This window comes from Alosa pseudoharengus, unplaced genomic scaffold (assembly GCF_046254945.1).
Source record: "Alosa pseudoharengus isolate Yale_2024_CS ecotype anadromous, Long Island Sound unplaced genomic scaffold, YU_APseudo_1.1 YU_APseudo_1.1_scf_23, whole genome shotgun sequence".
NCBI lineage: Eukaryota > Metazoa > Chordata > Actinopteri > Clupeiformes > Clupeidae > Alosa > Alosa pseudoharengus.
The window spans coordinates 24,314,480-24,458,311 of record NW_027468685.1 but is presented as its reverse complement, the minus strand read 5'-3'; the positions used below and the strand labels follow the sequence as shown (position 1 = coordinate 24,458,311).

Genomic DNA, 143,832 nt, shown 5'->3' with positions numbered 1-143,832 from the left:
ATTTTATAATGGCCATTTGTAATGATAAAGATGAATACCTCATTTCTTCATTGATTTGGCAGAAGGAACAATAAGTGTTATCGAAATAATGACCCAAGCCACAGATTTATGTAAAAAATAAATATAAGCCCAGATGAAAACAATATAGACGTCACTGTTCACGACACATCAATGAACGGCAATACATACAAAGCCAATACAGATACACATTTCCACATTACACGAACACTGGCTCAGCTAAGTCAATTGTGAGGTGGGGTCAGTGAGGGGGGGGGGTATCCCTTTGTCCATCAGTTTATATAATAAGCTGAGGAAAATTATTTCCTCTCAGGTTGCTAATACTCAAGTCACTCTGGAGAAAGGATCAGTAGCCTTAGTTAAGTTGGATGCCCTTCAGCCACCTGACCAATTACAAGGAAGCTAAAGGGGAAGTGTCAAAACACATTTAGGCTGTCCAGTTGGCATTTTGCTCCGGTACACACGACACCACAGCCGCTGCCAAATAGACTGACCTTGACTTGGGAGTCTCGCGTTTGGGAATTGTGCGAACAGCAATTTAAGGAAAGAAACACCTGTGAGTTTGTTTGTTTGGTAGCCAGGGTACAGCAAGTAACTATGTCAGCACTCCAGCTCTGTGACCAGCTCGTAGACAAGGAGACAGTCTGGGATCGTGGGACAGCAAGTGGGCTAGACTCCTCGTAGTGAGTGTATATGTGTCCCTTTTTTAGCGTGTGTGTGTGTGTGTGTGTGTGTGTGTGTGTGTGTGTGTGAACCCTGTCATTCTCCGTGACATGGGAAAGGACTAGGAACCAGTTCACAGGGAAATGTTTCCTGTTGTGCCCCCTTTTCTACCTTTCATTGCCTATCTGAAACTGCTTCCTGTCTCCAGCGCTAGCTTGCTGTGCGGCAGCTCCATTGTCAGGAAGAAAGGCTTTGCTTACAGCACACTCCAGCGCTGACTCAAGGGGGGCCATGAGATGCGTTCTCTCTCCCTCTCCCTCCCTCCCTCCCTCTCTCTCTCTCTATCCCTCCCACTGTGCTTCATGTTGATTAGCTAAATATGTTCGCTAAACAGATTTCCCTTGTGTGACTGTTTAAATGATAAAGCATGTTTGTGTCGCACGGGCGGAAAGTCAGCAAGCATTGCTGTATTTCTGCAGCTGTTGGAAAGCTTAAGGTACAGCACTGTACTGACAGAGGTCATGCAACGGGCATCGTTGACATAACCATGTTGCCTATAGCCTAGTCAAATGCAATTCTGATGCACAGTCAATGTATTCAATTTGCGTGTGTGTTCAATATGTCTGTGACCAAAACAACATGCTCAGGCACGCAAGGACACACACGCACACGCACACACACACACACACACACACACACACTCTGTGATGATGGCCCAAACAAGGCACAGAAAAGCATGCCCTGGGTCAAAGTCAAAGCGTCAAAGGACAGATGTATCATGGGAGATGGGCAACGACCAGGGGGAAGAGGCTCTGTGTGTGTGTGTGTGTGTGGGTATGGGGGAGTGTGAGTGAGCCAATACACAGATACCAATCAACATGGGTAGATGTGTTATCCCTTGCAACATGGGTTCAATACCATCACTGTGTGTGTGTGTGTGCAATGACTATGTGTACTTGTAACTGGGGCAGATGGTTGTAGTGAATCAATGTGTTTACCTAAAACTTGTTATTGTGTGAGTGAGTGCATGTGTGTGACTGAGTGTGACTGAGTGTGAGTGTGTGTGACTGAGTGTGTGGGAGTGCTGTCTCTGCTCCCTGCCTGGCGCAGTCGGGCCGGTCAGTGTCTCCCCACGTCCCTCAGGCTAAGTTACTGCCTAGCTGCACTAACACTGTTACGTGCTCCATGTGTTCTGTCCGCGCTAGGTCTCGCCCTCGGTGACGTGCCGAACGAACAACCCATCGGGATCGTGCTGACCGTGCTGGGGGTGGTGGTGCTGGACTTCTGCGCGGACGCCACGGAAGGCCCTATACGGGCCTACCTACTGGACGTGGCCGACACGGAAGAGCAGGACATGGCCCTCAACATCCACGCCTTCTCCTCAGGTACGGCCCATGTGCAGCATCAGTGTCTGCCACATCCCTGGTGACTGCCTCATCTCCGCACCAAAGTAAACTACACAAGACTCTGACAGTGTGAGACTGGTGTAAAGCCCTATAGAGGAGACACATTAACTAGAGTGAAGCTGAGTTTCACATGGCAATGATTAACATGCATAGATTAGAATGCATAGAATGACAAAATTGCCTGTGTGTATCACACTGGCAACTTAAGCACTATATACTACAATGCTATACCAAAGATCCTTGATTACTAGCTTTAAAGCTCTACTTTAACCCTCTCTGGCTATAACCCCTTTTAGTTCTTCTGACTTGAGAACTTGAGACACAAGTGATGTTTAAGTTACTCATTTAAGATGAAACTGAATTTTAATTTTATTTTATTTTTTATACTTTTAAAACAAATTTGTGTGAGTAAATGTACCTCTTTATTTTTGAATTACTTAATTACTTAATCTTTTACAAAAACACTCCTCTTGACCAGGCTTTACTCCACAAATGTGTGAATGGAGTGAGTCCAGATGCACCACCCAAGGCCTGCTTTGATAATGGGGAGCACTGGCCAATGGCAAATATTAAACAACACATTCACTGGGACTATGTTCAGGCACGCTGTTATAAAGAAACGTGTCAGCAAGTTCCCACTGTATTATGTAACATTAAACAGGCGTGCATTATCATTATATATTTAACAAGGTGTCCATAATTGAGGGTTACTTGGTCGGATGCCAGGCTGGCTGAGACTGCTGAGTCCTCATGGCTAAATCTGTCATTGTTGGAGTCTCAAAGTCATTAAGGCCTTTAACTTATCAGTGTTGGAATCAAATATTTTGGATCACTTTTAACTCCTGTTCAGTTTGTTCTTTATCCTAAAACAGAGCTGTGTTTAGACATGATTGGCTTATTCCAGAGCTGTTGCTAATCTCTGACTCTGTCTGTGCGTGCAGGTCTTGGTGGAGCTGTGGGCTACGCGCTGGGCGGCCTAGACTGGACCCACACCTTCCTGGGCCGGACGTTCAAGTCGCAGGAGCAGATCCTGTTCATGTTTGCGGCCGTGCTCTTCACCGGGTCAGTGGCGCTGCACCTGTTCAGTATCGAGGAGCTGCAGTACAGCCCGCAGCAGGACCGGCTGGACGAGGAGGGCGACACGCTCTCCTCGGTCAAGCTCAACGGCAGCCTGGCCCATCACGGCCAGCCGCACCTGCTGCTGGACGACGAGGACGAGGACGGCGACGAGCGCTGCGACCTCTACGACGAGGAGGACGAGCGGGACGAACTGGACATGGAGTTCCTGGACGTGGAGATGGTGCGGAGCAAGAGCGACTCGGTGCTGGCCATGGCCGACGCCACGCTGGACCACCTGGAGGCCGACGCGTCCTTCCTGCGGCAGATCGAGCCGTCCATCTTCGCCGACCGGCTGTCGTCGTACCACGGCTCGCCGCCCAGGCGCAGCAGCAGCGCCGGCAGCCAGGACTTCCTGCGCATGGCCAGCCGGGCCAGCGACGGACCGTCCGGCGGCGGCGGAGGAGGAGCGGGGACCGCCCGCTTTAGCCGCCTGTCGGCGTTCCTCCAGGAGCTGGAGCGCGAGGGCGGCGAAGAGGCACTGCTCAACAACTGCCAGCTGGACGACTCGCCCAAGTCGCCCAACGGCCACGCGGGCGGCGGCGGCGACGCCGGCGGCGACGCCAACGGCGTGGGCGCCAATGGCCGGCCGCGCTCGGGCCCCTCGGGCCTCAAGGCCTCCAGCGCCAACGCCTCCATCCGCCGCCGGCGCCACACCTTCTACCGCCAGCCGTCCTGCACCTTCTCCTACTACGGCCGCGTGGGCTCCCACCGCTACCGCTACCGGCGCGCCAACGCCGCCCTCCTCATCAAGTCGTCGCGCAGCATGAACGACATCTACGAGATGCAGAAGCGGCAGCAGCGCAAGCGCACGACCACCACAGCCAAGCGCGCGCGCCACCAGAGCGGCAACACCAACTCCAGCGGCGACACGGAGAGCGAGGAGGGCGAGACGGAGACCACCGTCCGGCTCTTGTGGATGTCCATGCTGAAGATGCCCCGGGAGCTGATGCGCCTCTGCATCTGCCACCTGCTCACCTGGTTCTCCATCATCGCAGAGGCCGTCTTCTACACTGACTTCATGGGCCAGGTCATCTTCGAGGGAGACCCTACGGTAAGGATCATGGATATAAAAATGGCACGTGGCATCAAAGCAGCAAACCTCTTAGCAATGGGTTACATATACTATTGATGGCATCATACACTATTGATGGTATCATACACTATTGATGGTATCATACACTATTGATGGTATCATATATATTGATGGTATCATATATATTGATGATATTATACCATGATATCCAGCGGTAAATTTGCAATCTATGAGCCACTGTTAGACCATTCACATGCCTCTCTAAGATGACATTAACAAAAATGTCTTCCAAAGAGTATCACCTTAATTCAGTGCTAGTCGCGCAGTTGCAACAATGCTGAAAGTCCTGCTCATTCATCGGAAGGGTGAGTTTGCTGCTGGACTGATGCCGTGTGTATGTGTTGTGTATGTGTTGTATCAGGCTGCTGCCAACTCTACAGCTCTGTATAACTATCATAAAGGAGTGCAGATGGGCTGCTGGGGACTGGTCATCTACGCTGCCACAGCTGCCGTGTGCTCAGGTGAGACACACAGAGAGAGAGAGAGATAGATAGATAGATACAGTCAGCCACACACACACACACACAAAATAAAACACACACACACACACACACACACACACACACACACACACACACACACACACACACACACACACACACACACAAAATAAAACACACACACACACACACACACTAATAAAGTAGTCACACTCTGCCACATATACCAATACCTATACAGACTTGCAGACGCCTACTCACAACACGCCATATACAGTAGCAGATCCACTCACAGAAGCATACAGATGCAAATGTGCAGACACTAACAGAGCAGGTTTACTGGCCAAATATACACAGACATGTGGCAGGTACCCACCCCCTGACTGCCACAGTGGACCCTCTGTCCCCATCTTAATTTCCCATCTGATGTCTCTGCTTCCTGTTGCCCTTCATACAGCGCTACTCCAGAAGTACCTGGACAACTTTGACCTCAGCATCAAGGTCATCTACATCCTGGGCACGCTGGGCTTCTCCATCGGCACGGCCGTCATGGCCATGTTCCCCAACGTCTACGTGGCCATGGTGATGATCAGCAGCATGGGGGTCATCTCCATGAGCATCTCCTACTGCCCGTACGCACTGCTCGGCCAGTACCACGAAATCAAAGAGGTGAGAGGTCATGTTGATTATTCACTTAGGGAGGCTGAGGAGTACCATTCTCAATAGATACAGTGCTATTGAGGCAGAGCTAATAGAGCACATCTACTCTGTTCATGCGCTCATGTTGTAGGATTTCCATGACGCATGAAACTGTTCTTTTGGGGTCGGTTTCTGGCACACTGATTAAGCCTCTACTTAGGCTCAAAAAGAACCTGAATGAAAATCCCCATTAAAAAGAAGCTTTTAGTCGAAGACTAGGCTTAATCCTTGAACAGCAAACCGGCCCATAGTGATTGATATGAATGGTGTAAGTACAAAGTACTTGACATCAATAGCTAATCGGAAATTAGCTAAATTAGTGGTGGTGTTCACGTGTTTTCCTCTCCGTTTCTTTCAGTACATCCACCACAGTCCAGGCAATTCCAAGCGAGGCTTTGGCATCGACTGCGCCATCCTGTCGTGCCAGGTGTACATCTCTCAGATCCTGGTGGCGTCGGCGCTGGGCGCCATGGTGGAGGCCACGGGCAGCGTGCGCGTCATCCCCATCGTGGCGTCCGGCGGCTCCTTCCTGGGCTTCCTGACCGCGTGCTTCTTGGTCATCTACCCGCAGGACGGCGACGGGGCACACGGCAAGGGCGAGCAGGCCAAAGCGCTGACGTCCTCGTCGGCGACCTCGTCCCTGGAGGTCGTGGAGAAGCCCAGCGTGCTCAAGCTGACCCGCAAGGGCGCCGCCACCACCACCTGCAAGGTGGAGTGCGAGTCCACCCTGTGACCGTGCACAAGGAACGAAGTGCATGAAAACAGACTAGCGTATGACAAACAAGACGCAACGCAATGCAGCACTCCACAGCGATTGTGACAAACAACATACACACACACTCATACACACACACTCACACACACACACTCATACACACACACACACACACACACACACACACACTCATACACACAGCCTCAAAGTGGTAGTCACCAATGAGGCATAAAACATTCCCATCAGTGCACAGTGCCCTCCGATCTCATTCTCTTGCATGCGTCCAGGAGAGAGAGAGAGAGAGAGAGAGAGAGAGAGAGCGAGAGAGAGGACCAGAGGATAGAACTTGAAACAAGAGACTAAAAAAGCTGTTTCTTCATTTCGTCCTCAGTTCATTTTTGTTTTTGTGTGTGTGTGTGTGTGTGTGTGTGTGTGGGTGTGGGTGTGTGTGTGTGTGTGTGTGTGTGTGTGTGCGCGCGTGCGCGCATGTTTTTTTTTTTCTCGAGCTTGTGGGCCTGGCCTGGCCGGACTCAGGGCTGCGGTGTGGAGCGGGCACTTGCCCGTCTCTCCCTCTCAGGGCCACCAGGGGGCGTCCCTGGACTGGACACATCAGGGGTCAGGGGGGGAAGTGTGTTCAGGATGGTGTGGAGGAACTCTGTGAAAGACACACACCTCTCCCACTCACTTTTACCCCCCAATGTAAAGATGGAAAGGAAAGTTTAAACAAAAATGTCTGTGAGAATATTTCCTTTGAATATACATATAGAGATATATACATACATATACAAACATTTATATTTTCCCTTAAGTTATTATATTTAGCATTTTCTTTTCTTGTTCGACCTGATGTCTCATGATGACTGGAGACATTGCAGTTACCAAAAGTTGCCCAGTTAAACGACTCTTATCAGAGTAATGTTTTACTTTGTGGACTTGTAGACTTCACTTGGCTTTATTTAAAAATACAAGAAAGCTGGTGTGTTTAGGTGCTCACATCGTCAGGAGCGCTCTGAGATTTTGGGGTCATTCCCCGAGTTGGGCATCGAAGAGCTCAATTTTGACACCTGGATAAGGCACTATGGCAGTACCTGAGGGGGTTTGCCTGGGTCTTCTGGAGCGGTCTCATTGGGTCCATCTGGTGTTCGTTTTAACCAGATGTTTCAGGTCCACACACATCCTCAACCTTTCTGCGCAAAGTCTGACATTGCCACCTCAAGGGCATTAGATCTCATGGTGGTCGAAGGCGGTCGAAACACTTTTTAGAATCGATATAACAAATAAAAAATCTCAATGCTGCATCAGAGTTGTAGAGTATTAGCCTGATACCAAATAAAAGAGAAGGAACAGGATGGAGAAGTGGAGCGCATTTGAAAGGACATTTGTTTTTGTTTTTCTCAGCTCCCTTCGTTTTCGTTTCTTTAATCTTTTGGAGTTGGCTGTCTCTCGACACAAGGTCAATGCTCTTTGCTGGATGTCACTTCAGAGATGTTTATATCCAGGTGTGCCTGTCCTTGGAGGAGACAGGGGGGTGGTGGTTGGGTGGGGGGGGGGCGACTTTAGGGGAGTTTGAGGCTGATGGTGCCTGTTGCTGGCAGCACTTTTGTGGCAGAACTTGAACCTGTGCAGGAAATACCATTAAGACAAATGTAGCGGCGTGTGTCTTTTTTTTTTTCTCTCTTATTTTTTTGTTTTTCTTATCCCTTTTTTTGTCCTGTCCTCCAAACACAATCTCCTATGTTTGTTTCTGACAAACAAAAACAGTATTGAGTTGAGTTAAGTCCTCTCACTAGTCTGTTTACATTTGCACCTGGTTGCTGCATGTGCGGCAATGGAGTGGGAGTTGGATGAAAGAAGAGAGTAAGACTTTAGTTAAGTCTTTCTCTAAAATTCCCCACACAGTCAGATCTTCCACACAAGTCCTCACCGTGATTCAATCTCCTTTTCACTCTTATGTTTGCACAGCTTAAGATGGGGACAAAGACCATGGTGATGACCCATAGCTGTGGCCTAACAGTTCTCCATAGGGAGAAATCGCTGTATGTTTAGGCGTATTCAGGGCATATTGTTCTGCGCCCTAAAACCTTTTTTTTCTCCAATGGCATGTTCATAGGGCAGAGTAGGGCCCTTTAGTTCTGAGTTCTGCCCTCCTTTTTACAAAGCTATCAGTCGGAGGTGTAATGTTACCACAGGTATATATATTTTTCTTCTTCTAAAAAATGGTTTCCATTTTACATTACTTATGATGGTAATACTTCTGTTCCATAGAAGTAGAGAATCGAATAAACGCCGAAGTACATTTTCAGTGTCTCAGAGAAGCCAAACTTCAGGACAGACAGTACACAAAAAAATATTGTTTTCCCTTACTGAGAAATCAGGCAAATAATCAGTTGCAATAATGCTATCTGCCTCAGTAAAGTTAATTTGTTTTATAACACTGGGGTGAAATTGTCATGCATGAATGGTTGTTGGTATATTCTAGTTACTACAGAAATGTATTCATAGATTTTTTTTTTTTTGAGAACAGCTGTCTTTCTTTAAATACTTGAAGTGCAAACTGGGTGTTTCTGAGAAGCAATGGAGTATGTATTCAGCTCCAGAACTCTTGCTGCAGATGGCAGAATGTTGACATGGAGTGATTTGAATTAGGCCTTGCTTGGGGAGTAGAACTTTTGATTCCATCAGGTGACAATGTCAAGTACTGAATGTAATATTTGTTTGTTTTTCTATGTGTTACGAGCAGAAGATCTGACATTGCACAGAACTTGCACATACAGTTTTAGAAAATCATCTTGCAAAAGAAAAAAATAACTGAACTGTGGATATTTATTTTTTGACCTCTTGGTAAATGGACACTTCAACTTTTATTTAAAGAAAATATATATACAGAGAGATATATTTACAGTAGAGTTAATGCAAGGGATGTGGGTTGGTTACGACTGGAATACAGTTGTGAGTGAGCGAGCGTGTATGTGCGTGTCAGTCTCTGTGTGGTCCATCACGCAGTGTATGTTTGTGTGTGTGTGTGTGTGTGTGTGTGTGTGTGTGTGTGCACACGCGATAAAAATCACACCTCAATTTTTTCCCTTTCCTCACGTCTTTACAGTCTGTCTGGTTTACAAATCACACTTTAAATCCCACTGCGGAAAATTTTATTTCTTGAACAGACTTTTTTTGTCCTAAGAATGCACCGGTTGCTTTTTTCAGTTATTTTATTAATCATAGGAAAATGTAACTGTCTCTCACGTCTTCACTGACAAATTATGTTACACATTTTGAGTCTTAGAATGAAATGGGAGTCAGAATTTTTCTCTTGAGGAAATGTATATGGATGTTACTTCAAGGAAAAAAAAAAAACTATGAATGGGGAAATACAGACTAATTGCAGTGTACTATATGCCTTGTTATTCAAAGTTGTAAATATTCATTTTGCTGCTATTAAAAAGCTGATTATTTTATATTAGGATTTTTTTTCTATAAGACATGTATATAAAGTCTGTACATAAGCTTGAGCCTTCTAATATAGAAACATTGGAAAAAAACACTGTATTGAATGCACCTTTAAAGAATCTTAACCAAACTGTTTCCTGTCTGTTTATTTTATTTTGACTTCTCTCTGAACTCATTTAGAATGTCTCTCACTAAGTTGCAGACATGACATGCAATCACTTGCTGGCCTTAGCAGAGGTGGACGAAGTACACAATTTATTTACTAAAGTGAATGTTGCTAAGTCAGATTTTTTACTTAAGTTGAAGTACAGAGGTACTTGCTTTTAAAAATACTTAGGCCTAAGTACCGTATTCAGAAGTATACCTATTTTTCCTTTTTAATGTATTGTAATGTAATGTTTAATTGGTCATTAATATGGTATAAATCCTTTGGTTGGTCATAAGACTTGAAGAGACCTTTAGTTCCTTACATCCAACAAAAAAGTATTACCTTTTTTCGTAACTTTGCAACTGTTCAAATGGATGCAATAATATAATTTAAACCATTATTCATTCTCTGTTCACAAATCTAAAACATTCTCACTACCGAATATAAAACCAGATAACTCCATTATGAGTAGATTATTTATCGTTTAATAATGTAGGCTAAAGATATAGCTATGTGGTGAATGCCAGATTGTCAAAATTTCATTCCAATTTCGCAATGGCCATGGAGGATAGCCTGGTTAACACCAGACCACTTCTCGAATCTCAATTGCTAGGTTTGTCTGGGTTCTCCCAGGCTAAATGGAGGATGTTCTGATAAGAAATCTATTGTCACCATCATTACCACAGCCAATTCAGCCAAGTTCAAATTTAACTATTGAAAAAATTAACTTCAAGATGATCGCATTATTGCATTTAAAGAATCAAATGTGGTGAAAAGTAACGAGTACTTCATGCTCATATTTCAAATGTAGTGGAGTCAAAAGTACAGTATTTGTCTTTCAAATGTAGTGGAGTTTTCCCAAAAATATTAATACTCAAGTAAAGTATTAACTAAGTAAATGTACTTATACTGTCCACCTCTGGGCCTTAGAAACTAAAACTTAAGTGTTTTTTTTTTTATTATTATTCAGTGTCCACGTGTTAAAAAATATATAGGGTGATATAGGCTGACTGACTGGTGTGAGCCTCTAGTGTATGTGTAATCTTGTGCCAATACGTTGTCACACTGCTGCTAGCACATCGGTCTTTTCCCTGTTGTGAATCAGGATGTTGGCACCCCCTGGTGGACTGCAGATGTAAATGTTTTCTGCAAATGTAACTAAATGTTGCCATCTTGTGACCATATTCTTTGCCTTTATAATTGCTGCAGAAATCCATAAGAAAACTTTAATGGTTTCGTAAGAAACCCATGACGATCTTGAAATATATTATACATGATGCACATATGTTATCCAGTTGCTTTTTGTGACTAGAGTTAGCTGGGTTATCTGGCAGTCTACAACCCCAAAACAGAAAAGGTTGGGATGTTGTGTAAAATGTAAATAAAAACAGAATGTGATAATATACAAGTCTCGTACAAGTACGTAAACCTGTATTTAGCAGCAAAAAGGACATAGACAACATATCAAATGTTGAAAATGAAAATGTGGACTATTTCATGAAAAATATATGTTAATTTTGAATTTGGTGCCAGCAACATGTTTAAAAAAAAGTTGGGACGGGAGCATGTTTACCACTGTGCTGCTTCACCTCTTCATTCACAAAATTCTGTAAATGTTTATGAACTGAGGAGACCATTTGCTACAGTTCTGAGAATGAAATGTTGTCCCATTACTCCCCGATATAGGATTTCAGTACCAGGGTCTGGATTTTCCAGATTTCAGTTGCTCAACTGGGGTATTCTTAGTCATGTTTTTCATTCCATTATGCACCTAATTTGACAAATCTGAACGGCAGACAGTCCATCTTAGCACCTGGACTCTTCCTCTATGGAGAAATACTATTTAAATATGTGCATAATTCATTTTGACATTGTTTTCCTGAAATATTCAAGGTACTAGTCCCTGGAAAAGCTGTAGGCACTAATGCTCCTCCACACCGTCATAGATGTTGGGTTTGGAACTGAGCACTAAAACAAGTTGGATAGGTTGGATACTTGGATAGGCCCTCTCCTCTTTAGCCCAGATGAGTCCATGATTTCCAAAAAGAATGGCAAACTTTGATTGGTCTAACCACAGGAGCTTTTTCCATGTTACCTCAGTCCATTTTAAACAAGCTCAGGCCCAGATAAGAGGGTGGTATTTTCTGTATCATGTCTCAATACAATTTTATCTGTTACAATTTTGGCTGCAGATTTTGAATTAAGTATCAAACTGTGCACATAGACAATGGTTATCAGAGGTTTTCCTGAGCCCATACAATGACAGGTCTGGAAACAGGTCTGGTGTTGATGCAGTGCCATCTGAGGTCCAAAAGACCACGGCCATCCAAAGTGTTTTTCAGCTCTATCCCTTGTTTGCAAAGATTTCTCTGGATTCTCTAAATGTTTTAATAATATTATGTCTGTAGATGATTAACTCCCCAAAAAACTTTTCCAGCATTTTGTTACCCCGTCCCAACTTTTTTTGAAACATGTTGCTGGTATCAAAGTCGAAATTAACATATATTTTCCATGAAATAGTCAAATTTGTAATTTTCAGCATTTGATGTTGTCTGTTTCCTTTTTGCAATTAAATATGAGTTTAAGAGATTTTCAGATTATTACATTGTTTTTATTCACATTTTACACAATGTCCCAACTTTTTCTGTTTTAGGGTTGTAGTATTGCCCCTATCAATAAGACTTCTTAACACTTTCCTGGAATGAGAATGTGTAGGAACACTGAGAAAAAGATATAGCCTACCGGTAATAATTATGAAAGTAATAGAGGAGCAAATGCAAATGCAAAATATCCTTTACATCCTTTACATATAGGCTATAATATTACATGTTCATTAAGCATTACCAAGTGGTGCATTCCTCCCAAACTACAAACAAACAACAGCACCAGTTGAAAATAGAAAAGAAAAATTCAGAAGAGGTAGCCTATAGTAGACCTAGGCCTGGCTATAAACATGTGTCTTGACGACTATTTTCTGTATTTGTATGTTAGGAAATATGCACATATTTTCAAAACATTATAGGCTAATTTTAAAAGCATGTTGCGGCATTGTTTCAAATGCTACCTTCTAGAAAACATGTGTGCTGTAATGTATGCTACTGTCAAATTTAGGCTATGCATATTTTATAACAATTTCACCTAGAAGTAGCCTATGCCTAGGCTAGCCTATTCTACACCCAGTCACCAGGTGGCGTACAGAGTTGATTCACTAGCCTAGTGAAATATGAATGGGGGTGAAAATTGGGTTACAGCTCAATGAGCGATTGAAGTTGGTGGGGGTATAATGTGTTAATTTTTCCGAAATATTTTAGGGACAAATGAAATAAACCGGGTTGTTTACAACAGGAAGTAGGACTAGCCTAGATGGAGTGGTGTAGCCTAGTGGGTAGCCTACTTCACTTCCACGAATCCCGCCTCCTTTTGAAAGAAAGTTTGACTTGAGACGTCCTCCTCACATCAGATTGCGTTCGAGCGATTTTCAAAAAATTTCACCTGGGACCGTAACTATAAAGGACATCCGCCTCACGCGTCTTGGATTAGCTTGATCAGGTCTGTGTTTTTAACCTTCGATTAAGGGCAGTGTTTATAATAAGAGGTAGGCTATATTGTTGCATTTTCTGTATACTAATAATATGATAGTATTTGGTTAGTGACATTATTCACTTTCATCAAACTGACATTCTGCATGAGCTTAGTCCACTACCGATAACCGTAGGCTAGTCTAATATATTGTGTGACTGATGTCGCTACACTGTAGGCTATGGTAGGCAGGCCATCTGAATTTCGGACTTCTGATCAGTGTCATGCGGTGCCTTCCAGCTGGAATGTCTCATGTTGTTTATAATTAACTAAGCTCCCATCTCCTCCTCCCTCACCACATACATGACAAGTGATAAGTTAGGGGGAAGACCTTATAGCTTATCTCTGATTCTGATGCTGCTTCTTGCAAGTGGCATGAAACAATATAGTTTTGCTTTAGAGGGAGAGGAGGCTCTAACAGCGGTATTAGTAGGTTAGCCTATAGTAATATAGACGAGGGCTCAAACGGCGCCTGACTTGGAACCGTTTTGTGGACTTTGCGTGGGATGATAAAGTGCGTGTCCCTGTAATTACGGAGAATGGACTAGCCAAATCTTGCCGACAGCGGTCTGATGCTTGGATTCCTGCTCAGTAAAGTTAAAATCTCCAGGCCTGCCCATCTGATGGGATCCAGATGTACCAGTGGGATGGGCTTACGACTGGCAGGGTCCCTCAGAAATTTCGGTGGAGGTTAAGCACTGCTTCATGGCTATTAAGCAAAACTGGACCTGGAAGGGAATATATTTTATAGTTATCCCTTTCACATTTCTAGATAAACTTGCCTTTTTATTAAAATATATCACAATTTGAACAGTGTTGCTTAATTTGTGAATTTGATAGGCCTATAATTTAGGCCATACCAGTACCATACCAGTGATATTTGTAGTTAAACCTACAAAATGCTGATAGAACATTTGGTGCATAGATGATAGATGCCAGGCTGCCTGGGAAGATGTGGAAGATACCGGAGACAGCATCTTTTTATTCAGGGCCTGTTCGATCATGCTGAGAAAATCAGTTCCAGTCCTAATTCATTACAGTCGGTCAGTGGCCTCACACAGTCCCACACAGTGTGTCTTTTCGTGAGGCACATCTAAATTGCAGAGTTGCAACTGGTGAAGTGCCAGAAAACAGGTCATAAGTTCAATTTCTGGCAGCACTATCTGGACCACATCAAATGTTTAAATCTAGGCTACTGTACAGTATGTCTCTCCTACTCTGAGTTCCCCCTGTCATGCAATGGATCGACTGGTAAGGGGTGCCATGGACTGGCATGGGGTCAGTATGGCAGTCACCTACAGATAGTTAACACATACAGGACATCTTACAGGGTGTTATTCTGGTTGTCCCCCATGTTGCCAGTATGTAGGCAATAGGCATGCATTTATAGCACAAAAAGGGAAATGCAGTTCAGTTTAAAAAGAGGCCGACCTGTTAAAAATGTCGTCCTACTGTACATTCATTGGTTACGGAAATGATGGTGGGTAGTTTGTTATGTTACAGTTGATTTCATTGTTGCAAAGTCTGCTTCTTGTCAGTTCAGTCATCATTTACATTGATATAGGACACTGATAATTTTTTTTTTACCAGATCTACTTCATAGGAGCCCCAAAGTACAATATTTATATCCCTCTGCCAGCCAGTCAGAAAATAGTATTCATTTTCAATGATATGTCTTGTAGTTTCTTTTAAAAGTTGGTATACCATGATTATTGTGTGGGTAGTTTTGTATTTTCAAATTACTAACTACTTGTATTTTAATTAAATACATTTATCACATCATTATTTTGTATTTTATATTTGCTACATATTATGATGCATATATGTATTTTAATTAAATACATTTATCACATCACTATTTTGTATTTTATATTTGTTACATATTATGTTACATATTATGAGCCAGTATTTGTAGTTTGTAACAAAATAGTTTTTGATGTATTTGCGCCCACCTCTGTCTGTAGGCCTATTGACCTGACTTTACACTTGGGATCTATGTCGAATTTAACTAAACTAATACTTATACAGATGTAGGTTTTTGCTTTATTTCGGATTTATTCCGAGACATACAAATGAATTATTTTTTAGTCAGAGAATGTGAATGTGAATCTTCTTCATTTCCTGTGGTTTACGGTAGACATCTGCTAACTCAACACCCGTTTTTAGATTGTGGTTTAACACTTCAGTGACTGTGTTGTAACATCTGGTCTGTGATATCACTTTTTTCTGCCAATGAGTCATCCTCTGTCGTCCTCCACAGCAAGACGACGTGCATAGACTAGCATTTCCCCTCAATGATGATTATCAGAGTTTCCCAATATCAATACTCTCTCTCTTTCTCTGTATCCAAACAGGTTCATGGTCTTGGAGCACCTCCTTTAAGTGCATGGCAATGTTTAGAAACTGTGGTGCGTTCAAAAGAAGAAGCAGAAGTGGAGGGAGGCACAGGATATCATCTGCATGTGTACGCCTATCACCAGCACTGTGAAGGCACATACAGTAGGCGAGCTCAGAGATACTGAGCACGTTTGAACTGTTCCACCAAAACGTGCGACTCACGAGGTCCAGATGGCGGATAACATCCCCTCAGGATTTGTGGAGGCCTGTGTGGTTGTTGGAGCAGCAGGGGACAAACTCAAACAGCTCCTTCAGGTAAGCACATGACTGGGATTGGTATTGATTGGGTCTGTTGGAGTATGATGCACCTTATGTTTAGAAGAGCTGGATTTCCTTATCTGTCAAAGTCCTTTATACAGCAGATTTCCCTGTGTGTTAAAGGTAGAACTGCTAAATAGAAAGGAAATGACTGAACTCTAGATTAATTTAACTTTGTATACTGAACATAGGCTAGTTAACCTCTTGTCAAGGGAACCCATAACCATTGTAATGTACCTGCTAATCTATCAATCTTAAAGAGCCTCGATGCATTTATTTACATATCTTCAAACATCATTTATGTGTAAAACCTTGCTTATAGGTAGAGGTCTTGGGCAAAGTGTGTTAGGCAGATGGGTCCACCTTTTTAGCTGGGCTCTGGTCAGGTTTGTTTCCTGATCACAGTTGTCTCAAACTGTTCCTGAATGGTTTCCAAGCAACCACCTTTGTGCTTACCCTAGGGGTTTCAGGACTTTGGTTATGTAAAATGCATTGAAACAATTAACTTTTAAAGATCAAGTAGAAGTCTCAGTGAATAATGTCCTTTAATTTCTGTACTGTTCAGGCTCGGTACAAAGACCTCCCCCTGCTGGACCCTGAAGTGCTGCAGGTGCATGCGCCACCCTTCGTCAGCAAGGAGAGCTCCAGCGACAGTCCTGGCCATGCGCCGGCCTTCAGCCGCATCCAGAAGAGGCGTTCATTCATGAAGAAGAAGCGTGACAGGGTCACCACACCCTCCAGGGAATTGGCAAAGGGCGACGGGGAGCCCCCTGCCACCACTGTTGTCGCCGCCACCACGGAGGATGTCAGCGTCCCCAAGGACATTGACCTCATCGCTTTGCCCCAGCTGTGTTTTCCAGGTGACGCACCACCACCACTACCGGAAATTCACCCAACGCAATGTGCACTCATAACCTTTGGGGACTATCTCAGGTGATTTAAATATTATGTTCTCCTTTTTATGCAGAGGGCCTTAAAATATCCGAGGAGTGCAAAGAGGACTCTTACCACTTCCTGGTGTTCACAGACGTGTTTGGGAACCGGACGCATGGGGTAGTGGTGCAGTACCACAGACACATACAGGTGGGTATGCTAATAAATGCTAACGCTTAGCATGACCATGCTCCTGCTGCAGCCATAAAGGCAAATCTGCTAACCTCGGGATGTGAGGAAATGTTTGTAAGTTGGAAATCTGACACTTGATCTGCATATGATAGTTTGATTGTATTCAAAGATTCCAACTGCAAGTAAACCACTATCTAGTGGGAAAGCTGGTTTTGTGTGAAAAAAGAGATGAGTGATGGTGATAAATTGTTTTTCTGATTTCAGCTGTAATTTGTTTAGATTGTAGTTTGTCAGTAAGTAAGTACGAATCTCAGTAACTTCTTTGCAAACATTAGGACAACATTATTGTTAAACAGTGTTGTGCCTCTGTCACTTCTTTTGTCTGAGCTATGATAAACCACCTGTCGATTCGACATTATACCCTAGATCAGAGACTCTCAACCTTTTTTTGGGCTAAGGCACACTAAATGTCAAACCAAAATGCCAAGGCACACCGACTTCTGGTGACTGATTATGTTGAATGTCACACATTATTATAGGCTGTTACCAGGGATGTTCATTCTCATATGCCCATATTTTGTCTATTACATAGAGAGTGTGCATAAGCTGAGCACAGAAATTGCAAGTTATGACAATATTCACAGATCGGGAAAGGTTGCACAACAATGGGGAAAGGGTGTGAGAGTCCTCAGAATTGGCACTAGATTCTTGCTCTTGCTCAACCAGGCAGGTGAAAAAGTTGCTAAATCTAGCAATTGCGATATATCTATCTAAAAAGCTATTGTGGCAAGCTTGCCTAGAATGATTTGCTTGATGGATCTAAGCTTCACATCATGAAATCAAACTGAGAATGATAGCCTACTAAAGACCAGATTAAAAAAAAGTTGTAAATCTCTAACTGCATTTAAAGCCCTTCTATTATTCCCATCTAGTGTATTTCACAAGCCTGTACAAAAAAAGCATTGGGTTCCTCAAAATCCACGGTACACCGCTGAGGAACCACTGCCCTAGATATAGGCCTGATAATCCAGATTGTAGGCCTGCTCTGATATGAGTCCACAGCTGCTCCGCAGCTGTTTTATATTTGGGCAAACCCCCTGACTCTGGGGCTCAGAGCACAATGTCTGCATTCCAGAAAAGTGTAGGACGTCTGCTAGTGTGTGCAAACCTTAGCTAAAATCCACTTTTTCTAAGTTCTAAGCGAGAATTATGTCCAAATGAAAGTTGTAGATGCTTCTGCATTCCGTGATGGGTGAATGGTGTAGTAAGCTGGTACGGTGAGAATTTTGTACCTGCGTCACTGTGGCACATCAGCATATTGACAGGCCTAAAACTATTTTAACTGTGCTTATTTGCACTTTGGATATTTACAAAGGGAGTCTATATGCTCAATGGCCTTCTGAGGATTTTGTATATTTTATATATTTTGTGTGTTTATATTACCATGATTTGTATGGTTCATTTCTTTAGTTGATACACCACACCAGTGTCAACACCCTTTGGGCCAAACCCTGTGAAACAAATTTTTGCATTTTTGAGAATTTCAGTAGAGTGTAGTGTGCATAGCGAATAGCTTTTGACAACGGTGTAATAGATAGTTAGAGCCGTGCATTTATATCTTCAAATGTATGACCATTTACTTTGCTTTAGTAGACATATTTAGAGAAAAGTAAACCTATTTGAAAATCGTTTAACTGCTAAGTTGCCGTCTCATAGCTGTGAGGAAATGCTTGTCCTTGACTAACCACAGGAGAAGTGACCATCGTTAGGTTGCTGACTCAGTTACGTCCGTAATTCTCTTCCCCAAGTTTGTGGCGTAAGGGCCCCATAGAGGGACAGACTTACATCACATCAGTACATATCACACATCACTGCACACATGACATTCTGTCAGCATCTATGGTATAGTGCAGAATTACAGGTTTCATTTGATCTATCCTACTTCAGGCTTCTCAAGATGGACATGGACATCAAAATGGTCACTGGACATCTCCCAAAGGGCCCAGACTCTACACAACATACGCCATCTGTGTCATTTCCAAGTACCCTTATTACAATGCCCTGAGGGACTGTCTGTCATGGTAGGTCGCCCCCACTGCTCTCTCCCTGTCTCTCTCTCAGTTCGTCATTTCCTGCTGGTTCTCTAAAGTTATTATACAGCTCACTGAGGTTCTTTGCTTTGATTCCTGCTGGTTCTCTAAAGTTATTATACAGCTCACTGAGGTTCTTTGCTTTTGTCATGTGAACCTGTACCACCAGCCTCCTGATTCAGTTGCGGACTTGCCGAATGGTGGACTTTGAGGAGAGGGTGAAGGAGTTCACAGCCAAACTGGCACTCGTGCCCATCCCTCCACCTGGGCAGCTTCATGTGGTAAGCTTTCGCTAGTGTGGCCCCACAGCATGAGCTATGAGAAAGAGACACAAAAGTCGGTTTTGCTCTCATTTAATAGCAGCTTTAGCCAGTGCCTTCACAATAGCTTTCAGCTGACTCAGCTGAGTTACTAGTGTGTTATTTTTCCTATGCCATGAATCTCAGAATGCATTCAGATGCATTCAACTCAGAACTCAGGCCTGTTTTTCATACGTGGATTAAGCCTAGTTTTAGCTTGGAGATTTTCATTGAAGTTTTATTTTAGTCTAGGATTAGGCTTAATTCATGTATAGGAATCTGTTCCAGAGTGACTGAATGGTAAGCTAGCATTTGTGAGTTCAACTGAAATGAAATGACTGAATTATAGGAAATGTTTTTGTGTACGGTGTGTCTGTTTGCCTGCTCGGCTGTGTTCAGGTGTTTAGTCTCCGACCGCTTCAGATCTTCCTCCCTTCTCGCGAGGATAAGGAGCGACCGGCCGTTGACCTGGACCTTCATCTACCTTTCTTGTGCTTCAGGCCGCAGCAACTCCTGGAGGTGAGCCCAGGAAAGGAACACTGGCCATTTAATAAAACTCTTCAGTTGGTCTGGATACAGTAGTTTTAATGAATCTGATGGCACATACTGTATCTGGCATCTGTCATGTACTGTTGAAATGTACCCTGGTTTACCGTATTTCATGCAACTGCTTACCCAGTCCAGTACTATTTTAGCCTCTTTCATGTGATTAGAATAATGGGATACATGTTAGTTTGACTGTGCTGTGACAAACTCCAAAGGCATTCTAATGAACAACAGATGCATCCCTTTAAAGTGAAAGTGGGCCTAGAGAACAATTACAAGTTACTTTCACTTCAGTCCACCCTTGGCCTCCTGTCAAGAGGAGTCTCCCCACAAATCCTTGGGAAAATAGCCTCTCCTGACCTGACCTCTACCAGCATCTTCCCTCCTGTAGACCTAATATCTTTAATCAGGTTTCTAAGGCCCAGTCTGCTGTTTTTTGTGGTATATAATACTTACCAATCTACTCACTCTGCCGTTTTGTTATCTGGGTCAGAAACCCACAAAAAAGTAAAACAGCTCTCACAGCAGGATGTAGCTAAATATATTGACACGGTACATCAGATATCTAACAAGCCAACTGTTATCAGTGTTAAATGTATTTGTAGTTAAATTTGTTCCCCATCTGGCCCATAGATCATCACCAGCATCCTGATGGAGCAGCGGGTGGTGTTTGTGTCCTCGGACTGGGCGCGCCTCACCCTGGTGGCCGAGTGCTTCATGCGCTTCATCCACCCGCTCCACTGGCAGCACCCCTTCGTGCCCATCCTCTCCCACCAGATGCTCGACTTCCTTATGGCGCCCACCTCCTACCTCATGGGCTGCCACGCGCAACACTTCGAGGAAGTGGCTGCGGTATGTGCACCCTTTTTGGCCAATGCAACCAGCCACCAGCTTTGCTCGGTTAATCGGTCACTCCATCTTGTGCTGTGCTTCCTTCAGATTGTGAGTTTGATCGCCTTGGCTAAATGAACCCAGTAAACTCAGCCAATCAGGGACAGGAAAAGGATCTGGACATGCACGATTGTGTGTCCGTTAGGGGATTATCTGAGATCTTTAAGTCTGTTTTGCTGTACCGATCCTGTTTTCTACAGAATTGTTTGCTATGAAGTTATGATGGGTGTCTGACTGTGTGATCTTTCGGTGACCCGACAGGAAACAGATGACCTGATTCTCATCCACATCGATGAGGGGATAGTATCGTCCTCCAGTGCAGACCACCATGGCCTGCCAGAGACGCCCTGGGCTGCCAGGGAGTGCTTCACAAGACGGTATGCACCAAACCAGACACTGTGCTCTTAACTAAAAGACTTGGACACTCTCATTGTTTAAAGAGGCAAAATAGCTCACCCCGGAATAGAGAATCTTTTGCTTAAACAGTTGACATTGGAAATAAACAGGCAGTGGACACAAGTTATGTAATGTGTTTTTGGCTCATTCATTCAGTTTGAGGTTCAGGGCTTTGTTAGTATCCACTCTGTTCCCCGTGGGGATAGTGACAATGCAGTGGTACAGACCAGTCGTAGACAAGTTTTTCCAGTTGCCCCTGTGCAAGTGACCCGATAACTATGCACAAGCCTTTATGTTTGCAGGGTGGAGGGCTTGCAGATACACTACGACCTGGAAGTGTGTCGATTGGGTGCGGGCACTGACGTGAATGACCTGCGCGCCCAGAGGAGACAGTGGCAGCACACACTCAACACTGAGATTCAGAGGATCACTCTGGAGCTGATCGTCAACATCTTCAGGTTAAATACAGACTTCCTGTGTCAGCCATACATCGGAATGTGTGATTAAATTGATACATTTCCCATTAGCTGCTTTATGAATGTCTTGTGATTAATAGTTTATAATGAGTAAGCAAAGATAACATTTCATTTAATCATAGTTCTAGAGGCAGAATCCTGTTTTATTTTTGATGTATATTGTGATTTTGGGATATGTTCTGATATATGGAGATATTAGTTAGTTCAGTAGGTATATAGCTCATTTGTGATGTTAAAGGAAAGGCAAATGATCGATATCTAACGTCTGATACAGACCGATTACACCTCATAACACCTTACACTCCATAATCCCCTACCTTAAATTGGAGTGAATACTGTAACTGCCAAAGTGGTTTGGTTCAGGTGTCAAACTCATTTCTTTTCTTTTTTTAATTAGAGATGTACATGATCATCTTAACTATGAACACAGAGTCTTCAACAGCGAGGAGTTCTTAAAATGCAGAGAACCAGCTGATCAGACGTTTTACAAGAAGGTACTATCAGTTAAATATGTAGTTGTGGTGTTTGAAGGGGTCCTTACATTCAAACATGTGACATTTATTTTTACGTTTTTGCACTTAACTACACTTTCACTTTCTGGTCTCAAAGGTTTTGGACACCCACATCTTCCATTCCTTTCTGCGAGATCGTCTGAATAAGAAGATGGACTCTTTCTCTCGCATGGAACTGAACACAAGATCAGACATCCACAAGTAAATCAATAAAAAGTACAATTCTCATGTTACAGTCTAACGGCTTATAATGGTCAGTGACTCCAGTGGTTTGTCTCCCTCTCAGACTAAGGACCATGATGGATGTACCTCGGAGGCCCAACATGCAGGAGATGGCTCGAAAATGCACTACTCCAGAGAACCGCCTTAGTAGGAAATTAGGCATGAGTTTGCCCAATTTAGCAGAGCGAGCTCCCATGGACAGTGTCAGAAAGACCTCCCTCAAGAAAGTCACCTTGAATGGAGGTAGCAAAAAAGTCCCTCATTTAGAGATACTTGTTAGATTCTTATGTAGTAGATACAGCTTGCACTATTGTATACGATATAGTTTATGATTGTTTAATTCACATGATTGACACATGATTGACATGATGTGTTTACAATGATGTTGATGACACCTTTCTTCATCGTGGGTTTCTCTGTTCATACCAGAAGTGAAGGCTCCTCAGAAACCCATTAAGACCTTCCGGCTCCCTGAGTTTCCTCCACCACTCTCCTACGTGTACGTTCAGAACTACTACTCGGACATGATCAGTCAGCTGGGGAAGGCCATGTCCTGCTTGGGTCCAGAGGACTCGTCCCTACTGGCCCGCTACCACTACATGCGCGGCTTCGTCAGCTACGTGGCCGGCAAGCGTCTGGACGCACTGGGCGACTTTCAGAACCTCCACAAGACGGACACGGACATCTTCCCGGTCGAGCTGGTCCGGGCGCTGGTGGACTCGCTGGCGGCGGACGAGCGTGGCCAGGCCGAACGGCGGCCGGAGCTTGCGCGGCTCATCAGCCGCTCCAAGAGGGACCACGAGGGCGAGCGGGCGCGCCCCGACAACTTCGCCACCATCAAGAAATTCCAGCTGCCGCGGACGCACCTTCAGCGCGACGACTTTGTGCGCCGCATCCAGGAGTCGGGCATTGTGAAGGACCTGAACACCATCCACAGGCTATTTGATGCCCTCACTGTGGGTAAGTGAAGAGCCGCTGTGTCTCAGAACAAAGGGCTCTACTGTCTCATCGGCCAACAAAGAGGGGCGCTCAAGTGAATCATTCTCCTTTATTGTCAGGACAATGTGATTGCCTGTTTGCTTTAAGTATTTAGAATACATTGAATTAATGAATTAACTTCATTCCTTAAATAATAAGGCTCTCAATGCAGTCAGACTAACACAGATCCTAACATTCCCATGCTTTGCTGTGCGTTTTAGGGCCATCCCCTGAAACCTCTCCCATATTGAAGCTCTGTGTTATTGATTATTTAACTTTTACCAATCAAGTGTGAGAGCCTTAAGTCTGGTATGTTTGTGTGTGACTGTAGTTGCTATGTGTGAGTGACCCCCCCCTCACTTCCTCCGCTAGAGACTTGTAAGCCTGGCTTGGGTTGGCAAGGTGTGGAAACTGCGGTGAAGGCTTCTTCCCAGTCTATTTTTTACATTGATTCCGGTCTAGATGGTAAGCATAGCCTGCATAGGCTGCAGAGTGTGCTTTGCCCATCGCCGTTCAGTCTGACTCTGTTTCTCTGTACGTCTTGTGGGTGTATGGCTTTGGTGTGCGCACTGCTGGACTTGCATATCTGATTCAAACGTATACTACTCCTGTTTGCTTTTCAACTGTCAAGCAGTTTTCATTTAGCCTCTGGACTGCCCTTCTTTCTGCCTGTGCGTACAACATTGGACAATGCTTGCTAGAAGCTAGTTAATAATTACCCTAGCATTTGCATTTGGTGGCTTGCACGGTTCACCACCGGTCATACATAGACTGCCCTCCAAACAGGTCACAGGAATGTGTTCTGCTTCAGTTTGTTTTAAAAAAGCATGTCAACAAGCGACTTAACCTTTGTGTTAGTAATGGGCTGTGCTGTAGTACAGTGGTGCGGACATGGATTAAGCCTGTTCCTGGTCTGACAAGGTTATGCTGAAGTGAATGCTGAATGTTGAAGTTTTTACTCACAGTTGCAGCCTGGTCTGTTGTAGGTCTGAACTAATGAGAGAAACATGCAGTAGCCCTCCGTGTGCCAAAACTAAGAGTTTTATAACTTTCACCACTGACCTACATTTGGTATATAGTTTACCTATTTTTAAAACCCTTGGATTCACTTGATATTGTACTTTTTACTTGCATGAATCTTAGTTTATTGACTTGCTCCATTTCAAAATGAGAAACACTAGAGGCCTGGTTATGGGCCTCAGCCGTTTTCAGTCATGACCCCGGATTCCCAAACACCCCAACAGGTCAGCAAAAGCAGGTGGACCCCGAGGTCTTCCGCTTCTTCTACACCATCTGGAAGGAGACAGAGGCCGAGGCCCAGGACGTGGACCTGCCCACTGCTGTCCTGGAGCACCTGGAGACCAATGAGTGCGTCTACAAGCTTTCGTCCTCGGTCAAGACCAGCCACGGCGTGGGCAAGATCGCCATGACCCAGCGCCGCCTCTTCCTGTTGACCGATGGGCGGCCGGGCTATGTGGAGATCACCAAGTTCAGAGACATTGAGGTGAGTGGGTGAACCTCCAGGTCAGTGTTTCTCAAAGTGTGGTCCGGGGACCACTGGTGGCCCGCAAGCTATCCCAAGTGGTCCGCGAGCAGACGTGGTAAAATATAATATAGATGAGTTGTTTGCAATATTCAACCAACTTGTATGTAAATCCAAACAGTTCTGCAACACTGTCTATGTAATATATGCCAGTTTAAATCATATGAATCCACTGACACAATAAGCAAAGTGCAAAGACAATAAGCAAGGTGGTTTAGTAGGTAGGCCTATTGTGTAGGCTAATATAGGGCAATTCCATGGAAAATGGACTTTTTGTCACATCCATAACGCCAGTGAAATGCCTTGGCATTTGTATGATGTGAATGATAACATACATTTTTTGTGCATTTTTTCTCATTTACATTCATCAGACAAAAATAGCAAATGCTCAAATTTCATGTAATCATTCACATCATACCATACCATCACATTTTATTGGCCTTATGGATGTTACAAAAATGTAATTTTCCATGGAATTGCCCTATAGCCTACTGTTGAAGTAGGTCTAATCTTTTTTTTTTCAGCTAGATGGTCCGTGCGTTTCTTTTTTATTGGTTAGTGGTCCTTCGTCTGAAAAAGTTTCAGAAACACTCCTCTAGATGGAAAAGAAAGCATACAATATAAGATCATAAAGCATAGCATACAATATAAGAACATAAAGCATAGCATACAAGCATAGCATACAATATAAGATCATAAAGCATAGCATAGAATATAAGAACATAAAGCATAGCATACAATATAAGATCATAAAGCATAGCATACAATATAAGAACATAAAGCATAGCATACATTTATGAACATAAAGCATAGCATACAATATAAAAACATAAAGCATAGCATACATTATAAGATCATAAAGCATAGCATACAATATAAGATCATAAAGCATAGCATACAATATAAGAACATAAAGCATATGGCATGACCATATGACATTTGTATCATGCTGAGTTCTCACACTCCTTGCTGTAGTTTTTAAAGGTAGTGCAAACCTCAGTGGGCCAGCTGTGATGGCATGTAAGAAATGGCAGCCAATTGTCTGTGAGTGAAGGTGACGGAGGACATCAGGATAGGATCAAGTAGGATCAGACGGGACAGTGAAGAGTGACAGGAAGTGAGTGGGGTGGAGATGGAGTGGGACTGGGAAATGTCCGTGGGTTGGATTAGAACTTGGGTCCCCGTGGGCACTTGGACCTGAGCGTGGTACGGACGCTGCAGCCACACGCTCCACTGCTCCCCCTCAAGACAGAGTCATTTAGAGGGAATCTGACAGATTAACATTTTCATCAACAAAATGAGAACTTCAGTTTAGTTTGAGAAAAGGGAAGGCCTTGAGATCCAATGGTTCTTGGGGGCACTGCACAAAGTTATATCATAACTCCACCAACTAAAACCAGAAATATCAGTTTTAGTCTACTGAGCAGATTAGGGAAGGCTGCAGGCTGTACTTAGTGCAGCGTCTCATTTTAACTCTAACCTTTAAACAGTGACAGTGAACATACCCCATCGCTACTCGCCTCTCATAAACAAGGCATGAATGGCTCATTGGATTATCTCATGATGAGTTACCCCCTTTTTAAATATTTCCTTGGTCTTCGAAATATTTGATCTTTATACATCACATAAAGCATGAAAAAAGACAAGTAAACAATAAAATAATGTGTTCTTAATGTGTGCATATGTTGTTGATGCATTTTGAATTCCCGTTTCAGGAAGTGAGGATCTCGTCCGCTCCTTTCCTTCTCCTGCGTATCCCCTCGTTGAAGATCAAGAGCTCGTTGAGGAAGGAGATGTTCGAGGCCAATCTGAAGTCCGAGTGTGACCTCTGGGCGATCATGATCAAGGAGATGTGGGCTGGGAGGAAGATGGCCGATGAGCACAAGGTGCAAACCCTATTGAAACTGTTCAATGGCCTTTACAGTACGAGAGGTCAGAGGTCAAACGTCAGACTCTCAGATGGCCTGTGCTAACGCTTTGTTCTTACATTCATAACCTATGATTTCGGCCAGGAAGGAATGTGAAAGCGGTTCAGTGGCTGAGGTATTGTTCAAAATGTGGATAAAATAGCCTCCCATCTATTTTGAGTGTTCCCAGGAGAGAAGCCTGTTCATGACAAATGTCCAGTGACTGTGGTGAAGAGTGACCGTGAACTGATTGTTCTTGTGATACAGACTAAGGGAACATTGAAAGAGACTGTAGGTGTCACAGGAATGAATTGTTTGTTTTGAATTGAAATGTTAAAAGGTATCACTGAAAAACTGGACACAGTCATAAAAGCAATGCAAAAGTGAAACGGAAAAATGGAAAAATACAGGGTGGTACCCTGAGAATTCCGTTCGTTGACATTTCCCTTTTACCGTGTTACTTCTAACTGAAATAATAACACAAATATGAAGGCCATTACTTGTTAATTCAAGACCTTGACAGCATATAAACAAGGGGAAGCAAAACAGTGTCATCGTGCCAAAGGCAACAAGTTACGGCCCAAAGTCGGTCCAGTGTTTTATCTCTCCATCACCAACATGCCAAAGACAAAGGCATTTCCATCAGTCATGCCAAACACAACGTTTGGTGGCATATTTAATCACTTTCTATGTGTTTTCAATTGAAATCTGCCACACCTAGCCACAACTGAACACCAGCAGACAGATACATAAGTGAGTGGAGCAGCCTGGCTAAACTGCTAAAATTGTTTGCGGGGAAAAAAGGCATAGAATCAAAGCAGAAGAGACTGTGTTTGAGATGATGGCATTTCTGCATAAATAGGGACAGTTGGAGAGATGGGTGAATAATTAGACCGTTCTATGGACAGACTGAAAGATAAGGAGAATTGTGTCCAGACGTTTGAACCGAAATGGTGTCAGATACAATGAAGACAAAGTCCCTTTGTTGTCTGTTTTTCCCAGGACCCCCAGTACATGCAGCAGGCTTTGACCAATGCCCTTCTGATGGACGCTGTGGTGGGCTGCCTCCAGTCACAGAAGGCCATCTACGCTGCCTCTAAACTGGCTTACTTTGACAAGATGAAACTGGAAGGCAAGGCACCATACATGACACCTGAGACACAACCAGCCCATACAACAATACACATTACACAGCTACGGTATCTCTCCTGGCGTCCATCACCACCACAGTCATCACTGCAATGTCAATATGCTACTGGGAATAAAAATGATCTCATAGCTCATTCTGTACACATATACTGTACTCTTTATTTACATGTACAGTTGTCCAACATTATTTTATGGCAATATACTACTGTTTGTGCTGTTGTTTGATGGAAACTATTCTGATGTGTTATCACCGCTGCACAATAACAATAAAGTAATTGAATCTTATCTCAACTGACACATTCCAAGGCACCTGTGAGCTCCAGAGAAGGAAACACATGTAGAAGTGACCGTTCGCTATAGAGTAATGAACTCTTTGTGTGCGTTGCTTATCTAGTGCCCATGATGATCCCCAAGACCACTGCGGAGACCCTGAAGCACAAGATCAACCCGTCCCTGGACCAGACTTCTCCTCACGCTGTGGACGTGTTGCTGTACACTCCAGGTGAGTTGTTGACTGCCAGATTGACACATTATCTCCCTCATAAGTCGTCAGGTGACTCATTCAAATCCACATGACTTGTCCCTTTCAGCTGTATCTCTTACGTCAATCAGGCACGACTTCATTCTCGAAATATCGGGTTGAGAAACCGATACCGTGTTTATTCTTAGAGGAGACTAGCGGGCATTTAAAGTGTGTAACACTCAACCTCAATAAATGCCTTCATTTAGGGCATTTAACCAAGTTAGACCTGTTCTGCAGGCTTGCACCTGGGTAGTGTAATGCAGTGCTGGCTTGAAGTGTTGCCCTGGTAACCCTACTCTGGTATCCTATGTCTTAGCCTTACAGTCACCCGAAAACACATCCACGTACGGTAATTGACAGCGTCAAAGCATACTCAGCAGAGGCAACCACAGGACACTGCTGGCCTTAAAAAAAATAGTTGAACTGTCTGCTCTTTTGACAACTCACTTCCTTAAATCTTCCGACACTCAAGAACTTTTAGCCGCATTATCTTGTGTAGTATCTGATTTATAATTACCCCTTTGAACTATGGACATATGTGAACACAAAGGTTTTGCAATCTGCTGTAGTACTAATCATTTCCAGCGAAAGAGACACACATTCTCACATTAGTAGTGATAGCTGTTTCAACAGAAACAAAAACTTCCAAGTCGCCTCTTGCTGTTTTAGTGTGGTGTTGAAAACATCACTGTAAATCTCATTAAAGGCGTTTTCCCAGGCCAGAGCAAACAGAGCTACGTCACTTACACAAACAGGCACGAGACACTCTCATTCAAACGTGTCACTCACAGAGGTACTGTTGGCCTCCTCAATGTCTCGTTGTGAGGCCGTTTGCACCAGAGCTCCAGGCACAGTGAGAAGAGCCTCTGTGTCCAGTTACCTCACACCACAAGTGGAGGGCAAACAAGGCAACACTTCAGCCACCTCCGAGCAGTCCGTCCGTTACACGAGTGGCATGTCAGTCCTGGCCCCTCATTGGCTCGTCTCTATTCCATTAGCGAATCACATGGCCAACACACCGGGGCCTCAAACTGACCCAGTAGCATTGGTCATGGCGTTCACTAAAAACAGAGCCCCCTTTTCAATCCAATAGCCCGAATGTAGGCCACGCATTTTCCATTGGGCACTTGGCATGTACCCAGGTTGCTCCTAGACTATTTTTCCCCTCTCTTGTGAAAGAAAGACAGGATGTGACACATCAGAGGGGTTTGGGCCTCCCCTGTAGGCGCAGTAAACTGAAAGCGTGAGTAAGACAGACTGCCAGCCAGACACACTGTCTTTGATCCACAAAGCCTGGGCTTCTTCATAAAAACAAATGCCCACATTGGTAAACTGGAAAACATTACCACATTAATCACTGAACACTAGATGGGAATATACAATATGTGTATTTCAAATACACTACTTTGCAAATATACATATACAGGACTACTTTTCAGGACTACTTTTCACTTTTCACTTTTCACATAAAACAAATGAATGTTATTAAACTTTACCGAATTATTCGCTTTGAAAACTGAAGACTACATTGGGGGTGTTTGTTTGTTTGTAGTAGTAAGCCTAAAGTGCTTTATTTGTGAGGGTGGCGTGTGTAGGCTGGTGGTAGGGCTGACTGTGGCACCTCTGGTTTCAGGGCAGCTGGGTGTGTCGGGCACGGACGGTGGTGGAAACCCCAAGCTGTGGTGTGCGCTGAGCGATGGGAAGGTGGTGGTGTTTGATGCAGCCAGCTGGTCCATGCAGCAGAATTCAGTCCAAGTGGGCTCGTCTCAACTGGTGAGGATGGCTGAAACCAAGATGGGAAAGCACACATCACAGTCAACATCGTTTATAATATTTTCCATTGGCATTAACCTCTAGCCTGTAAACCTGTAGTTCCAAATAGCATGACATAGGTCTCTGGATCCAAAAGCACTGCTTTAGTGGTCTTGCTTACAGACTAGGAAATTATCATTTTGCACTCACTCATGACCGATAAACACAAAACACCAAAGTTTATCATTTCTACTTAAGCTGCCAGTGAAGAGATTGAATCTAATCTTATTGACAACAAATAGATATGAGGCAAAATTCCTGCCGTAGAGTTTTTGGCACACGTGCTGTTTTTCCTCTTTCTTTTTCTATCCTGATTCCTGACCCACCCTTGAGATCTGAGGTCTCTGCTGCGACCTCCTGGTCAGTACCTGTCATTACACTTCAAATGCACTTAAAAAAAAACACCAACGGTCATTCTTCTTTTTCCAGAACTGCATGCTGGGAGTTAATCAGCAGCAGCTGTGGATCGGCTCGCAGGACTCGGTCATCTACATCATTAACCCACGCAGCATGTCCTGCAACAAGCAGCTGACCGAGCACCGCAGCGAGGTCACTGGCCTGGCCCTGGAGGAGCGCGCCGACAAGTACAGGTGACGCAAGTAATCACAGCAGTGACGCACAAAGGACTGTTTTTTGTTATACTAAGGGGAAAATGTCCATTGGGATGTAGTCATCTGGGAATAACCCATTCTTCTAAGGCTTGAAATGTTGACATAAGGTTACCTACTATGTGGAAGTTACCAGAATCAAAACCAGCCCATCTGACACACAAAAAGACCTTAGTAATGATTAGTGTGTGTACTATGTGTGATATTTGATATTTTAAAACAGCGAGTCCTTATTTAAATGCTTAGCAAAATGCAAAATCAGTCAAGGAGCAAAGTCCTTGTGCATGAACTAAAGCCATGATGTGGCGTGTGAGAGCTTTCAGCTGCCTCACTGAGGTTTGTTTAGGATCTTGCTTGTGGTATGAAATTAGCAAATAGATTTTCCATCATTATCAAATTAGCTTCGGTTAGACTTTAGACTTTGCACATTGCCTGACATTTAAATTAAAAGTCATGATTTCTTGTGAGACTTGTGATTGACATGCTTTATATCACAGCATTTTCCTGAGCATTGAGGGGATTGTCTAACTTCTGCATGAAGTAATGATCAACCCATGTTTTAATCCTCATATAGTGACATTAAATTAGCACTAAATGAGACTTTTCCATCAGCATAACTCTTGTTCACCCTAGTGAAGTCAGTAATAAATACTTGCAAACTTCTCAGTTATTTCCAGCATATTGTGACTCAATTCTGACAGCCTGAACTTTTTTGTGATATCCACACCTCTCGCACTGACAAAAGGCCATTTCCTTCCTCCACGTGTTTGTATTTCAGTGTAATGAACACTGAACAAACACACGCCCTCTCTGCTTTCAACACACGTGCCTTTTCAAACATACAAAGATATAATAGACATATAGCATTCTGAAGCTGCTCACTTAACGTAGTATCATTAGAAGACTTTTGCTGCTATCAGAAATCAAATTTAGTAATAAGGGGTAGATTTACTGTATGGTATGCAAAGATCCATTGTATTGCATCCTCTTAGTCCTACTTCCCTGTTGTAGATGGACTAAGGTCAAGAGGTCAAGAGGTCGATCCTGGGGGAGCAGATTGATGAATGTACATCTGTACTGTACTGTATGATGCTACTGAATAACGCCTCCTCAGGAGCTAGAAATGGAACTGTTTGTGTCTGTTCTACTCTCAGCCAGCTGGTGGCGTACTCGTGCAGCGCCGAGGGCACGGTCATAGTGTGGGACGTGTCCACGCTGCAGGTGCGCAAACACTTCCGCCTGTCCTGTGACCGTCTCCAGTCTCTGCAGGTGCACAACGGCTGGCTATGGTGCTGTAAGTGGCCATCTGCACTCTCACTCTCACACCCTCTCTCTCTCACACTCACACACACACTCTCTCTCACACTCACAGCACATCGCTGCCTTAGACAGAATCAGGGTTCCATTATGCTCATACGCACTTAAAGACTGTCAGCACGCATTTAAGTTATATGGCGAGTGAGTGTGGGGTTGGTAAGGGATATACCACGGGTGCCATAATGCTTTTGCTCAAACAGTTCTACTTAACTATGCAGGAACCCTTAAAGGAGTACCGTCACACCGGTGTGACGGGAATGTTGGGAAATTAACATTCTAAAGAATATCTGGGTTCATTGAATTCAACATAGAATTTTAGAACCTTCAATTGTTGCGGAACTTAGAATGTTCAAAAACCTACACCTTTAAGGGTTAAAAACATTTTTGTTTATTCATCCTCCTTCAATGCAAAATTCAGAGTGATTGCTTATGGTGAAGAGACAGAGTGGGGTGTCCTGGGATATCCCCAGTCATGGTTATGGTTATGGGATATGGCAGACGCTTTTGTCCAAAGCGACATACAAATAACAACAATACAATAGTTAAATTTAACAGTAACAATTTAAAAAGTTGCTAAGACTACATTAAGGAGAATAGTAATAATAAACAACGAGGTCAATTCTATCAATAAATAACCTAATGAATATAAACAATAGAATAATATACAAACCATAATGCATAAGAAACGCTTAATAAACTAAGTGCATGATATGCCTTTAGACCCCTCTTGAAAGCCTCTATTACAGGAACGGAGAGCACTGGGCAACTCATTCCACCAACATGGAACCACTGAGGAAAAGAGTCTTGAATTTGACCTAGCGTTTATGGCTGGTCGACACAACAGACACTCATCAGAAGGCTGCAATGGGCGGTTGGGGATGTACATCTTGATCATTGAATTAAAATAGCAGGGAGCAGATCCAGTCAGTGTCCTATAGGCCAAAGTAAGAGATTTAAATTTAATTCTGGCCACTATAGGGAGCCAGTGGAGAGTAACTAGGAGAGGAGTTACATCATGGAATGCCTCTCGTCCAATCAGAAATTAATTAATAAACTATTTATAAATAGTTTGACAGAACCTACTGTAACTGTAGTATAAAAACAGTGATACTGGTTAAGTCACACAGGCTATCTGTGTACTTGTCCAACCCTGGTGAGCGACTCTTATTCAGAATCCTTCAGATTTGCTGTTTGGACTTTAGTGTATCCCTCTGACCTGCTGTATTCACACCTTGTACAAATGATTCATTATATGCCATCACATCGAGCATTGCTAGCCTTCTCCTTGTCTTGTAGTTTCTATATAAACATATTATCTGCAGTTACTCAACAAAAGCTGTTCCAGGTTGAGTTCCAGTATGTATATGGGCTGTACGGAGGAACATATCATTTGATGTGATATAAGCAGGCCTTTTCCTATAGGTGTTTCAGTTTAGCAAACAAAAGACTATGTAAACATAATGTTCCTTAGTATCAGTCTCTTTCTTCCCTCTTCACCACAGGTGCACGTGACAGCATCCTGGAGGTGCGTCGTAACGGAGCCGTGCAGCGTCGCGTGTCTCTCCCTCAGCAGAACCCCCAGGGCAGCCCAAGCTCCACCATCAGCCGTGGTTCCAGCCTCAGCCGCGGTTCCAGCCTCAGCAGGGGCTCCTTCAGCTGCTTCCTGCTTTTTAATGAGGTGAGGAGCGCCTCTGCCTCCGGCCCCAGCGCTAATGAACACCCACTTCCTTATGACTCCAAAGAGCTTTTCCATATCAGCGTCCTAAACTGAACCTGCGCATATTCTTTTGGTCAAAGTGTTTATTTTTTCTTTTCTTGCTTTCTTTTTTTATTGTTTTCTTCTCATCATTTCTCTCTCTTTTTTCTTTGTTTTTGTTTCTTTCTTTCTTTGTTTTTGGTTTCTCCTGCTGCTGCCGTCATTCTTACTTCTACTCTTGCCCAAGCTTCATGGGTCATTAAGCAAACAGCCCAGTCTTGTAGAGATGGGCTTTGTTGGAAGTCCTGGTTAATGGATGACATGTGCTGAGAGTTTAGGTGAACTGAGTGGTGTGACTTTGATGTGCTGTCTTTGATGACTGCTGACTGTTGGGGGTACAGACTGTGTGTTTATGTGTATTTCTGTGTGTGTGTGTGTGTGTGTGTGTGTGCGCACCCATATACGGTATGTGATGTCAGCATGTATGTTTGAGTGTGTGTGCGTGTGTTTTTGTAATCTTTGTAATCTTATCTCTATTTTTGTGTGTGTGTGTGTGTGTGTGTGTGTGTGTGTAGACGGAGCAGTTGTGGAGCGGTTGTGCAGACGCTGATGAACTGTGTGTGTGGCACTGCCGAGATCTTACCAAGCCCTTTCATCGCATCCAGCTGCAGGACTGTGCAGGCGTGCTGTGCATGATCAAGGTCAAGAACCAGGTGAGCAACATTGTTTATTTACTTTTTCTTTTCTTTGGCTTGGCTCAAACATAGCTGAACATGTGAAGTGAACACAAGGTAGGCCTACAGCACGCACGTATCCACAAGCAGCACTCCAGCGTATACCATTTATGAACATCATATACACAAAATATCATATACACATCATATACACACTGTTACTGTATGTCCCAGAATATGCCTGGCACTCTTGAGTTTCACAATTAGGATTATATAAGAGAACAGCCACCCACTCCGTTTTCTTTTGAACATGGAGTTGGTTTCAAAGCTCTTGGAGCTTAGAATCTTTCTCTTCATTTTCTGAATCTTACACAAAGAGTGGGGGGATGGCAATCTTCCACTTTAGCTTTGGGGACATGTCACATATGATGACAGTCAGGTTAAATATGTATGTCGGATTACTACTGTGGACATTTGATTAGCTGTGTGTGTCTGTGTGTATGTTTTTGCAATTTAACTATAAAAAGGGGCACAGAATACAGTGTTATCCTCAGATTGAACCTTCCATAATAGTTACTCTCTCCGTCAGTTTATTCATCCCTCTCTCTCTTCCCGTCTGTCTTTCTTTCTCTGTCACAGATCTGGGTGGGTTGCCGTGGGCGCAGCATGGGGCAGGCGCGGGGGAAGATCTACGTGGTGGACACAGAGCGCCACCTGGTGGAGAAGGAGCTGGTGGCGCACAGCGACCGTGTCCAGGCCCTGTGCTCGGCTGAGGACCGCTACGTGCTGAGCGGGGCGGCGCGTGAGGATGGCAAGATCGCCATCTGGAAGGTGGAGTAGGTAAAGAATGTGCCGGGGGGGGATGTGTCCAGTGAATGGATCAATGCACTGATCCAACCACTGGGATCGTCCATTCTGAGAGAAGGGCAATTCTGTACAATTCAGGACATTTTTGGACAATTCTCAGGACAATTGTGCCATTGCTGCAGAATAGAGGGAGACCTGTATTATACGGTGCTGAAGGTGACCGTGATCAGGATGCATACTGTATTATAAAACGGTATAAATGAAGGGCTGTTTCAAGGTGCACACTAAGACTTTCAAGGACAAATAGACGTTGTGTTTCTGGAGTTAGACTCCGAAAATCAAACTCTGTGAAACAATCCTTATGGGCTGTGTGAATCAGCTGTAACTGTTTACAGTGTAAATTGTCATATAGTATTCTCTGTCATGTCACATTCAATTTATTTACATTTCCTTATTTATTAGCTGTAGAGTACCTTTTAGTATGTACAGAAGACATGATGTACCTATGTTTTTTAATTATTATTACTTCTCATGTCAACTTTATATTATGGAAACTCCCATTTTGCATGGTTCTCAGCAGTATTTTTTACCCAGAAAGTAGCAATAAAATACTTGTCTTTATGTATGTACGTTTTATAGTATTAGCTGAAGATAGCTTAAAACTATAATGGGAAATTGATACGAAAGAGGAGGAATGAATGCATTACAGCTTAATCTTGTTTGTGAAAGATTTTTGTCAAGTACCTCAACAATTACAGTTTACCATTTTGCCCACTAGAGGTCGGTAAACATGTGCAAACACTAAGATATTTGCAACTTCAGCCCAGTAGGGGAGCTGCAATGTTTTTTTTAAATCTCATTTTAATACATTAATTTGGGTTAAACGTACCTTAAAATGACACTTTTCCCATTTGGGGGCACTTTAGGTTCAACATACAGTGCCATTCAAACTTAGAAATTTTCATCCCATTCCATTATAGACAATACCAGCTGAGATCAGTTCAGATCAGCAATGTTTTTTTAATCAGGGCGGCAGTTTTGAGATTACATTATGTGCTTTCATAATTGTGGTAATAATAAAGGGTTCTCCAGTGTTTTCTCAGTTAACCTTTTATTAACTTACAAACATTGTTGAGAGAATTTCCCCCAGGTGTGTTTTACAGTGTATCTGTAGTAATATGCATTTGTACATCCTTTTGTACTTTGATATTTATTTATTCATCCTGATTTATAGCACCTGATTTATAGCACATTACTGCAGTGTTTGGATCTCATCAACTGGAGCTTTTGGATGTGTAGATGTGATTTCTCATCATCATGTGATTTCAATTCACAGTCATCCAAATTGCAATCGGGAAACCCATCTGGTTGCCTGAGTTTTTAATCCAATCTGAGAACCTCTGAGGCCAAAAAAACCCGGCAGATGTCAAATCTTTATACCATCTCACCAGTGATGACAGTGATTTTAGTGTTCTCATAGTTTTCTTTTTACTCTATACATTCACTTCACGTTTGCACCATAAGATGGATCACAGCTTGTTTAAAGGTCTTAAAACCCTGTTGCAGATTAAAGATTATAAAAACAATGGATTCTGCAGATTTCCCCAGACCGGGGCTTACCCAGTTTAATTCCAGTCCAGTACAGTTTTGCTGGCAGGGATTGAGAATAATATCTCGAGGAATCCCAATCTGCAACTTTACTATTTGCAGATGTCTTTTTCCACAGAGAGTAGGGGATGAGATTATGTGATATGTGAACTACTTTGAGCTCAATCTTAACATTTAAAGTACTCCAAAAAGATAACCGTCACTTCATATATGGAGAGTTCTAAACTAAAATGTTGGTCTATGTTACTGCTGTCTGAGCTTGGAAGCTAAGCTTTGAAGACTATACTACCAAAGGATCTCTTATTTCAACCCTCCTGAGTGCAAACTCAAACAGCTTAATCAGACTGGGTGTGTGGGCGTGCTGTGAACTGTGTGCCGAGGCCCCTGGATTCACAAGATGGATGATGGAAGATGCCTCTTCTGCCTCTGTAATGACACTATGTACAGAGAGCTTGGCTCCAAAGCAAACATCTGAAAGTCATTAAACATCACGTCACGTGTGTGTGTGTGTGTCTATGTGTGTAGGGTGGTGTATCTGCACCTCTTTCAAGCCATACATTAAACATGGTATTCTCTTTCAGGTGGTAAGTGGGTTGATAAAAGCAAATGTCAGGCAGGGAGACAGTACGCTTACATAATTCATAAGCTACTGTGATGAAAAATGTGATTTCCAAATGAAACTGGTCTTGGGCTCAAAAATAATATAGAATATGGAGTGTCGCTGTTGTGGAGGACTCTTTCATAGAAACACAAAAAAAGCCCACAGCACAAGGAGAAACTGAGAGTGTGTTTTTATCTTTTTTCAGGCCTAAAGCAAGGCAGTTTTCCCAAAAGGGGGACTCAAAATACTACTAAACAGGTGCTCCCAGTGTTATACTGTGGGGGAAGGGTGGAGTCGTGTGACACAATAAGCGACATAACAGGATTTTTAAAAATATAAACTGATTAATTGATGTAATCATGTTTCCAGGATTTCCCTGGTGAGGACCAGGCATCATTGCTTCTGCTTAACGTGCGTTACCCGTGCGCATAGCACAGGCAAGCCTTGTGTAAAAAAGATTGAAAGATTTTAATTTTCTGAGGATTCCTAGCTTACCTGAGCTCATATAACTCAATGTCTATGTAGCCTACAGGTATATTACAAATAGGCTAGCCTGTGTTATACGATTCGTGTCCAATTATCCTAGTGGTAATTCTCGGTTGCTTCCAATTTTAGAAAAACGCAACAATCGGACAGCAATCGGATTTATAAACCCAGTGATGTTAACAGTCCATAAAGGCAAGGCAAGGTATGCAAACCACCTTAAGTGTATGGTCTTCGTCCCATTAGATGCTCAGTCTCGCCATCTGGAGTAGCTCCTTCGCATTTTTCCCCTCATAGGGGTGTAGCTGTATTCGACCGGTTGCTACGCGTCAGCCATGTTGGAATGCAAGACTCAGGATGAACGGGAATAAGCAGGGCTGGAGTGGGAGAAGTGAAAGAAAAGCGCAGACAGCGTCTAACAACTTCACCTACATTGGAATTTAATCAACGACTACGAAGTCATCGACTTGGGAAGGATAGTCACAGTTACGCCGACGTAGACCGATTTTTACACCGCGTGAGTAGAGCTCTAATTTAAAATATTTCGTCAGTAGGAGCAAAAATGCAACTTCATTGGTGGGACTGACTATCGAATAGCTTACAAACCGACAGAAATCAACCCCCGAGTTTGATTATCCCCCTCGTCCAACCTCAGTGAACTGTTATTCTGAAACACAGTAGTTAAAACAACAGCGTTCAGTGTCTTTATTCAATATCTGCTTACTGTAAACGGCATCGTTACCATTTGTGTTCCTGGCAGTCATAACAAATAGCTGAAGTTACAAACACAGTCTAGCAGTAACACTGTAGCCTTGTTGGGAATGTGATCCAACAGCTACACTCTATCCAGGTAGAACAAATCCATATTGCGCGAGAATGTTCCCCAGAGAACGTTTTTTGACCATAGACTGAAGATTTAAGTAAATTCGACTTATGCAGGCCTATGTGCTAGTAGTAAAGTTTAAACCTCACTAATAGGCTAGTTGAAAATCAGTTCTAGTTTGTGCCTTGAACCGTTTTGAATAACGTCATTCAACGTGTATTTAAGGTTACACCAGTTCAAACTTCAGGCTTCGCCCCAGGACACATATCTTTGGCTGGCATTGTAGTGTGAGCTAAGTGCTGTGATCGCCTCTGTCATTTTCACATTTGTTTGGCACCTTTTTGCGAAAATAAGATAGTGTATTTTCCGTGCCCCGGGGCGTTGGAAATTACAGTACACTGTAAGGCCGGGGCCATATTATTTTTAGACTCGCTTGAGTGTAGCCTACAGGCGAGGCCTACAGTTTACCAGAAGCTAGTCACGGTGTGTCATGTTTGATATACTCTATAAAGACAACTTCAGTCTTGAACCAGTAACGCGATTAAAGGAACAATATGCTTTATTAGGGATAGTGTTGTCTCTCAAACAAACACAAAACAAGACATGGAGGAGCCATTACAACATCTGTTTACTTTTACTCTTGTGTTTGTTTTAATACTTTTCTCGAAGACACGTGTCTGTCCTTGTTTGTATGAGTTGGATGGGTGTTTGTCATCAGTACATAGACTGTTAAGAGTCTAAACTCTCTTGTCTGTGATTTTGAGTGCCAATAATCAGATGCATAGGACCTACTTCATATGCCTTAGTTGGGATCTGAATAGTAGCTTCCTTATACATGAATCATGTCATCCTTAAAAACCTCAACGATAGTCCATTCATGTAGTGTCAGTACACCCCATCAAAATGTTAAATAGTAACCCATTATTTATGACAAGACATGGGCTATTGACAAAACAATGTAATGTTTTCCGTAATGTGGGCTGGCAAGAGCTACTTTAAAAGCCTTGCCCCAGATGGAGAGAAATGACTTTGAGACATCCGTCCTTAATTGTAACTTGTGTTGTTTTAGCTGTGAAGGAAGAAGGTATGTATTTTGTAGGGCCACTGCGACAGGAAGCCTATATGAACACACACACACACACACACACACACTCATCCCAGTTGTGTCCTGCTGCGCCAGGATGTTGCTGCCTGATAGGGTCCCTCAGGAGTGTTGGGGGAAAAAACGCCTTTTTCCTCTCAACGGCAGGGACTGGCTCTTGTTGTCTGGTACTGTGTGTGTGTGTGTGTGTGTGTGTGTGTGTGTGTGTGTGTGTGTGTGTGTGTGTGTGTGTGTGTGTGTGTGTGTGTGTGTGTGTGTGTGTGTGTGTGTGTGTGTGTGTGTGTGTGTGTGTGTGCGAGAGAGAGAGAGAGAGAGAGAGAGAGAGAGAGAGAGAGAGAGAGAGAGAGAGAGAGAGAGAGAGAGAGAGAGAGAGAGAGAGAGAGAGAGAGAGAGAGAGAGAGAGAGAGAGAGAGAGAGAGAGAGAGAGAGAGAGAGAGAGAGAGAGAGAGAGAGAGAGAGAGAGAGAGAGAGAGAGAGAGAGAGAGAGAGAGAGAGGGGTAGGGGTAGGGGAGTTGAGCTACCCAATGCAGCTTACAGAATGGTGTTGATTTTTTCCTGTCATACTCAACCAGGGCAATGAAAGGCTCTGCTTATAACCAACATGTTTTGCTCGCAACTGTGTGAGGTCTTGGGTTAATTTTATGAAAAATCATGCCCATGCCAACTATATTGCCATGCCCAACTCACTCCCAACTGTAGCTCCCAAACATGCTTGAATGAGTAAATGGCACAGTGTTCTCTTCTCCATACCCTGCGCTCCGAGAGATGTTTACAGATTAACCTCACATTTGTGTTTCCGCTCCCCCCCCGACAATCCGAGCGCTGCCTTCAGATGTTTCCTCCCGACATTAATTAGCTCCAGTCACTTCGTAGTAAACTTCATTTGCTGATGCACTTATTGTGGTTGCTTTATTCTCTGGAAGCCCGATCGTGACCGCTGCACTATCTGGATGATTCACCCAGGCATAATGGCGGCGTTGGAGGACTCAGTAGATGGCTCCGTCTAAAGCATGTCTTTGTACATGATCCATCATGAGTCCATCTGTCTTGTGTCCTCGTTGTTTTCAGACATGGTGACATTCAGGTTACGCCCACACAACGGTTCTGTCATTCTAGGGAATGCACACGTCGTCAGTTCCCTGCGTGTTGTGTATGGAATCACTTTTGGCGATGGATGGGACGCTCTGCCATTTGCCACTCCATCCCATGACAGCAGGTAATAACATGCTGACTGCAACAATGCAGAACCAGCAGGGAGAGGAAGGCTGAATGACTCTCTTAAAAGCCCAGACTGGCAGTAGCGACTGGTGAAATCTATTTACTCTCCTGAACCTGTCCGTCAGATGGAGCTGGCTTGGGGAAGAGGGGGGTCGGTGCATGCACAGGCAAGGAGCTTCTGACATTGCCAAAGCGAGGAGTCAGTCCACTGAGTATGATGGAAGAGCTTTCTCCTCCTTCCCCAGAGATGGCTGCTGTTTCCTGCCAGAGGGGAGAGGCTGGAGTGGTTTTAACAGACAAAACAGAACAGTAGCTTTAGTGCTTGGATTTTGTCAATGATTAGTGCCAGCCCCTAACTTGGATATTCTTGAGATTTGGTGAAAGTGAAACCAAATGTCGAAAGAGTGTGTGTCAAGTGTGTGCATAATTGAGTGGAGTGGGCTTCATTTTTTCCCTTTCTGTGTGGTATACATTTCCATGTGTCATGGTAATATATACTGTGACCATATGTTATACGTTTCCTTGAGGATTTGTGCAGTTAATCTTGTCAGCGTTTAATCTGAACCAATGCAAACAAATTAGCCTCAGTCTTCCCACGTTTGTCTCCTTGAGTCGGTCCTTTGTGCAGGTAAACTTCTTTTTCTCTTAGGGCAGATTACTTTACGTGGTGAGGAGGAATCAAGTACAGTAATTTCATTTGGGATCCAACCCCACCTCTCCCGGACCTCCATGTCCTTCTCTTACTCAGTGCTTTAATGGACATAGTGTGCTCTCTCTTGCTTGTGCTGGCAAGCAGTGCAGACCTGAGAGGCGGCTCACAGGAAGTTAAGTTCAAGTCTCCCAGACCCTCACTACACACGAAGCTGCTTCCCAGCTAGGCATTTCCTGCCTACCTGACTCTGTAGGGGTGAGGGGCATGAAACCGGGCTGTTTTAGCTGTGAAGGAAGAGGAGTCACTTAGGTATTTGAGGGTAGAGAGGATATCAGATTTGTAGTAGTTTTACCTCATGAAATGGTGTCTACTAAAGGTCTTTGTATGGAAAGGTGCTGTGTAGAAACATTTATGGGTACAGAGAACCCTGAAAGTTTCAATGAGTTCTTGGCACGTGCTCCGTAGTCTACTAACTTTTTTGCACTGAAAGGAGGTAAGGCAAGCAAGGTCGGGTCACTCTCTTTCCACAGCCACCCTTTAAAGGGAGATTAACACCTGGGAGACCTCCAGAGTTGCCCATAAAACCGTAAACTTCTTCACTGTCTGTTGCTCACGCCATGTTTGGGAAGAAATGCAATTGTCAAGGTCAAAATTCACCTCGACCACAGGCATAATTTTCCCTTGGATGAACTGAATAGGAATAAAAAAATATATAAAAAAGAGTCTGTGCTATAAAAAAGGGTGTTTTCCATCAGACTGAACACAAAGGCTACTGTTCTGCCTCAACCCCTCAAGGAGTTCCAAACACCTGCATTCACACTCTACTGATACAGGAAGACTGCAGGAGCTTAGAGGAACAATTACAGACCAGTTTTTCCATTTAGCTCGTACCCCTTAGCCAGTAATGAAGGAAGCTTATGCCAGAGGTCTGGTGGGCCTGGGGCATGATTCAAGGCACCCAACTATTGATGTTAGAATCGACTTGTGATGACAGAAGGCATTTATGTTCGAGGATAGCCTACTGCAAGATCATATTTAGAATCTTCTAGAATACTCAAAAACCCTAACTGGGACGAAACGATAGTCTGCTGTAGGTGAAATCGGTTTTATTTGTGCAAATATTATACAACAATATAGAAGATAATCTATATTACAGTATCACATTGTAAGTGAGTATCTGCAACTATCAATACTTTTTCACAATAGGGCTGTATACATAATAATATACCGGTAAATACACAGTATTTAGCAGTGTCATAGAGCAGTAAGTAAAGCTAAAAAGGTAAAATCAGATCATTTTGAGGTAGTTCAAAAAATGAACGATTACTAAAATAGTTGGCTATTCAATTAATCAGTTAATTGTTGCATCACTAACTCATACCCTGAATGGATTAGGATCTGACTCCCTGGGGTCGACTGTCTCAAATCTCTATCTTTAGCTCTCTCTCTCAGGGAACACTATGGCTCTGTCTCTACTGCATCCTGGTAACAGCTCTGCAGGGAGGAAGCCTCCTCACCTCTGCCTTCACCGTCAGGGAAACAAACTCCTCTGAGCAGCGAGTGTGATTATGATGTATGGCCATTTCTGGAAAATGCACATCGATCATAATCTCCAGAGTAGAAGATACAGTAGCTGACTATCTCCACATTTATATTAGTTTTTGTTGAAATAGATTTCACCCACACAGACACACACACACACACATTTAATTTCACCTTCAACACTCTTTGGCACAGTTCACATGTGGCCACTCCGCCATCTCCAGATTCACTGTTTTCACCTTGCCGTCCTATTTTGGGAAGTAAAGTCAAGTCAGCATGAGCAACTGCAGATGTTCCCTGATGCACAAAGCTATGGAGTGTGGGCGGTGTGGGTGGATGTTGTGTTGGATGATACCTTGGCCCTGAAACCCAACCGAGGTGTCTCCAGCTCCAGACCCTCAGGCCCACCCATAAATAAACAGCGATGGCAGACAACTGAAGTGACACTTCATGCAGAGCATGCTAAATTTACCCAGCAACCCAGCCATCTCGGGCAGGCATCCTCGAGTAATAAAAAGAGGGACCCCTCTTCAACTTTTGTGTCAGCTTACTCTTGACTGGCAAATGCATTGCACGTAGATAAGGATTTAGTTTGGTCTTTTTTTGTTTGGAAGCTACACTGTTATAAGGTCCTGTGATCCACAAAGTTGGTTACATGATGGCATCAATCTAAAGGTGACGGTTTAATAACTTTCTTTCATTTGGAAGGTTAGGATTTTTAGTAGCATGGGTACATGAAGACATCACATAGTCTGCTTCAAGACCTTAGATAAAAAAAGTATGTCTTCCAGAGAGATGAAGCAGGATACAGATATACCATTTGAAAGAAGTCCTCTTTTTCATGCTCCAATCATTTCTCCACCCCAATTATCATAGTCCCAGCGCCAGCATAGTAGAGCTGTGCCAGTTTCATTGGCCACTGTCGGGACACATCAGAGACATGTAGATTAAATTCACCCTCATACGTGTCTCTCCAAACAGGCTTGTAATTGGACAAGACATCTCACGGCCGTCAAATCCATAAAAGCCGTGTCTTATTTTCTGCTTTCAACACCTGATTCTCTCGGCTTTCGCCACCGTTGGGCTGCAAGAGAGAGAAAGGGCAGGTGCGTGCTGGGCCTACGTGTCTCATTCGATGTGCAGAGCGCCCGAAGGCGGTGAAAATTCATCCGCGTCTGCGAGACGCGGCAGTGAAAATTACAGCAGGTGTGCTGAAAGATAAGGCACCCCGCTGTGTCTCTCTCTCTCCCTCCCTCCATCCCCACCTTCTCTCTCTTCCTCTCAATCTCTCTCTCTCTGTCCATTCTGCCTTTTGCACTCCTGCTATCTCTCTCTTCCTCTCTGCCCCTTCAGGAGCTAAACGGCCTTTTCCGCCTTATCTTGATATTTGTGAAAGGCGACACCTTACTGCAGTTCATAAACCTCCATTATAAATAATTTATCTTTCCTAAAGCAGTTTGTGATTATGTGAGTTCAGTATAGTTAACTGAATGTTAAATTTTAAAAAAGGGTGTTAAATTTTCATTTATTTGCTTGTAATCTGGATTCATATTTGTCAATATTCACGTTGTAAATGGACAATGGGAGATTCTTCACACTGTGAACATGAGAAGGGTCTTTCTTTTGAAACAGCTGGAATGAATGTGTTGCACTTACTGATTCACCAACAATACATAGGGAAGGAAAAAATGTGTCCCATCACTGCGTTTACTGATTCACCGACAATACATCCTGAAGAAACTGACATCAGTGTTTTATAGCTGTTTTACTACAGTAAAAGTATCGCCGTGCCTTGTGATACTTTTTCCTCCCCAGTCCAATTAGTCGACTGGCTCTGTTGTGGACGTATTTCAGTTCTGACAGGAAGGGAAGGTTTTAGAGGCCCAGTTGTAACAGCTTTGAGTCACACACCCTGAGGGTGCGCTTCCTCTCTCTACTCGCGCGCGCTGTTGTGTCGACTTGAGAATCATTACCAAAACATGAATTCTTCTCTATTTCAGGAGCCCCTGTGAAGTTGTGAATACTAATAGTGTCTTTGGCTACGTAAGAAACGGGTATGTGCAACAGCCATTTTTTTTAAATACTGTCACGTTTATGTTTTTAGGTTAATGTCTCTGTTTTGCGACTGTGCAGTGAAAGAGGTACGATTGAGTGGGCAGCGAGCTCTGCAACACCTTCATGACTGTTCAGTATTCACATGTGCTAGTTCATTTAAACATGCATAATGTGTTTTTTGCTGCAGTGGAAATGTGCAACCTAGGCGTGCATGTGGTAGACATGTTTGCTCCTACACAGGACCCCCTCACTCTCACAGACCTGGACATGGACATTCTCCTCCTGTGGAAATATACTTGTGGCTTTGCACTGTAAAACAGACCGCAGCAATAGTGTGTCTCTCCCTCCTGCACGCCACAGTCACATTGCGGTGCATTTCGGAATGTGGTGTGTGTGTGTGTGTGTGTGTGTGTGTGTGTGTGTGTGTGTGTGTGTGTGTGTGTGTGTGTGTGTGTGTGTGTGTGTGTGTGTGTGTGTGTGTGTGTGTGTGTGTGTGTGTGTGTGTGTGTGTGTGTGTGTAAACGTAAACGTTCAGAGCTGCCCAGGGGGACGCACACAATGGGGGGAAGTGACCTCATACTCCATAACACTCTGTCCTCCAGGCTCTTGCTGCGCAGTTTAAAAAAAAAAGCCAGAGACAACCCAGCCAAGCCCCCACACCCACACCCCAAACACCCACACACACTCACACACACCTCCCAAATCTTCCATGTGTGCACACTCACTCAAATGTGCCATCAATACACAGCACAGAAAGAAAAATACACACACACACACACACACACAACTTACTCCAACCACAGCTCCGACGTAATCATGAAGACACAATCACCGACACACTTGCTCACACACACACGTACACGCATTCTGGAAGGGGTGACCTCATCTCCACCCCCCCACCCCCCCAACTCTCCCTACCCCTCTGAAACTTAGACTTGTATGGAGCAGCAATCTGGCATGATGATTGATTGAGAGAGGTCAAAAGGAAGGTCTCTGGCTGCATGTCCATTCTCCACGTGGTTGTCGGGGGGCCGTATGAAGGACTAGCCCCCAACCCCCCCCCCCCCCCCCCCCCATTACTGAGGTTTGCTTCTGAGACGTGGCAGGCAGCTCCACAACCCAGAAGTACAATCTCGGGGGCGCAGTGAATTAGATTGAATTCGTCCATTTATACAGGAACCATCCAGCCAGACACTACCCTGCTGTGGAAGTGATGTTAAACAGACGTGTTTACTCTGCTAATGAAATGACTTGAGAGACTGTGTTTACCCATCGTGTGGCCGTCTAGGGAGCGTGCGGCGGATCCGCCGAACCCGTTGCTCCAGAAATCTGTTGGACCCGGGAGCGTTTTTATTGGCCCCGCAGTCGTTTGGCGAGCGGTGCCTAACTCACCGGAGAGCTGGCCTGCTTCTCCGGCCAGACGGGCTGAGATGGCTCTCTGTCTTCTCCGTGATTAAGCCAGCCCCCTGGCTGGGCCTTGCCCCCGTCCGCCAGACACATGTCACCTGCCACGCCGGTGGCGCCGGAAAGGTGAAGGAGCATAGCGGTGCTGCTGGCAAAAGAAAGTGGGCTCCTGCTCTCACCTCTGAAGCAGTGTGTCAATGTGCCTCAGATTACTACTGTGGACCATCTGATTAGCTGTGTGTGTGTGTGTGTGTGTGTGTGTGTGTGTGTGTGTGTGTGTGTGTGTGTGTGTGTGTGTGTGTGTGTGTGTGTGTGTGTGTGTGTGTGTGTGTGTGTGTGTGTGTGTGTGTGCTCACATAGATGTTATATGTTTGTGTGTATACAGCAGACATACATACATTTTGTTAGTACACTCTTGAAACAAATGTGTTGTCCCTATCTAAACACAGACACAGATTTTCAACACATATTGTGTAACAAATATAAGAAGGTTTTCAGCACATTCATTTTAAGAGTGTATAAATTCTCAGTTTATTTGACAGGGACCATGTACAGTACAACTCCTGTTAAAAAATATAATGTCTGCTGTCCGCAACACTGCTTTTGACTCCCATATATTTAATGCACACCAGGCAACGTTTCGACCCTGCTGGGTCTTCTTCAGGCAAAAAATTAAAAAAAAATTGCCTGAAGAAGACCCAGCAGGGTCGAAACGTTGCCTGGTGTGCATTAAATATATGGGAGTCAAAAGCAGTGTTGCGGACATTTTATTTTTTCAATTGAGTAAGTTTTCTTTTGTCCTGCACCTGCCAGAAGGTGGGATGTGCACACAATAACTGTTTGCTAAACAGTACAACTCCTGTACCAGAGTTAGCTATGCAGCTAATTTGCATCTGTGGTCAGATACAGTATATGTGTCCGATATACGTGTATATATATATGTACTCACATATGTGATTTAGAGGGACAGTTGTATCGTCATGGAAATGTGTATGTGTTTTGTGTGCCTATATGCGTATTCTAATGTGCATGGTCATGGCTGCATATGTCCTCTCTCATGTATACCTGAAACTAGTGAGTCACTAGGCCCAGGAGACTGTTGAGTCGAGGCAGATAATTTGGTCGAATAACCGCAGGGAACTGTCTCCTAGCCACAGAGTCCTCCCCCCCCTCAAAAAGAAAGCAAACAACCCATTATTAGCCATGGAAACAAAAGCTTTGTCTTGCTCCCACCATATCGTGTTCTGTCCTGTATCTACACGCTTGATGACAAAGTGTGCATGGATGAAAGAAGCAAGCCCCGCGGTTCAACTCCTCTACTGCTTCAGTCGCCTAAATTTGGTCTGGAACATCTCGTTTGGGTTTGTGAGTGCTCCTGTGTCATTTGACTCACCGTGGGACTGATTGCCATGGCGATGAAGGTGGTGGTGGTGGGGGGGGGGGGGTTCGGAGGGTAGGGAGTTGGGGGTGGGGGCTTGCTCTTGTTAAGCGTCTGGAGATGAAGTGTGTGATTACGCAGCCATGAGTCACTGGAAGACGAGGAGCTACAGAAAACGGAGGAGAAACAAGAGAAGACACTGTGCGACCCACTATCAGTAGTTATCGCTCCATGACTCAAAAGAAGAGAAGAGGATAGCGAGAGGGAGAAGGAGAGAGAGAGAGAGAGCGCATAGGGGAAAAAGAAGGAGTCTGTGCGTAGACTGTGGGGGCTGCTCCACTGGGAGGCTGTTTGTGTGCTGAATGACACGCCTGTCTCCGGTTGTCGGGCCACAGCGCACAGTGGAGGCCTTGTGGCCGACTAGGCGGCCCCCACCTCTCCCAAGGCCCCACAGGGCCCTCGAGGTACAGTGAGAAATACCTTTTTCCCTGAGCCCGCATTGCACTAGCTGGCAGTAGCTTATCCCTCTCTCTCTTACTCCCACATACACACACACACTCTCTCTCTCTCTCTCTCTCTCTCTCTCTCTCTCTCTCTCTCTCTCTCTCTCTCTCTCTCTCTCTCTCTCTCTCTCTCTCTCTCTCTCTCTCTCTCTCTCTGTCTCCTGGGTCTCTCTCCTCTCACTTGCTCACCTCACTCTCTCTCCATCTCCATCTCTCTCTCTCTCAACATGGCACTTTTTGGAGAGGAAACAAACACTGCACTGTTCATTTATACAAGGATATTAAGGATACCGAATTCCATCTTAGCTCGAGCGAGCCGAAAGTTTACTCAACACATGGCCCTGCCAGGGGCCTGAAACGAAGCGAGCGTTTGGCGTCTGCTAGGCTAATCAGATGATGTAAACCCTGCTCGCCCCGATCTGGATATCAGCTAACGCTCGGAGACAGGAGGGATGGGGTCTGGGGAGGTAGATGACTTCAGAAAGAGAAGACTGTGAAGAAATAGAAAAGAAGAAAAAAGATTTAATGGAAAATGGCCATTACAGTTATGGCAAAGATGCAGAAACCATTAATGTTCAAGGGTGGAGGAGAACTAGCTAGTGTTTGGTTACAGCTCCTTTGTGCCTTGCTAGAGCTTTCATAGAATGATCTGATACGGGTTTGAAGATTGTTGAAAGAACTGCAGTTTGATGGACTATTTTTCATTTTTCCTTTGGTATATTCTGTTTGTATGTCTTGTTATTTGTCTAACAAAACTGCATGGCATTTGAAGCAGTTTGATGTGATGGCGTTTGATGATTTTTTTGAATACTGACATTGTGGCACAATATGTTTATTTCAGAATCCCCCAGTTTCATTGTTTGAAGTTTTACCGTTGCAGTCCTTCTCTAAATCAGTCAGTAGCACAACATACAGCAGGAAGGAAAGAGAGAGAGAGAGAGAGAGAGAGAGAGAGAATAGTTTTACAGGTTTTCTAGGCCTATTCTTAGTGGGCCTCATGTCTTGCTCAGATATGGCCTGTAGAGTTGTTGATACAGTATGGTGATCCTCATGTCTTAGTGAGTCTCTGGACAGGCTCATTGCTTAGTGACTGACTGGCAGCTCGGCTGCTTTGGCCAGCAGAGCCCAAGTCATTGAGCATCTGTGTTTTGAGTCTCGTGCCTCACTGAGACCAGAGCCACTGTACCCTGCCTCACGGCCAGGAGAGATTGAGGCCAGAAAATACTCCACCACTAGTGGGCACTGTCAGCCTGTCGCCAAGCCCTGCCTCCGTGGAACACTGAGGTCTTCATGAACCTTCCTGGATTCTATCCAGGGGTAGCTTACCTACACTGTCATACCCCCTTACTCTCATTTTAACTCTTTCTGTTTCTGTCTTCCTGTTCCATCTCTCTCACTTACCCTTCTCACCTCCGTGTCGCTATATCCTAAGCCATATAGTCCATTCCTGTGATATTTCTGGCCATATATATATATATATACTATATATAGCCCGTAACAAAAGCAGTTAGCCCCATGCAGCTGAACCAACGGCCAGGTGTTTTTTGCAGCAGAAAAAAAAGTAGCGGAGGAGGAAAGTGCTCTCTTGAGGGAGCCGTGTTTGCTAATCTCCAGAGTGTGTGATTAAGCAGCTTTTATTCTCCGTTCCGCTGCCTGTCACAATGCTTGGACTCCCTGCAAATGGAATGCTAAGCTGTTTGAATATTATATAGAAGGAGCGGAGCTGAGCCGACTGTTGCTGCTAGGGTAACCTTGAGCAGTTGACTCTTCCAAATGAGCAGAAAGGTCAAGAAGCACTGGAAAGCTGTTTTTTTTCCCATCTTCTGGATGTTGTACAGACGTCTGAAAGACAAGAGAATTAGCAAAGTACAATCATGGGCCATTAGACAAACATTGTTAGGTTCTCACAAGGGAAGGATAGGCCTACTTGAGAAGTTGGCTACAAAATTGAGCTGAGGCTTTTATTCACAGACGAAATTGGCACAAGGAGTGACGCACATTTTTCTTCCATTCAGACTTTTGAAAGGCAGGCAGGCAACTTTTTTGGAGGTGAAGCTGCTCACCTACACGTGAAGCTGCAGCACGTGTCCACAGATGGGCCTTTCAAATTCAAACTAGGCTAAACCCCAGATTTGTTTTGCATTGTTGTGGGAGATTGAAAAGTCCTAAACAACCAAGTAACAAATAAACACATTAAAAGAAGAACAACGTTTTGGTACCACGCAAGAGAGCTGAGTCTCATGCTGCTTAGCTTCAACAAACCAAATCAAGCTCAAATGTGTCTACTGCAGTGCAGTGGACCCGTACTGGCCTTGTTTAGTTTTATGTCCTCTGGAGTGTGCTTGTATGGAAAGATTTGCTCTGCTTGTCTGTAGAGATGGAGTGCACTCAGCCTCATTTATTTTGTTTGAAGCCGTGTGTGTGTGTGTGTGTGTGTGTGTGTGTGTGTGTGTGTGTGTGTGTGTGTGTGTGTGCGCGAGCGCATAGCCTGTGTGTGAGAGAGAGAGTTCCCCCCCCCCCCCTCTACAGGTTTGTCAACTCAGTCAAACAGCAGCAGGAGGCATTTTGGTGTCAAGGTCGATAAAAGAAGCCCAAATTTAGCGTGCCACAGCCGCCGCTTGAGTGTGATGAAAGGGAAAACGCTTCTTTGTATATTTGCTGGAGGCAGCCATCCAGTGTTTTTAGAATGCCGTTAACTGAAAACCCCACTGGAGATGTCATGAATATTTTTCCTCTGAAAGTGTAGCACACTTCTGTAGCACCCTCAGCGTTTTCACACAACCAGTCCACTGATGAGATGAGAACTCCCTGTGGACCTGAGTGTGAATGAATACAACTTAAAATATAATTTGGGTAAGGCTTTGATTTGTTGTCCCTATAAAGAAAGAGATATGGTGGCACATGCACTCAGGAAAGGAAAGCTAAAAACATTAGCAGAGTATTTATGGACCACACTGGACAATTGCTCTGTGGCCAGCACACTGTGTTTTTAATTGGTGAGCACTCAGGTTTTATTAGTGTGTACTTTGTGATTTTGTTGTTGTTAGATAAGCAAAACATTTCCCCATCAATTCATTACAGCCACTGCCTTCATTTTTAAATCCATTTCCATTCTATACCATGCAAGCAGAGTAATTCTGAAGAAGGATGTTTTACTCATAAACACAGTCAATCAACGATGATATATGTCTCACACACTCCAGTTATATATCGAAATTGAAGAGCATGCATATTGCACTTCAAAAGAGGCACAATTCCATGGCTCAGTCACTCTTAATGAGTAAACATTACCTAGAATCAGAAGCAGCATGAACTCTCCCAACCCTTGTTTTTAAAAGCTGAGCTTGTTTGGAGGTCATTCAAGAACGTCTTGCTCCAAGAGTTTCCTCTCAGCTCAGCTCGTACTCATTAAATGTGGTCTTCCTCATTTTCACCACTGTAAGCAGGGACTTCATCAAGGGTCTACCTGTCCTCCCCAAAAGTGATTTGATTAAGCCTGCGTTTCCCAGAGCAGTATAATTTTATGTCTCCGTCATCGGCTTGCTGGCTGTCGGCCATTTAAACACACTTGTGTCAGGGTAATTAAAATCACACCTTCTGCTGTACCCAGTCTTAGATGAGGCTGGGGATTTCTACAGAACTGTTGCCGTGGGGTTTGCCCAAAGTGCACAGTTGACACTGTTATGTCTCTGTCTTTGGATTCTTTCTTACCGTTCTTAAGTTGTATGACCATGGAAAATGATCTGGTCTGTTGGATTCAGTTAGAAACTTGAAGGAAATTGTAAGCCATTCTGAAATGCTACAGCAAGAGGAGAATTTTCTTTATGTTTAAATAAATTAATTATGAGAATGGAACAAAGACACTTTGAAAGAACCCATTAGAGTTGTGGTTATGTTTCAAGCTTCTATTTTCATACTTTAAAAAAAGAATACAGATGCTTCTTGGCTTCCTCTGAAATCGTACCCGCCTTCCGTGATATTTTTGTTCCTGACTCAAACCAAATGTTTTGCCCCATGTCATTTTTAAGAGGCTTGGAAATATTTAGTACAGTGTATCATGGTTTTCTTCTCCTTGTCCTGTCTTCTCTGTGTGTATGATACTAATTCTGTCGAATCAATGCACATATAGTGTGCATTAAACCTGTCAAAGCAAGTGACTTAACCTATACTGAAAAGCAAACAATCAGGCAGCACAAAATGAGCATATGTAAAGCCATGTCATTATGTTTGGCTCTAGCCTCGCGTGCAGGAACACCAGGGGCCATTTTTTTCGTTGCTGGTGAGCGAGTGAGCAACAGTGGGAGGGAAGCGTTTCCCGTCGTTCTGCTTTGATCTCCTCCTCCTCTTCCTCCTCCTTCTTCTCCTCATACAGAGTGTCGGGTCTCCCCCTCGGGCCTTGAAGACACCCCTGACCTAGAGGAAGTTCCATTCCTGTTCCTGTGCTGAGGTCACGTATGCCATTAGCAGTACTGTGATGTTAGCATGTTAGCTTAGCGCTTCCTGTTTGCAGGATTTTCTGCACTGGCAATCTTCTCTTGGTGAAAAAAACAAAACCCACAACATTAGCTCTCCTTTCTCCACATGTCAAATAGGGGGGAAAGGGAATTTCAATTCAGAGGAACCTGAACTGATCTTTTTGTCACGCCGCATGCTTGGTTAAAGCAGATAAGAAGGCTGGGTGAATATCTTTTTTTCTCTCTCTCTCTCTTCCACTCCTTTGCACTGCGTCAGACTGTTTGTATTGTCCAGGGGCTGTGGAGCGGAGTTGTAAGTACAGCTGTGACTTGCAGCCTGGGGAGAGATAAAAAAAAAAGAGTCTATTTTCAATCCATCTAGGCGTACAGTGATTTTTTGAACGACGGAGCGTAGTGTGTAAGCTTCTAGTGTAACCTTCTAACCTACTTTTTCGTCAGGATTGGCCTACATCATCAAATCGACAGTGAAACAGATGATCTTTGTGGTATTTTAGATCCCAGATCAATAGCTCTACAAGTGCTACATTTTCCTAAGTGTAGGTTCAAGCTGTTACCCACTTAGAATGTGTGGGTTTGGAGAAGCAGTGAACACACACTCCCACGCTGGTCACTGATGTGTGTGTGTGTTCCTCACTGCTCCTCCCGTTCCGTGTCTCTTAAGTCTAATCCCAGGCTTCCCTAAAACTAGGCCACGTGTCAATCAGCCAGGAGGGAATGGGGAATGCCGCCGGACTCCTGGCTCTGATACTAGCTCGCGGCTGCCCACCACTTCACGTGCAGCCTGACCAGGTCATCTCTCCCGCCAGCAGCACTCAAAACAAGGGCCCGATTGATGAGTCGCCAAGGGCCGTTTTGAAGAGATTAGATTTCGAGGACAGAAATATGGCAGACATTGCAGCGATCTGAACCCCCCTCAAATCCCCCCCACCGCCCCAACCTTAATCTGCCTTTAATTCCCTCCCAGTCCCTCTCTGTTTATTTCATTATTTACTTTTTTTATTTATTGCTATTGGAGTGGGCAGTTGGACACTAGAAAGAACTTGGGCAGCCAAACCAAACAATGGGGTAGAGGTCCTTGCTAGTGGTGTGTTTGGGGTAGCAGCATTAGCAGTGGCTAGCTGAGCGTCTGAAGCTGAAGCTATAGTTGTAGATGTTTCTGTCTCTCTCTCTCTCTCTCTCTCTGTCTTTCTTTTTTTCTCTCTCTCTCTCTAGCTAGCACAGCTAATTGGCACCCAGTGATGGATGGGCTTTTATGTGTCCGACATGTGATTCTCCCCCACCTTTTGTCTTTTTATCTCGTGTCTCTCTCTCTTTCTCTCACACACACACTATCTCTCGTGATCTGTGTGTCTCTGGTTCTCCCAACTCCCAAACTCTCGGACTCCCTTTTGCTCTGTTTCTTATCAGTCTCTTGCTTTTCCTTCTCTCTCTCTCTCTCCCTCTCTTACTCTCTTCCTTCCTTTTCCCTTTGGTTCCTTCTCTTCCTTCCTCTCTCTCTCTTTCTCTTTCTCTCTCCTCCCTCTTCCCCCGGGCTCCAAATCAGAGACAAAAGCCCCCCCTCCTCCTCCCTTTCCCTTCCCTCTCTCCCGCCCTCTCTCTTGCCCTCCCCCCCCCCCTTTCCTCTTGTTTCCTCCTCCCCCTCCTTTCTCATTTGAAGGCTGTCGGTTTGCCGTGTGCGTACTCTCGCGCGCACGCTCACTCACCCTCACACACAGTCTCACACACACACACACACACACACACACACTCACACTCACACTCGCTCTCGCGTACACGCCGAGATTTCCATCTGCGGGAGACCGGGAAAGGCTGTCCTCCATGGCAGGACCGACTTGTTATTAGCGTGGTTGAAGCTGGTGAGAAAGAGAGGGCAGCTCGGCGCATGGGAGATCCACTCACGGCTCTTTGTGTACTCAGGAACAGATCTGTGGGATAATATCACAGTGCACTCGCTCAGACCCCCGGAGCACGACTCTCTCTGGCACTCTCTCTCTTTCTCTCTGTCTGTGTCTGTCTCTCTCGCTCACTGGCTGGCTCTTTCATGGAAGGACTATACCACGGTAAGCTAAGCTGCTCTCCCCCCATCTCCCATGACTGTTTTCAGGTGAATGTGTGTATTTGGGTGCGTGTGAGGGATCCTCTTGAGAGGGCTCTTCCTGTGTATGTATATGTCTGTATTTGTATTTGTGTGAGTGAGAGTGAGTTAGATTGCTGTGGCACTTTTCTGCAACTACCCCCCCCCCCCCCCCAACCGATGTAACCAATATGAAATTGCCTCTCTTTGCACCACTGCAGTGCACTCTGAGCTAAAGTGGTTGAATGGACAATAATTGGATTAGACATTTTATTTTAGGGTCTCATTGATCTCAGCCATTTCAGCCATGTGACAGTACAATTACATTTTAAAAAGAAGCAATTTAACAAATAAAAATAAGCCCAATAATCAATTCAGTAGATTATTCAACTGAGGGTTGCATTTTTATTTTTATCGTTTGTGTTGCACACCCACGTCCCTTTGCAGGAGAGGAGATAAAACTGTGTGATCAGCTCTTCCGGCGATTGTGATTCTCCTTGAGCTGAGTGTAGCAACATCCCGGAGTAGAATTAGCACCCTTTGCTCACAGCATCCACTTGGGGCTGTATTAGTGTTTGGATTTCCCTCGGATGTGAGGGTATCAGGGCCCTGTTGTTGACCTGGAGTGAGGAAGGGAGGGAGAGAGAGAGGGAGGGAGAGAGGGAGGATTGGGTTGGAGTGCTTTCTCACTTAACGAGCGTGTGGTATGAATACAGACGTGTCAGTGTGATTAATTGCTGTGTTGATATGCGTGAAATTTTGTGGAGTGTGTAAGTGCACATGTATGGGGGTTCATTTTTTGAGTGTGCATGTACATTTGTGTGTATGAGAGAGAGAGGGAGGGAGACAGTGTTTGTGTGTGTGTGTGTTGGCATGTGTGTGTGTGCGTGCGTGAGAGGAAAAGCATGTGTGTGTGTGTTGGTAGGGAGGGCACGACGCCTGATGGCATCTGTGTTTTGAACGTGCACACGAGATGATGATGATGCTCCTCCTAGCCTGTGTCATTCCGCTCTAAATATTTAATGTTGTTTTATCATTTCCGCCCACCCTGAAATATTGATGATGAATATTCACTAAGCAAGCAACACTTGCCTGCCTCCGTCCGGAACCCCCCAACCCCCAAGTGTCTCCGACACACTGCCCCAACTAGGTGAATGGTCTGTGGTGAGTCGTGACCCTATTAGCACGTCCACATTTTTTTTTGGGTGCTAGTGTTGAGACATGTTGGTCGCTGGAAGATGGATTGCGGTGAGGTAATGCTCCATCTGGTAGGTGTTTCACAGTCTGCCCCACTGACGACTGTTGTCCATTCGTAATGCATTTTACTCATTATGGATATTGGAAAATATTGATGGCCTCTCCTCACTGGTTTACGACACATGTACCATTCTGTTGGGGGATGTGTGTGTGTGTGTGTGTGAGTGTGAGTGTGAGAGAGCGAGAGAGAAATAGTGTTGAGAATGCACGCAAGGCCATTGTAGATATGCGTGCTATACAGTTGATGTGTTCATGCATGCATGTGACCTTGATACATGTATTAACTACCCAGCGGTCCCATCTAGCACTATGTACTGTATGTTTGTTGATTTTTTTGTGTCACTGTTGTAGATGTCTGTTTATGTTTTCCACATATGTCCGGGGTGTGTGTTTTGGATGGTGGTGGGGTGGCGGGCCAATGAATGCCTGATTGAATGTAGCCATTTTGGCAGGTGTGGAGGGCCCAGAAGGGGGTCCTGACTGCTGGCCCCGAGCCCTTGTATGAGCCACGCTCCACTGAACCTCCACTGTCCTGAGGGGGGAGAGAGAGCATCCAGAAGGGCCTTGGAGGGAGGGCGAGCCAATGCCCATTAACTACAGTTCACAGCTGATCTAGCAGCCGCACCAGGGGTCCGACCCACTCCTTTATTTTTTTTGTCTTGTTTTATTTTTTATTTAAGGTGGGGTTTCAAAAATAGAGCTATTATTTGATATGTACATAGGACCTTGGGCTGGACCATTCAGTGAACATTAAAGGAGAGCTCTTTTAAGGCTCCTTTTTTTTCAAACGTTTCATGCCTCATTGGTCTCTGGAGATTGGCTGCAGGCCCAGTAGTAGTGTGTGCAATTCCTCCTCAATTATTTCTGATACCTTCCAAAATGCAGAGCAGATTTGGCACAGTTCTGTTCTCTCGGAGCACTTAAGATACTCATGTACCGTGCCACAAATGGACACTGTTACAAGTGACCATAAGTGTAAGTGCTCATAAGAGTAGCTGTCTTCCCCCTGACCACGGTCAAACAATGAGCTCACTGGAAACGATTGACACACACACACACACACACACACAAACACAAAGCTCTTAGCTCTTATATGACACCATTATATTAAATACAATCCCTCTTCTTTGTGCCATGATGATACTTCCTGAGCTGCAGGCTCGTCCTGTCGCTGCAGTGTGCACTAACTTAATTTTTCATGAGTGCTAAATTGCTTTAATCTCCCCTGACCTCTCTGCACTCTCTGACCGCTGTGGCGGACTGTGCTTGGGCAGCGCTGGCTGTATTCTTCCGGCACGTTCTCAAGCCGGCGGCCAACCCCCACCCCCCCCCCCCCCCACCCCTTTGGTTGTTTACTTTTTAATTTGTTTTCCCTCAGCGTTCGGGGTAACCTTGTGAGGAGGGAGGCACCCCTGCTTTGTCAGCATCTGGCAGTCCTCTCTGATTGTTCTCTGTTTGTGAACACACACACACACACACACACACACACACAGTATTAGGGAGGAAAAAAGCATCATGGGTAATCATGGCTGCATTCCAGATAGAGGCCTCTCCTCTTAAAGTGGGGCTCAGGGTCCCTGGAATGGAGCAAGAGCCGTCCAGTAAGGCGGGCAGGCAGTGGGTCAGGGGTCTCCTGTTCAGTGAGTGCCAGAGAGAGGGCTCAGCGCTGGGGCATAAATTAGGTTCAATCAGGTCAGTCCTGGATAAAGGTGGAGCTCAGGGCTGGCAGACAGCAAGGAGCCTGGAGGATTATTGCTTTAGCGTTTTGTGTGTGTGTGTGTGTGTGTGTGTGTGTGTGTGTGTATGTATGTGTGCTTTCAATTCACATACATTCTTGTAAAAAAACCATCTCCGGTCACTCAGTGTGACTCTTTGTTACTGTGCAGGGCCAGCGGGTCATTGGGTTTTTCGTGTGTGTGTGTTTGAGCCAGCCAGCGAGCACGCGGCACTGCTGACCTCTGCTGCGGTGCGAGGGCTGCAGGAGCGTTTGGTCTTCTGATGAGCAGGTTATTTATACTGTACTCGGAACACCGCGCGGCTGGCCTCGGCCCGGCCCGGGCCTGTCCCCAGCACCGACTGATTAGGAGCCAGGGAGATAGAGTAGCGCTGGCGAGCAAGACTGGCTGGACCGCCACAGAGGAGCGCTGACTGAAGAAGCACACAAGCAGAGATGGCTTGAAGACTGGACATATGGGAGAGGGAGAGAAGTAGGAGTTACTGAAGGGGAGAGAAGGGAGAGATGGCGGGGAGATGCGGGAGCCCATTTGTGAGTGTGAGGGTGAGCGCTAAATTCCAGAGAGGTCGCCCTCACAAAGCCCTTCACTTCCAGTCATCTCATCTCCTCTGCAATTACCCTGCTCTGTAATTGTGTGTGTGTGTGTGTGTGAACCCGTGAGCGCACACATGCTGCTCTCCAAACACAGCCGAAGACGTCGGGCCTTCCCGGCAAAACAAAAGCTCCCAGTGTGTCTCCAGAACGCGAATCCGAAACCACGGCCCCAAAATTGCGATATTGAAAAAGACCTGAGTCTGGCTATTTTAAGGCGTGTGTGTGTCTGTGTGTCTGTGTGTGTGTGTGTGTGTGTGTGTGTGTGTGTGTGTGTGTTCACTACATCTGCCATCAGGCTGTGTGGACAATCCTTAATAATTATGGGGGTAACCAAGAGACCCAGGTAATGGATCTGCTCATCTGTGAAGGGCAGTAATGCAGTAATGGTTCTGTATATAATGGCGGGCCAGTGAAAGCAAGGCCCATTAGGTACCTCTCTCACATTTTACGTCCACTTTAGCATGTGTTTTTAAATGCTTTAATCCATAGGGACTGCTGATTGGAGTTGGATGTATTTCTTTCTTATTGAATAGACTGTTTTTGACAGCAAGTTTTCATTAACACTCGCAGACGCACAAAAACACCCGAACACTAAATCTGTGCTTTTGGAAGACAGGTGTCAAGTGTGTGGACGTTTTGCACACACAAGCGCACACATTCTTGAGCAAGTTGGTCTACTTTCCCATCCAGCTACACTCAGTCACAGACACACTCAGTGCACACTTAGTTACCTCACAGCCTCAAACCAGTTGACCCCCTGTTACCACACACACACCCAAACACACACACACACACACACACACACACACACACACACACACACACACACACCTGCCTCTGTCCTTGTGAGCCAGACCCCCCCCCCAATGCTCAGCACTCTGCTTTTAGAAGCAGGCGTCTCAGCAGTTCCAGGGCTAGGGGTCAGGGGGGACACAGGTGTCCAGTGAGAGCCGACTGGAGAGTCCGTCTGAGAGACGGAGAAGCTATGGAACCTCTCTACATTTAACATTTTAGACTCACTATATTTTAGAATGGTCCATTCAGTACTCTACAGTCCTCATTCTACATTCTGAATTTTGCATTCTGCAGTTCGCCTCTTCTGACTGCAGTGCGAGCCTTGAAATGTGAACTGTGTTCATGGCCTGTTTGCCCTTGATGTGCACAGTAGATATCCACATTAACCCCACGCACACGCACACACACGCACACACGCACGCACGCACGCACACACACACACACACACACACACACACACACACACAAAACGTGATCTGATATTCAGCATAGGAATACGAGACAAAAAAAGGAAAAAAAGAGGTCCTCTAAGGACAGGCCTGGACGATAAGTGACGAGACAAAAGGTCTGGATGCGGTAGCAGCCTTTGTGGGTGATGCATGGCGCCTCCCTGTCCCCATGTGGATATCCAGATAAAAAAATACGACACTGTGGCCACAGTTTTCATTTAGCTATGGGTTTCTCACTTCCTCCAGTCCACTTGGATAATGTATCACCTCTTCAGCCATATATCTTCAGTGAGTGAGTGTGTATGTGTTTGCGGTCTCTCTTTCTCTGTGTGTGTGTGTGTGTGTGTGTGTGTGTGTGTGTGTGTGTGTGTGTGTGTGTGTGTGTGTGTGTGTGTGTGTGTGTGTGTGTGTGTGTGTGTGTGTGTGTGTGTGTGTGTGTGTGTGTGTGTGTGTGTGTGTGTGTGTGTGTGTGTGTGTGTGTGTGTGTGTGTGTGTGGGGAGAGAGACAGCTTGAGGAGCAGGTGTTTGGGCCCCAGCCAGGCCTGACAGACAGGAGGCTTTGTGGGGCAGAGTGCAAGGCTGGGCTGGGCTGTGCTGTGCTGGGCTGGGGTTGGGTTGGGTGAGGGAAGAGTGGGTTGGGGTGGGGTGGGCCAGAGCGCAGAGGAGCGGCGCAGTGGATGGCAGGAGACGCGACGCCTCAGAGCCAACAGGGCCGGCCCAGGGCTCTGGTGTGGTGTGTTGTGTTAGAGCCAGCTGACCACAGAGACCGGGCCCTCATGTCTCCCAAGGGGAGCCTGCAGGGCTAACGCCCTAAGGAAGGAGAGAAGAGAGAGAAGGAGGAAGAGGAAAAAAGGAAGCAAAGGCAGAGGGGAAGTGGATGAAAGGAAAAGTGAGTGGAGGAAAATGTCAGAGTGAAGGGCTGAGTCAGAAATGGAGGAAAGGACAGGAAATGCATGGATGTTTGGGATGATGGATGGATGGATGGATGGTTTGATGGGTAAATGACAGAGAGAGAGAGAGAGCGAGAGAATGAGAGAGATCATCGGAAGACAGGAGATGTGAAAATGGAAAGTCATGCAGTGAACGTTGTGTGACCAACATAAAGTGTTAGGAGCGTAGTGTGGACATGGCTGTGATGATCAGACTATTAAACACTTGCCTCTCTGATCTTTCCTGCAGCAGTGGGCAAATGCACAGAAGAAACACCATCAGTGACAGAAGTCCATTAAAGACAGCCTGTGTTGATGGATGCACAACCAGTGAGCCAGTTAGCCAGTCTTAATCCCTTAAACCATGTACAGGCAGTCAATTGTAGCACCACCCCCACCACACACATGCACACACGCCTCTCACCAGCATTCTCATGTAGATTCGACCAACCCCACTCAAATGTATTGATTACCGAGGTGGCTTAGCACACAATAGCTTATGGCAGGGGGCAAACTCGTAGGGGCGTAGCAGTGAGCGGAGGCTAGAGCGGTGCTCTGTTGGGACTGGGGAAGGGGGGGGTGGGGGGGGCAGCCATGTGTTTGGTTTTGGTTTTAGTTTTAGCTGTGCTGGTGGCTTTATGTCGACGAGAGGGGTCACAGACCTGTGTCAGCCATGTCACTTTAATTAAACCATTAGGCCTCAATCTCCGAGGCTGGACAATGAGCAACCGGCCCAGCTGTGAGCGTTATTTAATAAAGTCGGCACAGATCGCAACAGCATTGTTTTTTGTCTTGTGTGTGTGTGTGTGTTTTTGTGTGTGTGTGTGTTTTAATTCTTGGCTTGTTCAGCCCATCTGGGACTGCCCCATTCAGGCACGTAGCGAGGTGAGCGAGAACAGATGCTAGCTCTCACTAGGCTTGTTTGCACTCAACAAAATGCAACAGAGATGTGTCTGTGTGTGTGTGTGTGTGTGTGTGTGTGTGTGTGTGTGTGTGTGTGTGTGTGTGCGCGCAACAGTGAGGGTCTACTACTCTAACTGCAAAAAAATGTTTTGACACATCCACACCATGGGACCCTCAGTGGCTGTCCTCTTTAGCATCCGTCGTCATGTCTGTTTGTTTGTTTGTTTACCTGTGTGTGTGTGTGTGTGTAGGTGTGTTTTAGGGGTGTTTGTGTTGAAATGATGCAGATAAACAATAAGAGGTCTGTTTTGCTCGGAGGCAGTGGAATGAAAATGACCTCATTATGACTCCCCATCATATGGTGCGGAAATTTGACCTCAATTTCACATTCCGCTCACCCGACGCCCATCTCCCCGGAATCATACTCCGATGGGTCTCGTTGTCCCAATTTCATTTACATTGGTGTTCCTGGTCTTACTGGAGTGGACACAAGGCCTGATTTCATACGTGAGAGAGTTCTGTATAGGTGTGGGCAGGCTTATTCCCAGTGGTCATGCTTGTGTGTGATTAGTAGCCTGTGTGTTGTTCAGGGGGGAATGTATGGATCTGTCTTCACTGTGTTCACACAGACATATGGCAATGCCCAGTTTCTCATTTCCTTCTCATGTGCACAACTCGGTGTATGTAATCACTTCCAGTGTGCATATTTCTCAAGCTCTTGTCTGAAACCCATTATGAAACTGGTTCTATCCAGTCTACCTATGGCAGGGACCATCTCTCTTCCTACCCCCCCTTTTTTCCCTTTCACTCTCTCTCTCTTTCTTTCTCTCTCTCTTTCTTTCTTCCTTTCTTTCTTTCTTTCTTTCTCTTATTCACTCTTTCCCTTCTTTTCTACCTCAAATCACATCATCTCTGATCTAAATGCCACTGAACTTCCCCCCCCTCCGTGCTGTCTCTCCGCATTTTTGTCATCATCGCTGGGCATTCTGATGCCAGCCTGAGTGCCAGGTGCCAAGTGCCAGCTCTCACAGCCAGGGGGCGCCCCCTCCCTGAGCGTGGGCAGCCTCCGGGCACTCCCTCAAGGATTACCACTGACCCACAAAACCACATGCTGCAAATGTGCTCAATCGAATGTGCTGAAATGACAAACTGACCTGTTTTTTCCCTCTCTCTCTCTCTCTCTTTTCCTCCCCTCCCCCTCTCTCCCTTTCTTCTTTCTCTCTTCTCTTCCTCTCCCACAGATATTTCACGCATTTCCTACTATACAGGTGAGTGAACCGTCCTCTCGCCAACTGGCGGGCCCATATGTTCCCATGCTCCACCTATTTCACAGACTAAAACATGTTAGCATGTTAGCATCTCTCTCATAGGCAGACACTACACACACAGCTCGCTTATGGGAGGGGTGATGGTAAGAGAAGCAGTAAATCACAGTAACGCTTACCCAGAGCGTGTGCTCATCATTCCCAACATATTGAGGCCATAAAGAATTTCAGCTAGTCTTGCCAAGAGTATGAGTGTTAATCCCATGACACGCACACGCACACACACACACACACACACTCATAAAATGTATCTCTTCACTGCACTGGAGGAAATCTCCAATCCCTGAGCACCATGGGTGAGTGAAGAGAAGCCATCGAGAGCCTCTTCTCTTCTCTTCTCTTCTCTTCTCTTCTCTTCTCAACCAACCTGCTAACATGCTGAGCGGTACGTGACGCAGGCCGGCCTCATTAATATTTATGGCAGACGGCTTGTTTTGACGGAGACGGCTGTCGCGGAACCGCAGACGCTGGGGTGTCAAAATGAGCGTCTCTGGCCTCTGATTCCCTCCGAATCAATTTCCGTGCTGATGAAGTGGCTCTCCGCTTTTTTTTTGTTTTTTTTTTCTGTGGCAATATTGCTGGTACCACATTATCAGTAAGGTGAAAGTGTATCTCTGCTCATCTGTAGTCATATTCATATGGATAATATGATGAATGTCATTACACAAAGATTGCTTTTCTCATAGATAGGGAAGTGTGTGTGTGTGTGTGTGTGTGTGTGTGTGTGTGTGTGTGTGTGTGTGTGTGTGTGTGTGTGTGTGTGTGTGTGTGTGTGTGTGTGTGTGTGTGTGTGTGTGTGTGTGTGTGTGTGTGTGTGTGTGTGTGTGTGTGTGTGTGTGTGTGTTAACAGTTTGAATTTGTCATGCAGAGCAGACATGATGTTTGTGGCAGGATCAGAGCGCAAATGTTGCCTATGAAGGGAAATGCTTTGGTGAGTCAGTGTGGTTGTGTGCAGGCTGTTGCTCAGCGTTTAACATTTAATGTGAACTCTGCGCCTCATGTCAGACCCAAGTCTCCTCAGCCATTGCCTGTCAGACCAATGAAGTGCTGTCATGCGATCATAGCATGTTTATTTCAAGCCTACCATCAAAAATGTTTAGAGATGTAAGCTCTCCCTGTTTTGTCCCTTACAGGATGGAAATAGTGGTTCATGAACCGTAATTTTATTTGTGACGAGGGGAAAAATAATTTACTTTAACGATGTTATGGTTTCGCAGAAATTTGGCCAAATTTGGAAGTCTCTTTGTATTCATGTCGAAAGGCAGGCTGTGTCAGCAGCTTATTACAAAGCGACACAGTTTATGTTGAGTTTTAGATGCATGCTTTTTTCCCAAAGAATCTTCAATAAAACCTCACAGTGTCCACTCACTGGGCTGTTCATGTGGAGCTCATAAGAACCAGCTCTTGTTCAAGGCACATCAGGCTAATGTAAAGTTGTCTGCTTTTTTCGCCCCAAATGGCCTTGATAACTTCTGTGGCCCTGACTTCACTCTCATGATTGGCTCCTGCAAGAGCACCGGATATGTGTGTGTGTATGTGTGTGTGTGTGTCTGTGTGTGTGTCTGTGTGTGTGTCTGTGTGTGTGTCTGTGTGCGTGGGTGCATGTGTGTGAATGTCACCGAGACTAGAGGACCTAAACAAGGTCGCGCTAGCCGGCTGAGTGCCCAGCAGCCCTTGTCCTTTCCTTGCACATGGATGCCGTTCCCTCTGTCCCCTCCCTCTCCTCTCCTGGCTGAGCCCTGCTGCCACTGTAATGAAGAGTAATTAAGTGTCTCGAACTCATTAAACGAGTCCTGCCCTCCCTCAACCTTCGCAACCACCTTCCTCAACCGCCTCAACTTCCCGGTACGGCCATTACTTTTAACAGTGGTGGTGATTTAAAGCCACATACAGGAATATGTCCCCTCATACCCCCTCACCACCCCCACCCCCCCCCCCCCCACACACACACACACACACACACACACACACACACACACGCAGCCTCTTCCCGTACCTTGCGGATATGTAATGTCGTTGAGTGCGTATTTGTGTGTGCGTCAGCGTGTTTCACCGGGCACATTGAATATTCACTTCACCTTTAGCTAAACCTCGATCCGCACCGCCCGCCATCCCCGCCCGCCTCCCCACCACACCCTCGCTCTCTTTGAAGATCAAATAGTTGTAAACGCCCCCCCCCCCCCCCCCCCCCTCTTTCCCCCTCCCATCTTCTCTGAGGGGCCTTAGCCGCCAGTGATTTGAAGAAGGCACTCGCCGCCGCTCATGTTAATCTCTGCCGCGCTCTCCCTCGCTCCCGGATAAATAGCGGTCATTAGCACCGGGCTCCTAATTAGGATTTCAAACGATACAGCGCGCTGTTATGTAAATGATTTATTAAGATCAAGGAAGGCTAAATCAGTAACTCCCCCTCCTCCCTCCATATACCCACATCCAATAGTCCCCCTCCATCTCTGCTCCTGGCCCTGCTCTTTTATCTGGGAGGCCAGCGCGCCACGGCCGGGTGATTTCAGGCGAGCGTCGGGGGGCCCCAATGGCGGGCGAGTTTAGATCTCCGTGGAGGGTGGTACTGTTACGGGGGTCCCCGTCTGGAGACCAGCGAGGCGAGCCTGTGCTGGGATCTGGCTCCAAGTCTCCGTGGATAGCCAGACAGAGATACAGATTGATATGCTGCTATATGGTGGAACCACAGGGAGCTTGTTAACTGAGTTTCTAGGCAATGCGTCTCGTTTTACATGTACATAAATGCATCATATTCAAAAGGGGATAATATGATATTAATATTTGTGCATTCTAGTGCCTCTGCACTGGGTTCTGTGATTTAATCAACTGGCCGTGTGTGTGGGTGAGAGGATCGGTGTGGAGGCATGGATTTAAGTTACAGAAATATACTCTTGTGTGCATTTTCAGCAATAACAATTGAGTCTGACCCTTGGTCATGGTGGAACATCATGTCTTCCAGTCATATCTTCATTTATAATCACTCTTATGTCTGAGGGTGATCCATGAGTAGCCCCTGATACTAACAGTCAAGCAGATATCAGGTTAAATCCACATTAGATGTCATATAGCTTCAGCAGCGCTCATAATCACTTTTAGTAGATTAACCCCATACTGTAGGTCACTCCTGAACTTCTCACCAGAGAGAGAGGGGGGGCGGGGGTGGTGAGAGAGAGAAGCCACAGAGCCCATGATCATAGTGCTCCATAATTCTATCATCCCTTGTCTGCGTGTGACTTACTAATCCAGGTAAAGTGCTCTCAGTGAAGCCCGGAGCAGGTCGTGTCACGCACGTGACCCCTCCTTGATCTTGACATTGGGCCGCTCCGTGAGCTCGTAAAAAACAAAGGAACGTGGCGATGGCGCTAATGCATTTGTCCCAGACAGCGTAGGTCAGTGGAGCAACAGCTGACATAGCAAAGCTGGAGATCCAGCAGACGACGACGATGATGATGATGAGAGGCCGATGAGAGCGTTGATGGCCCACACCAGGGGCCTTTATCTCAGAAATGCCCCCCAGGTGTGAGGGGGGGGGGGGCGGTTGTGTGGCCCGTCTGTGTGTTTACTGGCAGTGTCATGTGGCGGTCAGTCCCACAGGACTCACCGCACCAGAGTTTATCTCCAAACGGCAGGGAGAGCTGTGACTCGTCTCCGAGTCCCTCATTTAGAAGGGACAAAGCCAGCAGCTCTCAGGCAGGCAATCAGAGGGTCTCTGCTGCTGGGGAACATCCACCATATGTCCTGGGTTTGTTTGCTGGGGTAGGGAAGGCGTGTTTATTTCCCCCGAGGCGCAGGCCTGGTTGTGGAGCTTTTACACCCTCTTTGTGTGAGTCTCTCCCTCTCCCATCTCTCCCTCTCTATTTCTCTCTCTCTGTCTCTCTTTCTTTCTTTCTTTCTTTCTATCTTTTTCTTTCTCTCTCTACGAGGACAGGCTCTCTGTACTCTAGCTGTCGCCTCTTTAATTATTGACTCCACGCTTCACTAAATCATACCGTCATGAGTGTGTGTGTGTGTGTGTGTGTCTGCCAATCTGTCGTCTACTGTGTTTGGAGACACACAAGTGCGGCAGTGCGAGCGGAACCCCCTTGCGCCATGTAAATGGGCTGGGTGTGTAAAAAGGTCCTTTTGTGTTTTGAATTGTGTGTTTGTGTGTGTGTGTGTGTGTTGGGGGTGAACGGTGGAACAGTGGGCCGGATGTGAGGGGTTTGTATGGGAAGAGTACCTCTCCCTCCCCTGGGGTCTGCACCCAGAGCCACCCTTTGTCTGAGCCAGCGCCGCGCGGCCCTCTGCTAGAGCCCACATGAATGGCCATTAGGGCAGCCGGCTGTGCTGCACTCCCCTCCACCGGTGTGTGTGTGTGTGTGTGTGTGTGTGTGTGTGTCTGTGTTTGTGAGAGAGAATGGAAGAGAAAAAGATGCAAGTAGACAATGGCTGAAGTGGCTTTATGGACTTGTCTCTTGCCCACTCTCACACACACACACTTATTTTATCTCCTTCACACACACACACACACACACACACACACACACACACACACACACACACACACACACGCACGATCACAAAACATCTAAAGGATGTGTGATGCTTCATAATCCAAACTGCCAGACCAGTCAATCCTGATTTCCTTTTATCCATAAAGCCCATTTTTCCTTTCGCACATTTGAACCTTTTCTGATTTCCTAATAAAATGAAGAAATTGAAGGAGACAAGGAAAGAATCTGGGGGCCAAAGGACAAGAAATAATATCATAAAAGGAAAACTGATGAGAGGAAGCGTAGAGACCTGTTATTCCTCACATGGCCCCTTAAGCGTGTTTTTAATAAGGCCTTTTAAATGTGTGTGTGTGTGCGTGTGTGTGTGTGTGTGTGTTTCGTTTGACTTGGCCAACTGGAGGATGCTATCAGAGTGGCATTTCCCTTCTAGGAATTGCTCTCATTTCAGAGACGGGGGGTGGAGGAGGGTGTGGTGAGGCCCTAATGTTATCGCTGACTTCCAGGGATTTACTTCAAATGGATGTTTCAGTTTGCCTCTGTGGATTTCACTGAGTTCGTGGTAAGCTGGAGAGAGATCCCCTGGTGATAAAGCCATGATTGGCTTTATGGCGCAAGCTGTCCCTCTGACTGTGTGTCCCCTTGCCACACACACACACACACACACACACACACACACACACACACACACACACAGACAGACACACAGATGCAGGCAAACCATCATCTGCTCTTATACCACTCAACACTGGAACAGAAGAGAGAAAAAGAGCCCTCAAATGCACATGCACATAACACTTCACAAACACAATAGAACTATTGCAAATTGACACTACTAAGGATGGAGGTTTTTTTTGAAAGACAACACAGTTGCTCTCTTTATATCTTTCTATTACACACACACTCAAGTACACATTGGTAGAGCCCATCCATCAGCTGTAATACTTTTCAAAATGACCGAACAAATAGCCTTTTCATGTAGCAGAAACACACACACACCTTTTAGGTTTGCATCTGCTCTGACCACTCACAATGCAGCTAGAGAACAAAGAGCACAACCACCACAACAGCACATGCACACACACACACACACACACACACACACACACACACACATTTATATTGTATACATAGATTCAATACATTCCCAAGACCATTTAACCCATGTTTCATGAGCAATCCATGTCATATGGGACTGGGCTTGTTTGGGCCTCTGGTGAAGTGGAACGCAGGTGGTCATGTTGCAGTGGTGAGTGAGCTCATCACTGGACGTGCAGGATGGCTGCGACAGGGTAGAGGAAGTCAGAGCTGGCCATTCGTGGGAACATTGGCTGGTACCACCAATCAATTGTAATCGACCCTGAAATAGAGCGCTATTGATTGGGGCTTTTATTTTGGCGGACACTGGATATCCTGCCTCTGGTGGTGGTGGTACTGCTGCTGTATGCGGGGTTGTCATGACAACAGTGGAATTTGAGGAGCTTGTCTGTCCGTGATGAACTATCTCCTCTCACTTCTGCCGTCCACCCCCAACCCCTTGCCGCAGTGGACACTAGCTAGCGCACAGACAAACACAGACGCGTCCACTCTGTCTCGCAGCAAAGCACACACAGGCATGTGATTCGCTCTGACTGATTCAGTATTCAGAGCCTCTACTAACACAAGCGCCTGTCGTTCAGTCACTGTCCAGTCTGTTGCAGCGGCGCAGTCATATTCCACTACTCTGACTGTACCATACCAGGCGAGACGTGCGGCTGCGTCTGTCGCCACAGGCGACCAGACAAACACAGATGAGGCGTAGACTCTTTAAGAATTCAGTGCGGCGGCTCAATGCTGATTTCCTCTCGTGTTTGTTTTGGGCTGAATGGAGAAAGAGTGACAGACACCCTGCCTTGTCTCGGGGTGAGAATGGATACTTACTTTGAGTTCTCGAGTGACTGGCTGAAGAGACATGAAGGCAAGGGCATTATGCCAGATGCATTGTGGGATAAGTGCAGAGAGAGGGAGGGAGAGGTAGAAAGAAAGGAAGAGCGAAGAAGGAGAGATTCTGGGGGCTGGTCACTGTGACCAGGGTCAGCACTGATTTGCAGCTCTCTTTTGGATAAACACCAGTGGGCTATCAATAGGCATTGGGGGGGGGGGGGGGTTGGGGGGAGGCGGGAGGAGTGGGGGGCGGGCATGCGGTGGGGGCGGTCTGATTAGCATATTAATGTGACTAATACTAGCCCCAGGCCCTCCCCCTCCGTTCTTTTGGATGCTAACCCCCCTTCTGTTCCTCACTGCTCTTGTAGCTGAGCTGGGGTGCACACACACTCACGGCCTCTCTCTCTGCCTCACCAGCATGTGTGCGGGCTTTAGTGCACATGTGCTCTCCTCACTCTTCTCCTTCCTCTGCTCATCCTCTGCTTTGCCTCCACTACTAACCTGCTGTCTCTTTTCCTGCTGCTAAGCCAGTGCATGCATTTGTATTCACTTACACTCTCCTGAGTTGTTTTTCTGCCGGTGCGTTTGTTTGTTTGTTTGTTTGTTTGTTTGTTTGTTTGTTCCCCTTCTGTGGTGCTTTTCTCATTGGCTGTCTCTGTGCAGTTGCATGCGCTCAAAAGTGTCTCTGTGTGAAATTGCTTCCAGGCTTCGCTGTTTGTTCTCTTCTTTCACATTTTGTTTGGCCCTGCCTCTGTTGTTTCTCTACCTCACACTTTTTTTTGTTCCTGCTCTCGCCTTCTCATTTTCTGCTCGCCTCGCTCGCTCGCTCGCTCGCTTGCTGACCCCGTCTCATGCGCTCATGCTCTCCTGTTGCATGCTTCGTCCAGTGGCCTAGCTGATCTCTGCACTGTAGTGGGACAGAGGGAGGGAGAGAGGAGGAAGAGGGGGGAGAGAGAGAGAGAGGGAGAGGGAGAGAAAGGGTTGGGTGTCAGAGAGTGCTGTGGTTGCCGGGTGCCGGGGCAGGATTAATATTCCGGGGCAAGGCTTGCATTGAGGCTTATTCCCAGCCGCTGCTCTCCCTCTCCCTCCGTGGCTCTCTAACGGGCTTGACCACGCGCCGCACCACTCCACCACCCCACTGGACCTCCCTGCAGACGGACTAGCGCCCACAGGAACCTGCTCAGTGTTTGGGAAAACGTTTGTCAATGGAGCCTCTACAGCAGGAGTTGTGGTCACGCTGCATCACGGAATAGGACTTGTACCTCAGCTTGAGTGGATTCACGGACTGGTCTTTTGAGGAGCAGTGTGCAGCAGTAGTGTGTGTGTGTGTGTGTGTGTGTGTGTGTGTGTGTGAGAGAGAGAGAGAGAGAGTGTGTGTGTGTGTGTGTCGCTCCTATGCGTTTCTGTGAGAGCGCTGCTGGATGCTGGCCAGCAGCGCCGGCGCCGGCACCAGGAGCGGAGAGACAGCCGGCCGGCCGCATGGAATCCCTGGGCTGCAGCCCCTTCCCCATGTGCTGGGCCAGAGGTACCCGTGCGCTCACCCCCCACTCTCCTCCTCCCACATCTCTTCCATTTCTTCCTTTCTTTTTCCCCCCCCATCCTCTTCTCTTCTATAATCTACCCCTCCACCTATCTTTATTTGCTTATCCTGTTCTTTTGAACTTTTCCCCCTTCATCTGTTCCCCAACACGTTTCCTCATGTTATGACCCTCGTGCTATGGACTTAGACTCTCTATCCTTTTTCTCGTCTTCCTCATCGCTCTTCATCTCCTCCTGTTCATGTGTGCGGCATCATGTCTGTAGTTTGCGTGCCCTCTCTTCACCGTTATGCAGTATCAGTGTGTCAGTGTTGATGCTCAGTATTATGGCTCTCAATGGCAGTGTGTGTGGGGTGATGTAGGCTTCTCCTGACGGACGACTCAGGGTGATGCTGAGACTCATTAGCTCATCTACACTGCCGTGACACTTTTCATTACTGATCACAGATCAGTGTCCTACAGCTCACCAGTGGCTTAGTTTTGACAGGTTGTTGTAATCCTTACGTTTTTAATGATGGTGCGAAAGGTTTTTGCTTCAGCTTAGCTGAAGGTGTTTGTAGCCCATGCGATTTGCAATGTGTATGTGTGAGAGAGGGAGAGAGGGAGGGAGATTTGTAAATCAATCGTGCTGAAGACATTTCACCATCTGTGCGCATTCATTTTCTTAACGTGTAAAATGTCTGGCTCAGCGACTGTGCTTGTGTGTGCATGTGATTTGGTTTTGTATGCTTACTTTCACACTTGTCTGCATTGATTTAGTGCCCTCGGACTGACCAATCACAGGCCTAGATTCAGCTTTTACCTCAGGCAGGTGCACCTGCTTCTCTGGTTTTTACGACAACTGAAAACAAATGACCTTGATCCTATAGAGAAAGGCCCCTTTTAGAAACCGGGCAGAATTGTTGAAGCATGCTGCTATCTGAGGTCTGTTCTGAAGCATATTTGTTTGGGACCTTTTATTTATTTGAATAAATGGATGAGTCAGAGGCTCACAGTCTGCTGCGCTGTCGGAAACCAAGACAGTTTGTCACCCTGTGCTGAGCTGCTTCCTTTGGCTCGTTAGGTCGGCTGCTTGTTAGTGGGCTTAGACGCACCTGGGTGATGCAGTGCTGCATTCCCCCTCACCTTGCTCTCTTGGGCGCCTGTCATCTTCTGTAGTTGAGGGAACATGAGGACATGCAGACATCCGTTGTCATAACATCTGCAGCAAAGATTTCAGACGGTCATAAAGAAAGCTGTATTTATTTATATATAAGGGTCAGAAACCAAGCATTTATGTGATAGCTTAATTCTTAATAAGAGCATTAAGAGGGACCCCTTATATGTAAATGTGTGTGTGTGTGTGTGTGTGTGGGTGTATCTGGTTAAGGCTTAGGCTATGTTGGGGTTGCATATAGCTCAGCCATCCAGACCCTCTCTATATATCCCGCTCAGGTTGCAGTGCCTTTCTTAATGCAGCAGATCCAGAGATTAGGCCGTGCTGTTTTCACAGCAGTGGAGTGAATCCCAAGAGACACACACACACACACACACACACACACACACACACACACACACAATCAGCGTTCCTGCTAATGGACCCCAGCCCACTGGGAGATTTCAATGATTTATGCCTGATATTTCGACATCAGGGCCAGGTTCTCGCCGCCAACTCGAACCTGGTCATGTTTAATGGTCTCGCTACTCCGATGTTTCGTCAGGAGTCACTCGGGAGTGACCCAGGATCTCTTGGTTTAACCCGACACCAAGAAGTCACTCAAACATGGCCTCATTTGGTAATGGAACCTATTAAATCCATGCTGTAATGGGAACCATGATACTATAGTGCAGTGAAGACTACATAACTAGATACTCTATGCCAGATTGCTGAATCGTATTTGATAGGGGGAGCCTAAGTCCACAGGTTCTAGATGGTGGCTAATGGCACTGTTTACGCATTCCTGTGCCAGAGCTTGTTAAAGATGGTGCAAAAGGAAGAGTGAAGATTGTTGGGTGGATCTCTTTTCCGAGCACGTAGCCCTTGTGTGTGTGTGTGTGTGTGTGTGTGTGTGTGTGTGTGTGTGTGTGTGTGTGTGTGTGAGTGTGTGAGTGCTCTCTGGTCTTGGCAGCGTGGCCTGGCCCTGTCATGCTGTGATCTATGGGAGCCGGAGGGCCCATGTTTCACCAGTGTACAAATCACCGTTTCCTGAAAAGATAAGCCGCCACAAGGCTCACAAGGCCTGATGCAGGCAGCAGATTGGTTAAAGCGGCTTAAAAGGCCTGATATGTTTCTATATGTTAATGTTTTTAAGGCCACCACCCCCCACTCCATCCCTGCGTGATCATGAAAATATCTCCTCAAGTAATTGCACTAAGTGGTTCTGTCAGGTGGATGTTTGTGTAGAGGTCTAGATGTTTGTAGATGCCTAGCCCAGCCCTGCCTTTGTGAACAGCTCAACATTGTGTAGTACAGTAGCCAGACTAAGGCATGGGAGTTTACATCATCTCAACTACTTCCCCCAAGCAAGGACAAACAAAGGCTAGAACAGAATCGAAAACAATCAACGCCAGTTATAAGTGATCACTTCCTGTCTTCCTGTCTTCCTGTCCCTCGCTCTACCAGTGTTTTGTATCACGGCAGCAATCACCTAGTGTGGGCCACAGCCTGGCTCTTCCCCATGCTTGCTCATGAATAGAATAGCTCTTGTTTTGTGCAGCGATTCCCAAAGTTTTTTTTTTTCTCTCTCTTTCTCCCCCAAGCCTCCCAGGCTGTAGCCTACTTGGCAACTTGACGCCGAGAGCCAAATCCCTCCCTAAATAAATTTCAATAAATCTGCAAGTTTTATTTCGCAGCGGTGAGTCTCCTCCTCCTGCGGCGTGGTTTATGCAAACACGGGTTCACCCGAGGTGCGAGGTCGAATACTTTGTCAGGTGGGAAAATGGCTAATCTGGCCCGAGGAATGGATGTGGTCGGCTGGTAGGCTGTTTGACTGGCAGCCAGAACATTGTCCTAGTGGAGATTATATAAGCCCACCACCCTCACCCCTTGGTGACAAAATACAGTCTCAGCGTGTTGAGCACACAGCCACACAAACACAGTATGTACTGAATGCACATTACACATTAACTGACAACATGCATGCTCATACTGTACATATAGACACATGTACACACACACACACACACACACACACACACACACACACACACACACACACACACACACACACACACACACACACACACGCACGCACGCACAAATGGCTCTCACCCAGGCCCCAGGCTTAAAACCAATACTGTGTGTTGTCGTTGCTGACCAGATGATCTGTGGGTATTGGAGAAACATGGGTGATTGAGGGCAACGCAGGATTCTGTTCTGTGACATAACATAACCTATTCTTCTCTGACCCAGCAAACACGATTGAGTGACAATATCCTTGTTCTGCTGCTCTGCTAGAGACATTTATTGATGACACCTCCCCACACACCCCCACCCCCATATTATTTTTTGTTCAGACCAATGGTTCTCATCCTGCTCTCTCAGCACTCTGGGCTGTCCAGCTTGTGCCTGTCTGAATCTTTTTTTTTTTTTTTTTTGGCTCCACTGTGTTCTGTCAGGGTGCCATGTCTTTCCTCACTGATGCCTCTTTTTTATCACTGGACACAGAGAGCTTCTTTTGTGTGCCGCCATGGTTACCCAGCAGCCACACAGAAAGGAGACGCCACAAGATGAGTGCCATCCGACGTGAAATTTCTCTTCTTGAGGAACACCCACAACTGCCCTCTGGCCTTTACTGCTGTGCATGGCATCCTGGGTGCCATTAATTTAGCTTTTTCTCATGAAAAATATATTATATATAGGTTAACTACATCCATAGATTTTTTGCTATCAGCCTGACTGCCATGTCATCTTCTCCTAAATGCACCACTGCACACATACTGGAGAGGGAGATGAATGAAGTGCAGACATAGAGATTCAAGAATGATAATTTTTATCCCAATGTGTGCATTCTTCCCCTTGCTGTGAGCATTCCTGCTGAATAAGTCTAATTCCTGTTGCACACAGGCCAAGCCCCTTTTAATGTCTTTCCTGAGCCTCATAATGTTTGGGGCTGCTGGCAGTTGGGCGTGCTTCAGCATTGATCTGACAGGGCTCAGACGGTTAGTATTGTCCAGCTTCCTGAGTTTCCTGCACAGGGATTCTGTGCTTCTCCTGATAAAAATAGCTCTTTTGTCTTCGCAAATTCGGCCGTTTACTTTAGCCCCCTTGAAAAAGGCACTCGAGTCTCTCTTCAGTGTGAACACTGTGTCCTAACACTGGACACTGGACCCTCAAGCAGAGATATCTTGTAGTCTTAGATGTCAGCTGTGTGTCTCAAAGAAACTTTTGTCTAAAGAAAATAATTTGTATGAATTGAAGTCCTACTGTGGTCCAACACAGAGACTGTGGTATGTGATCACCACAGGGGGAGACTACTGTGGAATGTCTTCGCAAAGCCAGATTTGTACCTCATTAAATTGAGTATTAATGGCTTTCATGTAATGAGCTCATTTTCTGGTTATCAATTTTTTAAGCGACACTGATGGATTTTAAGAGCTCTCACAATTAACTCTGTGAGGATTTTTTTTTTAGTTTCCTTTTTTTTTTTCATTTTGTCTCTGAAATGTACATGGCATACATACATAGCTATTCAAGGGTTAACATTCAATAAGTGGAGAAGTTAGCTGGGTAGGACCCACCCTGTGGCTGTTTACATTGGCCCTGTTCCCACTAAGCCATGCTGGGCTTGTTTACACCTTCAGTCGACCAATCGGCGCTCTCAGGGTTTTCCGCTACTTACGCCAGATGGCCAATCACAGGCCTTATCCCTTGGTGGGCCACTCCCTCCCCAAATACCTGGGAGGCTGAGTAGAGGAAATGGGGGAGAGAGGAGAACAAGGCCGCCGCTGCCGCTCCATGGAACCTGTGCGTGACTCAGTACCCGAACTCGCATTGTCGACGGGCATTGTGATAGACAGGACATGACGTGTGTCAGAGGAAAGAGGTGTGTATGTCTGTCCAAGAGAGAAAGAAAGGAGAGAGACATAGAAAAGGAGAGACAGAGAAGACGGTCAAGAAAGGGACTTTTTTTTGGGCTGCTGTCTAAACCCCAGACAGAACACCCCATGAGGACTACATGAGTCTGACAGCTGCGACATTGGCTCCGACTGCCTCAGGAGAAGTTGTACGTCGCTCCTTGTCGTCTTCTTCTGTTTCTGGGTACACTCATCCTATGTATTCAGAAGGCTACGGCTGCTTCTCCCCACGACATTCCAAAGTGCCATGCGTTTGCTGGCCCTTCATGCTCAAAGGTAGGAGAACTTTGTCAAGACAAGTAGTAGTCAGGTTCTCTCGTTACATTATGTTGCCTTCTCATTGCCTCTTGCTTTCATTTCTATTGAAAAAGACCGGGAGTGTCTTATCATTCTGTGCAGTCGTGTTTTGTCTTTAGCTCTGTATCTGAATGGCCTTTTGAAGGCTGTCTCATGATGTTGTGTGCTTAGTGTGGTCAAGTGGGTGTGGTGGTGTTCTCTGTGCTCATAATAATACGTGGGGGCTTTGATGTCCTGTTGCCCGACTCATGAGTGCCGTGTTTATGAGCGGAAAGGGCAGGCTCGACTTTTACAGTGACCGCACTGTAACATGTTCATACGGCACAATTTGGGACCTTTCACAGCTTAGCAATCATCTCAGAGCGTTCACATCAGGCTGCATTGGGACAAAGGGCCGTCTCAGTTAAGTTGGGTTGTGAAAAGCTAATGTGGACAGTGTTGAGTATAAAAAGCTTTGTGTGTCTGTGTGATTGCTAATCTTGGTATACTAAAATCATGTGTCCATTGGAATTACCAGAGATTGCTAAATGCTAATCTATATAAAATGTTTTGTGAATAAAATACCACAATCCAAAAGAGAACTCGCACACCAGTAGTAGCTGATGCAAAGATACAGAAAGTTAATTTCATCAAAGAATAAAGTCCAAAGTGCTCAGTGCTCCCCGGTCATGTGCAAAGCGTTTTTCGGTCATCAGACTGTCCTCAGTGCAAACTTCAGTTTCACTTTTTAGTTCACATTATTTTGGATTGTGGAACTTTAAGACTTGTGAATAAAATACAAAATTTATTTATCAGACTATTCTTGGGGGGTCATCCTCCACACTCGGTTGTGTATTCAGAGAATTTGTCACATCATACTATGAAGAAGGGTATCTCAATTTAACTCAATTTGTTAATAGTGTCATAATTATATTTAGGATAGAAAAAGCAAGCAAGCTAAAGTGTTTGTGACTAATTGAGATATTGAACCAGTTGGCAGTGTTGGCCTGTAGGGCTTATTCAGTCCAGCACTGCTCCACTGGGTGGTTCATGTGTCTGGGCTCTCCCGTTACTGTTAGCATTAGCGAGCGCGAGGCCCCACAGGGGCGTGTGCACTGGCTACAGAAATGCGTCTAATCTGGCTCTGTAATGGCTTGAGCAAACAAACAAGCTCGATGGCAGAAGGGGCGGGTGGTCTGTGTGTGTGTGTGTGGGGGGGGGTGCAGATGACCAGGAGGTATGCAGCTCACTGACTCCGGAAGGACCCCTCTCGAGGGGGAGCGGCTGGGCCCCGAATTGGCGCTCTGATCCTGGCAGGACATCTGACGGGCTGCCCCTACCCTGCCCTGTCCAGCCATGTCCCCCTGCTCCCATCCTGCAGTTATCAGCCAGGCTGAAGATATGCACTTGTTGACAGACCCAATCGGGTGCACATTATCACAAGTAATTGAGCAGCAGACACCATTGGCGATGACAAGTATTCATATACAGTATATATAATATCTATTTATCGCTCCTTGCTACCAGTTGCAGGCCGTTAGTCTGGACACTTCCAGCACGGAAGAATTGTTATCTGTGACGACGTAAACCATGCCACATCCACTGTAATTCCCTTTTTTCTGGAACTTTAGGAGGCTTTAGTGGTGAAAGGCCTCTGGTTCCTCACTGGCCACTAATTGGGAGTGTGTGGAGCGGGTTTATGTCCATATCTAGTAAAACGAAGGCTTTCTCCTCACAGCACTTTCCCTCTCCCCAGAGCACACGCACTATCGCCCCTTAACTTCTGACGCCTCTGGAGCCAGCGAGCCCCATGAAAATGAGTAGTGCTGACTAAAGAAATGAGGCTGGGTTTATTTTTACCCTCCGCTCTCCCTCCCTTTGGATTCAAGCGCGTTCTCACCCCAGAGTCTTAGACTGGCGTCGGTGCATCAGGACCCCGTCAAACACTGGCCTCTTAAGCTGCGGACTTGATCCCTGTTATGTTGTCACCATTTTTTTTGTGTATTTCAAACAGTGTTTTCGCACAAAGGGACCCTTTGGATGTGGTTGGACTAGCATTCCGGGCTTCTGCCTGTCATGACCATATCACATGCAAAGGGGTGCAAAGATCAAACGGCAGTTGTGATTGGTTTTGTGTTGTACGCTACACCGTGCATAATACTGCTTTTTTAATGCATGTTTGAGCCACTCTGAGCAACTGCTCTGAGGGAGACTTGACTCCGTGACAGATTCCTTGGGCTCAGGTTCACAAGGAGACGGTGCAGATGAGCAGGGCAACCTTTTGATCTTTAGGTCACACTATGTTCCATCTCTTCTGGTCTCTCTCTCTCTCTCTCTTTCTTTTTCTCTCTCTTTTTAGTTTTTCTCTCTCTCATGTGTGAAATCATATTTGGATAGGTTTCCCCCCTTGTCGACGATTCTCACTTCAGAGCGGGTGTGATCGTGGAAAGGACAAATGAGAATTTCACACCTCAAATCCCTTCCACATTCTGCCTTTCACAGCTATAAATCCAGTGATCCACCATTCGCTCCTTCTCAGAGACACAAATCACACGTGAAAACAGAGGTGTGAAGGCTGCCGAGAAAGCCAGTTTTGAACAGTTGTTCCTCCGTAAAGTGTTATGCATTAAATATCCCTACTTACCTTTCATCTCTCTCTCTCCCTCTCTCTCTCTCTCTCTCTCTCTCTCTCTCTCTCTCTCTCTCTCTCTCTCTCCATCCCCGACCTGATTCCTCTGCAGAATATGACAGACACCTAGCACACAACAAAGGCATGGCGACGGCGGCGTACCTGGACCCTAACCTGAACCACGCCCTGGCCGCGGGGGCCAAGTCGCGCCTCAGCACGGGGACGGAGCGTGCCCCAGCGGCGCCGGACCGGGTCCTCAAGGTCTTCCACCACTTCGAGAACAACAGTGAGCACAGCACATGGTCCAGCAACATCAGGCATGGGGACGGCACTGACGTCCGGGTAAGAGGAGGCCATTACCGTCATGGGTGTGTGTCGGGTGGGGTGGGGTGGGTGTGGGGCGGGTGGGGTGGTCAGTCAACTGTGAAAAGGGAAAAGGTCAAGCGCGCCTCTTGATGTGTGTATTTTCCAGACTCAGGCTCAGTCGCTCACTCTCCCTCTCGCTCACTCGCTCATCCACTTACTCCTACAGTGCACGCAGTCACTCAAAAGGGCATGAATAATTGACGTGATTGAGTCGCTTGACTGTTGGACACTGTACATGGATGTTCCTATCGATCGGAGTTGCGTAAGGAGAGCAGTGATGTGCAGTCAATGTGCCTGGTGTGTCGATATTCATGCTTTGGCACAGACAGGAAGAGATCAGTCCCCAGCCAGTTGTTGCCTAATTGGTGAGCGGACAAAATGAATTGTATCTGCAAGAGAACTGTATGGATTTAGATTGTGGCAAGTCTTTCATTGTGCTGTTGTTTTAGAGCTTTACTTTAAAGTGTATGCCACAATATCCTCTTAATTCAGTGTTTTGAAACACTGATACTCACTGAAGTCTGCCTTTTTAGAGAGGAAGTCAGTCTACCTCCGGTTGTGACATGTTAAACAATGGCTGACTTCTTTCATTGAATGTATCATGTCTTGCTTACTCAGGAAGAACAGGTCACTAAAAAATGAATACCTCTCCCCCACTGGCTGACGGTAATCATCATAAGTATTGAGTTCATTGCCGTTATTGGTCTCCAATTTCCGCGCGAGGTCGAAAAGATGGATGGAGGTCTCGTGTGTTGGGAAGCAGATGCCGTATTGATCCACGGGCTCAGAGGAAGGGACTGCTGGGATCCGTGTGATATCCGCTCCGAGGATAAACGTGCCGTTCCCAGACCGTCCCCACAGAGGTCTCGCATATCCCGGAAATCCTCCCAATATCAAATCCATTTTAATAGGCATCTGCATTTTTTGGTCTAGCTCTGTAATTCCACTGTCTGGCTGCATCCTGTTTTCTATTGAGGCGTTTGTGCTGAGGCTGTTTCTTTGTCGTTGTTGACCGACTGAAGGGACAGTTAGTGGAGTGGACGGACAGAGGAGAGTGTGAAAGACCCGAAAGGCCTTTGTTGCGTTTAACTCCATTACATATCAGGCTTTTCCGAAGAGTCTTAGTTAAAGTAGATTTGGCAGCCCTCCAGTGCTAGCACAAAATATGTGGTCAGTCGCGGGTCAGACTACAGAGCTGCCCAGCGCTAAGCTGTCAAGCCACTCTGCTCCGGCATTGGATCTTATACTCCGGTGAGGGTATAGGGTTGCTCATGCTCCCAGATCAGATATTGTTTTTCCCATGCCTGTCCCAGGAGGTGGTTTACTGCTGTTTTTTCCGTGGCATTGTTGTCTGTGACCTTAAAAATAGACACTACAATTCTGACAAGTGATAATGTGTGCTGTCATCTTCTCCGAAAGGGTGTTTAGATTGCTGTTTATGTGTACCCTTAGCAAGCATTCATACAACACAATGCAGGATTGATCAAATACTCGTGTAAGTCTTGCCACAAGCCCTCAGCGGGAGAGGATAAATGGAATAAATCTGGGAAGATGAGCCCTTCCAATTCAGTATTGTTTCCTTTCCTGTGCAGGGGGAAATTTGTATTCATGTTACATGCCAAAGCAGTCTCCCCACAGCACAAAACATATTGAATGTCAAATCAAATAATTATCCCAGCAGCGCACACCTACAATTAAGCCATAAGGAAGCTCTGAAGACAGAAACAAATCATACACCCCTCTGTAGATAATGGTTCTGAAAGAGGATTCGGGTTTGGTTGCAAAATGGGAAGAGAAGGAAGTCAGCTGAATGTAACCAGCTGTGCATTCTTTTGAACTGGAGCCGAAGCATTTTTTGTTCAAGGTTATAGATTTGTTGTGGATTCTGGAGGCATAAGAGCTACCAGGACACCTACACAGAGATGTTTTCTTAAAGCTGACTCCATAAGAGTGCATTTGGAAAATGTATTCCTATTCTGTTTTTGAGCTCAATCTGGTTTGATAATATGTTTTTGTGCTGGATGAAATACTAGTTGATGTGGCAAACGAATAATAATCTTTCATTTCAGTCCAACTAAGGATTTGGTTTGTATTTGTCAGATAGGCTAGTAAAACTCTCAACTCCTAGTTTTGGTCACTGTGGTCCTTAGTCTTGGGGTCTTTTGGCAGCTTAGCGGTCTGTTCCCTGTCCACTCGACATAGTGACAATGGAGCAGACAAGGCTCCTCAGACATTAAAGCGTTGACAAAGCCCTGCTCAATATTTAATCATTCTAATGGCGGCTTTGGAGATGACCTGCTCCTCTGCAAAACAGATAACAGATCGGCTCGGGGATTGGCCTGGTCCGTAATCTCCTGAGGGAAGTCGCCCACTGCCACACACTCATCTCTACCCCCTCTGCAATTCTCAAGTCGTATCATTATTTATTTACTCTAAATGTTAATGTCTTTTTTTTTTTTGAAGTGGAGATAGTCATTTACTATTTTATAGGGGATACTTTGTGTGAAATGTCATTTAATAGTTCTCTTTTTTACAAATCCTGTTATCCTGCTATTGAAGACCAAAGGCCATACTTGGTATATGCAGATATAAGGAATACAGACAGCTGATGGTAGCTAGGTCACACCTGCAAAACATAGTCAGTATTGTATTCTAGAATCAGGAGTCTAATCTTCTGGTGCAACCTCAGCCATAAGCAGGCTCTAAACCCTAAGAACTAGAGAGTAGACTGTGGGTACACTATGAGTAGCATCCAGCATTCCTAGCCCCCTTTGCCTTGTACTCGTCCTGCTCATTCAGATGTGAATCAGACAGACATCTCTCCCCTTGTACACAACCCCACCCACTTATCATGACCCATCCCCCACCTCAGCCGCTGCGCTCCTCTGTTCGTGGGCAGTCACCATTAAAGGGAAACTGGGCCATCTCTGGACCTTGGGGATACTCCTCGCCGCCAAAGCAGCGGCATAAATATGCAGAGACTTCTGCAGTGTTTGGGCTGGCTTGCCACTGCCAATTGTGTCCAGTGTGCACACAGCCATGGGCAACTCAACCCCAGAAACCCCAACCCCCCCCCCCACACACACACACCACCACCATCCCCCCATTCCAGCTATGCCATTCCTTCACCTTGCTCTCCATGTGGGTCTGTAATCTCACAAAGGTTTCAGGCATATTGTGTCTGTCTCCAGCTTCCAGTCTGGCACATAGTGATGTGGGATCGCGCGCTCAAATACAGATGTGAGGCGCTGGGTGGCCCTGCCGGAGCGTGTGAGATTCTCCCCGTAGGCCATCTGATTGGGCCGTTGCCCTGGCCTTCGGCGCCAACTCTGCCATGCTGCCTTCTTAATCCCATCAAAGACTTGCGCTGTTGCCAATCCGGGCTCCTCCGTGGTGACGCTGTTGGCAAAAGCGATGTGCCAGGGTGATGGTATTGTTCCTGCTGACAGGTGCTAAAATGCTGCCCTCTCACTCTCTCTAGAGGCACATCAGTCGGGGTGGCCAGAGTGTTACCTGTCTGCGCAGATTAGGGCACTACAATACATGCCCAGTCTGATTTTATAATGTCCCTGTTTTACTCATCTGTTTCATACTGAGTTACACCATTTTATCAGACAGTGTTAAAGCAGAGGTCAGTAATCAAGGATCTTTGATATCCCCCTTATTCTTGCTGCTAATGTATTTACATTTAGTCATTTAACTGATGCTCTTATCCAATGTGACTTGCATGTTATTTTTTCTAGATAGGTGTGATGCAAATTTAGTACTGTGGTTGTTCATTCAGGGCCTTTATGATTTTGGGGTTGACTTTTTCCATTTTTATGTTTGTGTTCTTTCTTATGTTACATGTAATGTAATTTTATTCAGATAATGAATACAAATCAGCTAAACACTCTTTCTTTTTTTTCCGTCAGGGCATCATCCAGAAGATTGTGGACATCCACAAGGTGAAATGTGTGGCCTGTTTCGGGCTGCGCCTCAGCCATGTGCAGTCAGGCGAGGTGCACTGGCTCCACCCGGACATGGGCGTGTCCCACGTGAGGGAGAAGTACGAGCAGAACAGGCCTCAGGATGAGTGGAGGTGAGTCTCTCCTCAGCACCCCCCATGATGTGGTGATTAATACGCGTGAACTTGAGATCATCTTGATTGATTGACTAAATGGGTGACGGGACATTCATTCACTTGCTTTGCAGCTCTGCATTTGTTTGAGCTCGTGTGCTCCCTGGGAATTGAACCCTTGATCTTTGTGTTCGCACCTTGCACTACGAGTTAAGACACAGGAACACATGACCCACATGGCTACGCTATTTAGCTGTATTAGCGCAATAAATCTGTGTGGGACCATAGAGTTGGGGTAGTAGGAGGTAGAAGGAGAGAAGGCCTCCTGTTGTTTGTTTTCTTGTGTGTCGCGTCAGGGGTTGCCCTGGGGATGGATTGAGACGTCTAATGCCGAAACGGTCAGGAGACGAGGATTAGCGAGATTGAGTGACAGACTTTTGAGTCAGCCAGCATATTTGCATTGTGTTTGTTTTGTATGTTATGTGAGCATGCATACACTTTAGGGGACTTTGTGTGCCTGTCTGGGCACGTCGATCAAAAACAAACACTGGGGGGTATACTCTGAGCCTGCTGAAGTGATGTTAGCATGCTGATGCTAAATATTTTCTGAAGTTCAGGACTCCACAAAGGAATGCTAATGAATTACAATGGGCTAAGTTGCTAGGCACTAGGGCACTGCATTTATGTTTATGCATGAGATTTCCATCAGAAAGCTAATGCGACATTGCTAAAGCTAACGCTACCCTAGTGGGACTGATGGCAATGGTGGAACATCCCGGGCTTGGGTAGGGGGTGGCGTGGTGGAAGGGGCAATCGAGTAGATGAGTTACAACCCCAGAGACTCCAATACTCTGCTGCACAGATGGCAGTATAAGTCTCTCCTCTTCTTCTTTCTCTCTTTCTCCCCCCTTCGTCTCTCTTTTTCTCTCTTTCACTCTGTTGGCTGGGTGTCAAACAATGCAACCCTAGTTTTATGGACTACAGACTTTTTTCAGAAGTCCTGGTTGGCAGATGTCACTGACTGTTAATCTCACTATTCACTTTTATGATCTCTCTCTGCTTGGTGTTGCACATGCTTTACAGGCAAGGCAGACCATATGGGTCATCCAAGAGAGACAATGCATGAGCTAACTGTTCAGTCCCCTGCTAAATGTCTGCAGAAAGCACATGTCTCCATAGCTGGCATGTTTGAATGCAGCAAGGGTCTATCATGGGATTTGAGAGCATTGTTTTTTTTTTCAATCGAAATGAATGGGTCTTTCCATTTAGCTCTGAAATGACTGTTTGGGAACTACCTCTCTCATCTCTTAATGCCAGGCTTGAGGGGCTTTGTGGGGTGCCTTTGAGCCTCCCCCATCCCCTCACAGCCTCACAAACAGATACAGAGCTAGCCTGATTGGGTTAAAATGCAAAAGCCTTTTTTGGGGGAGGAGGGGCGGGGGGGTTAACACTCACAAAATGCACAATAGGCCGATCTCTAATCCCTGAGGAACAGAGGTGGGATGCGGAAATCACTTCTTGCCACACTGGCTTGTTAAAGCTGCTATGGCCTCTTGCCGTCAGACTGTCTTCCAGACTGCCTTCTAGAACCTTCATCTGTTTTCAAAGAAAAAGGGCTGACATCTCTTTTTTTGAAGGGTTGTGCTTAGGCTTATCTCCAGTTGCTGTCCATATGTGTGTTATGAAACAGCGCTCTAAAAGCAAACCCACACAGTGTGAGGATTTAAACAGCGCTTAAACTCCCAGTGGAAATGGATGCAGCATGTCTTGTGGGAATGAGAGCAATTTGCTGTTTGTTCCTGCCTTTGTGTTTTGTCCATTGTTTTGTTCCTTACCGATCATGAGTCATGATCAGGGTTCGTACTGTACAGTAAATGAAAAGAGGAAAAGAAGGCATTTGCCCTAATAATTCCTATGCTGGAGGTTGAAATTGAACAGAAAGAGCAGGGAAGAGAAGGGATCTCATATCGCCTAGAATGTCTTGCCAAGGCCCCTTTGGCGTGAAGGATCTCCGATTTAGCTGCAAGGCAGAACTGTCTTTTATTGATTAATGTATTTAGGGGCATTTGGGATGACATGGTGCCTTGCAATGGGAAGATTAAGTTCACCACCATCTCCCGATGAGGTCTCCGCTCTGTCAGCTGCGCAGTATTTGTTTTGGATTGCGGCAGGACCGTCTTTTGCTCATACAAAATTGCGCCGTTGTATGCCATCCAGTGTCTAATTTCTCTGTACTACCAAAAATACGAAAAGTTGCGTAGCTCTAAGCTCTATTTTTCCCCTCACTTTCTCTTTATATTTTCTTTATTTCCTACTCCCCCCCCCTCCACCTCTCTCTCTCTCTTCACTTCTTTTTCTTTTGCTCATGCAACAAAGGGCCATGTTTGATGAGCTTCAGGGAAACTCCTGCAATCAGATAAGCTGTGTGGGTGTGTGCGTGTGTGTGTGTGTGTGTGTGTGTGTGTGTGTGTGTGTCTCTGTCTATTAGTGTGTCTTGAGGAAGAATGTATGAAACATGGTCTGGCTCGTGCCCGTGACACACAAACCTCAATGAGGAGGAGAGAGCAGAGAGAAGTCTCTCATGTTCAGCCCCGTGCTCTCTCTCCGCCAGGACATGTCCGTGGCATGATGTCATCTCCCTCAGACAGCCCCTCAAGAGCTGAACGCGGTCAGAGAGAGAACGACCACTCGTGTTCAAACATCTGACAGACAGCCTTTTATTATTTTCTCCTCTTTGTTTGTGCCCTTATGGAAGATGTTATCAGGTGTGAGTTGAGGTCATCGTACTAAAGGATGATTAACCCTGTTAGCACTCTTTCATAAAAGGGGAAATAATGAGAGTAGGCGGTTCCCTGTGAGCAGTGGGATTTAGCGTTGGGGAGTGCAAGGGGGGGTTATACTCTCAGGACCTAATGGTTGGGTATCTATGTACCGTGACTCGTACTTTTTAGTGTCTTCAAAGTGGATCAAAGGGGCAGAGTGTCACTGTTAATGGACCCCCCAGGGATGACATAGAGATGCCCTCCTCTGTCAGTAATCAGTAATCCTAGACGACACTAACATCTGTGATGATGACCACTAAATGTATCATGCCAGAGTAGGTGTTTGTCCACCCCCCCCCCTCCCCCCCCCTCCTACGCACACACTGTTTGACTTGTGATGACGTCAGGGCCTGTCTGGTCTGCTTTTCTCAAATGGTGTGATGTCTGTCTGCAACGCCAGGTGGTACAGGTAGCAAACACTGGTCCGCAGGCTTCCAAAAGTAGTCGACATCCTGGAGGATAACGAGCCTTTATTGTATTGATCGGTTTTCAAGGCTGCACAAAGTAATTCGATTAACCCCTGTTTTTACCCCGGCTACTGCACAGGCATGTCTGCCCCCCCCACCCCCACCCCAAAACCCCGGAGCCATAATTCACTCTAACACCGCTCAGTGCACGGTGGGACATGAAAAGCCATTTGTTTGTGTCAGAGCACAGTTGATGTCCAATCTGATCAGAGTGTAATGTGATTGGGAAGCTCAGTGGATGGCTGTCTCGTGGGCCGAGTGGAGTTGCCATGCGATTTGTCCAAGAGTCGATCGGCAGATGGTGGCGTGCCAGTCGGAGTCTAAATGGGAATACGGCGTTGTGAAATGGAACAGCTAGCTGTTGGAGTTTAGTGAGTTATGCGCATCCCAGGGCCAGGTTGTTCTTAATTGTCTGCTACGACACACATCGATTAATCATGTCAATCACACCCTTCCCTTCTCCTGGCATTTCTAGTGCTCTTTGGTCATTTATTTCAGGTTCTCATGTCTTGTCGATACACATTCAGCGGAGCGGTGTTTTGAAAGGAAACAATTAAGGGAACAGCACGAGTATCTGGCTCTTCTGTTGCACCGTAGAGAATCCAGTCATGTCCGCAGGCTGTTTGCTCTCCTCCTCCTCCTCCTCCTCCTCCTCTTCTCTATCCTCTCCTCTCCTCTCCTCCGCTCTGTTGATCGCCTCCATACTACGCCTGCCTCTCATCTGGGCCCACTCTCCAAAAGGAAGCACCGGGCGAATGGGAACATGTGTTGTCTGTAAAGTCGAGCATGGAGGCACATGTCTTGCGTTAGTGTGGAACGTCGAGCAAGCCGAGTCCGCTGTTGTCCTCTTTTCCCCGGGGTCGGTTTTTCCGTCCCTGATCGGGGTCTCCTGGCCTGGTGTAAGTTTTGTGGTTTGTTTTTCTTCGGTTAACCTTTGAACCCCAGTAATGCAGGTGCAGTTGCACTAAATCTCCACAGCTGAGTGTTCCCAGCTCTACAAAGAGGGACTTTGAACATGAGTACATGATGAGTAATCTAACCCTCTGCCACTCTTTGTGTCTCCACAGGTATGAGTTACGGATTCGCTACCTGCCAAAGGGATACCTGAATCAGTTCACTGAAGACAAGCCCACACTCAACTACTTCTATCAGCAAGTGAGTTCACACTGACTTGACAACTCAGAGGTCACTCATGGTGCTTTGACTTTGTAGGGTCTAATTTAGAGGTTGCTTGGGAATGAAAAGCTGTTTTTCATACCCAAGTATGAAACAACTTTCAGTTGATGTAAAGACATTGTGTTTTTCATATTTTGCGCCAGGGGCCTGTATCTAGCTCTTCCACAAAAGGGGATTTACAGTTCACCTGAACTCCAGTGCAATTTGTATTTTGAAGTGAAAGCGGTGTGATCTAAAACTAGAAGTAATCCTAATGACTGTTGATGTATCCAAATGCATGCAATTGTTTAAAATGCTAACAATCTGAAAAATTGTGACTAAAAGACAGTTATGTGGCTATTTCCTCTTGAGGGTATGTGTGAATGCTCTGCAAATCTCCATCTCAAATTGCCAACTGTATCCACAGAAGGCTCCATATCCAAACAGCTCACATCAGCCTCAAATAGCGTGATGGATTTATAGCAGAGAGAAAATAACCAAGTTGACAAAAAGATGGATAAGAAATAAATAGTCTGGCTTTCCATTTCTTTCTCTCTTTATGTTGTTGCCTAGTTACAGTGATAAATAAAAGCCACAGGTTCTTTACGTGTTGATAATATCAAAACAGACAAAAGTGGATACATTGTATTACTCAAAGCAGTGCAGGGGTCAGGCACAGGGGGTGTTTCATATTGCATACTGCACCTGCTGTAACCAGAGGGCAGATGAGGGGTGGTGTGTGTGTGTGTGTGTGTGTGTGTGTGTGTGTGTGTGTGTGTGTGTGTGTGTGTGTGTGTGTGTGTGTGTGTGTGTGTGTGTGTGTGTGTGTGTGTGTGTGTGTGTGTGTGTGTGTGTGTGTGTGTGTGTGTGTGTGTGTGTGTGTGTGTGTGTGTGTGTGTGTGTGTGTGTGTGTGTGTGTGTGTGTGTGTGTGTGTGTGTGTGTGTGTGTGTGTGTGTGTGTGTGTGTGTGTGTGTGTGTGTGTGTGTGTGTGTGTGTGTGTGTGTGTGTGTGTGTGTGCAGATGTATGAGGCTAAAAGAATACAAATGTGAGAAAAGACTGTGGAGAGTTATTTCTGTGTCACACAAACTTGGTCATATGTCTTATATGAGCATATTCTGTATTTGTGTGTGTGTGTCTGTTCCTCATTGCTCAGTCTCCAGATGACACTCGGCTGTTTGTCACATCATGTGTCTCTTTGTGTCTGTGTGTGTGTTCAAATGGGACGCTGACTGAGGACATAACGGCCACGCTCGAGCGTAAAAGTCAACATGGCTAAAGGGGGGGAAATTTGTTGCAGTTAACAGCCTGTGTTTTCTTATGCTAACCATAGCTCATCACCACCACAAAAAGGGCTATTTGGAAGCACTCCCCTGTCACTGGTGTGGGTGTTAGATAGACCTGATCTCCCAGCAGGTGCTTGCAAAGCTTTCATGCACAAAGCTAGGCCTATAGAGGGCGGTGGGTTTAAAAGCTGTTTAGATTTACTGTCAGCTGCACTCGGTGGGACGTGGGACTTTAAAGGCCATTGTCTCCCTGCAGCAGCCTTAGGCATCTGCGCACTCTTTCATTCCATGCATTCTGTCTTTCTTTTGCTCTCCTTTTCTTTCCTCCTCTCTGAATCAGTGTGTCTCTCTGCCACTCTGTCTGTTCCCTCTCTCCATCGTACGTCTCATTTGTCCCTAATGGTGGCTTGCACAGTGGGTGACTGCCGAGGCGGACATCCTTGGTTCAGAAAGTAAAAGTCCTGCCAAGTATTTGATCCAACCAACCAGCTCATCCTAATTAGCAGCCAGGTAGATCAGATAATTAGTGATATCACCTGTGTTAAATGCACAGGTAGAAAGAATATATGGCAGGAGTTTTACTTTCTGGACCCGGGATGTCTGCCTCTGGCTGACTGTCTCAGACGATCAAGCGTTTGTGTTCATGTCTTTCCAGTATTCCTCTTCCACTCTCTTGAAAGTTGAGTGTTCTGGCGCATAATGGCTGCCGTGCATCACCCAGGTGGCCACTACACATTGGGGGTGGTTAGTGAGGTTCCCCCTTCACTGCTTTGGGTGTCCTGAAAAGCGCTATATAAATGCAGTGTGTTGTGTTGTTGATGAAAGCCTTGTCTGTATACTCAAACGATTACTGTCCGTAATATTCAGAAAGATTCGGTATAAACAGTTTGCTGTAGTTCATGTTTGTTATTTCCAGTTAGTACTTTTTTAAAATTCCTTCTTCTGTTCGACATGCAGATCAGGGCATGAATCATTTATAGACCAAAGGCCTTGATGAGGAAGCTTGTTTTGATGATGATGTGTCATGACCACCTCCTCTGTAGTTCCACTGAAGTGTGTGACTTGGTTACCCCATGTGTCAACCCGCAATGCTTTCCAGAAGCAGCTGGAACTTTGACTGCTATTGACATGAAAAATAAAACAGCTTTTTGGATCTCTGTCTTCCCTTAGGTGAGGAATGACTACATGGTGGAGTTTGCCGATCAGGTCGAGCAAGACATTGCACTTAAGCTTGGATGCCTCGAGATTCGGTGAGTGCCTGACCATCTTCATATATCTGTATGTCTCAGTATGAAGAAATACAAAATACATTTGCATTGTAATAAAGCTGCAATGATGCCTGTAATGTCTCATTTAATCCTACATGTGTACTGATGTAGACCTGTTTATTTCGATTGCAGGAGGTTCTTCAGAGAAATGAGGGGAAACGCCCTGGACAAGAAATCAAACTATGAACTATTAGAGTAAGTATTACTTTCATTCTATTGTTGCCAGCTCAGTTACCCTTCCTATCTAAAGTAATATCGGCAGTACATATCACAGCTTCCTCTTAAATCCAAAGTCTGTCTCTATCAAAGCTTGGTTGTCCAGTTTACTGGGGGCATATGTAATACAAAAGCACTTGTCTGTTGCCTATCGCTTGAGTGATTGATCGGTGTCCAGGTCCACAAACATCTTGAATCCTGAAGAGGCAGATGAGTTGCATTCTTAATGCTCGAGAGACCACTGCATATTGACCATAGGTGTAATTAGCATGTAAGGAGGCCATTCCAGAGTGGTCAGCGAGCGCATACTCTCTCCAGGCGGGAGATCTGGTAGAGGTCAGAGGGGAGCCTTAGGTTTACTAGCTCAGATGAAGATGGCCAATTAGAATCATACTCTCGGGGTTCTCTCGCACTCATTAGTGAAAGGGCACTGGTCTCACTTTGTTGATTCTTTCTTTCTTTCTCTCTCTCTCTCTCCCTCCCTCTCCCTCCCTCCCTCCCTCTATCCCATTGCTTTCATCCCTTGCTCCCTCTTTCCAGATTACCATTGATGTTGTTTTTTTTGTAAACTTCTCACAACAGTTGCCAAATTTTGTAATGAGCAAAGGTGTTTCTCTAAGTCGTAACACCTTGAGATGGATGCGAAAATCCCCATCTCTCACTGTTCCCGTTGACATTCCCGTTCATTAGCAGTCTCCTCGATAAAACCACCAGGGTTCGCAATCCCCACGCAGGCATTGCTATTCTACTCGTGTGCCGTGCGGTGTATGGAACCACGTGAAGTGTTCAGCAGTCATAAGCTCCCAGTGGACACACTTGGAGGCCCTTGCAGAGCTTCCTCCCCCCATGCTGTTTCTCCTCAAGAGTGTCAAGAATTTCTGTCCCCCCAAGTCCTGGGGGAAATTAAAATGTTTTCTTGCCCGGAAGACATGAGGAGTCAAGGAATGGGTCGTATCCATCTCAGCTTAGGCCAGGAAATGTGGTGTCTCAAATGAGTGGCGCGGTTGGTCGGGTGGTGTTGGACATGCATTTCAACAGCTGCTCACTAGACATTACAGGAATGTTATGGGAACGTTATGGAAAATAAACAGGATGCAAGGGATGTGACAAACCTCTGGGCAGTCAAAAAGAAAATCCATTTGTTGACAAGGGTTTGACTTGAAGTATCCTGAAGTATTTGTACACCAGGTGGCCTCGCAAGCTTCTTTCACCTCTGAAAATGATACGTTTGGGTGTTTGTTGACTTTATGAATTATTTCTAAAATGACGGGTAGTGTACAGAAATCAATAAGGTTGTTTACGTCTGATCCATGATCCATCGATCCATTCATGTTGTTTGGTTCTCCATGCGTTTCAGCCGATGGACAAGAATGCGTAGCTTTCAGTTGTGGCCTTCAGGAAGAAATTCAGTCTGATGTGTTTCTAGGGGATCTGGGGGAAAGGTGCTTGGCATGCTAATAGTCTGCTTCCATCGCTAGCGTAGCCTTGTGCTGATTTAATACAGTGTTAAGACTCCCACGCTCCTGAACACTTCATGGACAGGAAAGAATGGTCACCCGTCAGTGCCAGCCTTATGATTCTCTCCACTGTGCAGCAATGAGGAACAAATAATTGCATTTGGCCTGGGCTTCCAGTAAATCCACAAACTAAAAGCTTTGTCGGGGGAGGCCCAAAGGGACAATTACGAGCCACGGAATCTCTTTAACACATTAGAGAGTTGAAATGTCCTCCCAATCTCATTACTCGGCCCAGTCGAAACGCCAGTGAAGCACCGGGTGAAAACTGGGTTTTGTCCTGGAGCACAAAGACCAGCACATAATGAATGTATACCTCCTGCCAGTGTGCGCTCTCTCTCTCTCTCTCTCTCTCTCTCTCTCTCTCTGTATGTATCTTTCTATCTGTTTCTTTCTCTCTATTTTGTGTCACACTCTTTTGCTTTTTCCCACTCTCTGGCTCATTCTTTTCTCCTAGTTTTCTCTCATTCTCTCTCCGCCTGCATTCCAGATTACATCCCCCCCTCCCAATCGCCTCCTCCACCACCTCTCCCCTAGCACCTCAGTGGTGCACGCGTTAACGTTATTTCCAGGTCAGTCCACCAGCACCAAAGACACAGCAACAGCAGAGCGCTAAACTCCCCAAGGGAGGACCTGGCCAGAGCCTGTCAGTGGTCACCAATCAGAGTGCGTTCCCAGTCTGAGTGACCGCTACTGCAGCAACCGGCACATAGAAAGGGGCAAAGAGGGGAGGGGCTGAGAACATTGTGGACATCTCGATCACAGATCACGTAGAGTTAGCAAAGCAGGCAGTCGGACAGAGAAAATCAAAGGAGCTGTCGATTTCTGCACTGCATCCAGTGCAGCCTAAAGCAGCAGCACCACTACTATTCTGTATTGATGGTACACTTTGATGTTTGTTGTCTCATCCCCATCCAAACTTGTAAACATGCGTGTCTCTCACTTGGTGTAATAAAGCTTCCGGATGAATTTGCTGGAATGCCATGGCCCGTTATGCAAGTTTACTGTTATGCAAGTAATGCCACGGTCACTTATGAAATGTTAATGCAATAGTGTCGAGGTTCAGATTTAACAAGCGCCCCTTTTTTCGCTGATCGCGAATGATGAAACGATTGCAGCAGAGAGGGAGATTTATTGGCCTCGTAGCTGCAGTTCCCGTTCAATCCTTGGCTCTGTAAAAGATTGCTCGGGTCCCACACAGTCCTCTTTAAGTCATTCATCAATTTCTCATCAGCGGTGCGCTAACACGTGCGTGTGTGTTTGTGTGTGTGCCTGTCTGTCTGTGTCTGTTTCCATGGCTAATGGCTCAGTACCCAGCAGAGCTATTGTGAAGCTCCCTAGCCTCCAAAGTGGTCTCTTTAATAATCCTTTGCTATCTGATAAAAGCACAGTAGTAGCCTCAAGCTAATGATCGCTTTCCTTTTGAGATTGCCTCTAAGCCTGACATTGCAAATGGCCCATTGTCCTCCAGGATGTGTTCCTTCATCTCATCCCCATTGTTTTAATATCCTCATCTCCTCTGACGTCCTTTTCAAAATGGTTTTCATTTTGTTTCTCAGGAAAGACGTGGGCCTCAGAAGATTCTTTCCCAAGAGTTTGCTGGATTCCGTGAAGGTGAGTTCCATGAAGAAATCCAGACCGCCATGTCAAATGTATTTCCAACTTGGACAGGCCGACTGCAGCGGCGGTAGACATTTTTTCCAGCTTCTGTTAGAGTTCAGGCAGTTTAGAGGGCCAGCATCTCGTACAATAATCAAAGGGTAGATTGACTATGTTGTTTTTCAGGAGAAAGGGGCCTTGGTTCTGATCGATTGCTCTTCCTCTGAGGGCTCCCTTTAGCCCCACATGCATCTCTGCATCTCTGCATGGTGTATCAGGCGCTGCAACCTTGGGAAGGCTTGGCCTAGTTTTGCCCCCCTCCTCTCCCTATACACACACACACACACACACACACACACCACCTCCACACACACACACACACCACCTCCACCACATTAGCCTGTAGGGAGAGGGCCCGAGCTGAATGACCCCAAACACATGTGTAAACACACACGTACGCATGCGTGTCTCTTCTGTGCTCACCCCCATCTGTCAACCCTGGCCCCAACATTTCCGCACCAGGAGAAGCCATCCAAACATTGCACTGAACACTGAAGCGTTTTTTTATTTTATTTTTTTTAAATAATTCCTGGAAACATTTTTTTGTGGGTGGGATTTCACTTTCCAAGGTGTGTATGTGTGTGTGCCAGGTTTGTGTGTGCGTGTGCGCGTGCGTGTGTGTGCGTGCATGTGTGTGGGCCTGATGTGGGTGATTAATTCACGGCACACGCAGGGGTGTGGGGGTCTGTGCTAGGAGTTCAGTGAGCTGTGTGTGTTTAAAGTGAGGCCTGCTGCTAACCTAACACCACAAAGCCACAGAGAGCGAAAGCAAGGGGACAGATGCTCCGTCTGTGGGGTGGGGGTATCTCCTGACCCCCAAGGTCACCATTAAACCCTCTCCTTCTCTCCATCCTCCCCTCCCCCGTCTTACTAAGGGGCAGAGCAGGCTGCTCCCTCGTGTCCCCCTTCACCAATCTGCCCCAGATATCACCCCCTAGACTGCTGTTTGCAGAGGAAAAACATGTGCAGCTTTCATTAAAAAGAGCCTAGCTGCAGACCTCCACTCCCTAGCACTACCACATGTCCTTACCGACACACGTGTGGCTAGCATGTTGCGTTAGCGAATAGCAGCGCTTGCATTAGCTCGCATCCCTTGGGAATTTCATCACACCTCCAGTTATAGGAGGTTTCGGGTTGAATCCATAATTTAGTAGCAGAGGAACGAAATGTAGCTCCACTGCTAGAGAAGATAGAACCACCAAAAGAAAGATGCGTGAATCTTAGAAAAAGAGCTTATCGTGTTGATTTTTATAATGATTAAAAATGCCATGGTGCATCGAAGCAGCTCATATTGTATTCATATTTGTTGGTCTAATATGATTATTCTCGCTATTCACTCCACTGGACAGCAGTGTATTACCTGACAGATGGTGCAAGGAGTGTAACTCAATCCAAGCCTAATCAAATTAGGCAATTAAAGAAATGATGTATCACAGAGTGGTGACATTTCTGCAATTAACACTCTCGCCCTACGCCTAAGGGTGCCATTATTAGCGCTAAAGAAGTGTTTCTCGCATTGGCAAAGACTGAGGAAAATGTGTCTATGGTTGTTTTCTTTCTCAGCAGAGTATTTTATTGTGCAGTTAAACAAAGCACCTGCACTGATGTACGCAAATGGGGTGTACGTAAGAGGGTCTGGGAGATGGCTCAGCTTAGGTTTCAGTGAGTTGCTGCTTGAGTCATTGGCATTCTTACTCAGCCCATGTACCGACAATTTTTCCCATGATTCCAGAGGGGCGATGAGCGCAAAGATACACGGTGGAACTTCCTCTCAGGAAGGGCGGGGGGACCCGGAGATTACGGCTGTCGGCTCGTTACCAGCTCCCTCGATAACCGTGTGTGTGTGTGTGTGTGCGTGCGTGCGTGTGCGTGTGTGTGTGTTTTTGTCCATTCCTGAAATACCACCAATCCCTTCAATTACTCTTGTTCACGGAGCACACACGAGGGGGGGAGGGAATGATTGGAAGAGTGCGGAGCAAAGTGTCCCAGAAACGGGGGGTGGAAGAGGAGGGCTAGAAATCTGTCTTCTCATATTGACGTGATTTCCTCTCATAGGATTACCTCCTCATATTAGTACTCCAATAATCTCTGAACCAAAGCGTATTCCTCGACAGTAGATAGATAGATAGATAGATACCTTATTCATCCCGAGGGAAATTTTAGAAAAGTTATAAAAGACTAAAAAAAGACATAACATATGGAGCTACTGAAAAGGTTGCCACTCGCATCGGTGCCAGTAGCCAGTTTCCCACAGACCAACTGACCCATAGAGTGGCTATTGTTGAGACCACCACTGGAAGAGCAGGGAGGCTGTGCATTTCTCCAAATTAAAGGTTTTCTAAGTGCTGTGATAATGCCACGTTAAAAGCTCAATCAAACAGTTGAGCTTGGCAGGCGCTTGGCACTTTTGTTCTGAAAAAGCTGGCAGATTGATTTGACTTCAACTCCAGGTGGTTAATTTGATTAGCAAGTGTTCCCGCCATCACGAGACATTTCCCTCAGCTGTCGTGAAAGTCTGTTATGGATTTTTGTTTAAGTCGACAACACCCACTTTTAAGCATGCTCACTGTGTAAGCATTGACCCGACATGGCCTTCAATAAGGCTTTGTTTTGCATGTGAGAACACGGGCTTAGTTGTGTCATATCCTCCACGTGCTCATAACTGATAAGATAATCTCAGGCAGGCCATTAATCAAGAGTTATTGAATTCTGTTATCACCCCCCCCCCCCCCCCCCCCATCCTCCTCCTCCTTCTTCCGGCACACATAACCCATCGCCTGGGTTATTTGTTGTCTTGGTGATGGAGCGCTTTTTAATGTGGTTGTCCAAGTCGATAATATGATTTAACATGCGACACACTCTTCTCTTCCCAGCATAGGCTTGGTGCGGTGGCGGGTAAGGGTCTCGATGTGCTGTGTGTGTGTGTGTACGTGCCTCAGGCCCCTAATGAATGTGTCTGGCTTTTTCCCCTCCTCTCAGGCCAAGGCACTGCGCAAACTGATCCAGCAGACCTTCAAGCAGTTTGCCAACATGAACGATGAACAGAGCATCCTAAAGTTCTTTGAGATCCTGGCACCGGTCTACAGATTTGATAAAGAGTGTTTCAAGTGTGCTCTTGGGGTAAGAGAATGCAGTAATTTTTCCAAATTTCGAATACATATTATGATACAAAGAGTGTGTTCTGAAGAGAGGGCTGCTGTTTAGAAGGGGGAGTTGTATCTGAGGCTTTTGTTTATGGGCTGCACTGCCCTCTGCTGGACAAGTAAGGAATGAATTTGTTCTCAGCTCGTGATGCAAATCTACATCAAACCATGAGTCAAGCCCAGATAATGCAATTATATCCTAATTTTCCAGTGACTATGAAATCACGAAGTATCATCATAGTTCATCAGACTTTTCTGGTTTGTGTTTTGTGTTCCAGTCGAGCTGGGTGATCTCCGTAGAGCTTGCCATTGGGCCAGAGGAAGGAATCAGCTACCTGACCGACAAAGGCTCAACGGTGAGGGAATCTTTAGCAAGAATATCTCCTTGCATGTGTCTCTGTATTTAAACAGTGTGTTTGGATGTTACTGTCTTTCTTAATCTCTGGCACTAAGGGATTTGAGGGAGCCTCAAACAGGAGTGTTACAGATATTTCTTTAACCTACATGATGATTGGGGCATTCGAAGTGACCTGAAAACCCTCTTGTTTAACAAGTTGAAATGTAGTAAAAGTCTAAAACACCTGCCTTTTAAGAGCTGCCAAAATGTTCATTCCTCATACAACCAATCATATGGTAGTTGTTATTGTTCCTCGGTGTGTTTGTGCTGTCATTAAAACCACCATTGCTCCTCATAAAAACTAGATAAATCCAGAATCTTTAACGCTGATTTGTTGTTTGTTTTGCAGCCGACCCATCTTGCCAACTTCACGCAGGTGCAGAGCATCCACTACTCGTGCCTGGACGACAAGGAGCGCAAAGGCATGCTGCAACTCAACGTGGCTGGAGCTGCTGAGGTAGGACACACACACACACACACACACACACACACAGGTAAGAGGACCACTTAAAAGGTCTCCCTCCCATAACCACTGCTGATTGCAACAGTGTTGAGGGACAGATATTTCTTGAATTTCCCCTAGGGATCAATAAAGTATCTATCTCTCTATCTAGATATAGAAGTACTGTATAGAGGACTGTAGAAATGGACAAGTGAGATAAAAGCACTGGTTTGTTGTAAATCACTGGGTCCACTTTTCCACCTGCACCTTGTACCTTATGGTGACTCCACACAGAAATAGTGTTACTACAGGCGCTGCAGGCATATGGTGGGTGTTGATACAGTCAGAACATACAGTATAGCCATAGCATATAATCTGTTTAGCATAGCATATAATCTCTGTTTAGCATAGCGTAGACTGTCTGTTTATGGAGCTCTAGAGACCTTGTGCTAGAATCCATGAGTCTCACCTGCTAAATTATTGATGATTCAACCCTGAGTCACACACTTATTTCAGGCAAAGACATTTATACAATGAAGATAATGGTTAGACTTCATAACACCCCATCACACTGGGTGGAATGATAATATCACAAGTGAACTACAAAACAGTGACAGTGACTCTTGTCATCCATCCATTAAAGATCACTCAATTGTTATTTATTAAAAGGGTTTCTTCTCATCGAACTGGCATGGCATCAGTACCACAAGACATACAACGTTCTGACAACAAAGTTCCCATTCATTTAACAAGAGTAAAATTAAAAGTCCTCATAGCTATGTCATGATTGTTCACAACACATGCATACAAAACACTTTTGCACATTCAGCAAAATAAAATGAGAATAGTAAGCAGCATTAAATAATACAAATATTATGACAAATTAGAGCAATACTCAACATCAGACTGGATGGAATGGAAATATCACAGGTGAATTAAAAAACAGTGTGATGGCACTATTTTTTAAAACGTGCCAAACTTGTTTTCTGCACGTCACGTTTGAATGGGGCACCTGTCAGTGCAACACACTGGTCTGCTAACAGTGGACTCTGGTGTGAAGCCGGCAGCATCTCTCCCCTTCCTCTCGTCCTTGAGCACGTCGGTCACGTCTGGCTGCCCACTGCACTCCTACGACATGCTGACTAAACATTCACCTCTAGCTGCACCTGTCAGTGTCAAGTCACTTATTGATCTGTGGTGGCACACATACACACACACACACACACACACACACGCACGCACACACACAGGCAGCCTGCTTTTAAACAGGCCTGAAATGCCTCTGTGATTGCTCATGATTGGCTCTCACGCTGGGGGAGCAGGACCTGGCAGAGTAGCATTTTCTTCCTGTAAAGAGTGCTGTTTGTCACACTCATGAAAGGGGGTCTTTATCTGTGTGTGTGTGTGTGTGTGTGTGTGTGTGTGTGTGTGTGTGTGTGTGTGTGTGTGTGTGTGTGTGTGTGTGTGTGTGTGTGTGTGTGTGTGTGTGTGTGTGTGTGTGTGTGTGTGTGTGTTGCTGGGATGGATGTTACCAAGGGGCGAGGCTTGAGACTTTCAGTGGAGGGGAGCTATGACTAAGGTGTTTCTCACTGCGATAACACCATCAGACACACTAACTTACACACTCCCTCACACACACACAATTACTGTATATGTAGTGGTGTTTTTGTCCTCCCTGTCTGCTGCAATAAGGGAGGGAGGGTCAGGGAATCTCACTCTGTGAAATGGGCATAGGAGGGAACACACACACTCCCCCTCCCCTGGATGTGTGTGTGTGTGTCTGTGTGTGTGTGTGGGGGGGGGGGGGGGAAGCATGAGTGAGTGTCTGTGTCAGTGTGCGCGTGTGGGTACATGCGGGTTGTGTGTGTGTGTGTGTGAGTGGGATGAGTAGGAGTGTCTGGCGGGGGTGAGGGGGGGGGGGAGTTGAGTTGGCCCCATGCTCGTCTGATGGGAGGGGACAGCTGCTCTCTCTCTCTCCCCCTCTCTCTCACTCTCTCTCTACCCTTAGCAGTTGTAGTGCGGTTGATAATGGCCCTTTGTGGACTCCCCTGTTTTCGCAGCCTCTCACAGTGACCACGCCGTCCTTCCCCATAGCGGAGAACATGGCCGACCTGATAGACGGCTACTGTCGGCTGGTCAACGGCACCGCGCAGTCCGCCATCGTCCGACCCCAGAAAGGTAAGGTAACACTCCACTCGCGTCCCGTCTGGTCTTTACTTTCAGCCCAGGGGGAATCGTTGCCTGTTTATCGCCAGATCTGTTTCTATGGCTACGCTATCTGTGAGTCATCCCACCCCATCCCCCCCCCCCCCCCCCCGGCTATGTGCTGACGGCTGGCTAACTCTAAAAGGCCAGCATTGTCAGAGATTTCTTGCAGCCTGACAGCACTACATGGATCGTAATCTGTTGTTGTGTATTTTTAAAACTCCTCCTGGTTGTATTTGTACTCGCTGCTTGTATTTCTGAGTAGCATGTTTTGGTGGGAAGCGAGAGAGGGTGAGTGAGGTAAAAGAGAGAAGGGGAAAGTGGGAGGAGTAACCTGGGGGTTCATGGTTTCTGTTTTGGCATAGTTGAAGAAGCACTAGCTCCTATCCTAAACAGTGCATCTTTTCTGTTCATCAATATTTTGATAACTCAAGTGTGCTTTTATTACTTCTGACCAACAGAGGGTGAGAGAGCGCTGCCATCAATACCGAAGTAAGTGAAAGCTCAAGTAGTTATACACTCACATATGACACCAAAGTAAATATAGTAAAAAAAATATGCAGATGATCTCGTTATACACACAAACTGTAAAGGATGAAAGGAACAAACTTGGATTCTCCCCCTGAGTGTTGTGAGTGGGCAAACCCCTAAAGCATTTGTCTGAGCTTTTTTTAGACGTTGCCCGGGCACCAAGTATTGTCTGCCCTGTGTTCCTCATTATCAGAAATAGTCTCAGAGACGAGCGAGCGAGCGACTGCACTGTTTCTCCTCATTGCATAACCTAACCCACGGCCTCTCCCACACACAGGGTCGCCAATAACGAGAAGCGGATCGAGGCGGTCCGGACTGGGGTGCGGGCCATCTCTGTGTCAGGTAGGACTGAACTTTGACCTCTGTGGACTCTCTGCTTCCTTGACTATTCTCACATTTCAATTAAATTCAATTTCATTTTATTTATAGAGCGCCAAAACATTACACATGTCTCATGGCGCTTTACAGAGTGTTAGGCAATCAGAGAAAAGGGCTTGGGGAATACTGAACGTGGAAGTAAGAGTTTGAAGAATTAAGAGTGTTTATATCTGTGTCAGTATCAGTAGGCTTAATAGTGTGTGACTTTCTGGAGGTGTTTGACAAAGCTGATGGGGAATTACAGAGCTGTCAGTTCAAAGAAATACTACAATGTTTTTTTTTTTTTTCTCTCTACTTTTTCTTCAAATACTTGTCACGACACTACCGAGACCACAGGGAAGGTGTCAAAATGAGAAATCGCAAGCTAAACGAGAAAGCTAGCAACAGCTGGTGCGAGCTCCAGAAACAGGGACCGTCATATCATTGAGACACACACATACACACACACAAACACACACACACACACACAAATACACACACATGCGGCTCGTGACGCGCAGCGGAATTCTGCACTGTCAGAATCACAAGTGGCCCCACTGCTGCCTCACTGATGAAGGAGAGGGGCTGTGTGTGTGTGTGTGTGTGTGTGTGTGTGTGTGTGTGGGGAAAGTGAGGGGTGGACAGGAGGAGCTGAGGGAGCAGGAGGCGCAGCAGCAGGTGCCAGAACCTCCAGCTGGAGATTGAGGGGGGAGGTGATAAGGGGGGGCTCATAATCCTGAAAAATGCACTACAGCAGCCAGCCAGAGCGCTCCACTCGCTCAAGGAGAAGCACTGCGCTGGGAACGGCCAGGCTGTCAGCGGCACAGCCACGGCTCCCTAACCACAGATGGATTACCCTACACACACGCACACACATACACACACACACATACACACACACACACACACACACACACACACACATACAGACGCGCACAGACAGGAACGCACACAGACACACACACAGACACACACACACACACACACACACACACAGACAGGAACGCACACAGACACACACACACACACACACACACATATACACACACACACACACACACGTGCGCACAGACAGGAACGCACACACACACACACACAGACACACACACACACACAGACACACACACACACACACACAAACACAAACACACACTCGCACTTGCAACTCCCCCAAGCAGAGTGAAAGGCAGTGTGGACAGGGGGATGGGCCAGGTTGGCATTTGTTTCACTGGATGGACAAATGTGCTACTAGAGGAACACCCAGCTGTGTCTCATCTCTCTTGTTTCTCTCCCTCTGTCTGAGCACCATCTCATTCCAAGACCTTTTTTTTTTCTTTCCCTCTTTCGTCAATCTTTCCCCTCTCTCCCCCCCCCCCCCTTTCTCTCTGCTTCCTTATATAACTATTCCCTCCACCCCCACAACCGATGCTCCTCTATTTGTCTCTCTCTTCTCTGATTTTGATCCATCTTTCCATCTCACTTAAATGTCAGAGATGCCCCCCCCTCCACACACACACCCAGAGGGGGGGCCATGTTGCTTAGCTACTTAATGCCACCAGTCCCTGGAGGGGTGGTTGTGGTGGTTGAGGGTGGGGGGGGGGTAGTTAGAGAGAGATAATGGGTCTGATTGAAGGCAGAGCAGCCGCCTGCTGGGGCCTGGGACTGCCCGGGAGGTTGGAGGGGGTCGGACAAGACCTTGTTGAAAGGCCTTGTTTGTGCTCCACGCACGGACTGACGGACGCAGCAGCCCAACGCGGCCCGGAGGGGCCTCGTGAGGAGCCTGTCAGTGAGTCTGTTGGGGGGGCCCCTCTCTCTCTCTCTCTCTCTCTCTCTCTCTCTCTCTCTCTCTCTCTCTCTCTCTCTCTCTCTCTCTCCAGAGAACAGTCGAGGCAGTCATGGACAAGACATCACTGCAAACAGAGGTTACGTAGGGGCTTGTGCAAGACGCCGCAGTGGTCGCAAGGTTTCGGGTTGCGTTGTGTGATGTGCGACTGTGTCATCACTGGAATGAATGAAGCTGGCTTCTGAAAAGCTATTAAGCAACTTTGGGCTGCAGCTTCCAGTTGATTGAAGTATGATTGTTGAATATTTGTCATTGTGTAGTCTGTTACTGGTGCTTTGGCTCAGACTGGACTGGACTGGACTGGAATGTGAAGCATCCACTGCCTGACCAGAGCTGATCACAAGCCGCAGGAAGTGATTTATTTGACTTGGAGTTCCCATATCTGGGCGTGAGAATTGACAATGCAGAAGTTGTTTAGCATTTCCTGTAGGGCTGTAACGATTTACGGTTTCATATCCACGATACTGTGTCGCGGTGTGAAAAGGCAGAATCGCGACACACCCTTTCTAGTGTTTCACGCAACCAGACAGCTGAATTAAAGAGGTAGAGTTGTAATAAAAAATAGTAGGCCTAGGCTATAGGCTAATCTGCATAAAGTGTGCTGTCATAAATATCAGTCATTCAGAAAAATATTTTTATATCAGGATATAAAATAATATATATATTATATTGTAATCCTCTGGTGTTCTAAGGGAGGCTATTAAAATGTTATTTAAAAAATTGTCTAGCCCCCCCCCCCAAAAAAAAGAAAGAAAAATCGAGATTCGTATCGAACCGTGGGTCAAAAATCGTGATTCAAACCGAATCGTGAGGTTGGTGTATCGTTACAGCCCTAATTTCCTGAATCAATTGCGCGCGCACACACATACACACGCACACACAGACACACACACATTTTGCATCGGGTCAATAGCCATCATAACTGAGTGATGATGATAAAGTGAAAATCCATCTCAGGTTAGTGGGGATGATTGTGAGCTGAATATTGTCACAGCACTGCAATGCGTTCCTTTGCCTCAACTGTCTTAGAACGTTTTTAGAATGAGAAGCGAGTGAATTGAAAACATAGTTGATCTATGAAGCATTGGCTGTGATCTGATGTTATGTTCCAGTTTGAGCGAGAGTGTTTGTGTGTGGGGGGGGTTGGGGTTTATGTGCGTGTCGATGGAGTCACAAGGATTCTCGGAAGTGAACAAGGCGTTTTTTCTCTGCCTTTTTAAAAGGAGATTGAAACAGACAATTGTTCTCCTCATGCTATGCTCTGTTGCTACATCTGTCTCTCTCTCTCTCTCGTCCCATCCTCTCCCTCCAGCTCTCATCCTCTTTTTCATCTCTCTCTCCCTCTCTTTCTCTCTCTCTCTCTCTCTTCTCCTCATTTCCCCCCTGAAGACCTAGTGCCTCAGAGTCCTCCCAAGTCGGCTAAAGCCCGGCGCTTTCTCCTTCCTTTCGTCTTCTGCTCCCGTGAACCTTCGCCCAACGGTACCCAGGCTGCCCGGCTGCCTGCTGCTCAGCTTGATTAACTCTAACCACGTGTGTGTGTGTGTGTGTGTGTGTGTGTGTGTGTCACTGCAACTGCCAGGCTGTCTCCCTCTGCTCCCACATGGCAGTTCTCACATCTGCTCCCAGCTAAAGACGCTTGAAATCCCAACGCCACTCACATTACTGGGATAGTAGACATGTTTAGTGTCATATAACAGCTGCCCTGGACAGCTGAGGAAGGTGAACAGTACCTGCACTTAGGTTTTAACCAACTTGCAGCCTAGTTGGGATATTGCCTTGGAGAGTGGCTGGTCACTCTGACACGGGAGGGGGTGGGGGGGGGTCCCTTTTGCTGCTGGTGTGCTGTGGGCTGCGCATGCACATCAAACCACTGCTTCTTCTACTGCTACCTGTGTGTGTGCTACTGCTGCAGCTTGGCCAGTGTCTGCGTGGATGTAGAGTTAGGTGCATAGCAGGCTAACGGCCTAACTGCTCTAAGGTCAGCACAGAGTGGCGGGCAGCACTCCAGTACTGCCGACAGTTCCCTGTAATGCACTGGCACAAGCCTGCACGAGATGAGGTCTGCCCCACAGACTCCATGGGCCTCTGGAGGGGATTTTGATTGGTGAGGTTAAAGGTAGACTGCTCACACACTCCCCCAAAACCGCCCCCCAACTCCCCTCCTATGACATCAGTCGCAGGCCTAAACTGGGTCAGCCAATGCAGGAACAAACAGCTATAAGAAGAAAAACAAAATCAATGCTTAAAAGGCAACTTCACAAACACATCATAGTGTAAGTGAGAGACTATAAAAAAAGAAGAGAAGCTCTTCTCTCTCTCTCTGTCTCTCTCTCTCTCTGTCTCTCTCTCTCTCTGTCTCTCTCTCTCTCTACTTCTACCTCTCTCTCTCTCTCTCTCTCTTTTCCATTGCTTTCACTGGCGTTAGAATAAACACAGTGCAAATGAACAGGAGATGTCAACAAGCTGCGAAAAGATTAAATTAGCCCCCCACCATTTTTTCCCCCTCCTTCTCCCTCTTCTTCTCTTGCCTAGAATACTTTCGCTCACCCGATTGTAGTAAAGCCACCGCCACAAATCAACAGGGTCGCCTTCTCTCTCAGACGTCAATGCTTTTAACACACTTTCACAAACAGCTCCAGGTCGCTTTATCTTTTAATATCGCTCATAAAAAACACCATTTTGTTCCACGTCGCTTCTCACTTGTGAAGGCATTCGCTCTGCGTGTTTTTTTTTTTTTTTAAATGTCTTTGGAGACGGTCCCAGCTTGACGTCCCCAGGGAAACTAAACAGACCTATTCAAGTGTGTGCTATTATTCATTTCTTTTAACCTCCACCTTTCTGGCAAACCAAACTCCCTCGCCATACACCACACCTCCTTGGCCCGCCCTGCCAACAGCAGAATGCAACTACCATTGGCTCCCGTCCCTGTCCATCACAGACCCTCCACAGAGAGCTCGTAGTGGAAAAGCCTAGGTGACCGCCAGTGGCCTGAACCAACATGAACTCCTCGAGGAGAACAATGCTGGCAAGAGTGCTTCCCCCCAAATTCAATAAGCTCCCACACATTCCAGTGGCGGTCTAACTCGATTTCAGGCCAGTGCTGGCCGTTTGAGTGACTCGGCAGCCGGGGGAGAGAAAGGTGAAAGTCAGAAAGCCTAACTCCATTCTAACAGCTTCGAGGCCATGGAGCGTGCTGATCTGCTTCTGTAATCAAGTTAACGTCATATCAGAAACTTGTCATGTTTTTACTGAAATGTTTCTTCATTGCATTAACCTTGTGTCTTATTCCCTCTACACCCCAAACCCCCTCTCCCCATCTCTCTCTTTCTCTCTCCTTTTTGCATGCCTCTCCTTGGACCTGCAGAGGATTGTAGTGGGGATGGTAAAGTGTTGGCTTTTGTAATCTTTTCCATTTCATTCCTTCCCATGACCTGCCACTAACACGCTAGAGCTACTTTTGTTACTGGTGGTGATGGATAGGAAATGTCAGATGTAGAGTCAAGTGTGTAACTGTAGCCTGTGTTTTAAATGTTTTCACTTAATTTAGATTTAATGGGTGTGTGTGTGGGACATGTAGTGTGTGTTGTGTTTAAGTGTTAGTGAGAAGGAGAAAATATGTGTGGTGAGTTTCTATGCTGTGTGTGTGTGTGTGTGTGTGTGTGTAGTGCATTATTTCACTATAAATGTTTCTCATTGCCTCCTCCCAGCTCTGCTGTCTTTCAAAAGTCTGAATTTGGTCAGGAAAACGATCTCTCTCACACACACACACACACACACACACACACACACTCTCTCTTTCTCTCTCTCTCTCTCTCCCTCCCTCCCTCTCCCTGTTGCTCTCTCGTTTTCTACCTCTCCCTTTTCTGTCTCCCTCTGCCTCGGTGTGGCCCTGCTGCTGCTGCTGCTGCTGCATTCCAGGCTAAAAAGGAATCGGCTACAGAGACACAATTATGTTTCAGGAACTAAGGAGCAAACCAGTGGCCACTACAAGACACACACACACACACAAACACACACACGCAGATAGGCGAATGGAAAGAGAGAGTCAGAGAGACAGGCACAGTTCAAAAACAGTCATTGCTTGTCTTGAGTGATGGAAACTATAGTAGAGAGCAAGAGACAGAGAGAAGTGCAGAGGGGGAAAAATAGAGAAGTCGTCCCCCCCCCCCCCACTTCCCTCCCTCACCCACCCAAACACACAGCTGGAAAGCCGTGCTCTGATTGGCCAGACAAACAGTCAGATCTGCGCACCGCATGAGCAACTGAGCAACTCTGTGTGTAAAAGCTGGGAGGACCGCTTGAGTGTATGGTCGCAAGAGTGTTCTTGCATGTGTGTGTGTGTGTGTGTGAGTATGTGTGAGTGCATTTCTGTTCCCAGTCTTGTGGGTGGGTGTGTATATGTGAAGTAGATTGTGAGTAGATTGTGTGTGTAGTGTGTGTGTGCGCACCGTCTGACTACAGCGTTTATTTTCAGCCGGCTCTAGCTTCTACTGTGGACGATTACTTATTTTAGTCCTTTATTTTTTTTTTCGCTCAATGCTCCGGCTGCATTAGCTAGAGTGGACACTGGCTAGACAGGAGGACCCGTCTACCGTACTGACCGCTTGCTCTTGTTGTCTTCTCTCCTCCCCTCCTCTCCACACACAGAAACGGACGACTATGCGGAGATCATAGACGAGGAGGATACCTACACCATGCCCTCCAGTAAGTACCAAATAACCTCCTCACTTCTCGATCCTGTCAGGCAAGCGGTTGGCTGCCTCAGCTGTGAAACGTTTGTACCAGTTGGGCTGTCAACCAGACTTTGCTCTCTCTCTCTCTCTCTTTCTCTCTCTCTTCCTCTCTCTTTCTATGTCTCTCTCTTGATCGCTCGCTCTTGGAATCCAGATGTTTCTGACTTAAGCCAAAATTCCTTTTGAAACGTGGCTTCTGTTCTTTATCATGACCTATTTTTCCCTCCAGCCGTTCTCTCTCTCTCTCTCTATCTCTCTTGTCATCTCTCCTCTGTATCTATTGCTCTTTATCTATCGTTCTATTTCGTTTGACTAGCCACAGGAGCAGTGGTGCTATCTACACCTGAGAATACCAGAGGGGTTTTTCTATTTGGCCCCATCTGCCAAATCTAAATGGTCATCGTCATGTGTTTTGGAAATGTTAGGGTTACTCAGGGGAGGACTAAAAGAAAGCACTCCAGGCGTAACAGACTTTGCTTAGTGTTTATGTTTTAAATATTTCCAGAAAAGGTCCGCACAAGTGCTGCTCCACGTCGAACAGATGTTCAGGCATTCCTACTAGACATACAGAGCTTCATAACTTAATGTAAACCTGCAGCCCGCGATCATTTACACGGGTGTCATTATTTCAAACTGTGACCAAAATGACTTGGCTAATTAGCGTGAAGTGCTTCTCTTAGGCAGCTAACAGCTGCTACTTTTCATATGGCTACTAAAAGTCTTGTTGCGTGTGCCTAAAGTGTGTCACAGACCACCTAAGAGAGCTGTTGAAAACCACACCAACAGATTTGTTTGGCCTAGAAGCATCTTGACATAAATTGACAGCATTAGGGCTATTTTCAGCACAATATCTATTGATTTTAGGCCACTATTGTCAACTACTGAACTCTTAGCCATAAAATCTGTTGTTAAGCAACATCAGCAATCACTGAGTTGTGCTAACATATTAGCATGAGCTCTTGTCTTTGGTTGGTAATATCTCAATGAGACAAACGTAATGCAGGTTTCTCTTCTGTACTAAACCAAGCTTGGTGGTGAATGCTGAAACTGGTTTGTCAGCACGGCCACCCAATCAGAGCTTCCCCTTCCCACAGCACAGTGCAGCACAGAGCAAACAGGCCGGGAGTGCATCCGCGAGGAGCCCAGTTTAGCATCTGAGTCAGCCAGCCAGCCAACCCACCAACCAGTCAGTCAGTCACCCTTGGGCTCCGTAGCCGGCCAGCTCTGATGACCCCGAGTCTCGTGGGCTCATGTGAGGCAGGGCTCAACAAAAGGGCCTGTGCACTGGGGGAAACCGCCCGCCACCATCATGGGGAACAGAGGGGCTGTCCCAGGCCCAGCTGACTGCCCCCTCCGACTCCCCCACCCCCTCTGTCTGACCATGAAAGGCTTCGACTCCATCCGTAGTTTTTATGTGATGTGCAAACAAGAAGTATTAGTGCCTGATAACACAGCAGAGAACCATATACAGCATTGGCCTCGTACAGTGTGTTTAGACACTAACTGTCTGGGATGAACCCCTCCGTGACATTTTATGTGCAATGCTGCTCCCTCCACAAACATTTGATGTAAGGGGCCTGCTTATAAGTGGTGTGCTTCTATTTTAGGGTATGTAGGTCTCTGCTTTTGGCAGGGGAAATTAAAACATATGTGTCTGTTTTGTTAAACACGCCTGTAGAATGTGTACATCCAGGTTTATACATGTATGGTTGCCACCTGTCATGATTTGCTAAGTTTTTCCTAGAAAAACCATTGCTAGTCCTTATGTAATATAGTGTTCAAAGTCTTGTTAAGAACAGAAAGTAGACTAAATCTGTGTGACTGTGGATTCATCTTCTGAATTGTGCATGGCTGTTTGACCAAAAATAACAACATATCTACATGGCCAGATGCTGTGAATGAGTTCATATTTACTTGTTTACTTTGACTCAAAGTCTCTCTAATGTTAGTCAACAAGCAAGCGTTCACCATATGTCAGATATGACAAGACACAAATTACGTTACAGTATTTTACAAGCTTGATCAGAGTCACGCCATTACGGTATATTAAAGTCATTATTTTACCAGCACCCTGCGCAGCATAACTGTTGTAACAGGTCTGGTTATAGAGTTACAGCAAAACTAAAGGAGATACACTGTTCACTGTAGATCTTCAAATCCATTTTTTTATTGCTTAACTTAAGACCGTGTTAAAATGTTTGGTATGTTTGTCTCATGCTTCTTATTTTATTTTTTACATCATGACTGTAGACCCTTGATCATCAGTTGACCAGCTTCATTGTGTGTTCAGACACCTGCATTCTTCTGTCTGTATTAACAGTAGCACCGACACCTTAGCTTAGCTAAAATCTTACATCATGCTCTGTAGCTTTGGACATTTTTTGTTGTTTTGTTTTTTTTCCCCCTCTTTTTTTTCCTCTCTTGTTGAACCTAATCTTTAGTCAAACTCTGGGTCAGTCTTTTGTGCCTCATCCTCCACCTTAAGGGCCACTTTAGAACTCATCCTCTGTGATGGCCATGATTAGTCAAGGTCAAGGGTGTCTCCCATCAATTAGTCCTGCTCACCGCTCCACCATGCTCTGTGTCTTGCTCTCACGTTCTCTGTGTTCAATTCTCATTGGTTCTAAATACCAGCTCTTTTGCTTTTCTCTCACTTTAAATGTCCAGCAGAGGGCTATGGAGTAGTTGAAGGTAACCCTTTCTTGCTCTCTCTTTCTCTTATTCTTTCTGTCTGTCTGTCTTTTTTCTCACTTCTTTCCTTTTCCTCTGTCTCTCTCTCTCTCTCTGTAACTCTTTCTTTCTCTCTGTCTGTTTTTTCTCTCTTTCATTTTCTCTCTCTCTCTCTCTCTCTCTCTCATTCTCTGCTTGTCTTTTGGTAGACTAGGTTGTTCAACTCTGGTTTTGGAGGTCCATATTCAAATCTTAACATTAAACAAGCCTTGGTGTCAACATCCTAAATGAGACCGTTTATAACTGGACTAATCCTCTCCCAGGGTTGAGAGGCCTAGTTAGGATGATATGTCTTAGTGTAACGATCTGTGTGTTTTCATTGTACAAAACACTTCTCCATGTCATTCATTGTGTTATTACATGCACATGTGCCTGAGTCATCCTGTTATGCAGTTGACAGATGAACTACTCAGACATGTTGTTTTATTTTTCAAAGAGGGAAATGTTGTTAGTCATAAAAATGGCGCCAGTGTGCACAGCTAGTAGAACTCAACTACTATTAAAAAATTATGTCAGTTTGCGAGGGAACTGCAGTGATGTTTGTGACTGAGTGAAGTCTGCCTCCCCCTGTGTTTTGTTGTTTGCATGTCTGAGCATCGTGCTTGTGTTGAAGTGCCTGTCAGTGCCTGTGAAGACATTAGCGACCCTTAGCGATGCCCTTAGTGAAAGCCTTTGTGTGCTCTAACTCTAAGGCATGGTTGCAAGTACCCAACACAAGGCTGAAGTAACATAATGGCCTTGCCCAAGGCTTTGTGAAGAGCATGGCAGGTCTAGAGGGGGCTTAACTGGGCCGCTGGCAGGGGGGTGACTGCCTGAAGGAGGTGGTTGTGATGCTGGGTTTGCTCTGTTTCTCCTCTGCAGCCAGAGACTATGAGATCCAGAGGGACCGGATCGAACTGGGCCGTTGTATTGGAGAGGGCCAGTTTGGAGACGTCCATCAGGGGGTCTACGCCAGCACGGTATGCAGCCTCTTGGACACACACACACACACACACACTCACTCACACACAGACACACACACACACACACACACACACACACACACATACATAAACCAAATATCTCCCATGCCAGACAATATCCCAAATTCATACTAAAGACAAGAGGAATTTTCAGTCTGACTTTCCCCACTTCTCTTAATCACACACAAAAAAAACACAGCGGTTCACTCAGCTCAGTCTTTGACAGGACTGTGTTTTTGCTCTCTGGTCTGGTTGCGCCACCACCAAAAGTATTTTTAGCAGCGTCTTCAGTTTTTGGTTATTGTACTGTACAGTACATGGGCCATTCCCCTCTCTGATCGTTATAGTGATTTGTGTGTGTGGTTTTGTCTCCCCACTTCAGGAGAATCCCACTCTATCTGTGGCCATTAAGACCTGCAAGAACTGCACCTCTGACAGCGTCCGCGAGAAGTTCTTACAGGAAGCCTGTGAGTTTCAGAAAAGGAATGTTTTCTTTGGATTTAGAACCATTGTTAGTTTTGATCTATAACTGCTGGATATGTTTTGGGTAGTGTGTGTGTATGTGTGTGCGTGGGCGTGTTTTGCTGTGTATATGGGTGTGTGAGGGATGGGTCTTTTCATCTCGGATGTGATTGTAGAAATACTGTGGAAGTGGTCAGACGCATGAGGAAGTCTGACACCAAGCTGCATGTCATTCTGTCTGTGTCAGTGTGGTCATACCATTAGTCAGATTTCCTCAAAGCAGAAACTGAAACAACACCTTAATGCTTCTTCTGTAACCAGTGACCATGAGACAGTTTGACCATCCTAATATTGTGAAGCTGATCGGAGTCATCACAGAAAACCCCGTTTGGATCATCATGGAGCTGTGCACTATGGGAGAGGTGAGTGATCTGGGGTGAACTGCCAAGTCTGTGGGAACTCCTCTTTGTGCCTGATTAGACTGTCACCGCTACACACCACTTTTGTACTATGAATTTGTAATGTGTTTATAATGTGAAGCTGATGGAGAGGTGTCTCGTCTGAATGTGTGTCTGCAGCTGAGGTCTTTCCTGCAAGTCAGAAAATACAACCTGGACCTGGCAACACTAATACTCTTTGCGCATCAGCTAAGCACAGCACTTGCCTATCTGGAGAGCAAGCGGTTTGTGCACAGGTAAAGCCAACCCCTTCTAGTAGCGGCAAGGAATTAATTCATCTCTTTCTACTTTATTTGGCCTCCTCAGTTCGATTTTGGATACGGTTCTAAGCAGGCTCTTTTTCTGTGTGTTCTACAGGGACATTGCTGCCAGAAATGTTCTTGTGTCTTCCACCGACTGTGTGAAACTGGGAGACTTTGGGCTCTCTAGATACATGGAGGACAGCTCCTACTACAAAGGTGAGTTCCTTCAAAGAGGAGACAGAATGAGTTGCTGACTGAATGAAATTGATGCAGTAAAGCCTTGTGAACTTCTGAAGAACATGCAACATCGCCATCTGCTGGTGGTTTTTTGAAAAGGCACAGTGCCTTGCCAGTGCAACAGTCTGTGTATGCATTGTGTAATCACATGATGGATCCAATAGCTTTTTTTGACTGTAGTTTTTGCAGCTAATGATCGCAACCTTTCTCATTTCTTTCAGCTTCCAAAGGGAAACTGCCCATCAAATGGATGGCCCCGGAGTCCATCAACTTCAGGCGATTCACCTCTGCAAGTGACGTGTGGATGTTTGGTGAGTGACTCTCTGATATTTACAAACAAATAAAAGTTATGTACATGATCCAGCACTAAATTCTACTACCTTAGGGTAAAATGAGGAATAATAAATAGGATTCGTAGGAGTTGCAGTAGACAACATGAGAATTTAATATGAAAATATTATTCTCTCTATCTCTCGCAGGTGTGTGCATGTGGGAGATCCTCATGTACGGCATCAAGCCCTTCCAGGGCGTGAAGAACAATGATGTGATTGGACGCATCGAGAACGGCGAGCGGCTGGCCATGCCGCCCAACTGCCCTCCGACCCTCTACAGCCTGATGACCAAGTGCTGGGCCTATGACCCCAGCAAGAGGCCCCGCTTCACCGAGCTCAAGACCCAACTCAGGTATCCTCTAACACGAACCCAAACACATCCTAACACTACACACCTGCGGCACAGAATACAGAATATGGACTAAAAACAGTCAAAAAATTAAATTATAAATAACACTAAATCTAACTATAATAACTTTTGTATAGATTTACATAACATAATTGAGATATGGAAAGTGGACTTTAAATTCATCGGGATAAATGTGTGGCTTGTGTGAACTATGATGTTGGACACTTTGTAAAGACTTTGAGCAGTTGCAGATGTTAAAGGCCAAAATCCAAAGGGATGTGGTGAGTTGAACACATTTGCTCGGTCATTGCTATTAGAGTGAGGTTAACATTTTTAAAGACCTCAAGACCTCAGGGTGTGTGAGATCTGCCAAGGACCTTAGGTGAAATTGTCTTCAATGTGGGTGTAAACCAAAAGAGGTGAAGCAACCAGCCTTGTCTTAGTTAGAGTTCACCACAGTGCACAACCGAAATGTAGAGACGTTGTCTCCAGACATATTCTTTTTTCACAAAGTGCCAATGTCACCTCTGGCCCCGCGAGACTAACCCAAAGTATATGTTCTGTTTTGGTAGGTGTTATTTATAGTGTAGCATGAGTGCAGACGCAGGGTGGGAGGGGACATGAATTATAATGTGTTATGATTCCATTACCGGCCACTAGATGTCCCCGCTCTTTTGTAAGCTTGAAATTAGTACATGAAAATCTTGCATGATTCGCTGGCAGTCCATATTTCAGTCACACTTACTAAAAAATGAACAAGTATGCAAATATATTCAGCTATGCTAAATCTGCCTTTGACTAGAAGCCCGATGGTTTTGTACATAGTGCTACATATGGTTGAAAGTCCCTCTCTGAGCAGAAAGCAGGACATTTGTCCTTTACGTACAGATCTATAGTATGTACTCCCTGTGATGTCTGAAGTATCTAAATCTTGTTGCACATTAATGGTGAATCAGTCCAGCTCCATTCAAGGCAAAGAGTAGTTTAGAGGCATTCTTGGGACTGCTAACCCAGGCTCCAAGAGGAGCCTTTGTGCCAGCAAGTATTTATGGGCGTCAGTGAGCCCTGTTAGGAAAGGACTGTTCCAAATTGTTGCTACACACACACACACACACACACACACACACACATACACATACACATACACACTCTCTCACACAGGCAGATCACCTGGGCCTTTGAAAGCTCCAGTGCCCTTGCCGTTAAGGTATTCAGGGCTTGCCAGCTTGGCTGGAGGTGCGCTGCTGCCGCTGCCCTGGAAGGCTCGGTCCGTGGCTGTCCCACAGAAGCCCGTCCTGGCCAGCCCTCTCCCCGACTGCCAGTCTCCGGTCTTTAAGCGCTGGCCTACAGCCAAGAGCAACAGCTTACCTCCAGCCAGGGGGGCAGAGAAAGTGAATGAGTGAGTGAGTGAGTGAGTTAGTGATGGAGAGAGGGGGGGGGAGAACGAGTGTGAGACAAGGCAAGAGCTCTAGAGAAAGGGCGAGGGAGAGAGAACAAGAATAAGAGAGACCTAGAGAGGAGAAAGTCAGCTTCACACAGAAGAACTCCTTTTAGCCTTTGAACAGAAGTAAAGGACTGCTCCACTGGCGCGATAAAAGGCTTTGCTCCTTCAACACTGCGTCCGCGGTTTCCATTTCAGGTTTGTGAGTAACCAGTTCAGGTAGAAGTAGGTTGTACTTTGAGCACCTGCAGTTTTCTGCCCGTCTATGTCTGAACGTGCAAACGTCTTTGCGCATGATGATGCATTCTGAGTACCCGCTGTGTATTGTAGGGTATGACATTCACACGGTAGCTCGACTTATTTTGACTCAAAACTGGAGTCTGAACTTTTTTAGCATATATGGGGTCATGTTTGGATCTGTGGCTTTGCAACTGTTCAACTTCCTGCTTCGGGTAAACATAGTTTTGTGGTTAAAGAGTTATGTCAAGTTGTCTTTTGAAAGACTTCTTTGTCTTACTAATGGAGTATAGAAAACCTACTTCCGATCACTGAAAAACATTGTTGTCTGACCTCCATATATAATAGATTTTTTGGGGGTTAAGTCTCAATAACAGCCATTTGAAAGCATTCTGATCTCATCTGAGACATCAGTTCCTGATATGCTTGAACAATATAGGCGATAACCATTAAACTAAAACAAAACAAGCATTATGTTTCATATTTAGCATATGGGTTTGCTTACCATTGCAATGCTAGTGCTGCAACAGTGTCCATCACATGTTCAGGTAGATTTGTTAGTTAGTCATGCTAGTGATGGAAGGTTTTGTCATTCATCAGCATGAACGGTAGTCTCTCTCTGCTTGTTCACCTGCGCAGCACTATCCTGGAGGAGGAGAAGGCCCAGCAGGAGGAGAGGATGAGGATGGAGATGAGGAGGCAGGTCACCGTCTCCTGGGACTCGGGCGGCTCCGACGAGGCTCCCCCTAAAGTAAGATCACTCACCACTCTCTCACACACATATAGTGTCTCTCTCTCTCTCTCTCTCTCTCTCTCTCTCTCCGTCTCCTTTTAGACACACTCACTCTGAACTGTTAGCCCCATGTATTATGCATGATATCTTTATATGGCTTATGGTTTATGCCTATACAACACACTCTCCTCATTTTTGTCCTATTCTCTAACAAGATTACAGTATGTGATCACATTCTGATATATTGCTGATATGCAATGGAATGCAGTGATAGGCTGGACTCCTCCCTGTTGTTGAAATATGTCCTTGTCCCAAGGGTCTCATGTAGCTAGGAGACCAGCATAAATACTGCTCATAAGTTATTGCAGATGAAGGGTTTTTAAAGTCCTAGCTTGTTGAGCAAAGCTGTGATGAATAGGTTCAAGGAGGGTTTGTAACACTGTGAACAAAGCTAATTTGTGAGCCTGTCTCTTTCTTCTTAAGATGGATGTCCTGCACACTGCTTTGGTTGAGTCTTAGATATTTAGTGGATCTTTATAACTATGGATGGATGGCAGTGAGAATGGCATGATGATTAAGAAAATAAATATATTTGTATTAAGAAAAAATGTTGAATTAACTGTTCAAAAATTTACACGTATTAACAAAATGTTTTTACGGTAAGAAGTATACACTTTTGATCCCGTGAGGGAAATTTGGTCTCTGCATTTATCCCAATCCGTGAATTAGTGAAACACACAGCACACAGTGTACACACAGTGAGGTGAAGCACACACTAATCCCGGCGCAGTGAGCTGCCTGCCACAACAGCGGCAGGGGAGCAGTGAGGGCTTAGGTGCCTTGCTCAAGGGCACTTCAGCTGTGCCTACTGGTCGGGGTTACCGTCCGGTTACAGGTCCGAAGTGCTAACCAGTAGGCTAAGGGCTGCCCCGTAATGCACAAGTAGAACCAACAATTAAAACAGCTACTGTACATGTTTGTGCTGCACTTTGGTGTGACTTTTGGCATATAGTGTTCTCTCTCCTCGCTCACATAATAACGGCTACATCGATTCATCTGTCTCTATCTCTGTCTCTATCTTTGTCCCTTCCGTTTGTCACCCTTTCTCTCTGATGTACATGAAGCTTTTGGCAAATGAAGGAGCTCATTGCAGAAATCTAACATCGCCTCTTCTTTTTCCCTCTCCCTTTTCCATCCTGCAGCCCAGTAGACCTGGTTATCCCAGTCCACGCTCCAGTGAGGGCTTTTACCCCAGTCCCCAGCACGCTGGCCAGCTCAACCATTATCAGGTACACACACACACACACACACACACACACACACACACACACCCTGAAGCATCCGCTTCAACTAGTTTTAGTCTGCTAAGAGTGCATTTCTTTGCTGCTTTATACATGACCATTGATAATCGATTATAGATCTTATTCTGTCAACATATTAGTAATTTATGCCCATGCATATGTATGCTGCATGTGCATTGTTCTCCACTGCAGTTAAATATTTTTGCACCTCTGCAGAAAGGGATAGCTTCACAGGCCAAGCTTGTCATGGTTGTCATCCCACTGACCTCTCCAGGAATGAATCAAAAGTTTTTAAGTTGTTTTACAGTGCTCGGGCCTGTCGTAAAGCAAGCTGACAGCAGGCATTTCCTGTAAAGGCCTGTTAAAAATGCTGGCATTGTTGATTCGAGACAGATTCCATCTGCTGGAGAAAAAATAAATCTCTCCCAAATGTTCAGTTGTTATCGCTTTTTTTATTGTTAAGTGGTGGGTGGTGGGGGGCAAGCTGGCGTTGCTCTTTTGCCTTATAAGGCATTCCCTGTTTTAAAGGGCAAGACATTTTTTATGGTTATTGTTATTATGAGCCCCTAACCCCCATTTAGGCGTTTTATTTTTAGGCCTATAATGGGTAAGGGCTTGAGTTTTTGTTAGTAGGTTTTCTGCACTGGGGTGGAGGCTATCATGAGAAATTGGGGTCAGTGGAAGTGTTCTCATCATGCACTCTGAGTTGCAATGGATCGTAGAGCCTGAGACATCTGCACTTTATTGGAGCTCATTATGAACCAGTCGGATTCTAGAGTGGACTTGTCCAGTCCAACCCATCTTTAACCATCGTGAACATATGTTGTGGTGCTCAGGTATCTGGCTATCCCACGCCGCACAGCAGCATGTCCTCTATGCCCAGTGGAGGCTACCCCGCTCAGGCCTCTGTCCTGGACCCCCACGACTCCTGGAACCACCATCGACCACAGGATGTTCCCATGTGGTCCCCCAATGTAGAGGTAAGTGCTGTGATTTATTACTCACCCCTTCATTACTAAAACATCTTCACTATCACACATTCATACAGTAACTTGCATTGTAACTCCCCTCTAATCTAACCTATTTCAGCTGGAATTAGTGCAGCAGTGATCTGGCCTTACTTACTTTACTGTGCTTTTGTTAGAGTAACTAAAGGAGCTGTCAACTATCAAAACAATTCATAATATTACCTGCAACTGTGTTGTTATTGGGATCGAGATTGGCATGCTTGGCTCATGTTTCCATAGTTGATGTTGAGGCTGCTTCCTTCGCTTCTGTTAAATCAATAGTGCACTGTTAACCTAGGCCCTACTAGCTGGAACAAACTTCATTGAGCTAACTCCTCAACTCGAATAAACTGAACTGACTAACTAACTCCAATGAATACCTAGACTGAAAGCTACCAATACCTCAACTAAAATATTAGTCTTCGTGCGGCCACCAAGCTAGTGCAACTCAACCAAAGCGACCCCCTTATAGCTGGTACACCACTAAGATCTACCTCACATGAACCAATGTGAGTTGTGCTGCTCTAGCCCGGATGCTAACTAACACTCCGAGCCCCCAAATGCAATGAAACAAAGTGAACTGACGTGACGCGCATCACTCCACCCCTTTAGGACGGAGGGGCTCTGGATATGCGGGGGCTTAGCCAGGCACTGCCGCCCCACCTGATGGAGGAGCGGCTGATGATGCAGCAGCAGCAGATGGAGGAGGACCAGCGCTGGCTGGAGCAGGAGGAGAGCTTCTTGGTAACGGCTCCACTCTCTGCTGCAGGGGGTCCGCCGGCCATACTGCGGCTCCGAGCAGACCTCTGGGGATTCTGTGCACTCTCTGTTTTTCTTGGGACTCTATTCTGTTGCCCTCCCTTGTGGCATTTTAGAGATTTGGAGCTAGGTCCTTACCAAAGGTTTATTAACTTCCAGGTTCAGAGACTAAATGTTTTCTATGTATTTTTGGCAGTAAATACTACAATTTGTTTCCTACCATATTGCTTTTGGTAGTACCATATTTAACTTTTTTAACCTGAACACGAACACCTCTGCACTAGATCTTGTGATCTTCTCAGTGGTTGGTTTTCTGTGCTGCTTTTCCAAAGCTTATTCATGGACAATGATTGCCTTTTCTCTATTGCTTTTCTCACTTCTGCTTGGAATCGAGTCCTCTCTCCTTTGAAAGTCTTTTTGTCCTGTGACAATGTAGAAATGCACTGGACTGAAACAGAATGAAATGGAGATGATTTCAACTGAGGGAATTGCGTTGCGATATCACTGAACCAAATCATATCAAATACAGAGGCACTGCCCAATATGGTGGTGTTCTGATCTTAAGATGTGTGGAATATTCAGTGCTCCTGTCAGTTTGTTTTGGAACTCTGTGCATCTTGTGTTGACACCTATTTGCACCGTAGAAGAATGTGAAGTTGTCCTCCGAGTCTGTGTCTGTATGAACAATTATTAACCAGTTTTTGTGTACAATCCTGTATACAGGAGTCTACTCTGCAGTGAACAGGTTATTTGAAATGTAACCTGTCAGCTACGGAAGCAGCCAGTCACATATAATATTTTAGTTGATGTTGGCTGTATCAGTCTCCATGTGCTCATGTTTCCTCGAAATCTGAGGTGGTTGTTGGTTTTACCTTTTGGCTTAACCGGTGCACCAGTGATATTTCACTGTCACTAATTCGCCATTAAAAGAGGTTCCCCAGTATTGAAAAACAAAGCTGTAAATCTGTGTGGCCAAGACAGGAGTACAGTCCAACCTGCAGCCACAGATCCACCTCCTCTGGGAGACACCGGCATCTGTCAGAACACTGTATACCCCAAAAGAGACAAGTTTTCTGGCTCGTCACGATGGAGGAGTCCTCTCTGGAAAGCTGCATGGAAGCTGACTGGAGAGAGATCCCTATCTTCTGCCATCTGCCAAACCGCATCTGAAGCAGTGGCCTAGTCAGTGTAAACAGGCCTCTCACCACTCGAGTCTGTTATTACAAAGAAATAAGTCGCTGATTGGCGTTCAACGTCAATGGGTCTGTGTGAAAAAAGTGCACAGCTTTTCCCTCGAGCAGGAGGTGTTGAGAAATGATCGCAAGCTGGAGGGGGGAAGTGGCCCAACCTCCACATTTGTTTTGGACGGGCATGATGGGAAGTTCCAGAGAGGTTCGCTCACACTGGTCACAGGTACTTGAGCGAGTGACCACTGTAATTTGGAAGCTCCTCGATTTCCTGGTGAGGTCACCTCCCTGCTGTGAGCAGTCTCTCTCTCTTTCTCTCCTTCTCTTTCTCACTCCTTCTCTGGCCATTTCTCCAGCTCTCCCTCCCTGCCTCTATCTTCTTCTTTTCCTTTCCATCAGTGGAAAGTCTGGCATCCCTCCTCTCCTCAGACAGGGTTCATCTGGTCATCCATTACTGACAGTTGCCTTTGGCTGCCCAATGGACAGTTAGTGGGAACTGGTGGAAATCACCAGCAGTTTGGAGCTTCTTTGTCAGCCCCCAAAGATAGCTGCCATTTTGGACTGTTGTCCTTCACTCGCAGATCCATGAATGCTTGGGCCCCTCAGCAGAATCCAGTATCTGTTCTGTCCTGTTTTTTATTTAGCAAGGGGAATTCTTTGACTTCATTGCGGGGAGAAAATGTAGTAATTACAGTGATGTCAAATGCTACTTTTGTTGGTTTAATTTGATGGTGTAAACCAGCATGGCTCATTTAGACACACAGAGATAGAGAGATAGAGTGACAGAGAGAGAGTTCATGAGAGAGTGAGAGAAGGGAAGCAAATCAGCAGAGAGAATAGTTGAAGGGAGGGAGTAAGTGAGAGTAGAGAGAGAGAGAGGGAGAGTAGTCTCTTGGCCGAGTGTTCTCTCTGCATGAATCCGTCAGGCGCATTCTAAAGCCTTCCCCCCCAGCTGGAGAGACAAGCTCACTCCCTCCCTCACTTGCTCGTCCCCTCGGTTGGCCGATGGACTCGCTCTCTGCACTCTCTCTCCGCTCCCACAGGCTCCGGGCTCACAGGATGCACGTTTTCAAGTCCTGCTTCGGGAAAACGGTACAGGAGATGGCGCATATTTTTGGTCTTTTTAGATTACACGTTGAGCTTTTGCGGGGACTTTTCGTTTTGTGGTGCATGTCTCTTTGGGTGCAGCTGAATAACTTGCAGCTTGTTTGGATTTTTGCAGAAGTGTGAGTTTGTCTGCCTGAATGTTAGAGTCTACAGAGGAATTGGTCTAAAGCTGCTTTTGATGCTGGTTGCATTCATCTAAGCTCGTGTTTGTGTGGGTCTGTATCTGTCTGGCTGACACTGTGTATGTGTGTGCAATGTTATGTGTGTTTGAGGGGCACCTGACATTTGTAAACTAACCTCGTGATGGACAAAATCAGTGGAAGTCAAATGCTACTTTACATCTTAGTGACAGTCACAGACATTGAATATATTGATTGATATATATGACGGTAAAACATTTTGCTTCTTTTTGTTGTTCTAGTTTTTGCATTGTATAGTCAAAACATTGAAAGACATGAATGATACTCTTGAGTGTGGCACGTTATTTATGTACTGCATTCTGGTTTGAAATTGGAAGAAAACGGGATGATAATGGGTTTCCTTTTTTGAAACTCTCCTCTCCTCTCTCACTCTCTCTTTTTCTTTTTTTTCCCTCCTCGGGGCAGAAGCCGGAATCCAGGAACTCGAGGGGCAGCTTTGACCGCGAGGATGGCAGTCTCCAGGGCCCTGTGAGTTTTCCCATGTCTCGCGCTTTTCTGTGTGTTTACTCCCACTTGGTCCTGCCCATTTTCTGCCCATATCCGTGTCTGCCTGGCCATTCGCTCTCATCCTCCCTGGACTTTTCCAAAACTCTGTTGATCTCCTCTTCTCCAAGACTCTTCTCTTCTCTCCTCACAACTCTCCCTCTGCCTGTCTTCCATGCTGTTTTTTTCCCCCCTCAACGTTTCCATATTCACAGCTCAAGACTCAAGAATTTAAAACGTGAATGCTTTCAGGGCTAGTTGTAAACTGAGACTGGCATGCAGAGGGTTTTGCTTTTCAGGAGGAGCCACCCCCCACAACCCTGCCCCACTAACCACCCCCAACAGCCCCTGAGGTCATGTCATGTGCTGTTAACCTCAGAAACTCCCACATTAAAGTTTGCTTGAGAGAATAGTAGTAGTAGTAGTAGTAGTAGTAGTAGTCGTCGAAGTGCACCTATGTTTTGAGTGAGAGGCAACCATGGACATGATGATGAACACAATGTAAGTGTTTTTGGGATGGCAGCCATGCTGCTCCAGCAGATCATACCCCAGTCGTTAGCTCCTGGCCCCGGCTGCTATAGCACCACTGCAGCCGCCACAACCAGCCACTTTCCCCTGCCACCATCTCTCCACAGGATAATCTGAAAAAACAGGCGTCAGTCAGCGGGAACGAAAGAGAGAGAGAGATAAAAAAAAAAGGAGAGGGAGGGAGGGATATGGAGAAGGAATGAGAGAGAGAGAGAGGACCCACAAAACCAGGCCCCATTTTCAGCAAGTAATTACAGAACTGTCTGAACACATCTAGAGAGAGGAAGCACTGGTATGTGAGAGAGCGAAGAGAAGTGTGTGTGTGTGTGTGTGTGTGTGTGTGTGTGTGAGAGGGAGAGGGATCGAGAGTCCATCTGGGAGAGAGAGAGCGAGGGAGGGAGTGAAAGTGAGAGAACATTTAAATACAGCATTGGAGACCAGCCAAGGGTGCTGCTACCTCGAGAAAAAATAAAATAAAAAAACGTACCCAGGACTCGGAATGTCGATGGCGCAGTTTGGACGCCTGCCCCCTACGAGAGGGTCTGAGGCATGCTGGGACAACCACAAGCAGCACCCACAATAACACACAACGCGTCCTAGCACTCCACTCTGTTCAACTCCCCACCTCTCCCCCACCCCACCCCACCCCACCTTTCCCCTGCTGCCATAAATGCTTACTGCCAGTTAGACAGGGAGGGGTGACGGGTGCCCCTGCGGGCACTCTCTCTCTCTCTCTGTCTCTCACTCTCTCTCTCTTTCTCTGTCTTTTTCTCTCTCTCTCTCTCTCTCCCTCCCTCCCTGTATGTATGTATGTATGTATGTATGTATGCATGCCCTCTAACAGCCCCTTGTTTGTGTTTCTATTTTTCTCCGGCAGACGGGAAACCAGCACATATACCAGCCCGTGGGCAAGCCAGGTAAGAGTGCCGTGCCGTGCCGTGCTGCTCTGCTCTGCGGCGGCATGTGGTGAGGGTAATTGCTACTGTGGCGCTGCTCATGCCCACCTCCTCTCCTCCCTTCAGCAGATTCTTAACTAGCCACCAGGCACTGAGTCTTTTGGGAATTAGGGGGCTGACAGCCAACTATAGTAGCAAACCTCAGTCTACCAACACTTACATGTTTGCATTGTGGTTGTGATGTTTATGTTGTGAGCATTACAGTAAAATAAGTACAACTTGTAACACATATTCACCGTACATAGATTTAAGGCCTTTTTGGGATATACTGAGATACTTGCAGAGACGTGTACCATTATGTTTAAATTTAGGCAGTGAATGGATAAAGGGTGAAAAGTTGTGGAGATACATACATACATACCAGGAGCAATAGCAGCAGAATTGTATCTAGGCATGGGCATTCCTGACATATTACTTTTATCTGTTGAGCTGTCATAACATTACACACACACACACACACACACACACACACACACACACACACACACACACACAAACATTAAGGAATAACTCACCATCCCGTTCCTATCCTGTTCCTCCAGAGCATGCAGCTCCCCCCAAAAAGCCTCCTCGGCCTGGGGCTCCCGGCATGGGCAGCCTGGCCAGCCTCAACCCCACCGACAGCTACAATGAAGGAGTCAAGGTATAGCCACCCGCACTTACACCTCACAACCACCAGGGGCCACTGTGCCATGGGACCATTACAGTTAGCAAACTAAATACAGATACACACATGTAAAGATACACTCACATAACTGCTATTGAGAGTATAGGACAAGTACATAGATGGATGCTTGTCATTAGCAATTGTCCTACAGCTGAATTGAGTTTGAGGAGGATGAATCATGGTGAACTCTTGCCCTGTAAGGCATGTTCTGCATCCCCGCCTCAAACCACCTCTTCTGTGGTCGTTTTTATTTGTCTTTCATATTTCTTCGCCCCGACTCTGGCTCCGCTCTGAGGCAAGACTTACAGTAATGTGTCCAGATGGGGAGCAGATAGATAGGCTGGGTGGTGGGAGTGGGGGGAGAATAGAGAGAGGGGGCAGGGGTAGAAAAAGTTGAAATTGAAAAGAAAGCTGCCGGCTGCGCCCGTCCCGTCCCGTGTCAGTATTTCCCCTGGTTCACCCGCGGCCCGGATAGAGTTGCCTCTGAGTCAGCGGAACCCGGCTCAGCAAAGCTTCCCCCAGCCCGCTGCCAAACCTCACTAGAAAAGCAATAGGCCCCAGACCCTTCTCCCCCTGAAACACGCACACACACACACACACACACACACACACACACACATGCGTAGCACATTTACACAGATCTGTGTGTGTGTTTTTATGTTTGCGTGCATATACGTTTATATACATGGAAACTTAAACATAAAAATAACTGCATTTTTTAAGGCTCATGGTATGGTAGATCCACACAAGATAAATGTACCACAAATCATTACTTTTGCAGCAAGAAATAACAAACAGAGGTCAGTGAATGTGGTCGATCCTTTTTTTAGCTAGCAGTGCAGAGGTCAGAGATGGACTGAAAATGCTTCTTCGGTTTTTGTTTTTGTTTCGTGTTTTTTTTCCCACGCAACCCTGACTCCCGGTTCTTGCCCCCCATGCATAGTGGATCACAGCCTCTTTCCGACTGTCATTCCTCCGTCAGCCCTAAACCTCCAAGGGTCCCGGCTGGATAAAAACACACTGCGAGACATTTTTTGGCTAAGGTTATGCAATAATTCCGAGTTTACAGTACAGAGTTCTAATTAAAAGAGTGCGGCAGGCTTGTTTTTTTCTTCCACCAAGCACTCTGAGGGAAGACCCTGAGAGAGAGGCTCTTTGGCTGAACCATCTGAGCTGAAATGTACGCGGAGTCTCTCCAAGGACAGCGTGTGGTTCTTGGAAGACCTAGCAAACAAATAGATTACTTTTCCCCCCCTTTCATCAAAGAGCCATTAAAATCAGTGCAGGCACTCTAAGGCAGTTTAAGATCATCTCAAAGCTTTTGCGATGTAACTTTTTTAAAATAAAAAACTGACACAAAATATAAACACCACAAACTCGTCACATTCTGAAAAACTGCTTTGAGCTTGGCTTCTTGACTTCAAAATATCATGGTGTCCTTTGTGTGGCAGCTTTTTTTCTGGCTTTTTGGTGTGTTTTTAAAAAAAGCATGTATCTGATTGTTTTTCCTCTTGCTTTTTTCAATGCATTATTAATAATTTCTCCCCCTCTTTTGTTCTCCTGCATCCCTCCTTCCCTCTCTCCCCTCACGTTTGCCCCCCCCCCCCCTCCCCACACACAAATAATTTTCGGTCTGCCACACTGTTGCACGTAGCCCTGGAGGGTAAGCGCTCTGTGTTTGTGTCACGCCACGTTTGGGCACTAGGGGGCTGCTACTGCTCACGCTCATACACACCACAGCTTAGTGGATGGCATGGAAAGCTGGCATTACGCCCACTCTTATTCACTCGTATATATATATATATATGCTCTGATGCTCTGGTGTTCCTAAGCATGATGCGTTAGAGAGATGCTCAGAGGTGAACATTAGCAGTGTGCTGAGACGACCATCATTCCTTTAGCTCCACAAAATGGAGCCATGGGTCTTATATGAAGAACTGTGGTGCAGCACACAAAAATGTAATCAAATTTAAATGGAATTGCTATTTAATGAGTTTCACCCTGTATTGAACTCCATAGTACAGTCGGGGGTTCCAGTAAATAGTAAACTACACTTGCTCCAGCCATCCACTATTGTGTGTGTTTGTGTGTGTGGTAGTATGCACTGTAGCCACCATCACTAACGGTATTGTAGAAATACAGCTAGTTTTGCGTATAGCCTAACCCCTTAGATGGAATGTTGTCCTGTGCCTATGTGTGTGGTATTTTGGGTGTTACTTTCTGTCCTTGTTTTAGATTACTTGTGTGTCTGTGATTTAGATTTTATATAATTCCTTGGTTTGGTCTCAGGCAAAAGGACACAGGATATTTTTATTGTTGTTGAGATTTTGTGAAACAATGAGTGTTGTCCTTCTCTCTGAAGCCATGCCATAATGGCACACTACACATGAAGCTTAAGTGTACCATATAATTCAGTCATGAAATATTTAGAGTATGTGCAATGCTGCCATCTGGTGGTCGAACAGGTGAACTACCACAATTCAATGAGAATAAAATGGAGGACTGACACTGAAATAAAACACTGCACTTTAGTGGAGATTTGAGACAATTCTGGATTGTCCACAATCCAAGCTAATGTGCACTGGAGTTTTTAGAGGAATGAGACCAGATCCACAGAAAAACATGCTGAATGGGAGATTATTATGGGATGGCCCTGTCTGAGTATCTTTCCTCCTTCCATCACCTCTACAGATACAGCCTCAGGAGATCAGTCCGCCACCCACAGCAAACCTGGACCGCTCCAACGACAAGGTGTACGAGAACGTGACGGGCCTGGTGAAGGCCGTCATCGAGATGTCCAGTAAAATCCAGCCGGCTCCACCCGAGGAGTATGTACCCATGGTGAAGGTAAGGTCTTCTGAGATGATATTTAATTATGCACTGGGAATTCACAGTCAAACCATGGACAGTCAAGTCTTCATGCTAATTTATTTTAACGTATGTACCGTTTTCTTAACTTTTACTCATGTTGGAACAATGAGAGCCCTAATAGTATGCTCTGGCCACACAGGAAGTGGGTCTGGCCCTGAGGACACTGCTGGCCACTGTGGATGAAACTATTCCCATCTTGCCCTCCAGCACACACAGAGAGGTGAGCATACCCAGCTAATACACAACCATGTAGTATCTTTTACGATGCACAGTGCCATCTAACCATGGTGGACTACTCAATGACTCCACATTACTGGGTTTAGAGTAATATGATCGTCTCTGTCTGGATCTATAATATCAGTTAGACTGCCGTAAAAGCAGTGTTGTAGTGTCGTAGTGTTGTGTCGCTTTTCCCACACCCTTAACAGAAAGAGGAAATGTGAATCATTAAACATAATTTACATACATTTACTTAACTCACTCAATTCATTGTGTCCCTCAGATCGAGATGGCCCAGAAGCTGTTGAACTCTGACCTGGGCGAGCTGATCAACAAGATGCGACTCGCCCAGCAGTACGTGCTCACCAGCCTGCAGCAGGACTACAAGAAGCAGATGCTCACGGCCGCACACGCGCTGGCCGTGGACGCCAAGAACCTCCTGGACGTCATCGACCAGGCTCGGCTCAAGATGCTGGCCCAGTCCCGACCGCATTAGCCAAGCCAAGCCCCCAGCTTCCCACGAGGGGCCTAACGAGGTGTTTTCTCAGCAGGGGGAGGAAGGGAAAGGGCCCAAGCAGGACCGCACCAGAGACAAACACCCTGCGACGTCGGGGGTGGCTTTAGGATTGGAGCACTGGAGCTCTCAAGTGCAAGGACTTTCAGTGCAAAGAAAGGACAGGACTTTGCCCATTTCTCATTCCACACCCTATTGTTTGTTTGTTTTGAACACTTGGACTCCTCTTAGCTGCTTCTCCATGCACACAACTGCTGGAGATCTACAGCCAACAAAAATGAACTTGTCGTTTTTACTCTTCTTCTGCCTCGTCTTTGTTCGTGATGATTCTTTTTTTGTTTGTTTAAATTCCGTTTGTATCCTGAGGTGATTTTTATTGCAGTTGGAAGCGAGTCACCCTTCCTCCCATCAGTGCAAAAATTCAACTAGCTGGAAAGCAGCATTAACTGGAACCCATGAAGGAGCTCTTTTTTTCCCATTGCTGTCGAGTTCTGGGCAGTCCCAAAGTTCGACACTTTTGTTGTATCTATTCAGACACATTTTCTTTTTTTAATGACCAATAGTATCTCAGCCTATATGCTAGTCCCTGCATTCTGGATTTAAAAGTATCTATTTTGGAGGCTCACTATTTCAATGCTCTTATCCCCCTGTTGTATAGGCTCAGGGGTAACCTCAACAATGTATGGGAATCGTATTTCCTGACTGAACAAATATCACACCACTTCTAAGTTAACTAATAAGAGTATACAAATAAATATATTTTTAAGCAGCCAGAAGTTCTGAGGTGAACGTCGTCGTCAACTATTGGATGGGCCCTTTAAGGAGACGGCTCTGTACGGCAAGTGGATGGTTCAAGTTTCAGGACGGAGATGAAGAAACGCTGAACGCATCACTGATTGAAGGGCCCAAGCAGTGGCCAAGCGAAGAGCACATCACTGCTAGAACCAGATTCTTAATTTGCAAATTCTCTCCTGATAAAACATTTTACTTGATGTATATTTAAGCCATGTTTCATATTTGACAAACCCTTTTATTACTTCCCTTGACAGAGGGTGGTTGAAGATGTTTGGTTCACTTTCACTCCCACATGTACAGTACAATCTATTAATGAGATCACTAGTCGTTTTGGGTATAAATTATTCTCAGGAAGAATTGACTGTACAGCTCCTTTAACTAATAAAAAATGTGTTATCGTTATTTGTATTCAGAAAAAAAAGTTGCTTCTTTCTTAGGCTAGCCAAGTAGGCCAGCCATTCTGTAAGATTCCCACTTTATTTCATCCCAGGCCATAGACCAGGGGTGTCACTCATTAGGTAGTGGGCCGGATTTGTTGGCCCATCAAGAGGCCTCAGTCAGTCATCGTCATGGTCAATGAATGCCTTACTTCCATGTTAGTTTTTCTGCTTCTTCCTTCCAGAGGATGGTTTGTAGTAACCTGACTCTCGCCAGATGAATTTCGTTCTGCCTAGTCAGGTTAGGTTTGTAGTGCTAGGTTATCAATTTATCATAGAGATATTGCTTATTAGCCTACACATTGTTGAAGACAACTGGATGTGATCTTTTTTCTAATTTTCTCTTCCTACCTAAAACATCTGGGGGGGGTATATGAAACCTGCTGGCCCCCGGGCCTTGTGTTTGACACCCCTGCCATAGACAGTTATACCTGTATTCATGAAAGCTGCCCAACATATAGGCCAGCCTTTTGTTTAATGCAAGACAGTTCAACTATAATTCATTTGACTTCATACCACGCTGTGCAGATTTGGCTGAACATGATGCATGCAAAGACATTTGCACAATACAAACATGCATCACGTTTAGCCAAATCTACACAACAAAATCTCAATACACATGTATTCAGAAATAAGCCAATGATCAGCCTGTCTATCTATTGAAGCCAATCCCTGAATTCTCCAATCATTTACAAAAATAAATAAGTCCAAGAGTGTCCTAGTCCCCTAGCTAAAACTTGCATTTCATAAAATTGTGAAACCTAAGTACTTCTCTAGACTTGCATCAGAGTACCAAATACAGAATCATTAAGCAACACGCACACAAAACCACTTTCAGCTCGAGTTTTTCTTTTATTAAAAAAAGGAGACAGGTTTTAGTCGAAGAGACCGAAGCCCATGTCGTCATCGGACTCCTCAGACTCTTCCTTCTTCTCTTCCTTCTTCTCCTCCTCGGCTGTAAGGAAAGAGAACATACAATTATTAATGACAGTCTCACTCAATTCATGATTTTAATCCAGTAACAACTAAATGGAGTCATTTGTCAACTTGGACAAACATACAGATTCACTGCAAAAGGAATCCAATAGGAGCAGATCTCAAAACTAAGTTTCTGATGGCCGTACGTTTCGTGCCATGATCTGGATTTTGAAGTAAGCCGGTTTTGTATTTGCGCATGAAAACATATCCCAATTTTAGAACCCCGGATAGCCCTCATCCTGGTTGAGTAACCCGGTTAAGCTAGGTGGAGTACTCTGAACAAAACTGGAATACTGTTCCGTGTATACACCTTATCCTGGTTACTAATGCAAACGTGTGATTGCATTAGAAACCAGGATACGGTGTGCTAATAGAACCTTATTGTTGGTAACTGGGATTCTAGTCTTAATCAAGTATACAGGGATATTGTTCAAGTAAACACCGTATCCCCAAATATGATTAAAACCAGGATAAGACTAATACAGGGTTCCCACTTAAAGTTAAATGTAAAATTCCCTGACAAAAAAACTGAATTTCCATGACTAACTATATAACGAATGGTGCAATATACTGACCAGTGATTTCAGAGAAGCTGCATAGCATTCAAGAATCGTTTACTTTTTTGGAGTGGGAGATAAATAAATGGCCATTGAATAAACAAAGTTGGGCTATTCAAGCAAACAGTAAAGCTAATAACCAGATATATTTGTATTAATGCATTTGGCCAAGTACATTTCAAACTGCTACAACAAAATGTCCCTAATATTCCATGACTTTGCCCCAAGTCATAATATCCCCTGACTTTCCACATCTGGAATAGACTTTCCAAAATTTCATGACCCATGGGAACCCTGCTAATAACCTGGATACTGAAGTACATATGAATGTAGTCAATGGTTCAACAAATCTCAGCCTGTTGCTAAATGTGTCCATGACCATTACCTAATGCAAAGTCCCACCTCACCAGACAGAAATTGTTAGCAATAACAATCAGTTTAATACTAACTTGAAGAGCGAGTACAGTGAGCACATCTAATGCATTGGTACAGTAAATTTAATAATTAGGTAGACAAATCTTAAGATCGATATCCCCATTAGCCTTTTATGAATCTTCTCCAATGAGTGACTACCTATATAAAATGCCCAAAACCACAAGGCCAAATCTGTGCTTAAACAGTTTGTCGACTGGAATATGATCTAGGGGATTGAGGCATTTACTGGTTTCTGTGGAATAATGCCAGTCAAGGACACCACATAATTTAGTACTACTGATTGATGAGGACCACTAGAATCAAGTGTCTGGAAAACACCTACACTTCCAGACTCAATGTTTCCACTTCAATGTCTTGTCCGTGGTGTTAAACTAGCAAATAGATGTTGTCTAGTTATTAAATTAGCTTTAGTGAGACTTTGCACATTGCCCATCAAATTGGGGCCAAATGTTCACCCCACATACTGGCCCAACCCATGGGGTCACCCAGCCACACTCACCTGGGGCATCTGCAGTGGCAGCTCCGGCAGAAGCAGCAGCAGCTGGGGCAGCACCACCACCAGCACCCACGTTGCAGATGAGGCTTCCAATGTCCACGCTGGACAGAGCCTAGACACAAAATGACAGCTTGGTTTGTACATCTGCCTCAAGCAAGCAATAATCTTATGCATACTATGCTGTAATACTGCTGTCTCAGATGGTAGTGCATGTGAGTCTTATCATGGTTAACTCAAACAAGATGGGTAAAGGCATCACCGACAGCAGTATCCAAGACTACACCTACAAGACTACAAGTTTTGCACTGTGGCACCTGCCCACTGAGGGCTAATATAGAACAAATAATAACCTATACATAGGATTAAGAACATTCTACTGAACTACTATTTATTTTAATTTCCCCCAGAAACAAGATATGTTAACTCATCTGTTCAGCACATTCGAATTATCAAACGGCTTGTGGTGTAGCATCTGGCTTATAACACGTACATCAACCATTGACATGGGTTAGCTAGCAGCTAGTGCTTACCTTGGCGAAGAGACCAGGCCAGAAAGGCTCAATGGTCACACCAGCTGCCTTGATGAGGGCGTTCAGTTTATCCTCCTGTGGCAAGAAAATGAGTATAGTCAACATAGCGTAAGACAATGTTGACACTACTGCAACCTACTCCACGGCTACCTAGGCAGCCAACTTTAGCGGTCAGGTGCAGTTGAGCTACAGTCCAATCAACCAGATTAGCTTACCGGCCAACGTTAGCTATCCATAACAAAATGAGCACATTTCAGCCCTTAGTACAGACAGGACGTTACTCATTTAAAATACCTAGTTGAGTTGAGGAGACTATACACACATTATATCTAGCAACGACATTGGATAACACATAGACTTATTCACTTGATCCAACGTTTGCTCACATTAGTTAGCAACAGAACTGCACTCGCATGCGCGGTTAAAATTCCTACCATGCGTAGACCGGACACTTTAATTCTATCACTACAACACCTATATTTAGAAAAAATAAATACGAGTTATCTAGCTGAAAGAAATAACGTATAAAGCATACAATAATACAAATTGCCATCACTATATTTTCGCGCTACTACACTAGCTACTCAGCAAGACAGCTTCACATGACACATAGCTCAGCAGCTACCTAGTTAGCCTAGTTAGCAATTGAAAGGACAACTTACTGTGATGGCAACTTCATCATCGTGGAGGATGAGAGCAGAATAAATACAGGCGAGCTCTGAAACGGATGCCATTTTTCTTTAGTTTTAGTGTGTTTTTAGACACCGATGCCTAATATTATAAGTGCTAGTCGCCGGATTGAGTGGCCTTAGCTTCACAAGAAGAACCGAGCACTATTAGGCACGTCCAATATCAACCACGTTTAATGGCGGAAAGGGAAGGCAAAAAGGCGGATGCTTCGTTTTTGAGCGTCCATTGCGTCAGAGATGGGGCGTGGCTTTTAGTCAACACAGCATGGTTTATGGGTAAAATGTCAGGGGCATGTTCCATAGATATATACACTAGATGTCGCCTTCTGCTTCTCAGCATGCGTCAACACCGCCGCCATCTTTGTACAGGGATCTGAATCGCTAAACTAGTTCTCCTGTATTGTCAGCGTTACCTATTTAGCGACGTTTGGCCATCCCCAGCGATAGAAAACCTTTTTAGCGATTAGCGACAAATTTGGGAACTTCTCACAATGATGGCAGATCGGCTTCTTTGTTGTTGAAACGTAAGAAAATCACCTTTCTCATGGCTTTGTCATTTATGAATTCAGCTACATCTCGTTTGCCCATGGCACTGACCCATGATTATAAAAGTAACGACTGGCGTAGCCTATGTAGTAGCAGAGGTAAATGTTCTACAGATCTACAGCAACTTCTGGTGAGATTACAACTTAAGCCCTCCTTACACTGACAGACTTTGGAAAGATTTGCAAAGATTTGGAAAAGATTTTTGAAAGACTACAGTCTCAGACCCTCTCACATCTAAAGACAAGTAAAAGAGTTTTAAGTCACAGACTATGATTTTGCAATGACTGGGGATCTTGCAGGATCACTATTCACAAGACTGCAACTAGATTCCTTTAAATTATTACCCATCGTGCAATAGATATCAACAGGAACTGAAGTGATAGCCTACTAAATTCAAAGCCATATTTTCGTGTTTCTGCAGCATTGTTTCATGCGTGACATCCCTAACCGATATAGAGTTGTTCTGTCACGTGGAAGAGCCGACTAAATATGTATAAGAAATGACAAATATTATAAGAATAACAAATAATCATATATGCTACAGCTGTCGCCTACTTTGCCCCTTCCTGTTTGGTGTTGAAGAGAGGTCACTATTGGTTTTCATAGTTCACGTCACTATTTGCATGAGCCACGACTAGAAAGACTTGCGATAATATCAAACATGTTTGATATTGTCGTAACGGCAAAACTAGAAAAGGACTGACTCCGACTGACTTAAAACCGCTAAGATTGGCACCTTACACTTAACGATCTAGTTGACGGGAGCGCGCCGCGATTCCAGTACAACTCCCATGATTTCTGTCCGACTTTGAACATTTAGTCGCCGACTGTGAAAACAGACCAAAATCGTACAATGTAAGGCCGCCATTACATGAGTAAACGAGACGAGGGGTATGTGGCCTCAACCAGAGCCTGTCTACGAAGAGCCTGTTTACTTTCATAGACCTCTGAAGTTCGCCTACAAAAAAGAACCAAAACAGCCATCTTTGCCCATATAAGGAGATCCGGTTGTTAATTGAAATTGAAAATAATTCCGTGGAAATGCATGGATTCCAGTTGCTGCTACTGGAAGAAACTGTAATCCATGCATTTCCACAGAATTATTTTTGGAATCTGATCCCTTATCATACCTGTTCATTCTTACTCGTCGCTCGACTTATCGTGACTAAATTCAAGATGGCTGCAAACGCTAAACTTCGTGAAGATACTGTCTGTATAAATCATCTTGTAAGTAAACTACCAGTGCTTTTTCAAAGTTCTCAATGTCTCGTTTTAAATGTCAGGGCCCTCGGAAGTCTACCAATGAAGTGTGGAGATACATTGAGCCTCGTAAATGGTGTAAAACAGTGATTTATTTGCATGGCTATGCTGATGCCGAGGCACCACCATTGACCGCCTTGTTGGTAGCATCGGCTAACTAGCACCAGATTTAGGAATGCAGGGGACAAGCCGAGATGGGCTATGAGACATACGTTCCGCTCGGTATCATGTTTCAAAACACTTTAGGTCAAAATCACACCGGAATTCTCCTTTAAGGGCGTAGCCAGAAATTATAATTAAGGTCTGCCTGTGAGATTTTTCGGTGGCATCAACCCAGTACAAGTGAGGGGCGCATATGACAGGTGGAACGCAAATGACCTGTAAATGTATGTATATCAGTGCTCTCAAAATGAACGTGATCGCATAATAATGACAATCAAAAACCACACGTTAAAATATGCTAGACCTACTCTTAAGAATAATTCTTCAGAGGCTGCACCATATAATTCATTTTAAAACGTAAATGTAGATCTAATTAGAAAAAATAATAATCCATAAAGCTATTTTAAGTTATAATAAAAAACGTAGAATGCACTGCCTATTTTAGAGATTGGTTTTATTGTAGGTCTGAACTAGGCTTTGCTTAGGCCTATTACTTAGCAAACCAATTGGCCGAAGTAGCCTGAGCTATTAATACTTGGGAAAATATCCTTTGAACAGCAGGAACCACGATCAGTGAGGAACAGGAGTTACCTCCACTTACTTTACTCCTAATTTGCTGTGCAAAAGGTAATTTCAGGGTCTCCGATGACGCGTCCATAATGTGCGCTGGCTGCGTTTTGAGGCTAGTGCAAGACGACGGGGCTTGGATTTAAACATGTAAACAATTGCATCATAGATTGCTTTCAGGAGCTTCTGGGAAATGGAGTTGCTTTAATTTATTTAGAGAGTGAACAAACATATGAAACAGAGAAGTATCGTCATGTAATCCATTGATTTCAACAATGTAACTATTCTAAATACCAACTATTTAACTTGTAACTGTATCGGAATACAGTTACTCATAATTTGTATTCTGAATACATGTATTCCGTTATTCCCCAACACTGGTGGTATGAGAAGCCATGCAAACGGATAATCTGTCCCAAAGAGTTGCTGTAGATAGCAAAGAAAAGGGGGCCCAGCACTGAGCCCTGGGGAACCCCTGTGGTGAGATAGAGAGGTGCGGACAGCTGTCCAAGCCATGATACGTTAAACGAGCGTCCTGTGAGGTAGGATTCAAACCAGGAGAGAGCAGATCCGGATATTCCCATGTTTTAGTTTTAAACAAATGTCACCATAAGGGGCAGAGATTTAGTCATTCATTCAAGGTCCACTCAACTGTCACTCAGGTAAGAAAGATTTTCTTTTGTTTCTCCTACGTGGATTATTCAACCTACATTAATAAAACATACCCGGTGATCAACTACAATTTATTGGGAACATCTGGATGTGTGTTGAGCTGTGGTAGGATACGGCTATTATTGGTGAAACGATGTCAAGTTTAGGATTAGCAAATAGTTTCATTAGCTAGCAATTGTAATTTGATTGTTTGACCCAGCCACTTTTTATTTTACCAATCTTTTGTCTTCTGCATTCTCCTTACCCTTGTCTCTTGTTCTTCCCTCAGACTCATCCCCCAGAAACAGTCCCACGGACCCCCGAAACCCATCTCTGCAATAATAATTAATAAAGGCTGGTTTAAAGTAGGCCTACTTCCTTCTGCCTCTATATTAATGCTCATGTGTAGCCTAAATGGGTTCCATTCAGACCTTAACATTAAGTCTTTTAGTGTTATAAGTCAACAAGACATATTCACCCAACGTTTAGATCTGTTGTGGTATTTATGTAAGCACATACGTAATTAGATTATGCACTGTTTGCCCATATTAACAAACAATTTCAAAAAACTTGTAATACTTTTTTTGTTTGTCTTGATAAGTAATCAACTCAATAATTGTCATGGTGATATCTAAAGGTTAAAATGTTTACCCTTTTCACATAGGCGTATAAATAGGCTATATTTGGGTCTTTTTCAAAACTTTCCCCTTATGGGATTCTTCAGGGCTTTTTTTATCCCATACTTAGGACATACTGAGGATCAGTTGACTTTGCTTCTGGTGCAATTTGTCCTACCTTTTTTCATAAAATGACAGGATAAAGTTAAAATAAAAAAATGAATAGGATATGCTGTCTGATACTTTCAATGCAGCATGTATATTGATTATCTTATCACAGCAGATTTAAATCCTCCACAGAAAGATAGAGAAATATTCCTCCGTTTAACAGAAACTGATACTATTGCTGGAAATTAATTATTTAAATTCATATTTCATAATAACTCCAAAGTCTTTTTTTCAGCAAACGTTGAGTACCTCAATTGTCCAACTTCACCTCCCTAGTGACTTGCATGTTGCATGTGATGAGCAAAGCATGAACACAGTATAATTTTGAACACATAATTTTATTCAATAGTAAAAAAAAAATAGTTTAATGTTCAACCTTAGTGATTTCTACAGAGGTTTATGTTGCGTCCCTCTGTGTCACTGGAGGGTGCACAAAATCTAAATGCCCTCCTTATCTTCTGAAGAAAGCCTTTCAGTCCCTTCTTCTTGGTGGACTTGACTCTCTCTGACAAAAGAAGTAGTTGCAGAGTTTAAATCACTTATGATGCATGTAAAATACAGTAAAATGATGTGCTATATGGATGCCTGGTACTTACCAGATGGCAGTGCAGCTTGATTCTGGTCATTTGATGTTACAGTCAATGCAGTGTCTTGAGTACACTAAGAACAAAAATGAAATCAAGGCATGGTTAATGTCATAACCAAAACCACATAACCATAAATACAAGGAATCTAAGTAACATATTAACTCATTTTGAAGACCTTTTAGAATGGTATAGTACCTGATGATGTTTTTCAATATCTTGAGCCTCATCCTCCATTTCCTTATATGGAACTTCTGAGCACATTTCAGGTGACATTTCAAGACACCCAGGTGGGGGCTGTGCAGGTGGGGCATCTGGAAGAAACAACCCAGGAGGAGACTTCACTGCAGGTGATGCCTCAGGTAGAACAAACTCAGGAGGTGGTCGGACTGCAGCTAAGGCATCTGGTACTGTAAATCCAGGAGGCAGTCGAACTGCAGCTGAAGTATCACGTAGAGTAAATCCAGGTGATGGCTTCGCTACCAGTGTGGTGTTAGAAAGCGCAAACCCTGGAGGTGGCCGTACTGAAGGTGTTGTGATAGGTACAGCAAACCCAGGTGGTGGCTTTACCACAGGTGATGTGTCAGGTAGAGAGAACCCTGGAGGTTGCTCAACTGCAGCTGAGATGTCAGGAAGCGTAAACCCTGAAGGTGGCCACACTGGACATGAGGCGTCGGGCAGAGAGAACTTGGGTGGTGGCTTCACTATAGGTGAAGCAAATCCAGGGGGTGGCTTCAATGTGGCTGAGGCATTAGAATGAGCAAACTGTTGAGGTGGACGCACACCAGCAGTTGATGCAATAAGTAGGTCAAAACCAGGAGGTGGCTTCACGGCAGGTGAGACATCAGCCAGCACAGTCCCACGAGGTGGTCGCACTGCAGGTGTTGTTTTAGGCAGCGTGAACCCTGGGGATAGTCTGACTGCAGGTGAGGCGTCAGGAATAGAAAACCCTGGAGGTGACTTCACTATAGGTGAAAGGTCAGGCAGAGCAGACCGAGCAGGTGGTCGCACTGCAGGTGATGTCTTAGGCAGAATGAATCCTGGGGGTGGTCTGACTGCAGGTGAGGCGTCCGGTACAGTAAAACCAGGAGGTGGCTTCACTGCAGGTGAGACATCAGCCAGCACAAACCCAGGAGGTGGTCGCACTGCAGGTGTTGTTTCAGGCAGATTGAACCCAGGGGGTGGACTAACTGCAGGGCATGCATTAGGTAGAGCAAAACCTGGAGGAGGCTTCACTACAGGTGATGCGTAGGGTACAGCATAACCAGGTGGCGGCTTCACTGCAGGTGATGCTTGAAGTAGAGTGAATCCAGGAGGTGGCTTCTCTGCTGTGTCAGGTACAGTAAAACCCAGAGGTGGCTTCACTACAGGTGATGCGTACGGTACAGCATAACCAGGAGGAGGCTTCACTACAGGTGATGTGTACAGTGGAGCAAAACCTGGAGGAGGCTTCACTAAAGGTGATGCATACGGTACAGCATAACCAGGAGGTGGCTTCACTGCAGGCGATGCTTGAGGTAGAGCAAAACCAGGTGGTGGCTTCACTGTGGCTGAGGCGTCAGGTAGAGCAAACCCAGGTGGAGGCTTCACTACAGGTGATGCGTCAGGTAAACAGAATCCAGGAGGTGGCTTCACTGTGGCTTCAGGTACAGTAAAACCCGGAGGTGGCTTCACTACAGGTGATGTGTTAGGCAGAGCGAGCCCTGGGGGTGGTTTCACTACAGGTGATGCGTCAGGTGTAGAGAACCCTGGAGGTGGCAGTAGTGACCTTGAAGTAGGTGCCTCCTTATGTTCCTCACATGAGATGTTATAAAGCAGTTTGACATAATCCCGCAGAGTTGTAATAATCATGGTACTGATCATATAGCTCTGATGTTTATCCATCACTAATGTATGCAATTGCTCCTGGACTTCATACAAAGGGAAGGACTCTATATACTGATTGTAAACCATGTCACCTAGCTGTACGATCGTATCTGATGAGAGTTCTGTGAGGTGACAGGCAAGAGAAAGTGTTTCCTGGGATTTGAAAAGTGTCACTTCGGTGAGGAAACGAATCTGGTCCACCAGTAGAAGGCATAGTATCAGGTCTTCCTTATCTTTCATAGTCACTGGGACAAGGACATGGACAAATCTGGCCACTACACCACATACAACATTTTCAAGGTGAGGGCAAGGTGGCAGCAAAACTGGTGGTGTGTCCATTTTCCTATTACGGCATACCATCTCAAGTTGAAGAGACACCAGACGACTAATGTCTCTGGACACCATCCTGTTCTTAATGGATAATGCCTCCATGAGAGATTTCATGTTGCAATACATTGTCAATAGGTCCTTACAGATGGTGTTCACCATACAAATGACCTCATTCATGTTAAAATAACAATTCACTTTACTTTTCTTCTTGGTGACTCTCACACCAGAAAGGGACAGTCTGTCAATCACATGCTCTGCCAGTGGCCAATTATAGGCTTCGAATGTAAATTCTTTGTCCTTCACTGAGTATATCTGCATCAACACCAGTTTCAAGACTGAAGTCACTGTCTCCATGTGAATCACCAGCTTCTGAGCAGCAGTAGGTGAACTCTTCTGGTCACTAGCGATCAGGAACAGTTGCAAGAAAGATGGTGGTGCTGAAGGCCTTTGAAAAGACCTCTGAAAAAGTTGGGTAACTTTCGTTGACACAAGTTCAATGATAGAAGCCATTACAGTCTCATTGCCAGTGCTCAAAAACTTTTTCATGTTGTCAGCAGTATACATGGCCTTCACAAGCTTGTGATGAATGGAGTGAGTCATCGTAGCAGCAGTTGGACGGGAGTACTGCGCTTGTAGGCTTGAGATTGGTAAAAGTGAGGATAAGTTCACGAGCACTGCACGGACGATATTCACAGCCAGTTCCGTAAGTTGCATGGAGGACCCATTGTAAGGAGTGCCACCGGGGGCTGTCTTCATAACGAAGAAAAGTCGGGTGACAACGTCTGCAACTACCTCCAACCGGGTGTGCAGACGGGAGCACTTGTAGTATTCCAGCTCCAGTTCAAGGTCACTCAGGATCCTTTTGACAAGTGGCATCTTGAGGTCATCTGGGGTCTTGTGATTGTCAACAATTGCACTCTCAGGTGAATCTCTGTTGGCAGAAAAAGATTCTATAATGTCCTTTTTCCAACACAAAAATGGCCTTCTGTTAATAATGCTAAAAAAAAAAAAACGCTATTAAATGATAATATAATAATACAATGTGGAGTCACTGACTAATAGGCTCTATGCACGACTCCATTTTGGATTTGCTTGTCCTTCGCTTCCTGTTTACGTTAAAACATTGGCAAATATGGGTTTTTTCTATAGTCATTATCTTCAGGAACTAGTCTCATGGTAATGTAGACCGAATTTGTGAAAATGTTGTGTGCCACTGATCAGCTGATGTTACTGAACTGGTTAGATAATGTTAGCTATGTTGTTCAACTAGAAATAGCCTACTATTAAAACTGACAGGCTAGTAATCTGTCATTTTCTGTCATATAGCCTACTGTGTACAGTGTAAACAGGAAAGCCAATCCAAAATGGATTTGCATAGAGTCCATAGTCCTGCATAGAGTCCATTGGGAGAGGACTATAATGTGGGGGAGGTGCCTGCTTCTCTTCCAGAGGAGCTGAACTCTTTCTACGCCCGCTGAGAGACACACCAATTCAAAGTGGTTACACTGTGTACAATGTATACCACTAGCCACTTTCGTTTATATTTCCTTTATATCTTCCTTGCACTTCATACCGAAAATTACCATTTATCAAATACTATTTTAATATTCCTTTTGAACTTACTATGTAAACTTCAGTTGGCTCTGAGAATTTCATAACCAGTAATGTTTTGAAGGACTTTTTTGACAATAAACTCAACTTGAACTTGAAACTAACACTAAATACAATCAAGGTATTTATTAGTCAATAGGCTAGTTAATCACTGCATGTTACTCACAGATCAGAAGGAGCTGAGGGGATACGTTGGTCACAGTCCTGCAGCTCATCACCCTCACAAGAGACACTCGACAGATGTCTGACTAACAGCTCTCTCCTGACCTCATGTTCAATGTCCTGCATCCTGAGATGAGCATTCACCTGCCAGGTCTAAAATTACAAAATGACGTTAAAATATCATAAGGTCAAAAAGGACTACAGAACCTGGATGAGTATTTTAATTCAAGGGCAGCCTTACAGATAACAGTTCAGTGATTTTTAACATGGAAAAGCTGCTCAGCCCCTGTAATGGATTAATGGATAGGCTATGGACTAGGAGAAATTCGTCCCTGATCATTGTAGTTCTATATATATATATATATATATAGGCCTATATATATATATATATATATAACTTGGCAATATTCTGATTCTGATTATCTAACTTACCAGCCAGGTTTTGTCATCACACGACTCCTTTAATTCAGGGAACCTAAACAATAATCAGGGAAATGTATTATGCTCTTTGTCGATCTTTCAATTATATTGTTTCATCACAGTTTAATCACTAGAGCTCTACTTACCACTCCTTGAACATCTTCCTCTCATGGCGGAAAAACCACTCCGTGACATCCTCCACTGTTATGTAGGAGTTAACTGAGCCCTGCTCCTGCAGTTTCAAGAACAGTCTCAGGAGTACCCTCTATGAGAGAAAAATAAAATATGGGTAATACATAGCCTAGCCAATGTATTGTGATGTATTTTTTCTTAAACAGAGGAACCTTACTTTTTCGTTGTATGTCACCCTGTCCAGACAGAAGTCTGCCTTCTTTTTGTAGCACAGACAGTAGGGCAGACACTGATAACACAGAGAAAAGCTAATCAGACGAATTTAGCTTTTACTTAAACGTTAATGTTAACTGTTGGTTCCATAGCTCAACTGTGATCCAGCTAAAGATGCTAACAACATCACTGATAAGGGATACAACAATATCTGTAGACTACACTGTAGTTTTGGGAAATAAAACTACACCTAACTTGCTGAGATATAATAGGTATTAGTTTTTAAACGAAAGTTAGGCCACATTTGCGTTTAAACCTAATAGATAAAGCCTACCGGAATTACCAGATACAGTAAGAGCCTTATAACATCCATTTTAATTACCTCTGGTCTGTCCTGCATGTCGTGTGCCGTTCTTTTGCCCAGACAAATGTCCTAATAAAGTAAGAATACTGAAGTCAATTAATGTCGCTTAGAGAAAATATCTGTGTTGCCACTTGCCGAAATTGTTTTGCAAAAGTGATGTTTTCTGCAACATTCTAGCTTGAATATTCCAAACATCAAACATTCCATTACCATAGAAACAAAGAGAACAATTTGACACAGCGCGTTTTTTGAACAATTTGACACCTTGACGTCACTGACCTGTCTTTGAAGTCCATTTCAAGTTCAAGTTTATTGTCATGTAGGCTACTAAATAAGGATTTATCCAGACCTCTCAAGTCTCACGCATTGAGCGTGAGACACACGCATTTCAATGACTTTACACGCTCACACGCCACACATGGCATTTCTCACTCCGAAAAATTAACTTGCCCGCACAGAAATTTCTAAGGGCTATATTTTACAAACGTGTCACACAACGTTGCTGTCTGTGCGCTCATTCAGTTCAGAGAGCTGCTGTTCAGTTACTAACCTATCGGCCAATCAGAAAATAGGATTTCTCAACCAATCAGGAAATAGTTTTGTTTTGATGTGGGTCCGCAACGTGGAGACTGCTGGTCCGCTGAGTCGTGGAGTGAAATTAGGCCCGGTGCTTCGTCTGATAATTTGCTGCGCAGTTGATCAAGATACCGCGGACCGACAAAAAAAGAAAACAAACGTTTCTGCTATCGATGTCATTAAACATGGAGCCATACAATAAAGTGGTGGTAGGCTATGAGCGTTCATTCAATGCAGGCGTCTGCGCGAGAGAAACTGAAACTAATCGATAACGTTGGTATCAAAGCTCTGCTTCAACCTGTTGATAATTGTTTAACGACACTTAATAGAACAACGTTGATTTTGGAACTTCCATAGAAACAGAGCAGAGACTGTATAATACACTGTATAGCACTGAGTATTGTATAGTCAAATTTGAATATAAGTGGCCAAAAGTTAGCCTTCTTTCTATCTTAAAGATCAACAGATCAGTGATTTACGCCTATATGCTCGCCAAAAGACCTGGTATTGTGTTTCCTGAATCCTTACATTCAGGCATTCAAATTAAACTTCATTAAAAAACATGTATTTTTTTCTCCATTTCCTACCAATGTATGATGCTTGCATGAACATCCCAAACCAATAGCACCCATATAATTCTTGCTGTTTTGAGAAGTATTTCTTTTCTTATGCAAGCATCATGCAACCATGCAAAAGCAATGAAACTAATTATATCTTACATTAGTAAAGCAGTCCTCTGATGTGCATGTCACAAAACATAAATTAAATAAAATAATTCAGTGAAAGTGCATGTATAACAATATAGGCATAATAATGATTGTGATAATGATAATGACAATTTGATTTGGAGGGTGTGGGGTTGGGTACGTGTAGATGAGCCCTATGACCCCAAAGTCTGCCATCACTGGGCCTCAGGTCAAAGAAGTTTGAGA

At 45.3% G+C, this 143,832-nt stretch overlaps 4 protein-coding genes and 1 non-coding gene across 8 annotated transcripts in view; 3 read left to right on the top strand and 2 right to left on the bottom strand.

Annotated features, from left to right (window-relative positions):
- The window catches only part of slc45a4a (solute carrier family 45 member 4a), a 48,571-nt gene extending 38,997 nt beyond the window's left edge, over positions 1-9,574 (top strand). The window contains exons 5-9 of the mRNA XM_076302113.1: positions 1,887-2,066; positions 3,029-4,257; positions 4,661-4,760; positions 5,197-5,408; positions 5,797-9,574. Coding sequence (XP_076158228.1) covers positions 1,887-2,066; positions 3,029-4,257; positions 4,661-4,760; positions 5,197-5,408; positions 5,797-6,171 — 2,096 coding nt within the window. The 3' untranslated portion in view covers positions 6,172-9,574. The remainder of the gene's footprint in view (positions 1-1,886; positions 2,067-3,028; positions 4,258-4,660; positions 4,761-5,196; positions 5,409-5,796) is intronic.
- Positions 9,575-13,202: 3,628 nt separating this feature from the next.
- On the top strand, positions 13,203-37,601 carry dennd3a (DENN/MADD domain containing 3a). 2 transcript variants are annotated; one of them, XM_076302111.1, is made up of 25 exons: positions 13,208-13,343; positions 15,682-15,979; positions 16,548-16,842; positions 16,950-17,065; positions 18,995-19,128; positions 19,307-19,418; positions 19,836-19,955; positions 20,616-20,834; positions 21,135-21,250; positions 21,572-21,727; positions 22,143-22,239; positions 22,355-22,458; positions 22,544-22,722; positions 22,909-23,439; positions 23,830-23,922; positions 24,702-24,961; positions 26,716-26,886; positions 27,910-28,039; positions 28,451-28,558; positions 30,213-30,352; positions 30,821-30,981; positions 32,154-32,293; positions 33,819-33,994; positions 34,588-34,725; positions 35,326-37,601. In XM_076302111.1, the coding sequence occupies exons 2-25, from the start codon at positions 15,896-15,898 to the stop codon at positions 35,524-35,526; spliced, it is 3,981 nt and encodes a 1,326-aa protein (XP_076158226.1). In that variant the 5' UTR covers positions 13,208-13,343; positions 15,682-15,895; the 3' UTR covers positions 35,527-37,601. The 2 variants fall into 2 exon arrangements, with proteins under 2 accessions (XP_076158227.1, XP_076158226.1); XM_076302112.1 differs by lacking the exon at positions 23,830-23,922 and having other exon boundaries at positions 13,203-13,297.
- Positions 37,602-70,785: 33,184 nt separating this feature from the next.
- ptk2aa (protein tyrosine kinase 2aa) lies at positions 70,786-128,951 on the top strand. Of its 3 annotated transcripts, XM_076302108.1 has the most exons (33): positions 76,259-76,680; positions 79,422-79,651; positions 83,590-83,756; positions 88,092-88,179; positions 90,635-90,714; positions 90,865-90,927; positions 94,022-94,076; positions 97,101-97,241; positions 97,543-97,620; positions 98,011-98,118; positions 100,164-100,281; positions 100,770-100,800; positions 101,117-101,181; positions 104,429-104,518; positions 106,404-106,421; positions 107,687-107,743; positions 111,364-111,461; positions 111,847-111,931; positions 112,248-112,348; positions 112,505-112,620; positions 112,742-112,842; positions 113,085-113,174; positions 113,343-113,547; positions 115,862-115,973; positions 117,158-117,244; positions 118,093-118,236; positions 118,876-119,007; positions 121,922-121,984; positions 123,405-123,444; positions 124,026-124,126; positions 126,842-126,997; positions 127,161-127,241; positions 127,524-128,951. In XM_076302108.1, the coding sequence occupies exons 1-33, from the start codon at positions 76,506-76,508 to the stop codon at positions 127,734-127,736; spliced, it is 3,489 nt and encodes a 1,162-aa protein (XP_076158223.1). In that variant the 5' UTR covers positions 76,259-76,505; the 3' UTR covers positions 127,737-128,951. The 3 variants fall into 3 exon arrangements, with proteins under 3 accessions (XP_076158225.1, XP_076158223.1, XP_076158224.1); XM_076302110.1 differs by lacking the exons at positions 76,259-76,680; positions 104,429-104,518; positions 106,404-106,421 and adding an exon at positions 70,786-71,336; XM_076302109.1 differs by lacking the exons at positions 104,429-104,518; positions 106,404-106,421 and having other exon boundaries at positions 76,261-76,680.
- An 867-nt stretch (positions 128,952-129,818) lies between these two features.
- Positions 129,819-132,876, bottom strand: rplp1 (ribosomal protein lateral stalk subunit P1). The gene is made up of 4 exons (XM_076302107.1): positions 132,645-132,876; positions 131,983-132,057; positions 131,456-131,564; positions 129,819-129,941 (listed from the first exon to the last, which is right to left on the bottom strand). Exons 1-4 carry the CDS (start codon positions 132,714-132,716, stop codon positions 129,862-129,864), a joined length of 336 nt encoding a protein of 111 aa, XP_076158222.1. The 5' UTR covers positions 132,717-132,876; the 3' UTR covers positions 129,819-129,861.
- On the bottom strand, positions 131,643-131,718 carry LOC143141143 (small nucleolar RNA Z195/SNORD33/SNORD32 family). The gene has a single exon (XR_012990751.1). It is a non-coding gene; the product is annotated as a small nucleolar RNA Z195/SNORD33/SNORD32 family (small nucleolar RNA).
- Positions 132,877-143,832: the final 10,956 nt, after the last annotated feature.

Bases quoted from the DNA above. Each gene is read 5' to 3' on its own strand.
- dennd3a (XM_076302111.1), top strand. From the start codon at position 15,896: ATGGCGGATAACATCCCCTCAGGATTTGTGGAGGCCTGTGTGGTTGTT. The intron at 30,353-30,820 runs GTGAGGATGGCT...TTCTTTTTCCAG, and splicing joins AAGTGGGCTCGTCTCAACTG to AACTGCATGCTGGGAGTTAA. The intron at 34,726-35,325 runs GTGAGCAACATT...TCTCTGTCACAG, and splicing joins TGATCAAGGTCAAGAACCAG to ATCTGGGTGGGTTGCCGTGG.
- ptk2aa (XM_076302108.1), top strand. From the start codon at position 76,506: ATGAGTCTGACAGCTGCGACATTGGCTCCGACTGCCTCAGGAGAAGTT. The intron at 94,077-97,100 runs GTGAGTTCCATG...CCCTCCTCTCAG, and splicing joins GTTTGCTGGATTCCGTGAAG to GCCAAGGCACTGCGCAAACT. The intron at 100,282-100,769 runs GTAAGGTAACAC...TCTGACCAACAG, and splicing joins CATCGTCCGACCCCAGAAAG to AGGGTGAGAGAGCGCTGCCA.
- rplp1 (XM_076302107.1), bottom strand. From the start codon at position 132,716: ATGGCATCCGTTTCAGAGCTCGCCTGTATTTATTCTGCTCTCATCCTC. The intron at 131,565-131,982 runs GTAAGCACTAGC...TTTTGTGTCTAG, and splicing joins GGCCTGGTCTCTTCGCCAAG to GCTCTGTCCAGCGTGGACAT. The intron at 129,942-131,455 runs GTGAGTGTGGCT...CTTTCCTTACAG, and splicing joins TGCCACTGCAGATGCCCCAG to CCGAGGAGGAGAAGAAGGAA.